Source organism: Lithobates pipiens, unplaced genomic scaffold, assembly GCF_037356315.1.
Source record: "Lithobates pipiens isolate NorthernLeopardFrog02 unplaced genomic scaffold, aLitPip1_a1.2 Scaffold_23, whole genome shotgun sequence".
Classification (NCBI taxonomy): Eukaryota; Metazoa; Chordata; class Amphibia; order Anura; family Ranidae; genus Lithobates; species Lithobates pipiens.
In genome coordinates this window covers 176,301,581-176,445,759 of record NW_027507785.1, presented here as the reverse complement: position 1 = coordinate 176,445,759, position 144,179 = coordinate 176,301,581, and the positions used below count along the sequence as shown (strand labels likewise).

The following is a 144,179-nucleotide window of genomic DNA, read 5'->3' as shown; positions in this document are numbered from 1 at the left end:
GTCTGGCGGGAGCAGCCCGGGAAGCCCAGGCTGCAAGAGGCAGCAAAAAAGATTATTTGCTACCGCTGCCGCCAAGAGGGACATATTGCAGCCAATTGCCCAGTTGTGGATGAGCCTATGCAATGTGACTTTATAAGGGAGAGACGTCAGTCGCTGTTTGCGACAGTTGCATGCACTGCCATTCGGGGACCTGAGAAACATTTATGTAAAATGTGTATTAATGGTAGAAATGTTGATGTGTTGCTGGATTCAGGTAGCCTGGTAACATTGATAAAAGCTGAATTAGTTACTACAAAGTTCTCTGGGAAGAACAAGGTGGCTGTTATTTGTGTGCATGGGGACACCCGAGAGTATCCTGTAACTTCAGTGTTTTTTGAGACTCTCAAAGGTAACCTCTCTCATCAGGTGGGGTTAGTGTCTCACTTACCACATGATGCTATTGTGGGAAGGGATTTTCCAAAATTCTGGGAACTCTGGGATTGTCCTGAGCCCCCCACTGGTACCCCTATAAACCAGGAAGATGACCAGAATTCCTCTGGGAGTGGTGAGGACTCTCCTGAATTTCCCTTGTTGGTATTGGCGGGGGAAACTCGAGAAACTGGGGAGGAGCCAACATCCTCAGATGAAAACATGCCGTCTGTGGAGTTTTCGGATCTTGAGGTTCACAGGGAAAATTTTGCCACAGAACAGTTAAAAGACCCCACCCTTATAAAGGCACGGGAAAATGTGGTGAAAATAGATGGCGAGTTAGTGAACCCAGATAAGACTTGCACTTACCCGTACTTCACTATGGAAAGGGACCTGCTGTATCGAGTGGCTCAAAGGGCAGAAGAAACCATTGAGCAACTTGTGGTGCCCAAACCTTACAGGAAGTTGGTGTTAGAATTGGCCCATGGGCACATTCTGGGAGGTCATCTGGGGGCCGAGAAAACCAGAGAGAGGGTACTGCAGAGATTCTATTGGCCTGGGGTCATGAAGGAAACAGAAAATTATTGTTCCTCCTGCCCTGTGTGTCAGAAGTCGGCACTTATGCCACATTTCCGTAACCCGCTGGTACCTCTTCCTATCATTGAGGTCCCCTTTGAGAGGATCGCAATGGATTTGGTAGGTCCGATAATGAAGTCTGCTAGGGGGCATCAGTACATTTTGGTTATATTGGACTATGCCACCCGTTATCCGGAAGCAATTCCTCTTCGAAATACCTCGGCCAAAACCATAGCCAAAGAGCTATCTCTTGTTTTTAGCCGCGTGGGTATTTGTAAGGAACTGCTTACGGACCAAGGTACACCCTTTATGTCCAGGGTTATGAAAGAATTATGCAAGTTGTACAAAGTGACACAATTGCGTACATCTGTGTATCACCCCCAAACAGATGGGTTGGTTGAAAGATTCAACAAAACCCTAAAACAAATGTTAAAGAAGGTGGTGGATAGAGATGGAAAGAATTGGGACTGTCTAATACCCTATCTGATGTTTGCCATTAGGGAGGTACCCCAATCCTCTACGGGTTTCTCACCCTTCGAGTTGCTCTATGGGAGACACCCAAGAGGGCTGCTGGATATCGCCAAGAAAACTTGGGAAAATGAGAGTTCTCCTCACAGGAGCGTGATTGAGCATGTCGCCCTGATGCAAGATAGAATTGCACAGGTAATGCCAATCGTAAAGGAACATTTGACCCAAGCGCAGTTAGCACAGCAGAGAGTGTACAACCGTGGGGCCAAGACTTTTTCCCCGGGGGATAGGGTCTTGGTGCTAGTCCCTACGGTTGAAAGCAAATTTCTGGCCAAATGGCAAGGTCCATACGAAGTAATTGAAAAAATTAGTGAGGTGAACTACAGGGTTATGTTACTTTAAAGATACACACTCCACAAACCCTTTCCCTAGTGTATCATCACAGCGCTGTGAATAGCTCAATATTTTATCTCTTAGCTGCCACTTACCAAACAATGTCATATATAAATAGGTGCAAACAAAAATAATAATAAATTTCCAAAAAACTAATTAATTAGTTGCACGTGGCGCTATAAACTGTGTACCTTTCAGTGCACAGAACCTCACCTCCTCAGTGATCTTATCTAAAATCATAAATTGTCAAAATCAATAACAAAATATATAACTATTAATCACTCAGTGAATACCCAAATATACATTTAGATTACACATATAGTGAAAACTACATATAAATGAATGTGAATATAGTCCATCCACCACACAATATTCAAAAAAGCATCCAGATTACAGAAAGTCTTTCTATAAATGCATAAGAAGAGTATCCGGTGTTCAGATTCCTTTCTACAAGTGACTCCTTCACCACACCAACCGTGATTTCTACTCCCCCCTTCGTGAAAACACTCACCGACTGCTAAGCCTTACACTCTCGTGTGAGGCTCAAGGGCTTTCAAATGATCTCTCAAGATGGAATTCAGACCCCAGCACATCCGATTGGAACTTCTCCACTTATACACTTCATTGTATAAATATATACCAGCGATGCTGCCTAGAAGGATTGGGAATTCCTCTGAATATGCAGTGTAGGCTTAGTTGACTCCATTTCACAATGGAGTCAACTAAGCCTACACTGCATATTCAGAGGAATTCCCAATCCTTCTAGGCAGCATCGCTGGTATATATTTATACAATGAAGTGTATAAGTGGAGAAGTTCCAATCGGATGTGCTGGGGTCTGAATTCCATCTTGAGAGATCATTTGAAAGCCCTTGAGCCTCACACGAGAGTGTAAGGCTTAGCAGTCGGTGAGTGTTTTCACGAAGGGGGGAGTAGAAATCACGGTTGGTGTGGTGAAGGAGTCACTTGTAGAAAGGAATCTGAACACCGGATACTCTTCTTATGCATTTATAGAAAGACTTTCTGTAATCTGGATGCTTTTTTGAATATTGTGTGGTGGATGGACTATATTCACATTCATTTATATGTAGTTTTCACTATATGTGTAATCTAAATGTATATTTGGGTATTCACTGAGTGATTAATAGTTATATATTTTGTTATTGATTTTGACAATTTATGATTTTAGATAAGATCACTGAGGAGGTGAGGTTCTGTGCACTGAAAGGTACACAGTTTATAGCGCCACGTGCAACTAATTAATTAGTTTTTTGGAAATTTATTATTATTTTTGTTTGCACCTATTTATATAGAACTACAGGGTTAGACAGCCAGGAAGGCGAAAGCCGGAGCAGATCTATCACGTCAATCTGCTGAAAGCCTGGAGGGATAGGGAATCCCTAGTCGCAGAGACTTCGTCACAAGCACAGCCTGATTTCTTAGTTCCTGAGGTTGGAATAGCAGACACCTTATCGAAAGCCCAACAACAGGAGGTTAAAGAGTTTGTACTTCGTAACAAAGAGATTTTCTCTGAGCTGCCGGGACAAACATCTGGCGTAGAGCATGACATTATCACCCCGCCAGGAGAAAGGGTAAAACTAAAACCTTATAGAATACCAGAGGCCCGACGGGAGGCAATACGTGGGGAGGTTCAAAGGATGCTGGAATTGGGTGTGATAGAGGAGTCCCAGAGTGACTGGTCCAGTCCTATCGTACTAGTGCCCAAACCTGATGGGAGCTGGCGGTTTTGTAACGATTTTCGACAATTGAATAAAGTTACAAAATTTGACACCTACCCCATGCCGCGTATAGATGAGTTGATTGACCGGCTTTGAACAGCCCGATATATGACAACTCTTGATCTCACCAAAGGGTATTGGCAAATTCCCCTGGCCGAGTCGGCCAAGGAGAAAACTGCGTTTGTAACCCCAGATGGGGCATTCCAATATAAGAGAATGCCGTTTGGGTTACAGAATGCACCGGCAACATTCCAGCGGAAAATGGATAAGATTCTGAGGCCCCATCAGAAATATGCTGCAGCTTACCTGGATGATGTGATTATCCATAGCACAGACTGGGTCTCACATTTGCCAAAAGTACAAGCAGTCCTAGACTCTATCCGGGGAGCTGGGTTTACGGCCAATCCAAAGAAGTGTACCATTGGACAGGAGGAGGCCAAATATCTTGGGTACACTATTGGGAGGGGGGTGATAAAACCCCAAGTCAATAAAGTCGAGGCCATACAGAGTTGGCCACGTCCCAACAGCAAGAAACAGGTACGAGCCTTTCTGGGAATCGCTGGCTATTATTGACGATTCATTCCCCATTTTGCTTCTCAGGCTGTGCCCCTCACCAACCTGACAAAAGGGAAAGAGTCGGTCATGGTTAAATGGTCCCCAGAGGCTGAAGAAGCATTTCAGTCCTTAAAAACAGCCTTATGTAGCCAGCCAGTGTTGTACTCACCAGACTTCTCTAAGGACTTCGTTGTACAAACTGATGCATCAGACGTTGGGTTAGGAGCAGTGTTATCCCAGGTCTGGAACGGGGAAGAGCACCCAGTCATTTACCTCAGCAGGAAGTTGAAGTCCCATGAGGTAAATTACGCCACGATTGAGAAGGAATGTTTAGCAGTGAAGTGGGCTCTAGATTCCCTTCGGTACTATCTGCTAGGTAGGCACTTTGACCTGGTGACTGATCACGCTCCTTTAAAGTGGATGGCTCAAAACAAGGAGACCAATAGAAGGGTAAATAGGTGGTTCCTGGCCCTACAGGAATTTAACTTGACAGTTAAGCATCGCCCTGGTGTTAAAATGGGGAATGTGGATGCTTTGTCTCAGATACATGCGTGTCTGACTGCTTGTGTTACAACCCCAAGGTTGAAACAAGAGGGGGGGTATGTGGCAGCAGGCAGGTAAAGTCACCTGGTTGTATCCAGGATGGGAAATATGTGTGCCCTAGATTCAGGCTTTATGCAGACTTTTACAACTAGAGGGGAAGAGTTAATGAGCCCAGCTGAAGTAAGTGGGCTCATTAAGACCTCTACAAAAAACCCCAGCATGCTTAGGGAGATGCTCCATCCTGGAACCAGTTCTGTGTTTGTATAGACTGGGGAGTGTGACACCTGTTCTGTGCGGTGAGTTAACGCCTGTGTGGCAAACCTCTACAACAGAGACAGGGACTGGTGCAGCACAAGGCTGCACTCAGTTGTTAGACAGGGAATCTAAGTGTGTAATTAGAGGTCAAGCTGACCAGGATTTATTTTCATGTTTTATTTTTGTTTGGCTGTTATATGTTGCACTGCATGTGGCATAAATAAACCGCATCTTTTGTTTTTTGCACCTACAACGCTGTCTGCTGTGCCTGATTTTTGTGTTGTGAACCCATCCAGGGGGTCACACACACCCGCTGCTGAGCTAACCCCTCACACCAGAAAAAAACTTTATTCGGTAATACACACATACAGTCCAAATAAGTACAGTCAGTACAAAACAACGCAGTACAGTGCAAAGTAGTCTGAGAACATACAGTACATGAGAACAATCGAGTCCCCTCCACCCCTCCAATCTATAGCCCAATATTATTAGTAATCTTTACATACATCAAAACATTAGTCCGCAGCCATGCAGATAGAAATATATGTATATTGCAGCGCTTAGCGCACCCTTATTCCGAGCAGTCGGTCCGTGACTAAATCATCCGGGGCAAGACCCGGAGTGTCCAGCCACGGCCCCCATTGTTTTTCAAATTTATCAGGGCAACCTCTATGCTGATAAAAAAAAATTTCCATTCTCAGTGTATTGCCAACAGTGGTGGTCCACTTCCGGACAGATGGAGGGGAGTCTGATTGCCAGTGGAGCATTATCAACTTGCATGCAGCAAAGAGCGCCCTAGTCAGGGCCTCTCTAGTGTGCGATTCCCACTCCAACTCATCCAGCAAGTTCAAAATGCAACACTGAGGATCCCAGGGGACTGACACCCGAAACACCGTGCTCAGGGTGCCTGTCACCCCCCTCCAATAAACATGAAGTTTGGGGCATCGCCACAGCATGTGTATTAAGTCTCCGTGATCCCTTTCACATCTGGTGCACGCCGGTGTCGGTGTAAGGCCCATAGAGTGTAGCCTATGAGGAGTATAGTAAATTCTCAGTATGGTGTACAATTGTGTAAGTCTGTGCGTCACATTCAGCGAGCATACTGCCACCGATTGCAACACCTCCTCCCACTGCTCATCCTCCAGGGTCCCCACATCTAATTCCCATTTCCTTTTAACCATCAGGGGGTGCTTCAACAAGAATCTGCATAAAAGTGTAGCGTAACTCTGCAAGATAAATCCTTTCAAGTTCTCGGCTGATTTAAGCTGGGAAACAAGAGGCAGTCCCTCCAGCTGCCAATCCAAAACCTTTGATTGGGCTAGAAAGGCATGCCTAAGTTGCATATAATAAAAGTACATATGTGCCGGGAGTTGATATCTTGCTCTCAGGGTATCAAAGGGTAAAAGTTGACCATTACTGATTATCTGCGTAAGATAAAACACCCCCCTCCTCTGCCACCTCTCCTTGTGCTGTAGCTTTGCTAATTCAGGATATGACTCATTAGCCCATATAAGGCTATATTCACTAATTCCCGTAGCTCCCTGCAGATACTTGGTTTTGTTCCATATTTTCTGTATTAAATTATATGTGGGGAAACTTTTTTTGGGGGGTTTGCTGAAGGCCAGAGCTTCCAAGGCGGTCGGAACAGATCTCCCACCCACTGTGTGCAACATAATAACCTCAGAAGCACTAGGGACTCTGCCAGTGGGATCACCCTCAGGGACCATAGTGCCTATTAAATGTTGCAGTTGAGAGGCTAAATAGTATAGCCAGGGGTTCAGCAGCGCAAGCCCACCGTCCTCCTTTGGGCATTGAAGATGCTCTTATTTAATCCTAGGTGGTCGGCCTTTCCATATTAACTCACGGAATATTGAGTTTACTATCCTAAAGGTCTTCAATGGGATCACCACCGGAGAGTTCTGCAACATGTATAACAGTTGGGGCATAAGAATCATTTTAATAAGATTCAGCTTTCCTGCAGCCGGCATACACAGCATATTCCAAATCTTAGTCCTGGAGCGGAACCTGGTCAGCAGCGGTGCAATGTTTAACGCAATATAGTCTCTGATCCGTGGCATCACCTGTATCCCCAGATATTTAAACTTGAGGGCGATAGGGATCTCTCCCACCCGTCCCCCTGTTGTAGTTGTGGCTCATCTATTGGCATAATTGCTGATTTGGACCAGTTTATCCTAAGACCAGAGAACTCCCCAAAACGAGTCACTGTATCTAACCTGTTATCCAGAGACTGTGCTGTGTCCCCCAGTAAAATCACTGTATCATCTGCATAAAGCATCACCTTTTCCTGTCTATCCCCATAGCAGAAACCTGTGATGCCTCTGTGCTCCCTGATTCTAATGGCCAGTGGTTCTATTGCCAGGGCAAACAGCAGGGGAGACAAAGGGCACCCCTGCCGAGTGCCCCGACCAAGACAAAATGGCAAGGACAGCCTACTGGCCTCCCTAATGGCCGCGATCGGGTGGTAATAAAGCAGCCGTACCCATGATATATACCCAACACCAAAACCAAAACGCCTCAGTATCTCCCAAAGATATGGCCACTCCACACTATCAAATGCTTTCATAGCATCAAGGGACAGGAGAGCTCTCCTGCCCACGTTGTCAGCTACTGATTGTATATTAAGGAATAATATCTGGAGATTCACTGCTGTGGACTTATTCTGCATAAACCCTGCCTGGTCTGCGCGTATCACCGAGGTGATTACTTTGTTTAAACAGAGCACTAGCACCTTGGCCAATATTTTAATATCAGAATGCAACAAGGAGATTGGCCTGTAAGAGGCCGGGTCCACCGGGTCTTTATCAGGTTTCAAAATTAACACAATATTTGCTTCAGACATAGAGGGGGGCAGAGTCTCCACCTCCCTGGCAGCCTTGATCACATTCAGCAGTTTAGGGAGCAAGACCTCCGAGAAGTGCTTGTAGATTTCAATAGGGATCCCACCCCCCCCCCCCGGGGCCTTACAATTGGGGAACCCCGCCACTGCAGTCTGTAACTCCTCAAGGGTGAGTGGGGCGTCCAATGTCGCACACTGGGACTCCGAAAGTTGTGGGAATGGTATTTCATCTAGATAGGCCTTCAGCTCCTCAGAACCATACTGTGAGGATGGGCGGTAAAAGTCCTCATAAGTGGATGATAGCTAGTAATTAGGGATGGCTGTTCGTGCGTTCGGCGAATTCCGAACGTTTTGGCCGTTCGCGTCAAAATTCGAGTGACGCGCGCGCGGACCATAATGCACTGCGTTGGCGCAGTGCATTGCTGCCCGATGATTGGCCAAGCATGCACTGTGACCCCGCATGCTTGGCCAATCGCAGCGCCGGCAGCGAGGAGAGCCATGATTGGCCACAGGCATCCTGCCTGTGGCCAATCATAGCTCAGGCTGTGTAGTGCACGCCCCACACTATATAAGGCCGCCTTTGAGGCGGCTTCGTGTAGTGTGTTACTTAGCATCTGAAGCAGTGGGTGTTCTGTGTACCTTCAACACAGTACACACCAATCTTTTTTGGCTGATTTCCTATCTTGCTGCTGTGTAGTGGTTGTTGTCTGTGCCCTGACTGCAGTATACACCACTATATTCACCTCACCTATATAGCTAGTGATCTAGCTTTAACCACTTAACAACTGCCCATTGCCAATTAACGGCTTCAGGGCGGTTGTTTAACTCTGAGAGGCCGTTAATTAACGGCCTCCCAGAATTCTGCTCTCGCGTGCCCCGAGGTGTGCGCACTCGAGAGCATCCGTGACCGCCGGGTCCTGTGGATCACGGATCACGGTAAACGCCCGCTCATAGCGGCCGTTTACCACGTGATTGCTCCATCAAATGACGGAGTGATCACTTGGAAACAAACCGGCGTCATGTTATGACGCCGGTTCCTCCCTCCCCTCTCTGTACCGATCGGTACAGCGGAGGGGAAAGAGATCGGTGTCAGCAGCGATGTGGGCTGCATCTGCAGTGCCCACATCGCTGCTCACCGAATTTAACCCCTCAATTCCCTGCCAATACTCTGCAATACCAGTGCATACTCTGCAGTACCCTGCCATTACTCTGCAGTACCCCGCCATTACTCTGCAGTACCCCGCCATTACTCTGCAGTGCAGTACCCCGCCATTACTCTGCAGTGCAGTACCCTGCCATTACTCTGCAGTAACCCCCATTACTCTGCAGTAACCCCCATTACTCTGCAGTACCCCCCAATACTCTGCAGTACCCCCAATACTCTGCAGTACCCTGCCATTACTCTGTAGTACCCCCCAATACTCTGCAGTACCCTGCTATTACTCTGTAGTACCCTGCCAATACCCCGCCAATACTCTGTAATACCCTGCCATAAATTGCCATACCCAGCCATACTCAGAGATACCCAGCCATACTCTGTGATACCCTGAAATACCCAGCCATAGACGCCCCCCACCCCTCACCGCCCTCCGGTGCTTCTACCAACTCGCCAGTACGATCAAAGCCAGAATCTTTTTTTTATTTTTTATTTCAGGCTTCCCAGCCTAGAGGTGAGATGTGGGGTCATATTGACCCCCCAGATTTCACTGTAAAGAGGACCTGTCACCCCATATTCCTATTACAAGGGATGTTTACATTTCTTGTAATAGGAATAAAAGTGATCAAAAATATATTTTTGGGAAAAAAAAAATGTCAAACTAAAATAAATAAAGTAAAATGAACAATAAAAAAATAAAATAAAAATTAAAGCGCCCATGTCCCCATGTGCTCGCATGTGCCACACATGTGAGGTATCGCCGAGAATGTTAGAGCGAGAGCAATAATTCTAGTCCTAGACCTCCTCTGCAACTCAAAACATGTAACCAGTAAAAAAAAAATTAAAGCGTAGCCTATGGGGATTTTTTAAGTAGCGACGTTTGCCGCCATTCCACGGGCATGTGCAATTTTGAAGAGTGACATGTTTGACATCTATTTACTCAGCATAACTTCATCTTTCACTTTATGCAAACATTGGGCTAACAAGTGGTTAAAAATAGAGCTTGCAGTCAGTAGTGTTAGGAGATAGTGCGTGCTGTCTGCGTGCTCTGTACCCAGTACATACCGCTATAATATAGGGCAGGCCCCTACTTTCAAACATCCAACTTACAAACATCTCCTACTTGCAAACGCAAGGAGACAGCAGCAAGTGAGATGAAAAAAGATGGACGACAAAACAAATTATACAGGGCTGATAACCCTTCCCTATGTTTTCCAAAAAGCTTAAAGATAGTTTTTTTGACTGGAGCTACACTTTAAAAATGTACCGGTTGAAAATGACAAACAGATTCAACTTAACACAACAAACCTACACAGTCCCTGTCTTGTTTGCACCGCCTGTATACTGCTGTTCTGAGTATATAGGGCCTGGGGGCCACACGCATTTCCTTTTTTTAATATGGGTACGGGGTTCCCCTTAATATGCGTACAAGACCCAAATAGGCTGGTAATGGGCAGGGAGGGCTACCCATGCCATGTTTCTCAATGATTTTCAACCATATTGCAGGAACCAGATATAACATTAAAACCGCAAGCAGTTTTAAATGGTGTTATTTCCGTTTAATGTCATTTTGTGCAGGGACTGTTCTAAACACGGGAAACACGTGGCACTTCACAGGCATACTACAGACACCCCCCAGGCACCATATTTAAAGGAATATTTCACTTTTTTTTTCACTTTAATCGTCATTAAAATCAGTGTTCCCGCCAAAACGGCAGTTTTTAAAACTTTTTTTTTGCAGTGACCCATGTCCCCTGAGGCAGGAGGCAGGTCCCCAAACCCTTTTTAGGACACTATCTTGCATATTAGCCGTTAAAATTAGCACTTTCCAATTCGAACGTTCGAGTCCCATAGACTTCAATGGGGTTCTAACGTTCGTACCGAACGCGGGGGTCGTTCGCAAGTTCTGGTGCGAACCGAACCGGGGGGTGTTCGGCTCATCCCTACTAGTAATACATCAAATATATGACAGAGGTAAAATGTAATAATCATATGATACCCTGGATCAGTGATTTAGCATACACATCAATACACAGAGGTAAAAATAATTCATAACAGTTGATGATATTATAATAGAAGGTGCAACAGTTAATAGAAAAACGTAAAAAATAACGTAAAAAAAATATTACATTAAGTTAAAAAATAAACGACAAGGTGCAATAGTGCCGAGGGCTGAATTCAAGTGAAAAAAATAAAGTTTGAACAGTCGTCTAAATTGGCGGAAAATTATTTATATCAAATGTCCATATAAAGGTGCATATAGTGAAGTAAAGTGCTAATTATACAAAGTTGTATAAGGTGCAAATAAGTTGTGTAGCGACTATAACATAAGTCGCATAAAGCATAAGTGAACTTCGAATCAAAAAATCGCATAAAGTAAACTACAGGTGTAAATAACGTGCTGAGTGTTCTTCAGTACAATAGGTGATGGTTAGGGTGATCCAACGGAGTTCAGTGTGATCCTAGGTGGTCAATTTATGGATGTCCCCTTACCTTACTGCTGTAAGGTTACAGCATATATTAAGTATGTCTTTAGGTGTTCCTGGAGGTCTTTCCCTTTATGGATCCTAATATGGCAATTCCTGTTTGGCGTCCCTCTCCTACTCCCTATATGGTGCGTGGCTGTCAGTACTAGAATCCCTTTAGGACCCAGCACAACTCACTTGACACAGCCTGTGTCTGGGAAACAACAGTGATTGGCCAGCTCACGTTTAAATCACCTGTATCAGCATTCAGTCAGTGCTCGTGTTAGAGTTCACTCGTGTTTGATCCAGCTAATATTTGCTCTGTGACTTTCGTGTTTGACCCTCCTTACTTGCTTCTGATTCTGTACCGTTTGGATTCTGATCTACCTGTGTATGACCCAGCTTGCCTAGACTACGCTTTGCCTGATTCTACTAGTACCCTCATCTGCAGCAGTGAACCACAAGGTCCAGCAATCATCTATCCTCATCTACAGCAGTGAACTACAAGGTCCAGCAATCATCTATCCTCACCTACAGCAGTGAACTACAAGGTCCAGCAATCATCTACCTTCGTCTGCAGCGGTGTACTACAAGTCCCAGCTGACCTGCTCTGCTTAGACCTGCTCATGGTATGTGCTTTGAACTCTTTGTATAATCAGCACACCTGAACTGTTACTTGTTATCTGCACCTAGCCTGACTTTAACACGAGCCAATACATAAAGGGAAACCTATCATGAATCCTGAACAGGCTCAGTTGTTTACACAAGAACTTTGCCGTTTATCACATCAAGTTCAGGAAATGGCCACAGAGCTCACCAAGGTGCAATCTCCTTCTACTACCACCATTACTAAAACTCCATCTGAACCAAAAATTCCTTTGCCCGACCGGTTTTCTGGTGACCGTAAAGCGTTTTGCAACTTTAAAAACAGCTGCAAATTATATTTCAAGTTGAGGCCATCCTCGTCTGGCCCTGAAACTCAGAGGGTTCAAATCATTATCTCTCTACTACAGGGTGACCCCCAGGCTTGGGCCTTTAACCTGGAACCTAACCATCCAGCCTTACTAACAGTAGATGCTTTCTTTGAAGCCCTTGGGTTGCTATATGATGATCCAGATCGTGCTGCTACTGCAGAATCGACCCTGCGTAACTTAAAACAAGGAACTACCACAGCTGAAATGTATTGCTCAGAGTTTCGCAGGTGGGCCCCGGAATCTGGCTGGAATGATGCAGCTCTCCGCAGCCAGTTTAGAATTGGCCTTTCAGATGCTATTAAAGACGCTCTGGTCAACTTCTCCTACCCAGCCTCACTGGAGGAGGCTATGTGTCTAGCTATTAGAATTGACCGCCGCCAGCAAGAGAGAAGGCGAGAACAAACAATGGCTGTGGCAAACTGTATACCTTCCTTACCACCTGATTATTCCATCTCCAGTGCCAAATCTGAGGAAGAACAGTTAGGCTCCACCCGGTTATCTGCCCAGGAACACAAACGCAGGCGTAATATGGGACTCTGCTTATACTGTGGCCTCAAGGGTCATATGCTCCGTTCGTGCCCTACACGTCCGGGAAACGCCAGGACCTAGGTGATTGCGGGGAGGTCACCTTAGGTCTACTCTCATCTCCCCAGGGGGACAATCGTATACTTTTACCCGCTGTCATTCACTTTGGGACAGGGGCTCATGAACTGCTGGCCTTGGTAGATTCTGGAGCAGCTGAGAATTTTATTGATAAAACTCTGATCACCTCTTTGTCCCTGGAAACTCATGCTCTAGATTGTCCAGTCCGCCTGATCTCCGTGGATAATCGGCCTCTCTCACAAGACCTAGTGCTCGAATCCACCAACCCTTTCCAGTTACAATTAGGGGCTTTGCATTGGGAGAAGATTTCTTGTCTTGTCATTGACTCTCCATCCACTCCTTTGATCCTAGGCCTTCCTTGGCTTCAGAAGCACAATCCTGTAATTGACTGGCCAACAGGAGATATTCTGGCTTGGTCCAATCAGTGTAAAAAGAGCTGCATCCAACACCTTGTTCGACTTGATACCTGTCAAGTGGGAATAGAACAGATTCCACTTTGTTATAAGGACTTTCGGGATGTGTTTTCTAAAGGAATTTCTGACACTTTACCTCCTCATCGCAGTTATGATTGTCTCATTGACCTCTTGCCTGACACTACACCTCCTCGAGGGAGAGTCTTTCCACTGTCTGAACCAGAGAATCTTGCTTTGCAAGAATACTTCCAGGAAAACCTAGCTAAGGGTTTCATCCGTCCCTCCACTTCTCCCGCAGGAGCAGGATGCTTCTTTGTCCCGAAGAAGGATGGAGGACTGCGACTTTGTGTTGATTACAGAGGTCTAAATAAAATAACCGTTCCCAATCGGTATCCTCTCCCTCTCATCACAGAGTTGTTCTCTCAAATCCAGGGAGCCAAAATCTTCTCCAAACTGGATTTAAGGGGAGCCTATAATCTGGTGCGAATCCGTGCAGGCGATGAATGGAAGACGGCCTTTAACACCAAGGATGGTCATTACGAATGTCTTGTCATGCCTTTCGGCCTCAGGAATGCACCAGCCGTCTTTCAGAACTTCATGAATGACATTTTCCGTGACATGATGGGTCGCTTCATGCTTGTTTATTTAGACGATATTTTGATTTACTCTCCCAATCTTGAAACACATCAGAATCATGTCTGCTCGGTATTAGCCCGACTAAAGACTCACTCCCTTTTTGTAAAGCCTGAAAAATGTCTTTTCCATGTTAAACAAGTACCTTTCCTGGGTTACCTAATTTCTGACACAGGCCTCACCATGGACCCAGCCAAGGTTCAAGCCATTTTAGACTGGGCACCACCTTCAGACCTGAAGGCAGTTCAACGCTTCCTGGGCTTTGCAAATTTCTATCGAAAATTCATTAAGAACTTTGTCACCATTGCACATCCCATCACCTCTCTCACCAGGAAGACTCCTAGTACATTTAAATGGACTACTGAAGCCCAGGCAGCCTTCACCCAGTTAAAGAAAGCCTTTACCTCTGCACCAATTCTACGCCATCCTGTTCCTGAGCTACCTTTTATTGTAGAGGTAGATGCATCTGAAGTAGGAGTGGGGGCGCTTTTGTCACAAAAAGATCCTGTAAGCGCTGCCATCCACCCTTGTGCCTTCTTGTCCCGTAAATATTCCCCAGCAGAGCGCAATTGCGATATAGGCAACAGAGAACTTTTAGCCATAAAGCTAGCTTTAGAGGAGTGGAGACATTGGCTGGAGGGAGCTCGCTATCCATTCATAGTTCTGACTGACCACAAAAACCTTGAATATATCCGTTCTGCTAAAAGACTGAACTCGCGTCAAGCCAGGTGGTCATTGTTCTTCTCCAGATTTGACTTTACAATTTCTTATTTACCAGGTCCAAAAAACATTAAGGCTGATGCCTTGTCTCGCAGCTTTTTATCAGAGTCTCCTCCTCCGCTTCCTCCTCAACCCATTATCTCTGAGGATAGGATTTTGGCTTTTACCCAGACTGACATCTCTGAGGCCTTGTTACCAGCACAGGCTGAAGCCCCTCCCTCCACTCCCTCTGGTATGCTCTTTGTGCCCCTGGCTCTTCGTTTGCAGGTATTGCAACAAGTACATGCATCAAAACCTGCAGCACATCCAGGGTTTAGACAAACTTTTGAGATTGTCTCTCGCAACCTCTGGTGGCCATCGCTTAGGCAGGATGTGTTAGCCTTCGTCCAGGCCTGTGAAGTTTGCGCCAGAAGCAAGAGCAGTACCTCTAAGCCCCCCGGTCTCCTTCGTCCTCTACCAATACCTACCTGTCCCTGGACCCATTTATCTATGGACTTTATCACAGACTTGCCTCTGTCCCAGGGATGTTCCACGATCTGGGTGGTGGTAGACAGGTTCAGTAAGATGGCCCACTTTGTTCCGCTTCCGAAGCTTCCATCTGCTAAAGAACTGGCATCTTTATTCATTAAGCACATTTTCAGGCTCCATGGGGCACCAGTTAACATTGTCTCTGACCGTGGCTCTCAGTTTATAGCCCAGTTTTGGAAGGCCCTTTGCTCTCAGCTGGGGATTAAATTATCATATTCTTCAGCATATCATCCTGAGACTAATGGCCAAACAGAAAGGACTAATCAGACTCTAGAGAAGATGGTACGTTGTCTGATGGCCAAAGATGAGGTGGAGTGGGTCAACATCCTTCCATGGGCAGAGTTTGCCTTTAATAATTGTGCCAGCACATCTACAGGGACCTCTCCTTTCTTTTGTGTTTACGGGTTGCATCCTCGTGTGTGCTCCTTTGATCTTCCGCCCTCTGATGTTCCAGATGCCAACACCACGATTGAACATTTCTCCAAAATCTGGTCCGATGTAAATCATGCTATTTCCCGCTCTGTGCAGGCTTTTAAGAAAACTGCTGACAAGAAGCGCTCAGAGGCACCAGAATATAAAGTTGGTGACAAAGTGTGGTTATCATCTCGGAATCTGTCCCTGCATGTTCCATCTAAAAAGCTTGGCCCAAAATTCATCGGGCCTTATGAAATCTCTGAGATTGTTAATCCTGTGTCCTACAGATTAAAACTGCCCCCATCCATGCGCATTCCAAATGTCTTTCATGTTTCATTGTTGAAACCTGTTCATTCCAGCCTCCTAGTAAATGAACCAGAACCTGTGGATGTGTTGGACAGTCAAGAATATGAAGTGGCATTTATTCTTGATTCCAGACGAGTGCGCAATTCCTTACAATATCTTGTTCATTGGAAAGGGTTCGGCCCAGAGGATCGATCTTGGGTACCAGCTCGTGATCTTCATGCTGATCGACTTAAGAAGAAGTTCCATCTCCGTTATCCAAGTAAGCCTGGGGGTGCAGGAGCAACCCCTCGAGAAAGGGGGGGTACTGTCAGTACTAGAATCCCTTTAGGACCCAGCACAACTCACTTGACACAGCCTGTGTCTGGGAAACAACAGTGATTGGCCAGCTCACGTTTAAATCACCTGTATCAGCATTCAGTCAGTGCTCGTGTTAGAGTTCACTCGTGTTTGATCCAGCTAATATTTGCTCTGTGACTTTCGTGTTTGACCCGGCTTGTTTGACCCTCCTTACTTGCTTCTGATTCTGTACCGTTTGGATTCTGATCTACCTGTGTATGACCCAGCTTGCCTAAACTACGCTTTGCCTGATTCTACTAGTACCCTCATCTGCAGCAGTGAACCACAAGGTCCAGCAATCATCTATCCTCATCTACAGCAGTGAACTACAAGGTCCAGCAATCATCTATCCTCACCTACAGCAGTGAACTACAAGGTCCAGCAATCATCTACCTTCGTCTGCAGCGGTGTACTACAAGTCCCAGCTGACCTGCTCTGCTTAGACCTGCTCATGGTATGTGCTTTGAACTCTTTGTATAATCAGCACACCTGAACTGTTACTTGTTATCTGCACCTAGCCTGACAGTGGCCTCTTTAAGAGTCACTTTGGGGTGTTCGCCGTAGGTAGTCTCATGCCGAGTATATAGGATTAAAGCATAAAGGAAGGATGCCCCATAGTGTAGTATTTTAAAAAAGTGCAATATTTATTAAAGAAAATCGACTTCAGGTACTCACAAACAGGATGACAAAAGGCAATGTAAAAACGAGCAGCGAGCTCGACCAACGTCACTTCCGGTAGCGGTAATTCCCGACGCGTGTTCGTCACGGGTCACGTGACCTCATCAGGGGATAGCTTAAACGCATATGGAGTGACTGTGTATAGGCAGGTAAATATTTTATATATGCGTTTAAGCTATCCCCTGATGAAGTCACGTGACCCGTGACGAACACGAGTCGGGAATTACCGCTACCGAAAGGGACGTTGGTCGAGCTCGCTGCTCGTTTTTACATTGCCTTTTGTCATCCTATTGTTGTGAGTACCTGAAGTCGATTTTCTTTAATAAATATTGCACTTTTTTTTAAAATACTACACTATGGGGCATCCTTCTTTTATGCTTTAATCCTATATACTCGGCATGAGACTACCTACGGCGAACACCCCAAACTGACTCTTAAAGAGGCCACGCACCATATAGGGAGTAGGAGAGGGACGCCAAACAGGAATTGCCATATTAGGATCCATAAAGGGAAAGACCTCCAGGAACACCTAAAGACATATTTAATATATGCTGTAACCTTAAAGCAGTAAGGTAAGGGGACATCCATAAATTGACCACCTAGGATCACACTGAACTCCGTTGGATCACCCTAACCATAACCTATTGTACTGAAGAACACTCAGCACGTTATTTACACCTGTAGTTTACTTTATGCGATTTTTTGATTCGAAGTTCACTTATGCTTTATGCAACTTATGTTATAGTCGCTACACAACTTATTTGCACCTTATACAACTTTGTATAATTAGCACTTTACTTCACTATATGCACCTTTTTATATGGACATTTGATATAAATAATTTTCCGCCAATTTAGACAACTGTTCAAACTTTATTTTTTTTCACTTGAATTCAGCCCTCGGCACTATTGCACCTTGTCGTTTATTTTTTAACTTATTTTAATATTTTTTTTACGTTATTTTTTACGTTTTTCTATTAACTGTTGCACCTTCTATTATAATATCATCAACTGTTATGAATTATTTTTACCTCTGTGTATTGATGTGTATGCTAAATCACTGATCCATGGTATCATATGATTATTACATTTTACCTCTGTCATATATTTGATGTATTACTAACTATCATCCACTTACCTGCATATACGCTTTTTTCAGTAACTATATTCATCCTCGTTGGTTTTATTTGAATTTTATTTATACAAGTTTACACAATACACAACTATTTTAAATTTACATATCCTCTAGTACAGCGCACCACTATTCCTGTATCAATCTTTCTCTTCGGGTTCAGACATTTTCCTTCAGTGAGTGCAGCAGTACCCCATTCCACCAATAATAATAATTTTCCCATTTTGGCGCAGGAATATCTTTTTGTTCTATAAGTCCTCATAATATGCAGCTAGCGTCTGTATCACTCCATCAGGGGAGTGAACCATTTTCCCCTCCTTCGTACGTATACTGCCAATAACCGGAGATCTCTGCTCAGAGTTAGCTATCCTGGCCAAGAGACGACATGTGACCTCCCCCTCCTCAAAGAAAGCTGCCCTCGAAAAAAATCAATTTTTTTCCGCAGAGGAGGCCAACAGGCAGTCGTACGCTGATTGAGCCGACTGCCAAGCCCCCTTTGCGACCTCTGATGGGTCCTGAATATATTGTGCCTCCAGAGAATGTACCTGTGCCTCAAGTGCCTCCCTGAGAGACTTCGACCGCCTCTTAAACTTAGTAACCTCCTTACTGAGCAGCTGTCTCAGAAATGTCTTAAATTCTTCCCATTCAGTGAGTTTTGATAATGTATCAGGTTGCTGAGTGAAAAACTCTCGGATGCTCCCCTCCATAACCTCAGGTGTTGTAAATAGCTGAAGCCAAAAGGCATTAAATTTCCAGGGTGCCCTAGAAAGGGAGGAAGGTTGAGTGACTAGTAAATTGACCACTAAGTACGAGTGGTCCGAAACACATCTAGGTTTATAAGTAACATCCAGGACTGAAGGGAGCATGGTTGAGTTCCCCACCGCCAAGTCTATCCTAGACAAAGACCCGTGAGTTTTTGAGAAACAGGAGAATTGCTTACTAAATGGATTACACTGCCTCCATAAGTCCACCCAGCCCACCTCCTGCAACAACCTGGCTAGAGGAGTTAATCTCCGAGGGCTATGTGTCTCCAGAGGCGGATGTTTATCCAAACCCGCATTTAACCAACTGTTAAAGTCCCCCACTATCAGTAACGGGAGGTCCGGGCGCTCCCCCAAAAATTCTAGGAGCAGCCGGAGCACCCATGCATCAAAAGGAGGAGGTATATACACACAAGCCAGTACACAGTGTAAAAGACCAATACGACAATGTAAAAATACAAATCTCCCTTCTGAATCTATTTTGGAGGCATATTCCTGATAATCCAGGGACCTATGTACCACCACACTCACCCCCCGGGAAAAGGAGGTGTGAGTGGAGTGGTACGCCCAGCCAATCCACGGATATTTCAGACAGCCCCTGGTGGCATCGGTGAAGTGCGTCTCCTGTAGACACAACAAAGCAGGGTAAAACTTCTTTAAACAAGTAAATATCATGGTGCGCTTAAGAGGGGAGTTCAGGCCCCTAATATTCCATGAAACTACTGCTACACCCACCATCATGGAGGGAAGAGTGTAAGCCAGACAGGGCCCCCAAACTCCCCTGGTAGTAGGTAGCCCTCGGGAGTGGGGAAGGTAAAAATCAGGTAAAATGTAATGTCCTCAGGACTTCCATTAAGCAAATTAGTAAAGTTATTCAGACTGCCTGATGATCCATACTGCATGTTGTAATAAGGCACATTGGAACTGTCACAGGCGGTTTGGAGGGACCATGACTCCCCAAAATCACCTTCAACGTAATGCCGCCAAATGGTCTGCACAGATTCAGGTCTTCAGACCAACTCAGCCAACAGGGCAAACTTGTTCGTTACAGTACGGCCTAACTGGCGGCCAACTTTGGGGTCCAGCATTTTCCCCAAAAAACAAAAAATGAAAAATACTTCCCCAAAAAGAAAAAAAAGTATAGATAAAGGGGTGGTCGTAGAATTGAAAGTCACAGATAAGATCCTCCCTCTGTAATGAAATCACAGCTTTCCCCGGCAGTAGGGAAAAATAAAAGAAAGAAGAAACAGAGTGGGGGGGGGGGGGGCCAAGATGATGTAGGGCCAACAAAAGAAGGTAGGTCAAACAAAAGAAAGTTCCCTCGAAGGATTGCACAGCATGCGCCTAGGCAGTCTATCAGGCCTTGGCGGTTTTAGTGGTCGCATACCTTCACAGCAAGATCAATCACCAGCAGCATGCACCCTGTGATGTCGCAGGGCTTTCTCATTATGATCCAACCAGGCTGCTGCATCTTTAGCTGACTCAAAAAATTGTGCATGTCCTTCCGCTGTCACACGTAGCTTGGCTGGGTAAAGCATGGCATATAGCAGTTGTAGAGCTCTCAGGCGTTGCTTCACCTCCCCGAACTTTGCCCTGGCCCGCTGAACTTCAGCTGAAAAGTCCAAATAAAATGAAACCCTGACCCCATTGAATTTGACGTTTTCACGTTCCCTCGCACATTTCAGGATCGCCTCTCTGTCCCTGTAGTGTAGCATCTTGGCCAGCATGGACCTGGGGGGGGAGGCACCCTGTGGGGGAGGTCTGCCCGGCACTCTGTGGGCCCTCTCCACTGTAAAGAACGGGGAGAATGAATCACGGCCAAAGATATCCACAAGCCAGTTTTCCATGAATAATGTGGGGTCCTTACCCTCTGACTTCTCAGGTAGACCTACAATGCGGACATTGTTTCTGCATAAGCGATTTTCCGTGTCCTCGGCTCTGTTGTATATGTCTTGTGCCATGCAGTGCGCTGCCCTGGCCTCACTAGCAAGGGGGGGTAGCTTATCCTCTATGTCACTCACTCTGCTCTCCACCGCCGTCGCCCTCTCTCTACGTTTTTGCAAATTTTGTCTGAGAAGTGAGACTTCTTCCCTCAAGCCCCCAAACTGCTCTTTCATATCATTCACCGATGCCGTACATACATGAACAGTCTTCAATATAGCAGCCAGCGTGGGTTGTTCAGGATGCATCCTCCATAGAGTTGCCAGGATTACTGCCGGTATCATGTCCCCAGTCTGCTTGCGTAAACAGGTCATTCTCTCCCTCCTGTGTCTCCTCCATTGTATCAATAGCGTCAGGGCCCTGCAGCTTTTGAGCATAATACAGAATATCCCGGTACTGCTCCTTACCCTGAGTCTTTAGAGCTCTCCTGCTACCTCCCTCTCTGGATTTGTCCGCATGCCGCGGGGTGCGCTGTGACATGGCCGCTGACGCTGCAGCGCCATCTTGGGAGTCCGGCCCCGCCATCTCCAACGGGCCTCTGCGGGTTTTCCCTCGGGTACAGTGGGCTGGCGGTGGGTCCGGGAGGTGCAGGGGAGGCCAGTTGGGGAGCCGACGAGAGCAGTATTGTGGCTGCTGGGGAAGGATCAATGAGCGGATCAAGCAGGAGCTGTGAAGTGCGTCCTCTCACATGCCGGTCTTGGCCACGCCCCCCACCTTTAATCATAAGCTCTAGATGAGACATGGTATCTGCCATATCCTGTTTTGTGGGGAGCGCTTGTGAATCTTCGGAGCCCATTTTCTGTTGTTGTTGTCCTCCTGAAGGTACCTGATCTATTTTATTGCTCTTAGCTTGTAGAGACTGAACTTTATTACCCTTTTGTGTATCATCTGGCAATGTTTTATCGCCTTCCTCTTCTTCTCCCATACACCCTGTCTTTTTTACTTGTTCTGCTGGTGATGGTGATATATTCTCACTTACACTTTCTGCTACCTGGTCTCTTAGCTTGTGGGCTGCCCTATCTTGAACCAAGTATGATTTTATAGTATTACAGCTCCCATTTTCCACTTGGTTTGTCTTAGCTCCTTTCCACCCCAATACTTTACTCCAATGGTGGTTAATGTGAACAGCAACCCCTTCACTTTGTAATTTTATTTTATAATCAATAAGCTGGGAAAAAGGGATATATAGAGGCAGGGTTCAAGTAGAGTCCCAGTAAAAACAGATGGATTGTATAGAGGAGTAACTGTGATGTAGTATAAAGTTGTTCACACTAAAAAATGCTGAACTAAGTTCATGTAGGACAAGATGGAACAACAGGGGGAAAAAAACAACCCCACTCCCCAAGATAGTCCATGATCCTAAGGGCCAGCAAAAGCAAAAGAAAATGTACCACAGAATATGCTGTCCTTACTTATCCAAGCAGGAAGTTGTCACTAGCAAATACCTGCTCCCTCCCCTCTACAACCAGGGAGCAGATAACAAACAGCATACACTCCTTGTATAGTCTGTTGCCTGTATGTGTACACCACTCAGTTTTATCTGTTTTGCATTCTATATATAGCTCCTTCTTTAATGACAACAGTTCATGGCAATTCATATCCTCATCTACTCCTGCAGTTACTGCTCACCCCAACACTGCAGATCCTTCTATCGGCCCAGTCCACTTGTTATAGCTTGCACACTAGATTTAAAACTTAGTTGCCAACTGGTATTTACTGTATACTATTTACTGGCATTTTCCTTTACCTTTCTGGAGATTCGTCAGGAGCCTCTCACAGTCCCTCTCACAGTCTCAGTCTCTAAGGTGGACCTCCAGGAAAGTTCTACACTGTCCACACCGGCCGTGCCACTTCTCTGTGGTTGCAGAATTCCCTCTCGTTCCGTCCTCAGTATTCATCGCTGACTCTGCTAGCTCAGCTCCCACCACGCAGGTGCAGTTATAGCTACCTCCTTTGAGCACCCACTGCTTCGTCACTCCAATTCTCCCCGAAGAACGCTCAGAGATTCCGACCTCAGGGGCAGAGGGGTCAGACAGGTTCTGAAGGCTTCCAAACCCACACTCAGGGACACCGCTCTGGGACACTTTGGACTGCTGAAGCCGAACCGCTGTTGGGGTATATGCAAACAAGCAGACAGATCCCACTTAACAGATTAACATGGACATAGGCATGAAATTTAGCAATCCATGGAGTCGATGCGAATATCAGGCATTTTTTATATAGGAGAGTCTTCTCTCCTAACGGCTAAATTGGGGAAGCACATGGCGCTCACAGCTACATGCTGCAGCATAGCGCCATGTTGTTGCTCCACCCCCCTCAGGTTTCCCGCCTTTTTCATGGGTAGGTTGTCACAGATCAGCTGCAGAGCTGATCTGTGTCTTGCCTTTACTGCTGTGGGTCGGCTAGCATCTGTTGTTCCACTAGCTTGTGTTCAACTCTGCAGCTATGGATGTCGCCGGCTCCACTTGTTGCTTAATTATATCATTCCTTCCTGCTACTTCCTGTCCCACCCTCCATGTGCTTCTTGATTTAAATTCCTTCCAGATCAGCTTCTGGTTGCTTGAGCAACGCTTGTTTCTGAGCCCCCTTCGTGTAACCTGCTTTAACCTGACCTCTCGTGAACTGATCTCTTGTGTACCGACTCGGCTTGTCCTGATTACGTTGTCTGCAGCCTGCCCTAACCTTGGCTCGCTATTCGGCTCTCCTTTGATTCATCCATCCATCCATCCTTGTCTGACTGTCTTCTGGTACTCCCCTAGCGAGCAGGGTGAATCCAGGGGTTGTGACTTGGGGTCAGCACGCAGCTAAGCCCAAACCCCTCGTGAGGGGGTCCCTGGCAAACTACTGGCTGGCCCTTAGACTCCACGCTCTGGGGGATCCCGTGTCACCTGCTCGCCTGTGAGCTCACTGTAGTAGTACCGTGATATAGGGCAGTCCACTGAAATAAATGATCTACTCTACACACAGCATGCACAGATGTGAACCAAATTTTAAGGAAAATATTTTATTCCTCATATCCGGCCTGGACATTTTCATATGATCTTAACAAGTTGGGATTTCAGAGTTAAGGCTGAGCCATTGATACTTTTGGCACAGGACTGCTTTAGAGGAAACCAGTGCTGAGAAAGAGTAATAAATAAGGTGCCATTTCTGACCTTCTTCTGAAATTGCTTTGTACTAAAAGGTCAAATTATGATATTTTAATAACTGTTATTTATGCTTATAGTAAAAGAACAAGAAGATAACCCAATAAGTCGCCAAAAGGGCGCAAAGAGAAGGGATATCTCATCCTCAAAATTTAGCATAGTCTTTAGATGTTCAATGTGCAGTTTTTTTAACCCCTTCCTGTCTGCTATCTGTAAACTGGGTTACCCCAGCATAAAGCTGGAGGTACATTTATAAACTTCCTTCTATTAAGAAACAGCAGCTGATATTTTGCATGGATTTCCACGATGACTGATGGGAACTAAGCTAAGTGGTTAACCATACCTACCTTTGGTGCTGGAATCTCTGGATCTGTGGATTCACTTTACATGTGGCATTTATTACTTCTGTCTGTGAGGAGGGGAATCTGAAAAGGATGGCAAGGTTGTGCAGAAAAGACGTTTCGGGTCTCTGATATAGAGGGATTGAAGAACTGAGAGGACTGATTCTTCTTGGGATCAGTCTCACACATGCGATCAGCCTCTTTATTAGAGGGTGTGGGTCTGGTAAGCATATTACCTAAATTTGGTGCTGGGATCACTGGATCTGTGGATTCACTTCACGATGGACATTTATTTCTTCAACTTGTAAAAGGCATGGATACACTTTAATGCTGGGCTTGCGGACTCGATGTCCGTGGGCATACCCGCAATCGTCTCACAGTGAGGAAGAGTTGCTAATGTAAACAAGCATCTCCCCGTTCTGCCTAATGACACTGTCACTGATCACCGCTCCCTGTAATCGGGAGCTGTGATCAGTGACATGTCACACACATCCCCCCCCACAGTTAGAATCCCTAGGACACATTTAACCCCTACAGTGCCACCTAGTGGTTAACTGTTCACTGCCAGTGACATTTTTACTGTAATCAATGCAATTTTTTAGCATTGATCGCTGTATTAATGCCAATGGCCCCAAAAATGTGTCAAAATTGTTCGATGTGTCCTCCATAATGTCGCATCAATAAAAATGCCATAAAACTATCCCCTATTTTGTAAATGCTATAACTTTTGCGCAAACCAATCAATAAACGCTTATTGCAATAATAAAAAAAAATATGTAGAAGAATACGCATCGGCCTAAACTGAGGAAAAAAATGTTTTTTTTATATATTTTTTGGGGATATTTATTATAGCAAAAAGTAAAAAATAATGCATTTTTTAAAAGTTGTCGCTATTTTGTTGTTTATATCGCAAAAAATAAAAACCGCAGAGGTTATCAAATACCACAAAAAGAAAGCTCTATTTGTGGGGGAAAAGGACGTCAATTTTGGGAACCACGTCGCATGACCACGCAATTGTCATTTAATTCGACACAGTGTCGAATTGCAAATAGGGCTCTGGTCAGGAAGGGGGTACATTTTTCCAGGGCTGAAGTGGATAAGGAGCAGTCAGCCACAATGCCCTTAACAATGAATGAGTCATCAGCTGTCAACAAGCTTCCCGGCTGACATCTGAATAAAAAAAAAAAACATTTCTGGCATTAGAAAAAAAAAAAATTAGGTCTGGTGTGGATTTTGAGGGGAACCCCCATGCCACTGTTTTTTAAATGCCATGGGGTCCCCCAAAAATCCATCCTCGAAATTCATACCAGACCCTTATCCAAGCATGCAGCCTGGCCGGCCAGGAAAGGGGGGAGACTGAGGAGTGCCCCCACTCCTGAACCCTACCAGTCCACATGCCCTCAACATGGGGGTGCTTTGGGGCAGGGGGCTCTGCCCCCACCACCAAAAAACACCTTGTCCCCATGTTGATGGGGACAAGGGCCTCTTCCCCACAACCCTGGGTTGTAAGGGTCTGTAGGCAGGGGGCTTGTCGAAATCTGGAAGCCCCCTATGGGAATGAGTATGGGGTACATTTTACCCCTATCCATTCACCCAGAAAAAGTGTAAAAAACACAGACACCGTTTTTGACAATTCCTTGATTAAAAAAAAAAATGTCTCCCGATGTAGATTCAATCGTAGATTCATTGTCAATCACAAAACATGCCACCACTGCTGGACCTGAAAAAATAAATTTAAAAAAGCTCTGCCTGTGACGAAGGCTAACCTCTGACTGCAGGCTTGCCGTTTGACAGTTCTTATATAGGTAAGGGGCGGGCCACCTGGCGATGTCACTTGGTGGCCTTGCCCCCTTGTGACATCACCGACCCAGCATGCACCAGTGGTGGGCGTTGTGATTGACGATGGATCTACATCGGCGGACATTGCTTTTTTATTTTTAATAAAGGAATTGTCAAAAACTGCGTATGTGTTATTTCTTTTTGGCACTTTTTTGGTTAATTGGAAGGGGTACTATGTACCCCAATAAGGAACAAAGTTGGCACTTTGTATCAACCTTGGTGGGGATCCACCTGTCTATTACACACCTTAGTAAAGAAAGAAAAAGGGGTAAGAATGTTTTTTGTAAATTATTACTCAATGCAGTCCATAAAGTCTATAATAAAGTACTTGAAGGCAGCTCAGTGGAGATATAGAAGCGGAACTCTGTGAAATGGGAGAAAAAGCACAAAGGCACCACTCTAAGTGCAGTATTGAAAACAATTTATTCAAGCACAGGATCTATTGTACTCACAAATGTATGTGATAGGTAGGCATATCAGAAAAGTAAGCTGTCCAGGAAGGAGTCCATCAGGGAGTCCATCAGGGAGTCCATCAGGGAGTCCATCAGGGAGTCCATCAGGGAGTCCATCAGAGGCAGAGACATGAGAACCGTGGAGCGGGTTGTGCTGGTGGATGCCAGCATTTCCTGGTCCTCAGAAGCATGGGATGCTGATGGATGACCCACTTCCAGGATTGGATGGGTTGTCAGTAGCAGGCAAACATGCACTCCTTCTTCAGGACTGATGGGGGCCATTTTGGTTGTGGGCTTTATTGGTTGAGTTGCCAGAGCTCCTGGGTCCAAGAGACCATAGCAGTACAACAGGAAGGAACTCAGGATTTGTGCAAAATATATGTGGTGAAGGGACAGGGGAATGTTGAAAAAACCCACACATAAACCCATCATCTGGTGGCCATGAATAATATGCATATATATATATGAGAGAGAAAACATGAAATAAATTGCAACAAAAGCATGTAGCAAAAAGCAGGCAAAAATGAATATTGCTGTGGGACTACAAGTGCTGGAAGGAGGAGGGGGGAGGGGTTAAAACGATTGGCTAATACAGATTTGCATATAAAAAAAAAAAAAATTATAAATATATATAATATATAAAATATAAAAAATAAAAATAAGAATAATGCAAATAAAAATAAGAATAATAAAAATAAAAATGAAGCCTTCAAAATAGGGACTATTGATTCTTTAAGTTTGGATCCCATAGACTTTAATAGAGTTCACAGTTCAGGTCTGAACTTTTTACATGTTTGGGAGTTCTGGTGCAAACAGAACCAGGAGTGTTTCGGCTCAACTCGTGATCAGGTTATGGTCCTAAACCATCTGAAAATAACATTTCTTTTGTTGAGGGGATAGCAGTGAGATTACCCAGAATTTTCTTATACTTCAATATAAAAATCTCCTGCAGGCATGAAGTTCTCCTTCAGATTTGGGTCAGAAAATGGTATTATGATCTTATCAAAGAAAAATTGTCTGGTTCATTTTTTTTTCTGAAGCTGATACTTCTCAGAGTGCAGGTCTTCTGTGTCCCCTGCAGCACTCACTGGTTCCCCCTAACACCCCCAATGTCACTACTATATCCTGCAGGGATGATGGTGTCTGTGCGAGGAACCAGTGAACACTACAGAGGACACACAAGATCAATGGATGGCCAGCCAGAACACTTATGGGAATCATTCTTCAGTGAATTGACGTTCAACAATGCAGGCAGTAGGGGAGTATTCAAACTCCTATTTTTGATTCAAGACTGCAATATATGAAATATTTCCTAAAAGTTTGTAGTAACGATCACCTATATTGTATTCCCCCCACCCTTTCATCCTAAGATGCTTAAAAAAGTATAAAAAATACTGACGTTGAACCCTTTCTTCCACGCTATTGTTGTAGGCACGGTTGATATCACTTAACATTCCCAAGTACCCAAGTTCCCTGCAGTACACAAGGGTGCCATGAAGTGGCTCTGAAGCTTACGCATATATTTGCAAATGTGCGCAAACTAAACCCCCGGTTTTAACATGAACTGTTAGCCCTTGTACACACGGTCGGAGAATTCGTCGGAATGTGTCCTATCGGACCGTGTTGTCGGATAATCCGACTGTGTGTGGTATGCATCGGACTGATTCTGTCGGAATATCCGTCAGACCCAATTTTCCAACTTGTTGGAAATATTTCCCGACCAACTGGTTCGATCGGACATACTCCGATCATGTGTAGCGAATTTTAATCGGACCCACGCATGCTCAGATCAAATTCCTACATCAAAGCTATTGGCTACTAGCCTGAATGTAGTCCCATTGTAACGAAATTATGTCATCACGTTCTGAAAGATCGGATTTTTCGACAACTTAGTCCGACCGTGTGTATGCAACAGTTTCGGACAAGATCCGGCGGACAAATTCCGACGGATTTGGTTGTCGAAATCTCTGACCATGTGTACAGGGGCTTAGACAGGGCAATTCAGTTTGTTGCAAGCTTGTTGGTAAGTGAGCTGGAATTTTTTTTTTTTTTTTTTTAAATGTGTCATCCTTCAATGTGTTCCTTGTTGCAAAGGCCAGTTATAGATTGGGGTGGTTGCCATATGTTTGCACCATTGGTGATTGGTAAAAAATATTATTAATATGTATGTGTATGTGTATATATATATATATATATATATATATATATATATATATATATATATATATATATATATATATATATATATTAATAATCATTTCTTCATTTTCCCAAGAATTTTGGAAACAAATTACAACTTCAAAAAACTCACCTTGCATCTTACTAAATACAGTACCTTGAACTGTCTACTTTCCAAAAAGGGAAAAAGAGGTCCTTTGAGGAGTTATTTGTACTGTCCTCACATCTCGGGGCCTCAAGAAATGAGACTGTCAGTACATCAGGTGGTACTGTGGCTTGTAGACTCTACAACTTTCACACTGATGCAGCACGACTTGCAGCGCAACTGCCTCAGGCGACCTGGACACGACCGCTGTGGCGACTTGTAAAATAACTTCTCTATAGAGTATAGTCCAAAGTGCAGCGCTTATTCAAGTTCAGTCATTGAAGAGACTGCTGTAGAAAATACTTTATGATAGTGAGGAAGCATTCACCATTTCCAAGGAGTGGAAGTAGAAGTCAATGCAAGTCGCCCCCAAAGTTGCACAGGAACCCTTTTCTAAGTCTGAGCGACATGTGTCGCTCCGATTGGAACGGTTCCATTGTACAGAACGGGACGCAACTTGTCAGGCGGCTAAATCGCCTGACAAGTCGTCCCAGTGTGAACTGATCCTAAATAATATATACTAATTTGGGTTATTATTACCAAAGATATGTTGGCCTAAATGTATGAATAAAAATTACTTATTTGTAAAATTGTATAATATAAACAAAAAAAAGTGTTTTTTGTTTTTTATTTTTACTCTTTTTTCACTTATATCACCAAAAAAAAAGCCCAGTGGTGATTAAATACCACCAAAAGAAAGTTGTATTAGTGTGAAAAAAATGATAAAAATTGTATTTGGGTACAGTGTAGCATGTCTGTGTAGTTGTCATTCAAAGTGTGAGAGCACTGAAGGCTGAAAATTGGTCTGGTAAGGAAGGGGGTAAAATCTTCCGGGGCTGAATCGATTAACCAATTCAATACAGGGCACTTTTACCCCCTTCCTGCCCAGACCCAAGTGCCCTGTATTGAAGTGGTTAACTGCTTCAGCCCTGGAAGATTTTACCCCCTTCCTGATCAGAGCACTTTTTGCAATTTGGCACTGCATCGCTTTAACTGACAAGTTGCGCAGTCATGCAACGTTGTACCCAAACAAAATTTGTGTCCTTTTTTTCCCCACAAATAGAGCTTTTTTTGGTGGTATTTGATCACCTCTGCGGTTTTTATTTTTTGCGCTAAAAACAAAAAAGTGTCAATTTTGAAAAAAAACAATATGTTTTACTTTTTCTATAATAAATATCCCCAAAAAGTTTAGACCAATATATATTCTTCTACATATTTTTGGTAAAAAAATCGCAATAAGCGTATATTGATTGGTTTGAGCAAAAGTTATAGCATCTACAAACCATGGGAAAGATTTATGGCATTTTTAGGGCTTTTTTTTTCTTTTTCATTTTTGGGATCATTGACATTTATACAGCGATCAGAGCTAAAAATAGCCACTGATTACTGTTTAGATTTCACATACAGAGAAGGGGTTAACACTAGGGAGCGATCAAGTGGTTAACTGTGTTCCCTAGTTAGTGTTTCTAACTGTATGGGGATAGGACTGACTGGGGGAGGAGACATATCGCTGTTCCCACTAGAAGGAACAAACGATATGTCTCTGCTCCCCTGACAAAAGAGGGATTTGTGTGTTTGCACACACAAATAGCCGGCGACGATTACAGACATTAGGTCCCCTGCCCTGCAGTGGGTGCACGCCCCCCTGGTGGCTCAGAGGGTACAACCTACCCATACTGGATTTCGCCCAGCAGAGCCATTTTGCCAACGTATATCAGCGTGAGCCGGACGACAAATGGTTAAGGAGGGTCCCTCCAGGCATACCAGCACTTAATCTATCCAATATTATTATATATGTGCTCTAACTTTGGAGGCTATCAAAATATGGAGAGTTAGGACTGCAGTACAGTAGGGTACCATGAAGTGGCCATGCAGCTTACGCTTAAAATTTGCAAATGTGTGCAAAATAATCCCCTTGTTTTAACATGAACCGTTAGACAGGACATTTCGGTTTGTTTGTTTTTTTTCACATGCATCGCATTTTCATGAGCTCCTTGCTGCAAAGGCCAGTTATAGGTTTGGATCGTTGGCATTTATTTGTATCCTGTCTAATGAACTCAAATCTCATAAGAATTCTTTCTGCACTGTGCAGGACTAGGGTCCACAATATAGGAGCTATTAGCTGCAGGCTCCAAGGTTAGCTTTAAGTACAAGTCCTATGGGGAAGATGTTCTATAAACAGATTTTCAATTTTGTTGAAGATAATAAACAGGGTGAAGTTAGGTTCAAACTGTTGCAATGTGATTTTAATCCAACTTTCACTGTGACTATGTAGTTCTACTTTGATGCAACCTGGATACAACTTTGATAAGGTTTGTATAGTCTATGGGGTTAAAATCACACTGGAATTGCACCAAGGTAGTGCAGGAACCTTTTGCCAAATCGATCTGTGCTTATTCTAATTTATGCTAACCGACACCATTGAAAACTAATGTGAATTCCACTGTCATGCAATTCTGTGTGAAATCTCACTAGTGTGACCTGGCCTTAGACAGCATACTGTCAATGTGACTTATTACATGAAATATGCAGGCATTGAGATTAGTCTTCGAAATAAGGTCACAGAGGTGTTTGTAACCTGCAGAACTAAAAGATTGTAGTGGGTGGGGCCTTCTAGGTCCCTCCCACAGCTCTTCATGGGATATTTGCAGCACAGTGATGTCACTATGCCATTTACAATGCAATAAATGGGCTTGCAAGATACTTGGTGCTCACAAAGTAAGTTTATATACAGTGCCTTGCGAAAGTATTCGGCCCCCTTGAACTTTTCAACCTTTTGCCACATTTCAGGCTTCAAACATAAAGATATAACATATTTATTTTTTGTGAAGAATCACCAACAAGTGGGACACAATTGTGAAGTGGAACTAAATCTATTGGATTTTTGAAACTTTTTTAACTAATAAAAAAATGAAAAGTGGGGCGTGCAAAATTATTATTATATATTATTATGCGTTAATACTTTGTAGATCCACCTTTTGCTGCGATTACAGCTGCAAGTCGCTTGGGGTATGTCTCTATCAGTTTTGCACATCGAGAGACTGAAATTCTTGCCCATTCTTCCTTGCAAAACAGCTCGAGCTCAGTGAGGTTGGATGGAGAGCATTTGTGAACAGCAGTTTTCAGCTCTTTCCACAGATTCTCGATTGGATTCAGGTCTGGACTTTGACTTGGCCATTCTAACACCTGGATACGTTTATTTGTGAACCATTCCTTTGTAGATTTTGCTGTATGTTTGAGATCATTGTCTTGTTGGAAGATAAATCTCCGTCCCAGTTTCAGGTCTTTTGCAGACTCCAACAGGTTTTCATCCAGAATGGTCCTGTATTTGGCTGCATCCATCTTCCCCTCAATTTTAACCATCTTCCCTCTCCCTGCTGAAGAAAAGCAGGCCCAAACCATGATGCTGCCACCACCATTTTTGACAGTGGGGATAGTGTGTTGAGGGTGATGAGCTGTGTTGCTTTTACGCCAAACATATCGTTTTGCATTGTGGGCAAAAAGTTCGATTTTGGTTTGATCTGACCAGAGCACCTTCTTCCACATGTTTGGTGTGTCTCCCAGGGGGCTTGTGGCAAACTTTAGACGAGACTTTTTATGGATATCTTTGAGAAATGGCTTTCTTCTTGCCACTCTTCCATAAAGGCCAGATTTGTGCAGTGTACGACTGATTGTTGTCCTATGGACAGACTCTCCCACCTCAGCTGTAGTTCTCTGCAGTTCATCCAGAGTGACCATGGGCCTCTTGGCTGCATCTCTGATCAGTCTTCTCCTTGTCTGAGCTGAAAGTTTAGAGGGACGGCCAGGTCTTGGTAGATTTGCAGTGGTCTGATACTCCTTCCATTTCAAAATGATCGCTTGCACAGTGCTCCTTGGGATGTTTAAAGCTTGGGAAATATTTTTGTATCCAAATCCGGCTTTAAACTTCTCCACAACAGTATTACGGACCTGCCTGGTGTGTTCCTTGGTCTTCATGATGCTCTCTGCGCTTTCAACAGAACCCTGAGACTATCACAGAGCAGGTGCATTTATACAGAGATTTGATTACACACAGGTGGATTCTATTTATCACCATCAGTCATTTAGGACAACATTGGATCATTCAGAGATCCTCGCTGAACTTCTGGAGTGAGTTTGCTGCACTGAAAGTAAAGGGGCCGAATAATTTTGCACGCACCACTTTTCAGTTTTTTATTTGCTAAAAAAGTTTAAATTATCCAATAAATTTTGTTCCACTTCACAATTGTGTCCCACTTGTTGGTGATTCTTCACAAAAAATTTAAATTTTGTATCTTTATGTTTGAAGCCTGAAATGTGGCAAAAGGTTGAAAAGTTCAAGGGGGGCAAATACTTTCGCAAGGCACTGTACTTTTTGGCTATTGCGAAGGATATTTTGATGAAAGTTTTGCCTGATGTTTATCTTTAAACAAGTAAATGTGTGTTCTCTCTGAAAATGTTCTAAACAAACAAGAGAAAACAGGAGAAACAGCATTTTAGAATAGTGTTTATTAACCTATGCACAGCCTGTACATTGTTCATACATTCCAATGATCTATCAATCGAAACCAGGATTCCCAGGGAATATTAATGTGTTTCCTTTGTAATAAAGGCCATTGAATCAGTGGCGGGTGGTGCTTATCATTTTTGGGGGGGGGAGGGGGGGCGCAAACAAACTGAAAAAAAAAAACATCAATTGCAACCACTGTGCCATCAAACTCAGCTACTGTGCCCATCAAGCGCAGCTACTGTGCCCATCAAGCGCAGCCACTGTACCCATCAAACATAGCCAATGTGCCCATAAAACGCAAACACTGTGCCATCAGATGCTGCCACTGTGCCATCAAACACAGGCACCGTGCCATCAAACGCTGCCACTGTGCCCATCAAACGCAGCCACTGTGCCCATTAAACGCAGCCACTGCGCCCATCAAGCGCAGCCACTGTGCCCATCAAACGCTGCCATTTCAGCCAATCAGGTGAGAGGTAACAGACCCAAGCACCTGATTGGTTGAGAGGTGGTTCAGTGTTAGCAAAGCGAATTCCTACTTTGCGAACACACAGCTGAGTGAACAGCTAACGCACAGCATTGCGCCCGCTTTTCACCTTTTTGAACGACTATAAGAGCCTATGGCTCTATAAGGTGCTTCCAAAAACCACCCCGCCTCTGTAATTCAGGTGCCTGGTGCCTGAGAAGGGGCCGAACACCTGAATAGGGGTGCCAGGAGAGAGGGGGCGGCACTCCTGCGCCCTTTATGGACGTACCACCCCTGCATTGAATAAAATCTCATTATTTGAAAATCCATAATATTTTGACATTTTTATATGCTGTGCAGTTCCCTTCTTATCCATTCCACTTCTTGTGACATGATCTTGCTATTTACAGGTTTAAAATGTAGGATTTACACATAAAATAACAGGACTTATTAGAACTTTGAAAATAGGCCAGTCAGCCCTCCAAAAATCTTCAAAGCTATTTTCTGACATTATTGTGAATGAGACCTTTGGCACTGGAACTGTATGATATGAATCAATTGTAACAGATTAAAAAAAAAGCAATTAAAGCATGTAAAGATGAAAATGAATGTTTAAAAACAGAATATTTGTCAAAATCAGAATAACTGTGTGACAGCCTTATGTGAGCGCTGCTGTTCAGTCAGTCCTAAGTATTATGGGAAGGGAAACATATGCTGTTTGAATTCAATAGGTTTCATTTACTAAAGGGAAATAGGTGGTTTGTGTTGAAAGGGAATTTGCACTTTGCCAGGGAATCTGATCCAGAGTTTATTGAATGTGGTGAAATATCACAAAGAATATCCAATTATGTACAAAGTACATTTTAAAAAAATCTGCGTTTTTGCTTGCACATTATTGGATGATGAAAGTCAGCAGCATTTTACCTCATTCATTAACCACTTAAGCCCCGGACCAATTTGCAGCCAAAGGCCCAAGCCCCTTTTTTGCGATTCGGCACTGCGTCGCTTTAACTGACAATTACGCGGTCGCGCGACGTGGGTCCCAAACAAAATTGGCATCCTTTTTTTCCCACAAATAGAGCTGTCTTTTGGGGGTATTTGATCACCTCTGCGTTTTTTTTTTATTTTTGTAATATAAATAAAAATAAAGCAACAATTTGGAAAAAAATACAATATTTTAAATTTTTTGCTATAATAAATATCCCCAAAAAATATATTAAAAAAACATTTTTTTTCCACAGATTAGGCCGATAAGTATTCTTCTACATATTTTTGGTAAAAAATCGGAATTAGCGATTATTGATTTGTGTGCGCAAAAGTTATAGCGTTTACAAAATAGGGGATCGTTTTATACCATTTTTATTAATTTTTTTTTTTTTTACTAGTAATGGCGGCGATCAGCGATTTTTATCGTGACTGCGACATTATGGTGGACACATCGGACATTTTTGACACATTTTTGGGACCATTGTCATTTATACAGCAATCAGTGCTATTTAAATGCACTGACTCCTGTGTAAATGACCCTGGCAGTGAAAGAGTTAACCACTAGGGGGCAGTGTAGGGGTTATGTGTGATGTTATGTGTTTTTTTATTGTAGGGACGTGGCCTGGCATGTGACATCACTGATCGTCTTTCCCTATAACTGGGAACAGACGATCGGTGACAGCCACAGTAGGAAGCACGGGGAGAGGTTTGTTTACACAGATCTCTCCTCGTTCTTCAGCTCTGTGACCCGATCGCCGCTGGTGTCCCGCGGCCACGGTCACGGAGCTCAGGACCGGGTCGGGAGCGAAAGAGCCACGTACAGGTACGTGATTGTGCCCAGCCGTGCCATTCTGCCGACGTATATCGGCGTGAGGCGGTCCTTAAGCAGTTAAGCTCTGCAGAACACAATCTACAGGACATTTCAGTTTGTTGCAGGCTGGTTTGTAAGTGAGCTGGGAATTTTCTCTTGTTTTTTTTCTTACATGCATCCATGAGCTCCTTGCTGCAAAGGCCAGTTATAGGTCAGGGCAGTTACCATTTGTTTGTATCCTGTCTGATGAACCCAAATCTCACAAGAATTTTTTTCTGCACTGTGCAGGACTAGGGTCTACAATAGGGAGCTATTAGCTGCAGGCTCCGACATTAGCTTTAAGTGCAAGTGCTATGGGGAAGACGTTCTATAAACAGATTGTCAATTTTGTTGATGATAATAAACAGGATGAGGTTAGGTTCAAACTGTTGCAATGTGATTTTAATTCAACTTTCAGTGTGACTTTGATAAGGTTTGTATATTCTATGGGGTTAAAATCACACTGAAATCGAACCAAAGTAGTACAGGAACCTTTTGCCAAATCACTCTGTGCTTATTCTAATTTATGCTAACTGACACCATTGAAAACGAATGTGAATTCAACTGTCCATGCAATTCTGTGTGACACAAGTCGCATCTGAAATCTCACTAGTGTGACCTGGCCTTAGACAGCATACTGTCAATCTGACTTATTACATGCAATCTGCAGGCATTGAGATTAGTCTTCGAAATAAGGTCACAGAGATGTTTGTAACCTGCAGAACTAAAAGATTGAATTAAACAAACAGGGTTTCCAGGACACAAGGTAATACATTTCTGTGTATATCTCTGCTATGCATTATGTGTGGAGTTCAGATTTAAAGGGGTTTATTTCTTTTTTTTTATTTATAATAAGCAGAGATATGTCTTGTTGTATTTATTATGTTTAAAAACTGAAATTGGGAAAAAGTAAATGATATCTATATAAAGGAGGCATGTACATTCATCCTTGAATCTCAGTCTTCTTTTGTGTGTTTGTTCTGTGTAGTAATCCAGTGTAAAACATTGCTTCTGTGCAGGAGTCTCCTGTAATAAAAAAACGGTCACTGATGCTCTGGTCTTGTTGCCGCCCCCTTCCTGTAGATTTCTGCAAGCAGCCTGTAGTGGGTGGGGCCTTCTAGGTCCCTCCCACAGCTCTTTATAGGCTATTTTGCAGCACAGTGATGTCACAATGATGTTTGCAGTGCAATACATGGGCTTTCAAGATATTTGATGCTCACAAAGTAAGTTTATATACTTTTTGGCTATTGCAAAATATATTTTGATGAAAGTTTTTGTACCTGATGTTTATCTTTAAACAAATAAATGTGTGTTCTGTATGAAAATATTCTAAACAAACAAGAGAAAACAGGAGAAACAGCATTTTACAATAGTGTTTATTAACCTATGCACAGCCTGTACATTTGTCATACATTCCATTGATTTTTCAGTCTAAACGAGGACTCCCAGGGAATATTAAAAGTGTTTTGTTCATGAGGAAGGGCATTGAATAAAAGCTCATTTGAAAATCCATAATATTTTGACATTTTTAATATGCTGTGCAGTTGACAGGTCTCGTTAGCACTTTGAAAATAGGCCAGTCAGCTCTCCAAAAATCTTCAACGCTATTTTCAGACATTATTGTGAATGAGTCCTTTAGCACTGTAACTTTATGATATGAATTAATTGTAACAGAAATTTAAAAGAAATTATAAATCAAGCATGTAAAGATGAAAATGAATGTTTAAAAACAGAATATTTGTCAAAATCAGAATAACTGTGTGACAAGCCTCGGGTAGGCGCTGCTGTTCAGTCAGTCCTAAGTATTGTGGGAAGGGAAACATATGCTGTTTGAATTCAATAGGTTCCATTTACTAAAGGAAAATAGGTGGTTTATGTTGAAAGGGAATTTGCACTTTGCCAGGGAATCTGACCCAGAGTTTATTGAATGTGGTGAAGTATCACAAAGAACATCCAATTACGTCCAAAGGAAATTTAAACAAATCTGTGTTTTTGCTTGCACATTATTGGATGATGAAAGTCAGCAGCATTTCACCTCATTCATTAAGCTCTGCAGAAAATGATCTTGCAAAAGTGTAACTTTCCTTGCAAAATGAACAATCTATTTGCTTTTGGTAAATCAACCCCAATGCTCATAACGGGTACAGCAGCTTTGAAATGGGGACAATTTATTAAAAGTCATTATCATGAGCACTCAAACCCCCAGGGGGAAACCTCAGTGACAAAAGGCAAGCAAATATGTCTTGGTTATGGATAACTGTATTGTTCATAGACGTTTTGAAAGCATTTTAGGCTATTGCAGTGTCCACAGTATTAAAGTGATTCTAAACTATTGCATATATTTGGTGAAGTGACTATTAGAAAATCAATAATCACATCACCACAGGATGGTACAGCGGATGCAAGATTAGTAAAGATGTGCCACATCCTAATACATTGGAATGCAAAATAGAGCAAAAAACACTGTACTTTATATGTACCAAAATACAGTTTTTTTAAAGTTAATATCTTTATTACAAAAAATAAGAATATAGACAAAAATTGTTAAAAATATATTGACGACTGACGAATATCAGAAGTCCATCAGTCTTGGTGTAGGCTGGTTAGGGCATACTATGGATGAGCTTTACATGTTGCACGCACTAGCGCTTCTTCAGGAGCTTAATATAATTTCCAAGGTCATAAAAGTGTTAAATTAAATTAGGTCATTGGCAATTATTAAACCTCTTCATATAACAAGCAGAGGGTAAAAAGATGACCACTGTAAAATAAACGTTTCTGTAGGGTAATTAGACCCTTAGTGGTGCAGCCATAAGGAATCCTTATTGTCTATATTAGTAGAGGCATTGCAACAGGTTACCATATAATGGAGACATCCACCCCATACCTGGTGTAGTGATAATTCTTCTGATATTTGTTAGAATCAATATGGTCTCCTACCCATTCAGGAAACAATATTATTTTGCAGTAACTGGTGGCGTGATCTATATTCACTAAGTAATATCTTTGTTGCTAAGTTTTTAAAAACGTTTGTCTACATTCTTATTTTTTGTAATAAAGATATTAACTTTTATCTTTTTCAATGTTTTTATTAAAATTTCAGTAGCGACATTACAGAACATAAACAGTGTTATCCATACAATAGATCATCAGAAACAGGCTCACGTGAATGTGTATAATTGGCAAAACTGTAGTAGTAAACATGTGGGAACAATGTATTCTATTCCAAGAGTTATGCAGAAGGTGGGTAATTGTCTAGCTCCCCAAGGCACCCTATTTGGGGACATGCTGTGTCGTAAAGGGAGGACAACTCACCCCGACCTGAGCTGTGTGAAGTTTTCTTGGGGTGAACAAGAGTGTATATAAACGTGTGCAGTAAATTGTAGACAAGCAAATGTCCATGAATTAAACATGTGTAAAAACATTGGAATAGCCAGCGTCAGTGAGTCAGAAGAAAGTTGTACCCTTGGGGCTAAGCCGACTAGGGATGAAATCCCAGAGACTCAATAAACTGACTTGTACACTACAATTGTTAACTGTAAAGAAACCATATAATTAGTAAACATATACTTCAAATTTAACAAAGCTGTAAGCTTGACCTGGGGATGAGTTTATCTATAGAAAAAATAAAGGTAGCATGTCAACTACCTACTAGAAAAGGTAGGTAGGATATTTAGGAAAGAGAACAGGGTAAAGAGGGAATGAGGAGAAGATTGGTAGGGATATAGGGTGGAGGAGAGTGGAGATAAAGATATTAACTTTCAATAATGTGTATTTTGGTGCCTATAAAGTCCAGTGTTTTTTGTTCCATTTGGTGAAGTGACTAGCCTTAGGTGATACACAGGGATCTAACAAATCCTTCTACATAAATAGAGGGTGTTTACACCCAGGTTCCCTGTTCTCGGGTGATGTCACGTAAGCCACTCTCCTCTTCCCTATGTGAGCTCCCTGCATGGAACCTGAGAAGCTGGGGCTGTGCAGACACAAAGCTTAATATCTCTGTCCCAGCCACTGGCAGCCAGAAGCTGATTACAATTTTCCTACATAAATTTTACCTATCTTTTATCTGCAGCCATCTAAATTACACAGATAAAAGGCTATTTTCTCACCTCCAGAAGGCAGGGGAGGGGACATAACATTTCACAGTGCGCTGCATACAGCATGGAGCTGAGTGTAATCTGAGTAGAGGGAAAGGACAGCCTCAAAGGGAAACATTAGGTCAGTGATTCTCAACCAGGGTTCAATGGAACCCTAGGGTTCCTCCAAAAGCTGCTAGGGGTTCCTTCAGCATTGGGCAATTTCTGCCTCTCAGATAAGTTCCCACTGACACCATTGATCTTTTTAGCTATCTGTAAGGAGGTCATTCTTTCCAATGACCACCAGTCTTCTAACTGACCATCACACTATTGTATTATGAGTTGTAGATTTCTAATTTTTAGCAGGGGTTCCCCGAGACCGGAAAATTATTTCAAGGGTTCCTCTGTGTTGAAAAGGTTGAGAAAGGCTGCATTAGGTTGTTATTCACCTGCTGTTTGCTGGAGTTGGGGGGGAGGGATGTGGTGTGGGAATGACCTGTCAGAACTGACTCATGCAGATAGCAGAGGGAAGCCAGAGCAGACAGAATTTACATTAGGTGCTCTGGATTCAGGCACATACACACTATAGCGTGATATACTTTATTCACTTTTCATTTTAGAGGTTTAGAATCACTTTAAAACTAATTGTATGGAAGAAATGTTCCTGAAGCAACAAAGTGATTCAAAACCCATCATAGCTGATACAGCCATTTTAAAGAGACTCTGTTTTTGCCCCCAAAAGGCATCACTATACATTCAACAAACAAAAAGCACATCAGTAATTAGGGGTGATCAGTCCACCTTTTCTGATTGTGGATCTCCCCTATAATATAGTCTTGAGTGCTTACTATAGATTTTTTTTATTTTGTTTCCTCTGACTTATTGCATTGTCTATGTACTGGTGTGCTAATGTGCAAAGCAAATTACTCCTTTGCTTTTCATCATATTAATTTCTGTACTTTTTTGCACCTAAATACTGTATATCAATTCCGTTATTTGAGACCAAATAATTGCAGCTGCTGTCCATAGACTTTTCCACAGATACATAGCCATCTTTAAAACAAGTCCTTAAGTGTTGAAAGTGTTGAAAAGGGTTACACAAACTCTTTACCCCATATTATATGTATATATCATTAATACATCTATGTTTGTAAGGTACAGTTACATGCTGAATTGGCTGGAAACACATGGGTTAGCTGATGAAATAATCTAAAGATTTCAAACTGCAAAGTCCTGCCCAGTTAGAACAAAATCCTGCTTGAACTGATCTCATCCACTTGTGATCCACTTATGACGAGTAGCTGAACTAATTGCATCAGTGGTGGAAAGGATTTGCATCAAGCTATATATTTAGACCTGGGAGCTGAGCATGAACAAATGGGTGTAGGTATTGGGTATGCCTGAAATAACAGAGCAGGGTGAATAAAGGTTCACAGTATGTTTTAATTTCACTGCTTCATGATAAATAACTGTATGTCCATCTGCATGGCAGGTAAGAAATTGCATTTAGCGCAGGTGGTCTCTCTTGTGGAACCTTTTTATTTTAATAGTCAAATAAAAAAAAACATGGGGGTTATTTACTAAAGTTGGATAGTTCAAAATCCGGTGCAACTCCGTATAAAAACCAATCAGCTTCCATGTTTTATTGTCAAAGCCTAATTGAATAATATGAAGTTAGAGGCCGATTGGCTATCATGCACCGCTTCACCAGATTCTGGTTAGTAAATCTCCCCCAGGTCCTTTAAACATGGTTGGGGAAAGCAGGAGCTATTTGTAGTATTATACAAAGGTGATCCTGTCAAATAGTGTGTACATCATACTTAACCCCCCGGCGGTATTCCCGAATCTGGCTCGGGGTGGAGATTTTGTACCAAAAGCGGTTACCCTGAGCCAGACTCGGGACCGCATCGCTGAATGCAGGGAGAGGTTTACTTACTTTGTCCCCTGGATCCAGCGATGTTCCCCCACTGTACGAGCGAGCCGTGCTCCGCTCGATCTATCACGGTGCCGTTCTCCGTTCCCTGCGAGCGTTGCGATGCACAGGGACGGAGAACGGTGCCAAATTCAAAAACACACAGTATACATACAGTATAATGTAATCTTACAGATTACATTGCTGTATGTAATTATTTCACATCCCCTTTGTCCCTAGTGTTCTGCCCAGTGCCCTGCATGTAGTTTTATAATATAGAAACTGTTCTTTATGCCTGGAAACTGGAGATTGTCCATAGCAACCAAAACTGCCCCTTTACATCAAAAATGATTTTAGACCAGCTAGAAAACAGCGATAACAAATTTGAATCACTCACAGAATTGAGTGATAGTGATTTGTGGGGAGATCCGTCATCAAATACTGAAAAGTAATGACAGTGACAATTCTGCAACTGAGTAAATTTCAGTGGTTTTTGATTTGATTACATTATTGAATAATTTTTATTATTGTTATATTATTATTTGGTATAATTATTTATAGTTATTTATTATATTATAATTTATGATTTCATTTTTCAAACTTTATCATACCCGTGATGTCTACTAGACTTTGGTTTGGACAGATTTAAGTGAGTTATTCCTAAGAATTACAGGACTACAATATAAAATGCCAAATTTCCATGCAAAATAATGGTACTGCTTTCAAAAACCTAAAATCTAAAATAATCATACCGGCAGGGAGGTTAAAAAAAACAAACATTAAAACCCAAATTAACTTTCAGCTGAAATCAGCTAGATAGAGTGCCTTGAAAAAGTATTCATACCCCTTGACATTTTCCACATTTTGTCATGTTACAATTAAAAATGTAAAAGTATTTTATTGGAATTTTACATGATAGACCAACACAAAGTGGCACATAATTGTGAAGTGGAAGGATAAATGGGTTTCTACATTTATACAAATAAATACCTGAAAAGTGCCTCGTGCATTTGTATTTAGCACCCCTTATACTTTATAGAACCACCTTTCGCTGCAATTACAGCTGCAAGTCTTTTTGTTTATGTCTCTACCAGCTTTGCACATCTAGAGAGTGAAATTTTTGCCCTTTCTTCTTTGCAAAATAGCTCCAGCTATGCCAGATTGGATGGAGACTCGTGAACAGCAAGTGTCAAGTCTTGCTACAGATTCTCAATTGGATTCAGGTCTGGGCCATTCTGATGCATGAATATGCTTTGATCTAAACCATTCCATTGTAGCTCTGGGTGTATGTTTAACCACTTAAGGACCGCCTCCTACACATATACGTCGGCAGAATGGCATGGCTGGGCACAAGCACGTACATGTAGGTTGCTCTTTAAGTGCCCAGCCGTGGGTCGGGAGCGCGCCGCCAGCGGCGGGCTCCTGACCCGGTCCTGAGCTCCGTGACCGTGGCTGCAGGACCAGCGGACCTGATCGCCGCTGGTGTCCCGCGATCGGGTCACAGAGCTGAAGAACGAGGAGAGGTCTGTGTAAACAAACCTCTCCCCGTGCTTCCTACTGTGGCTGTCACCGATCGTCTGTTCCCTGATATAGGGAAAGACGATCAGTGATGTCACATGCCAGGCCACGCCCTCCTACAATAAAAAAAACATAACGTCATACATAACCTTTCCTCACCCCCTAGTGGTTAACTCATTCACTGCCAGTGTCATTTACACAGGAATCAGTGCATTTAAATTGCACTGATTGCTGTATAAATGATGATGGTCCCAAAAATGTGTCAAAAATGTCCGATGTGTCTGCCATAATGTCGCAGTGACAATAAAACATCGCTGATTGCCGCCATTACTAAAACTATCCCCTATTTTGTAAACACTATAACTTTTGCGCAAAGCAGTCAATAATCGCTAATTGCGATTTTTTTTTTACCAAAAATATGTAGAAGAATACGTATCAGCCTAAACTGAGGAAAACATTTTTTTTATATATTTTTTGGGGATATTTATTATAGTAAAAAAATATTGCATTTTTTTCAAAATTGGCCCTCTATTTTCGTTTATAGCGCAACAATTAAAAACCGCAGAGGTGATCAAATACCATCAAAAGAAAGCTCTATTTGTGGGAAAAAAAGGACGCCAATTTTGTTTGGGAGCCACGTCGCACGACCGCGCAAATGTCAGTTAAACTGACGCAGTGCCGAATCGCAAAAAAGGGGCTTGGTCTTTTGGCTGCAAATTGGTCCTGGGCTTAAGTGGTTAAGGTAATTATCCTGCTGGAAGGTGAACCTCTGCCCCAGTCTCAAGTCTTTTGCAGACTCTAAGAGGTTTTTTTCTAAGATTTCCCTGTATTTGGCTCCATCCATCTTCCCATCAACTCTGACCAGCTTCCCTATCCCTGCTGAAGAAAAGCATCCCCAAAACATAATGCTGCCACCACCATATTTCATGGTGGGGATGGTGTATTGCAGGGTGATGTGCAGATTTAGTTTTCTGCCAAACAAAACATTTTGTATCTAGGCCAAAAAGTTCAATTTTGCCGATTGTATGCGGTGTCTGTGCAAAAAGAGTTCAGCCATATCGTTGTATGGCTGAACTCGCATTGGATTAGCACAAAAAAGGTGCAGGGACTTTTTTTCCCCCGCACTGGAATTTGATGGCATCGGTGTTCCCATGCCATCCGATTCCTGTCTGAATCCACAGTTCGCACTGCGATCTTTGAACTTTTCTAGGGGGTGTCATTAACATTGTATTGACACCCGCAGCAGTTCGCAGAGGGCAGTGTGAAGTGCCTGCAGGAGATGTGATGCGGGAACCAGCGCTGGAATCAGACTGGTTCCTGCATCGCTAAGCTGTAGGAAGTGTCAATGAACTACAAGAGCACTTATCAGCACCCTTGCAGTTCAGTGAGAACTACAAGCTTTCTGCTGCGATGGAAGACAGGACTTGTAGTTCATTCATTCACAGATTAACTGTGTTTAAATTGTGATGGGGAGGTACCCCAAACCGCTGTCACTGGAGTAGGGGGTACCGAGGGGAGGGGGTGCAGGGACTGGTAGCATTCTATGTGAGCTTAGCCTTTAAGGCTTCAAAGGCTTGCTGGAAGCTCTGCAAATGATTTGTGTTATGCCCCACACACACTATGAGAAAATCAGGACAAACTCCAAAATATTTCTTGTATTTGAACAGAACAAACATTTTCCTTTAATATGTACCGTTTTGTATGATTTTCAGATATGAAAGACTGTGCATGATCAAAAACAGCAAATAAAAAGAAGCCTTTGTGGTAGGAGAATTCTCGTTTTTATTATATCTTTCCTCGGTTCCGACTTGCTTTGAAACATCAGGGAAAACCGGCCGATTGTTTGCTCGATTTTCTTATAGTGTATACCACTTGCTGTACACTCTGCTCTTAACCACCTCCCACCCGCCCTATAGCCAAATGATGGCCGTAGAGCGGGCGCTTTCGTCCGGATGGCCGTCCCTGGACGTCCTTGTGTTTACTTCCGCAATGCGCGCCGCCGCGGGCGCGCATCGTGGAAGTTTTGTGCTCGCCGTGTCTCCCGGAGACAGGCAAACACAGATCGCCGTGTACGGCCAATCAAAGAGGCCGTTCACAGGGCGATCGCAGCTGCCAATGGGAGATGATCTCAAATGTAAACATATGAGATCATCTCCCATTGCCGTGTCTCTCCCTCCTCACACAGAGACAGTGTGTGAGGAGAGAGAGGATCTGTGAGTGAAATGTTTTACTGTGAATAAAATCTGTCAGCCCCAGTGCCATCTGCCAGTAGTGCCAGTGCCAGTGCCACCAGTGCCAGTGCCACCAGTGCCAGTGCCGCCAGTGCCAGCGCCAGTGCCACCTGCCAGTGCCATCTGTCAGCCCCAGTGCCGTCAGCCCCAGTGCCGTCAGCCCCAGTGCCATCTGCCAGTGCCGCCAGTGCCAGTGCCACCTGCCAGTGCCACCTGCCAGCCGCAGTGCCATCTGCCAGCCCCATTTGCCAGAGCAATTAGCCAGAGCAAATAGCCAGCGCCATCTGCCAGTGCCAGTGCCATCTGCCAGTGCCAGCGCCATCTGCCAGCGACATCTGCCAGCGACATCTGCCAGCAACATCTGTGAGCGACATCTGTCAGCCCCATCTGTCAGTGCCATCTGTCAGCGTCATCTGTCAGCGTCATCTGCCAGCCCCATCTGTCAGCGCCATCTGTCAGCGCCATCTGTCAGCCCCATCTGTCAGCCCCATCTGCCTCCAGTGCCATCTGCCTCCAGTGCCATTTGTCAGTGCCACGTGTTGTCAGTGCCACGTGTTGTCAGTGCCACGTGTCGTCAGTGCCACCTGCCACGTCAGTGTCACCTGTGATCAGTGCTGTCAGTGTCACCTGCCACATCAGCGTCACCTGTCAGTGTCATCTGCCAGATCAGCGTCACCTGTCAGTGCCATCTGCCAGATCAGCGTCAGGCGGTACCATCCACCAGCACTGCAAAGCCATCCACCGGCAACCCAGTGCCATCCACTGGCACCACAGTACCTCGGCAAAGGCCAAGTACCAGTGTGTCAACTCGGCCCCAAAGGGTTAGGTCCCATGCCAGCCTTCCCTATTCCCTCCAGAACCCCTTGTGGCTTCCTCCTAACTCAGGAGAAGCTAACGTTCCCCCTTTCACTGCAAACCCAGGAGTCCAGGTGGACACACACAATTTTTCCCTGATGGACTTTTTCCACTTAATTTTTACAGAGGACATGCTTGAATCCATTGTGGTCCAGTCCAACCTATATGCCCAACAATTTATTGAAAGCAACCCAACGTCCTCTTATGCCCGTCCCTACGAGTGGAGAGCCCTAACAGTGGAGGAGTTTAAATTTTTTTTGGGCCTCACATTTTGTATGGGACTAAACAATAAAAATGAAATACGTGCATATTGGTCATCCCACCCCATCTATCACATGCCCATCTTTTCCTCAATAATGCCCCGGACCAGATATCTCATGATAATGAGATTCCTACACTTTAACGACAATACCCAGTGCCTTCCCCGGAATGAAATTTTGATAAACTTTAAAAAATTTGGCCGCTAATAAATTATTTTTCTGAGATCTTCCCCCAGTTGTTTACCCCAGACCAACACATATGTGTGGATGAGTCCCTGATCAAATTTTCTGGCAGGCTGGGCCTAAAGCAATTTATTCCCTCCAAAAGGGCCCGCTATGGGGTGAAGATGTATAAATTGTGTGATCGAGCCACAGGGTATACATATTCCTTCATGGTATACGAAGGGAAGGACACCCAGCTACATCCCCCTAATTGCCCCGAATACATCGGATCGAGTGGGAAAGTTGTTTGGGAACTCATAAACCCACTCCTGGAGAAAGGCTACCATCTTTACGTGGATAATTTTTATACAAGTTTACCCCTGTTCCGCAACCTCCATAGAAAGCAAACTCCAGCATGTGGCACCGTAAGAACGAACCGGAAGGGCTTTCCTCAAAGCCTCGTCAACAAAAGGTTAAGAAAAGGCGAAGCGGCGAGTTTACGGAACGAGGAAATTTTGGCTGTGAAGTGGAGGGACAGAAGGGATGTGTACATGCTTTCTTCGATCCACAACAACACTTTTGTTGAGATCACCAGGAGGGATGGCCCAATACAAAAACCCACTTGTATCCATGAGTACAACATGTTCATGGGGATGTCGACTTGAACGACCAGATGCTCGAACCCTACCTTGCCACGAGAAGAACATACAAGTGGTATAAAAAAATTTCAATTTATTTCTTTAATTTGGCCATATACAAAACATATGTAATCTATCGTAAATCCACAGAAAGACCCATACCCTTCCTTGGCTACCAGGAGGAAATCGTCACTGCCCTTCTATACCCCAACGGCCCACCACAAAACATTTGATCCAATGTAATTAGCAGACTCTCTGAACGCCACTTTCCTGATAAAATCCCTCCCAGACCAACAGGCCGAAGACATCAGAAAAAATGTCGGGTGTGCAGCAAACGAGGATTGAGAAGAGACACCACTTATCATTGTGCCCAATGCCCTTCCCAACCAGGCCTCTGCATAGGTGACTGTTTCTGCCGTTACCATACTTCAGTGAATTATTAGTGAAGTATGGTAACCATAACCCTCACTTCCTGCCATTTACCTTCACACCCCTTATGCCTCTGCTTGCTCTGTAACTGACCCTGGCTTGTTATTCGACCACGCTTCTGCCTACTGATTCTGTTTATGTCTCTGCCTGATCTGGAACTGACCCTGGACTGTTATTCGACCACGCTTCTGCCTACTGATTCTGTACATACCTCTGCCTGATCTGGAACTGACCCTGGAATGTTTGACCATGCCTTTTGCCTGCCTCTTGGACTGATCTTGTACCCTCTCAGTGGAATAGTGGGATTCATAACAGGGGTCTCACATATGTGAGGGGCTCCAGAATAGTTTTTTTGGATGAAGAAGACAATTTCCTTTGTTTTCTCATTCCTAGATTAGGGTCTGGAGACTCGGAGGCTTCAAAGAGATTTGGGTGGGAGAAGCCTCTACCCCTATTCCCATTCTGTCCTGAACAAGGCCCTACTTCTGCCTGTAGGACCTATACCATCATGCCTCTGCCTGTCGCATGAACTAACCACACCACATGGATGGACCATGTTCCTGCCTACTACCAGGACCAATATTTTGGCAATGCTGACGATCTCTGCCTGCACTGACCTTGGAATGTATATGAACAGTATCCCTGCCTGCTGCCTATATTGACTATGGACAGTATACCTGTCTGTTGCCTGGAAAATTGTGTTCACTTTTGCTGACCAAGTCCCTGCCTGCTGCCTGGACCAGTGCTATCATCCTGTGGACAACTGCGCTGCTAAAACCACAGGTAATCGTTTTTTTACTCTTTTCTCAGCAGAATGTATTTTGGGGTGTAATTCTTGGTATGAGCATGCTATGTGTCCCTGGAACACCTGATGGTGTTCCTTGCATGTTGGGCCTCTGTATGTGGACAAGCTGTGTAAAAGTCTCACACATTTGGTATTGCCATACACAGGAGGAGTAGCAGAACGTATTTTGGGATGTCATTTTTGCTATGTACATGCTATGTGTTGGAAATATCTTATAAATGGACAACTTTGCGTAAAAAAAAATGTGTTTTAATTTTTTTCCACATATTCCCGAAACTTCTGGAAAAAAATAAACCATTCAAAAGACTTAATATGCCTCATAGATTATACATTGGGGTGTTAGCTTTCCAAAATGGGGTCACTTTGTGGGCATTTCAATTGTCCTGGTGCTCCAGGGCCTTCAAAAATGTAATAGGTGGTTGAGAAATGAGATGTGTAATTTATGCTCCTAGAACGCCTGATGGTGCTATTTCAATATTGGGCCTCTGTATGTGGCCAGGCTGTGTAAAAGTCTCACACATTTGGTATTGCCATACTCAGGAGGAGTAGCAGAACATATTTTGGGGTGTAATTTTTGCTATGTACATGCTATGTGTTGGAAATATCTTATAAATGGACAACTTTGCGTAAAAAAAAATGCGTTTTCATTTTTTTTCCACATTTTCCCAAAACTTCTGGAAAAAAATGAACAGTTCAAACGACTCATTATGCCTCATAGATTATACGTTGGGGTGTTAGCTTTCCAAAATGGGGTCACTTTGTGGGCATTTCCATTGTCCTGGTGCTCCAGGGCCTTCAAAAGTGTAATAGGTGGTTGAGAAATGAAATGTGTAATTTATGCTCCTAGAACGCCTGATGGTGCTATTTCAATATTGGGCCTCTGTATGTGGCCAGGCTGTGTAAAAGTCTCACACACTTGGTATCGTAATACTCAGAAGGAGTAGCAGAATGTATTTTGGGGTGTCATTTGTGGTATACACATGCCATGTGAGAGAAATAACCTATTACATTGAAAATTTTGTGAGAAAAGAAAAAAAATCTTCATTTTGCAAAGAATTGTGGGAAAAAGATGACAACATCAAAAACCTCACCATGCATCTTAGTAAATACCTTGGAATGTCTACTTTCAAAAAAGGGGTCATTTGGGGGGTATTTGTACTTTCCTGACTTGTTCTGGTCGCAAGAAATGAGATAGGCCACCAGTACATCAGGTGTGATTCATTTTTCATGATTCGCACCACAGCTTGTAGACTCTCTAACTTTCACAAAGACCAAATAATATCCACTAATTTGGGTTATTTTTACCAAAGATATGTAGCAGTATAAATTGTGGCCAAAATTTCTGGAAAAAAAATTATAATTTGCAAAATTTTATCACAGAAACAAAGAAATATGCGTTTTTTTTCCAAATTTTCTGTATTTTTTCATTTATAGCACAAAAAATAAAAACCCCAGAGGTGATCAAATACCACCAAAAGAAAGCTCTATTTGTGGGAAAAAAAGGACACAAAATTCATTTGGGTACAGTGTTGCATGACTGAGTAATTGTCATTTAAAGTGTGAGAGCACCAAAAGCTGAAAATTGGTCTGGGCAGGAAGGGTGTTTAAGTGCCCAGTAAGCAAGTGGTTAAACAAGCTTTCGTTTGTATTCACCTAGAATGTATTTTGTTGATTGAACCTGAAGGTTCAGTACACTATGTGAATTTTCACATACGGGTACTGCTTGTGAGAAAAAGGTACCTGCATGAAGCCACAAATCAGAATGCAGTCTTACATATATTATTCATTTCAGGTCATGAAGCAAGTTGACAATACTGTGACCAAGAATCAACAGTTCATATTTTAATGCTGTTTTCTCTCATTTACATTCACCTTGGCCAGTGCTAAGCAGAACTCATAGAGTCCTGTAATGGAAGCAGTTGACAACATATGTGGGCATTGGGAGTCAAGGCAATAGGACATGTTCACTCTGTACTAACTGCTTATGGGTCCCAAAAAGCATCCATTTACAAGTCATTCAGCAGTGTAATAACTGGAGGAATGGCAAAGCACATTATTAAAATGCAAATTTAGTAAAAGATATCCTTTGCTAAATATATTTAATGTTTTAATGTTTTATTGGTAAATCTATTCTACAGGATATATAATTCTAAAAACCTTACATTCATTACATTCTAAATCCATAATAATAGCATGTTTATTAGGTTAACATAACCATAAACATGCTTCAGAAGACTCCAAAAATATCCTATTGTATTCCCATTTAATGTGAGGGGAAAAACATACTTTTTTTATTGTACATATTTGCAAAATTTTCAGTTATTCAATGTCACCTTCTCCATCATCACATACAAGGCCTTGGATTTCTTTCTCGGGCAAGAGGCCATACTCATTAAAAAAGGCCTCCACATCCACAGCAAAAAACTCCTCACTGAGATTTTCAGTAACATTGATGAAGTTACTGATAAGTTCACCTGCCTTGTAGACTAATATGGTAGGGAGGACATCTTTAGAAAACCTTTCTCCAGCTCCTGTATCAGCTGACTTTATTTTACAGAACTTCACTGTTGGATACTCCAAAGCAATACAGGTTAAACAGTTATTCAGTGATTCACAGGCCTTGATCTCATCAGAGAAAATATGAACTATAACTGTAGTACTCTTACGTTCCTTTTCTATTGCTTCTAAAAATTCATCCCCACTTTTAAGATCATATAAGTACCCATATTTGGGACCAAAGCTCAGCCTCTGGTGCATGTCCTGCATACATTGCTTGCGGTATTTCTGTAAACAGTTTTCATCTTCTTTGTCATGCATTAATTCATATTCTTGCATACTCATCTGGAGAAGAAGATATAACACAGAGAATGTCATTCTAAAATGAATCAATTGTTGTAAAGCCCTACCACAGTGTTATAAAAAAAAAATACAATGACCTCCCATGTTGTATACATACAGATTTTTTTTTGTTTACATAAGAGGGGGCAATGGGGTGCTTAACCACTTGACCTGTCCCTGATTGCCCACCACACTAATGTAGTCACACTATAAGCCACTGATCACCGCCATTACTAGTATAGTGTCTATCCAGGTCTGTATCCTAGTCACAGTCGAAACTTTACTAGTGTCCCCAATAGTATAGTGTAACCACTTGACCTCTGGAAGGTTTAACTCCCTTCATGACAGGACCATTTTGCTATTCAGCACTGTGCTATTTAAAATGGCTATTACACGGTCATGCAACACTGTACATATATATATATATATATATATATATATATATATATATATATATATATATATATATATTTTTTTTTTTTTTTTTTTTTTTTTTTTTTTTTTTTTTTTTACATAAATAGAGATTTCTTTTGGTGGTATTTGATCACCACTGGGTTTTTTATTGCTAACTGCTAACAATGCATTTTTGGGGACACTATACTATTGGGGACACTAGTATAGTTCCGACTGTGACTAGGATACAGACCTGGATAGACACTATACTAGTAATGGCGGTGATCAGTGGCTTATAGTGTGACTACATTAGTGTGGTGGGCAATCATGGACTGGTACTAACTTACACTGACTGGGAGGGATGCTAACTGACTCTGATGCTAGCTGACATCACTAGTGGCACTAATACAGTGATCAGTGATACTACTGTGCACTGTCACTGTATTAATGGCACTGGCTGGGTAACGGGGGTGATCAGGAGGGCAATCAATTGTTAGCTGCATGCCTTACAAGTGTTTGTGTGCTGCATTTACTTACTTACAGACTGGCTGGCTTTCTCCCTGATTTCAACTCTGAATGGTAAGTGAAATTACAGCAAAAAAACTGCCAGATGTGGTTTGTGTTTAATAATAGAGATGGGCCGAACACCCCTGGTTTGGTTTGCACCAGAACTTTTGAACATTGCTAAAGTTCAGAATGCGAGCCCTATTGAAGTCTATGGGGCCCTGATGTTAAAAATCAAATGTCCCCAAATGTACTGTCCTAGGGGACATGTACCAATGCAATTTTTTTTTTTTTAAAAGAAGCTCATTTTTTAAAGTGAAACAATGAAAATGAAAAATTCCTTTAAATATAGTGCCTGGGGGTCCCCTTAACCTGCCTGTAAAGTGGTGCATCTGTAACGTGTATAGAACCTGCTGCAGCAAAACTGACATTTATAAAGAAACAAAAAAGCCATTTAAATTGATTTTCACTACAAGCTCTCTTTATTTTGTAAACATTGGCTTGGGGAGCCAGTCTGTATGATGATGCCCCAATTTAGTGCACTCAGAACAAGATGAGAGATTTTTTTGATAAATTCTGGTGTCTCTTTGGCAGATTTTGGATGGAAATAACAAAGTTTTGCACCAGAGTGAGCAAGCCTTATGCGAAGAAGCCAAATTATAGTACACTTAGGCCTAACATTTTTTTTTAGATAAAGTCTGGTGGCTCTTTCGAAAAGTTTGGATAGAAGTAATAGGTGCAGAAAAATTGGGCTTTGGGTGTTGGGGGTGCCTTCACACCGTAACCCTATAAAGATACTCTTGATAAAAAGCAATAATTGGCCTTGCTGTAAAAAAAAAAAAAAAAATTGATGCACCTGTCAAACAGATGTGAACAAAATGGTCCTTGGGTATTAAATGTGCCTATGGAACCTATACCAAAACATTGCTTCAAGATAAAATCAACACCCACAAAGCTTAGCAACCTACACATTCTCGCAGAAATTTGAGAAGAATTAACACTTAATCAGTGACATTGGCATCAGGGGCTTGATAGCTGCTGCTAATTCAGGACTGATTCATTTTGACAAATGTCAGCCGGTCAACAGAGTCTGTCACCTCCTCAAATAGTGACAGTACAGTGCATGCATCCTTTATCAAATGGCTAGTGTTTCTGCTATGCTTGATCTGCTTGGGGCAGAGATTGCAAATTTCAACAGTGTAATCAGCTGCACATGTGCTAAAAAAGCCCACACAGCTGAGCTGTGGGAAGTAGGCCAGGAGATAACAGCTCCACAATCTGATGGAATAGGGTGTCTGTTCTCTACTCTTCCATGATGGCTGTCTCTGGAGGACATCCTGCTACATTGGGGTTGTTTCTCCCCCTCTTCTGCTCTTTCTGGCAACCTCAACATCCCTTCCATCTTCATCATTACTGGAACTTATTTGGCAATATGCTGCTGCTGGAGGAACATGACAACCAAATTGTTGTTTATCAGTGTTTAAGTAATCAAGTAATGTTTGTGCATCCTCAAGAAGCAAGTGGCTGACGCTGTGTTCAAATAATTCAGCTGACTCCTCCACGCTGACTCCTCCATGCATGATGCTGGGGTTATGGCAGGAGTAGCTGTGGACAAGGAGGCAGAATAATCTCCTCTGGCAGCTGCGGTGAACTTTGCACTAGTGTCAGCTTGGGTCATAGAAGATGAGGAAGATGAAGATGGTTTAGTAAGCCAGTCTACCACCTCCTCTGCATGCTGTGGCTTGATAGCAGGTCAACATCACTAAACAGAGACATACATGCCCAGCCTTACGGACAGACCACGTCCACCTTTGCCTGTGGACACAGGCACTCCTTGTCCCCCCAAAGTGGCATGGAAATGTCTACCTCTCCTTGTTGGGCTCCCAGACATGCTGGAGTGGGGCTTATTACCAAAATTAAATAGAAACTGGGAAATGTGTGATTGGATGCACTTTATTGAATAAAAAGTGGTGTTTGGTGCATAAATTGAGGACTGACACTGACAGAAATGTAAAAACTATAAAAACAATAAAAAAAGGAAAACCAGCATGACAGTCCAAAAAACTTGTTGACAATTGAAAAAAAGGAGGACAGGAAATAAAAAAAAAAAAGACAAAAAATGCAGAAACCAAAAATAATGTAATTTTTTTTATACTGCACTGTATATAGCACTAAATGTTATATAATGCTGGGTTAAAGACTGCACTACACTAACACACTACACTCACATTATACTGACACAGTACATTATACTTACACTATACTCACAAACTACATTATGCTTAAACTATAGTCACACTATACTGACACACTATACTCACACTATACTAACACTACACTAACACTCTTCACGCAATCACCAAAAGTGAACACACTAACTTAGTAGTAGCACAAACTACATTATGCTTAAACTATAGTCACACTATACTGACACACTATACTCACACTACACTAACACTACACTAACACTCTTCACTCAGTCACAAAAAGTGAACACACTAACTTGGTAGTAGCAAACTGAGCCCTGCTCTATCTATTGCCACTCCAAAAACAAACTGCAAAAGCTTCCTGTGAAAAGGAACCTTTTATAGTGTGGGGTGGGACTTTGTTCAATCACGGCTCAGTGTTCAAAGTCATCATCACTTTGTTCAATCAGGGCTATGACAGTGCTCTGTGCCATAATTGGCAAAGCCTTGCATTGCATTGCTTCATCCAATTAGGGCCCTAGAATGCACTTTGAAGTGAGCAGTGCATTGTGGGGAGCTCGGCGAGTGAACATTCTGCCAAGTGCCACGCAAATTCGGGTGAATAGGTGATGTTCTGGTCAAATTTTTGCTCGGCTTGAGCTGTTCGCCCAACTCTATTTACTAACACACACAGGTCGGTGTTGTGTTTAGCCACAGCAATCAACAGGTTCACAGCCAAAATCATTGGTTGTGAGCCTGCTGATGAACTTGTACTGTGCCCAACAGCATGAGTGGAAAGGAATACTGCATGCGCATCTGTAAAACTGTAAGTTCTGGTATATCAGAGGATGCCCAGGGGAGCCGCCTGCCAGCAATAAAATTACTACTGGCTGGTCGGCAAGTGGTTAAAGAGGGGTGGACGCAGAAGAGGGTATGGGGAAAATTGAAGTTGTTTTTTTAAGGGAAGTTTGTTATGATGCAAAGCTATTGTTTTGATGAAAGCAGCAGTGCCATATACTAGTTACATAGATTGAAAAAAACTCATGTCCATTGAAAACATTTGCCGAAAATTCCATCTTGTATCTTCCAAATCCTAAAGCCACCTACACACGATTGGATTTTCCGATGGGAAATGTGTGATGACAGGCTGTTGGCGGAAAATCCGACTGTGTGTATGCTCCATCAGACAATTGTTGTCGGACTTTCTGCCAACAAATGATGGCTAGCGGGTTTTCAAATTTTCATTGGACAAACGTGTGTTGTCGAATTTTCCGAGCGTGTGTACACAAGTCCATCGCATAAAAGTCCAAAGTACAAACATGCATGCTTGGAGGCAAGGAAAAGCCAGAAGCGGTCTTAAAAACTAGCGTTCGTAATGGAGAATTAACATTCGTGACGTGGCAAATTATGAGATCTCGAAATGCAGCACACAATTCTTTTCTTCTTGAATGGGATAATAATTAAGCTGGTTTGCTGGTGATACTGATGGAGTAATTGCAAACAAATTTTCAAAGGCTTTTTTTTCTAGTGATATCAAGCATAATATTATTAACTGAAAAGCGTGAACTGAAAAGCTTGAAATAAAAAGCGAGAAATTAAAAGTGCGAAATGAAAAGCGCAAATCAACACTCACCAAACTTCTACTAACATGAAATTAGCAGAAGGAGCCCAAAGGATGGCACTAAAGAGCTGAAAAACAAGGTAGTACATCCCTACGTTCGTAATTGTTGGCCCTGTGTATGCAAGATAAGTTTGGGCCAATGCCCTTCTGACAAAACTCCACAGTTATGTTGGCCAACAATCCGATCATGTTTACGAGCCTTTAGTCTATAGTGGATCCAGAAGAAGGAAAAACAATCCACAGAAAGTGTGATTCTAAAGCCTTGAACACACGATTGGATTGTTGGCCAACAAACCCGTGGATTTTTGTCCGAAGTGCATTGGCCCAAACTTGTCTTGCATACACACGGCCACACAATTGTTAGCCAACAAATATGAACGTTGTGACGTATTACATTGTTTTTGAGCTCTTTAGCGCCACCCTTTGGGCCCCTTCTGCTAATTTTGTGTTAGTAGAAGTTTGGTGAGTGTTGATTCGCGCTTTTCATTTTGCACTTTTCAGTTAATTTCTGAACGGCCGTTCGTCAACCAGCCATGTTGCGGAATTGGAGGCGATAACATGTTATTTATTATTGGCCTTGGAGTTATTGCTTTGACCTTATTTTTTTGGTTGAAAGGGGATTTGATTTGGTATATTTTCTATATTTCTAGATGCATAGAATGCACTTTTTGGTTAAGTTCTATTGGCAGATAGCATGTCTAATTTTATTTGTTTTCTTTTTTTAATGAACAATAAAAAAAATGTGTAGAATAATATTTGGCTATGTGTTTTACTTCAAATTACATTTTGGTAGTAGGCAGTTACATTTTAAAAAATACAATAGATAAAAATAGATGTGGTGGTTGCATTCTTTTTTCAGGCTACAAACATTTTCTGCAATTACAGAAAATACCTGTTGATTTTGCTTGCACTTCTGTTTTATTGTCACTTTCTGTGAGTTGAACTGAAAGTACACAAAATATAATCTCTTCTTTGCAAACTGTAATGGACATGAAAAGAGATAGACATGTTTGAAGTTCAGACTGAGGGACAACCATGACTATCTCAAAAGATACAGTCAAGTGAGTGAGCATATCCACATACGACAGGAAGTTAAATATTCCTAGGATTGCCTGGTAAAAATAAATAAAAGAGCCTGAAAAAATGAAAACGAATACAGCCAACTCATCTAAGGACTAGTAAGCTGCCATTTTGCCATATACTACTTTTTTTTTGTTTTTGGATTTAGATATACTTTAACTTATACAATGTCTGTTACCTTACGAGTGAATTTTTCTCTTGTGTCCTTCTCTTCTTTGCTTGGTGATTTGTATGGAGAAGACATTTGTCGAAGGATTTCTTTTTTATTTACAGGTATTGCTTCTTGGTCCTCGCTGACAAGTTTGAACTTCCTCCAATCATGTATGACACCTTTAGGCCCTATGTGAACAATAAAGAATATCCTTGAAAAACACTTTATATTTAAAGATGAAACTTCTCAGCAGATAGCCCACCAACTAATCCATGCTCACTCGCCATCTCCCTACTGCAGAAGTCCAGCCTATGAATTTATAGCACCCCCCCCCCATTAAGATAATGTTCAGGCCTGATAATTACCCACTGGGACCACAGCAAGGTGTACTTTGATGAAGCAATGGAGTAAGGTTACTGCCCCCATCTGTAAGCCTTCCTTTTAGTCAGTGAGGCTTTACCTTATAATAAAGGACCAAACAGAGAATTGGGTGAGAGACAGTTAGAGTCCCAGCTTGAATCTAAAGAAAAAAGTTGAGATATTTATTTTATCATATCCTTCATTTGAAATCATTAGGTTTGTATACTTTAATGATTAATTTGCATAGTGTGTGCTACAAGGAATATGTTAGAAGTTAGATTAGCCATTTCAGCCCCAGAAGATTTTACTCCCTTCCTGACTAGAGCACTTTTTGCAATTCGGCACTGCAGAAATCTGTTTAATGAATTTTTCAGAATATTCTTAAATTAGAGAATTTGTAAATTCATAAATTAATAAATTAGAAATTCGAAAATCCGAAAAACCCGAAAATTCGAAAATCTAAGACAATAACTAACTAATAATAACTTAATTAATACTAACTATTAAATTATAGGTATTGGAATTTTCTTTCAAATTTGGCTGTTAGTGAACATCGCGAATACAAATTTATGCAAAGTTACGAATTATCCGAAATAACAAATGCCGCATCTAAATGAATGGAACATAACAAATTAATAATAATAAATAAAAATAATAATAATAATGATAAAAAAGTATTATTATTATTTATTATTAATTTGTTCAGTTCCATTTGTTTAGATGCAGCAATTTGTTATTTCGGATAACTTGTAACTTCAGATAAATTTGTATTCGTTACGTTCACTAACAGCCAAATTTGAAAGGAAATTCCAATACCTATAATTTAATAGTTAGTTATTATTAGTTAGTTAGTTATTTTTTCGAATTTACGAATTTTCAAATTTACAAATTGCAATCATAATGAATGACTCCCCAAAAAAAACTAATGAAACAAAAATGAAAACTAACAAATTTTTTGCATAGTGGAGGGCAAAGAATAGCGAGTACAGTGACAAGTGTAGCATCAGCATTCATTATAGACTGAAGGGGGCTAATCTGTGTGAAGGTACGCCGGTGAGAAAGGAGTTGCAATACTTGAGGTGGAAACCATTGGATTCATTGCTTTGTGGTGTCATTAATTAAGAAGGGGCAGATTCTGGAAATGTTACAGAGGTTAAAAGGGGTCATTTAAAGATATGAAAAGCTCAGTTTTTCTTTCAATGATTTTTATTGAAATCAAATTTGACAGATAACAAGGGTCTCATAATAGCACAAATGGAACATTATATAATTGTGCTAAACTAAAGTACTGACCCTGTCTAAAAAGCTCAGTTTTTGACAGACTGAGCTTAAAGACGTATTGTGACATCAATACTGATATGTACGTTAGTGATAAGCGAGGCTATAGAAGGGGTGAGCTGTGAAGTAGAAAGATAGATTTGGGCTTTATTGGCATAGATATGATATTGGAAGTCATGGTAGGCTAGCAACTGCTACAGGGAAAAGAGTAGAAAAAGCATAGAAGGGACCCAAGAGTAGAGCTTTGGGGGACCCCAACCAAAAGAGGAAGAGGTGAGGGGTAGATAGAGTTGTAGGTGACACTGAAAGTACAATAACATAGGTAGGAGGAGAACCAGAAAAGAGCAGAGTGATGAAGATCAAGGTAATGGAGTCTTTTTGAGGAGGACTGGGTGATCAACTGTATCAAAAGCAGTGTAAAAGTCTATTAGTATGAGTATTGAGCAGTCCCCATTTGTTCACCAATTAAGAATTCAGTGAGTTTTAGTAGGGCAGTTTCAGTGGAATGTTGCAGGTGGTAGCTAGACTGTAGGGGGTCAAGAAGGCTGTTACCGTTAAGGTACCGGCTCAGATCATTGCAGACAAGGCATTCAAGAAGTTTGGAGGCTAATGGGAACGGAGAAATGGGTCTTAAGTTGTTCAAACTGGTGATACTTTTAAGTATGGGGGTGACCAGGGCTTTTTTTCAGCAGTTCCGGCACCTCCAGCACTGAATGTATTCTATAGCAAAGTGTGCTGGAGGGTCAATTGATGCTGACTACTGGGGGATCTATTGTCACTGGGAATCTATTTTTATGTGGGGGTCTATTGTTGCTGGGGTGAGGTCTGTCATTGTGTTGGGGATCTATTGTTGCTGTTGTGGGGTCTGTTGCTGCTTGGGTGGGGTCTATCAAATTCCATACAATTTAGTAGCACAAAATTATACTTGATTCTGTACTGCCTAAAAAGAGCGGTACTGGGAGGGGAGTAGGGGCTGGAGCCAAGAGGCAGAGCTCAGAGGTGGGTAGGGGGGCAGAGACAAAGGGTGACTCATAAGGTGGGAGTTCCTGCACCTATTCTCTGAGAAAAAAAGCCCTGGGGGTGACTAGTGAATGTTTGAGAGGGGTAGGTTAAATGCTGGTAGAGAGGGAAAGAGAAGATGTGAGTTAGAGAGTATAGAATTGAGCTGGAGGGTGGCTGTAGTAGTTGTGCGGGAATGGAATCCAGAGAGCAGGTGGTGAGTAGGGCTGAGCTTCGAGTTCGAGTCAAACTCATGTTCGACTTGAACATTGCCTGTTCGCCTGTTCACCGAACAGCGAACAATTTGGAGTGTTCGCGGCAAATTCGAAAAGCGGAATACCCTGTACAAGTCTATGGGAGAAAGTGCTACCTGAAGGGTCTGGTATGGATATTTGGGGGGAATCCCACGTCATTTTTTTTATTTGACCTGGGGTTCCCTTAATATCCATTCCAGACCTGAAGGGTCTGGTAATTGAATTTGGGGGAACCCCACACTTTTTTTTTTATCAATGATTTTCAATGACTGTTCTCTGTATTACGGGGAGCCGACAATTCATTATAGCTGCGAGTGATTTTAAATGACTTTTTTCCTGCAGAAATTAACTTTGTGCAGGGACAGTTCTAAGCACGGGAAAGATTCGCCCCTTCACAGGCATACTATAGACACCCCCCAGGTACGAAATTTAAAGCAATATTACACTTTTATTGTTTCACTTTAAGCATTATTAAAATCACTGCACCCGAAAAAACGGCCGTTTTTAAAACTTTTTTTGCATTGATACATGTCCCCTGGGGCAGGACCCAGGTCCCCAAACACTTTTTATGACAATAGCGAATATTAGCCTTTAAAATTAGCACTTTTGATTTTGAATGTTCGAGTCCCATAGACTTTAATAGGGTTCTAAAGTCCCACGAAGTTTAGGTCTGTTTGCAGGTTCTGGTGTGAACTGAACCAGGGGGTGTTCGGCTCATCCTTAGTGGTGAGGTAGGCCTCAGAATGGAGTTTAGCAACTTCCTCAGCAGTAACATGATCAATGGGAAAGTATTGAGTTTGGTGGTAGACATAATGGGGGAGATTTCATAAAACTGGTGCACACAGAACCTGATGCAGCTGTGAAAACTAACTACGGTAATTAGCTTCTAGGTTTTATTGTCAAAGCCTAATTTATCAAGCTGATATTAAAAGCTGATCGGTTACTATGCATTAGACATGTGCAGAGTAAAATATTTTGCTTCGGAATTTCGTTTTAGTCCGAAAAATTTATTTATTTAGTTACTCCTGAAATTCGTTATTATTTATTTAGTTTTTCGTTCAAAAATTGCATTTGTCCGAAAATCCACATGAATTACGGTCGAATCTGTCTTTGAAGGCTTATGGTGTCTGTCGAATGTATAAAGAAGATTCGACGGAGCTAGTATATAGCATACTTCGTGTGAACTTTAGAACCCTATTAAAGTCTATGGGACTCCAACGTTCAAAATCTAAAGTGCTCATTTTAAAGGCTAATATGCAAGTTACTGTCCTAAAAAGTGTTTGGGGACCTGGGTCCTGCCCCAGGGAACATGTATCAATGCAAAAAAAGTTTTAAAAAACGGACGTTTTTTCGGGCGCAGTGATTTTAATAATGATTAAAGTGAAACAATAAAAGTGTAATATTCCTTTAAATTTCATACCTGGGGGGTGTCTATAGTATGCCTGTGAAGGGGCACATGTTTCTGGTGCTTAGAACTGTCCCTGCACAAAGTGTCATTTATGCAGGAAAAAAAGTCCTTTAAAATCACTCGCAGCTATTATGAATTGTTAGCTCCATAATACAGAGAACACTCATTGAAAGTCATTGATTAAAAAAAAGAAAAAGTGTGGGGGTCCCCGAAATTCAATTACCAGGCCCTTCAGGTCTGGTATGGATATTAAGGGGAACCCTGCGTCAAATTTAAAAAAAATTGACGTGGGGGTCCCCCTAAAAATCCATACCAGACCCTTTATCTGAGCACGCAACCTGGCGGGCCTCAGGAAAAGAGGGGGGAACGAGAGAGCGCCCCCCTCTCCCTCCTGAAGCATACCAGGCCACATGCCCTCAACATTGGGAGGATGCTTTGGGGGGTCTGTGACCCCTCAAAGCACCTTGTCCCCATGTTGATGTGGAGAAGGGCCTCATCCCCACAACCCTGGCCGGTGGCTGTGGGGGTCTGCGGGCGGGGGGCTTATCAGAATCTGGAAGCCCCCTTTAACAAGGGGAACCCCAGATCCCGACCCCCGCCTATTTGAAATGGTAAGGGGGTACAAAAGTACCCCTAACATTTCACAAAGAAAGTGTAAAAAATTGTTAAATAAGACAATCACACTTTTGAAAAATTCCTTTATTAAAAAAAAAAAAAAAAAAAAAGATTCCAGCGGTGCTAATATACTCTTGCTATCCAGCGATGGATGGATGATCATCTCTCCGGGGTCCAGCGATGGCTGATCTGATCCAGCGCAACGAATCCATCTATCTTCTGTCTCCACGGAGGAGACACTGCGGGGATCCCGGCGGCCTGCGTTTGTTATATGTGGAGGGCGAGGCCACCCGTCACCTGATCCCACCCCCCTATGATGCAAGGGGAAACCCGGGCTTCCCCAGTGACGTATGGGTGACCCTGCCCCCTTCTGATGTAACGGAAACCTGCCTGTGTTACATCAGAGGGGGGTGGGGTCACCCATACGTTACGGGGAAGCCCGGGTTTCCCCTTGCATCAGAGGGGGGTGGGTCAGGTGACGGGTGGCCCCGCCCTCTGCATATAACAAACGTCAGGCCGCCGGGATCCCCGCAGTGTCTCCTCTGTGGAGACAGAAGATGGATGGATTCGCTGCGCTGGATCAGAATCAGCCATCGCTGGACGCCGGAGAGATGATCATCCATCCATCGCTGGATAGCAAGAGTGGATTAGCACCACTGGAATCTTTTTTTTATTTTTTATTTTTAATAAAGGAATTTTTCAAAAGTGTGTTTGTCTTATTTAACTATTTTTTACACTTTCTTTGTGAAATGGTAGGGGTACTTTTGTACCCCCTTACCATTTCAAACAGGGGGGCCGGGATCTGGGGGTCCCATTGTTAAAGGGGGCTTCCAGATTCTGATAAGCCCCCCCGCCCACAGACCCCCACAACCACCGGCCAGGGTTGTGGGGATGAGGCCCTTCTCCACATCAACATGGGGACAAGGTGCTTTGAGGGGTCACAGACCCCCAAAGCATCCTCCCAATGTTGAGGGCATGTGGCCTGGTATGGTTCAGGAGGGAGGGGGGCCGCTCTCTCATCCCCCTCTTTTCCTGCGGCCTGCCAGGTTGCGTGCTCAGATAAAGGGTCTGGTATGGATTTTTAGGGGGACCCCCACGCCAATTTTTTTTTTATTTGACGCAGGGTTCCCCTTAATATCCATACCAGACCTGAAGGGCCTGGTAATTGAATTTGGGGGACCTCCACGCTTTTTATTTTTATTTTTTTTATTTTTTTTTTATCAATGACTTTCAATGAGTGTTCTCTGTATTACGGAGCTGACAATTCATAATAGCTGCGAGTGATTTTAAAGGACTTTTTTTCCTGCATAAATGACACTTTGTGCAGGGACAGTTCTAAGCACGGGAAACATGCGCCCCTTCACAGGCATACTATAGACACCCCCCAGGTATGAAATTTAAAGGAATATTACACGTTTACTGTTTCACTTTAATCATTATTAAAATCACTGCTCTCGAAAAAACGTCAGTTTTTAAAACTTTTTTTTGCATTGATACATGTCCCCTGGGGCAGGACCGGGTCCCCAAACACTTTTTTAGGACAGTAACTTGCAGAATCTTTTCTCTCTGTCAAATCTTTTCTCTCTGTCAAATCTTTTTTCTCTATCGAATATTTTCTCTATATAATCTTGGACTAATAGAGGTAAGGTTAGGCACATTCGACCACAGGTTCTATAGACACAGATTGTTATTGTCAGAGTCACGTCGAATCTCCTATTCTATATCGAACTGTTGTAACAACGAAAATGAAAATAAAGCATTTATTTATGTAGGATCTTTCGTTTTTCGGATTCTGTGCTTTCGTTATCGTTTGTCAAAACGAAAACGAAAATACCTGAAATTCGGATGAAAATGCATTTGGACGAAAACAAATGCACATGTCTACTATGCATAGCTGCACCACATTCGTTTTAGTAAATCCTCCCAAATATGTTGGTTGGGGAAGAGGGCTCAACAGTATAAAACTCAATACAAATTGTATTAATCTTGTTTTTGAAAGGATTGCCAATCTCCTGGACAGCGATTAAGATAGTGGGTGGAGGCAGTGGGGGATGAAGTACAGTGTTATAGGTAGTAAATAGTTGATGCGGCCTGGAATTTACTGACAGTGGTAAGGTAGGTTTGTTTAGCAGCAGTTATATAAAACTAGATGATTTCTTGCTTGTTTCCAGAATGACAGACATTATATAGGTGTTAAAAAGAAAAATGACTACTGAGTTGTGGTTGAGTGCAGCTTGGTGTGGGAGCAACAACACACACACTTGGGCCAGATGCAATTGAAAGAACTTGTATTGAAGTCAAAGTAAAACAGTTCACAACAAGCCCAACCGGGAACAATCACAGGTGACAGCATCGTTTAGCAGAGCATGTCAGGCTTTCTCTGAACAGTCCCTCTAGGCATGTAACGGTTTGCACCAGCATTGACCAGTCCTCTTCTGACAGAGCCATTACCCCTTATTGGGGTCATCCTCCAAGGGGTTAATAGCTAGCGCTGCGATCAGCTGTGTAGGGACCTGGTACAGGCAGGCGGCAGGCCCGATCTTAATTGTGCCATAATGGTGCCTACTCTCACTTCCTAACTCGCTGCAAGAAGTGACATGTCTTGCTGACTGGCGCTAAGGGTGGGTAGGTGCAGCATGGTGCAGTGGCAATAACACAAACTCAGTCCAGATACAATTGAAAGAACTTGTATTGAAGTCCCAGTAAAACAGTTCACAACAAGCCCATTGGAATTTGGAAGGCAACCCATCCAGGAACACTCATGGATGACAGCAGCATGTAGCGAAGCAGGTCTTAGCTGAGCTGACAACCTTTGTCTTGAGGGGCGGAATGCGGCCTAGCCAGTTGGAGCTTAAGTGGGAAGGTTTCCAGGAAGAATGGTGGATCCCCATGGTTTCCTTACTCATCTGGAATGTTACATAGTAGGTGAGGTTGAAAAAAGACACAAGTTCATCAAGTCCAACCTATGTGTGTGATTATATGTCAGTATTACATTGTATATCCCTGTATGTTGCAGTCGTTCAGGTGCTTATCTAATAGTTTCTTGAAACTATCAATGCCCCCCGCTGAGACCACCACCTGTGGAAGGGAATTCCACATCCTTACCGCTGTTACAGTAAAGAACCCTCTACGTAGTTTAAGGTCAAACCTATTTTCTTCTAATTTTAATGAGTGGCCACGAGTCTTGTTAAACTCCCTTCCGCAAAAAAGTTTTATCCCTATTGTGGGGTCACCAGTATAGTATATGTATATTGAAATCCCCTCTCAAGCGTCTCTTCTCCAGAGAGAATTATTTCAGTGCTTGCAACCTTTCCTCATAACTAATATCATCCAGACCCTTTAGCTTTGTTGCCCTTCTTTGTACTTGCTCCATTTCCAGTACATCCTTCCAGAATCACAAAAAAGAAAGCCAGATGAAATCCGATCATTCTTCTAGAAATACATTTTCCCTGCTGCTAATACTGTCCCTGACAGATGGATGACCTGTCCCTACACTATATACACGCTAAATGTGCACCAAACCCAGGAGCCATGGTCTTAAGTAGACTCTGCCTGACCCAAGATGGCTACCAGAGTCATAAGGCCTGTCAGCATCCAACCGGATTGCTGCCTTAGTGATTTAGGAAACCATAGAGGAACCATGTTCTCCCTAACTTCTTCTCCCTCTGCACTGCTGCTACGGTTTAGTGCCACACGCATTGGAGAAAATAGACTACACCTGCCTACAGAGTAGCAATGATTTGAAACCTTTGGTTTATAGATACTGTATAATATGAATATTATTTTAGTCATGTAAAAAAGGATGATAAATGATTATATTTTCAAACTAAACTACCACTATCTTTAATCAAGCAGACATCTACCAGTAATGCTTGTGAGTATTAAGCCCTTCTCCAGTCCTTTGTGCATTATTACACCACCAACCAACACCTGTTACTCTGTGTATTTGGTGCCAGGAGCATTATCATTGCATTAAAGAGTAAACATTGCCAAAATTAAACCATATGGATTACATGACAAGTTTCAACCACCACTGCCTTACTGTTTCATCATCCAATTAGAACTTTTTTTACCCAGTGTTCTGCACCAAGCAATGCTACTGCTGTTGTGTTGGAAATCAAAGATGTGGCCATGATATTTGGCATGGTAACTGGTCAAAAGTCTCCATATACTGCCCTTAAATTGCCTGTAATTAATTTTTAATAGTTCACAAACTTTTTAAACAATGAATTGCCTTCCATACCTACAGGCTGCAAGTAATGCAGTAATTAAATGAAACATAAAATTAAAGATTACATAAAGCATGTGTAAAAAAACAAAACATTTTACCTGTGTTCGTAGCAGATCCTTCAAAATCAGTTTCCTCTTCGAGGCTTTGGGTCTCAATATCCCCCATAATTAATTTGGGATTCTGTAAACATTAAAAAATGCTTTCAAATTATTTGAAATGCTCAAAGAGGCCATATAAGCATTGTGTTCATATGTATTACTGTTTGTTACTGTAATCTACAGAATTTGTATGAAGCAGTAGTCTGTAAGCCGGATATCCACCAGTGCAACATTAAAAACAAATTCAACCAATACTAAGGGCTTTATAAATATTTTTACACAAAGTTTACACAATTTTCACACAGAGTTTACACATTTTCAATTTTTTTTCCCATTAGATAAAATGTTGAATCTTGAGCTAGCCTTACATGGATCACAATTCAACCAGTTCAGCAGGGACTGGCCGAAATTCAATCCATGTATGGGCACCCTGGTTGTACACAAGTCGGCTTTTTCCTAAATGGCTCCCAGCACTCCCCACCAGAAAAACACAATAGCACTGTGGAGGGTTGGGGGAGGACAGTGGTGGAACTGTGGTGGAAGGAAAGAAAATTACATAACCTAAGGCCTTCCTTAGGGGAATCTTGTGTGAAAATTATTAAAATAAATTTCTTAGTAGGAATGGTCTCGATGTTCGACTCGAACATCGGGTGTTCATTTGTTCGCGAAAGAACTGAACATATGGGGCGTTCGCGGGAAGTTTGAGTGCAATGGAGTGCCCCATAATGCACTGCGGTATTGCAGTGCTTGACGGCTACTGATTGGCCAAAGCATGCACTTGACCTGCATGCTTTGGCCAATCACAGCGTGATCTGCTGTGAGAGCCATGATTGCCCAAACACAGGGTGCCTTTGGCCAATCATGGCTCAGGAGGCTAAGTCCACGCCGAACACTATATGAGACTGCTTACAGTGGCCATATGTAGTGTGATAACGTGGAGATTGAGAGAACTTGAGATAGATTAATCAGGCTAGTTAGCGGCGTGCAGGAAGTTTTTATTTATATATAAATATATATATATATATATATAATATATATATATATATATATATATATATATATATATATATATATATATATATATATATACAGTGCAGTCAGTGTAGACTATATATATATATATATATATATATATATATATATATATATATATATATATATAGTGCAGGGTATATAAAACAGCAGTGTATTGAAGTGGGAACCCTATGACAGAAGAAAAAAATGGCATGAGCCCCCCCCCCCCCCAAATCTATACCAGGCCCTTTGGGTCTGCTATGGATCTTAAGGGGAACTCCACACCAAAATTAAAAAAAGAATTGGTGTGGGGTCCCCCCCAAATCAATACCAGACCCTTATCTGAGCAAGCAGCCTGAAAGCCAGGAAAGGGAGGGGATGAGTGACCCCCCACCCCAAAGCACCTTGCCCCATGTTGATGGGAACAAGAGCCTCTTCCCGACAACTCTGGCCATTGGTTGTCGGGGTCTGCGGGCGGGGGGCTTATTGGAATCTGAAAGGCCCTTTAACAAGGAGGTCCCCAGATCCCGCCTCTTGTGTGAATGGGTAGGGGTACATTGTTCCCCTACCCATTCACCAAAAAAATTGTAAAAAAATAAAAACCGCAACAGACAGTTTTTGACAATTCCTTTATTATAAAAGAAGAAAAAAGTGTCCCGTGATGTAAATACAAAAAAATAAAAAGCTCCACATCAATGAGAGGCCTCCCAGCTACTGCTGTCTCTTGGCTGCAACACCTGTTATATAGGCAAGGGCGGGCCACCGGATGATGTAACTGAGATACCTCGCCTCCCTCTGATGTCATGTGACATCAGAGAGGGGCGGGTCATTTGGTTAAGTCAGCGGGTGGCTCTGCCCTTGCCTATATAAGAGCTGTCAAAGGAAAAAGACAGCAGTCGCCAGGAGGCCTTTCATGGAGGCAGAGTTTTTATTTCTATTTTTTGGGTCCATCAGGTGGCGTGATTGATGATGGATGTACTTTTTTTTCTTTTTTAATAAAGGAATCATAAAAAAAATCTGTCTATTTTGGTTTTTACTTTTTGACACTTATTTTGTGAATGGGTAGTGGTACAATGTACCCGATACCCATTCAAATAGGGGGGCTGAGATCTGGTGGTTCCCTTGTTAAAAGGGGCTTCCAGATTATGATAAACACCCTGGCCACAGAACCAGACAACCAATAGCCAGGGTTTTCGGGAAGAGGACCCCAAAGCACCCTCTCCATGTTGAGGGCATGGGTCCTGGTATGGTTCAGGAGGGGGGGCACTCCCTCGTCCCCCCTATCCTGACCTCCAGACTGCATGATAAGTGTATGGTATGGGTTTTGTGCCTTGGTAGCTACCATGAGTTGTCCAGTACCTCAGTTTACTATAGCTTAAAGTATATTTTTACTTTTGCAGCCAAACTGGAATACCACCTACTTTATATTTGTTGCCTGTTTTCATTGACATAGCATAACATATAAACAAAAAAAAAAAATAGCTGGTTACCTTTTTAAAGCAGAGTTCCAGCTTGTAAAAAAAGAAATACTGTAGCTGCTAACTTTTAATATAAGGACACTTACCTGTCCAGGGATCCCGCAATGTCGGCACCCCAAGCCGATTCGTCCATCAGCTTGGGTGCAGGCACCGGCTTCACTGCCGGTTTCTTAGTGCGCATGCGTGAGTCATGCTGTGCTTTCTGAATGGGCCCATCCTTTTCTGGGACACACACAGGTCCCAGAATGTAGCGGGGGGGAGGAAGAGGGGCCAGACATGATGCAGATTGCCGTGCGGCAATCTTACCAGGAAGTGGGAGCGAGTAACTATTAAAACCAGGTACCTACTCCCCCCAAAAAGTGCCAAATGTGGCAGTGGAAGGTGGGGGGGGAGACAAGCAAGGCTTCCCCTTCTGGGTGGAGCTCTGCTTTAAGTGCATTCTACATGCTTAAAAAACAGTACATGGTCTCCTTACTTTGCAGTGTTTAGAAGTAGTTTGTTCACAGTTCTTTATTGGCAGTTGCAAACTAGATTTGAACACTGTCTATTCTAACAAAGGGTTAAAAACTTAGAAACTGCCCTCCTGCATTGTATTTTAAAGAGTTATAGCTTAGTCTGTGTGGGGACAAAGACACTGTAAAAGCTGGTACAATAGTATTGTTAGCGACCATTCAGGACTCTGCTTTACTTAAATGTAGAGCCCTTTGGAATACTGACATAGGGGATATGGATGATGACCAATGGCATATGTCCCTGGAGTCTCTTCCAGAGAGATCAGCTTCCTATAAACTCTCACAACTATTTATCCTGCACAGAACTTATTGCATACCTGCCAAACTATATGATTGGGGTTGGAGTGATTCTGAAATGAAGTCCACAGAGGAGACTTTATACACATGATCCGGAGATACCCGAAACGTACCCGGAATTGGGCGGAGGTTATGTGGATTATCTCTGATTTAGCACAAACACCGGGTGAGATTGATGCTAAAATGTATCCTAAGGGTAGCTACATCTTGGTAACTAGAGTATTATATCTCGCTAGGAAGCTAACTGCCCAATTTTGGATGGCACCTAATGTGCCTACCAAGGCCCAGTGGGTTACTTATGTTAACTCTATTCTACTAGGAGAACAACTTGCTTATCCCCATCGTAATGTGGTCAAAAAGTTCAACCTCGTCTGGCAGAGCTGGCTTGACAGTCCGAGTCTAGCTTCCACACAGTTAGTGCTGGATAGATTGTTATGATGCTAAACCCGCCAAGAGTTTTATCGTTATTTACCTTGGGAATTTTTTTATACCATTGTAGCTAATTTGACATTCTGTGCAGATGTCCATTAACAAGATCTGGTGGTTATGTTAGTTTTTTGTTTTATGTTTGTGTACAAAAACCTAATTTCTTTTCTTACATCAGGGGACACAGAGCCATAGTAAAAACTATGTGGGTTATATCGGTGTATCAGGATTGCGGGATTACCTGAGTGTACCCCTGTTCCTGAAGGTTTCCTTTCAAGGTCTCGGAGCCTACCGTGAAGGGCGAAGATTGTTTTTTTTTATCTCTGATAAAACCCTGCGCTGAGGAAAGGTAGTTGAGATTTTCTCAGGAATCTCTCCTTCCATGTATTGTGTTGTCATGTCATGTCTATGTGTCACCACTGGAGGCTTTATTGAGCACTCTCCATTCTGACGCTGGAAACAGCAGAAGCTTTCACTTTCCTCTCCGTTCAAGCCAGCTCAGACCCTCAAGTATGAAGGGGGGTTGTGATTACTTCCTGGGCCCCCAGATTGACGGTTTTTGACTCCTTGAATGCCAGCCAGCTGCCTCTTTTTTCTTATAAAAAAATAGTTTTTTTGGGCAAACCAGGCCGTTTTACCCCCCGCCGCTGGCCAACATGATGCCGGTGCTCACACACTTCCCTGTTGAAAGAGAAAGGGGGCGCCCGTTTTCGCGTGGGGGCGTGAATAAACGGCATCAGACGCTGGCCACACATGGAGGAAGTCATTTAAGATATACATGAAAAGCTGCAGTCTGGCGGTGGAGGGACAGAGCAGAGTGGTTGCTGGTCAGGTTTGGTGACACAGGTATCTCCCTTTTGTTGACAACATTGTAATGTATAGCCAGGAGGACTAATAGCAGCTTTTATATTGTACTATAGCCTAGCAAGTGTAATATTCTTTTGCTGGTACTGCCTCTGCTTTTTACTGTAAGCTATGAGTGACAAAGGGACCAGGAACTCCTCTAAGGGTTCTAAGGGGTTAATGGTATACAACAAACTAAAAACCCTTCCAAAAGAATGGCTTCCTCACCTGAGAGGTAAAAAAGAAAAATACGGCCAGTCAGATGAGCCGTCTAGGGTATAACACTTCTGTCCCTGTATATTTCATACAAACAGTTTTTTTCTTCTACCATTTAAAATATTATTGCTATGATGTCTCTCCATAGTAGGACTAAACATAGCAGATTCCCATCTAGCCCTCAGGGCCATTTTGTTGAGGTGCAGGAGGCTGGGGATCAGGTAGATCTTCCCAAATATTGGAAGATAATTATTTTTCCTCTTTGGAGGATCCTAACAGGGAGTGAGTAGCCACACAGATCAGATGTTTGTCTACTCCCTTACTAAACCCATTTGTTGTCTGCAGCACAGGCTTTTGAGGTATCTGCCTCTAATAGGGTTCATTTGAACCTCCCCCAACTGGGGATGTGTTTCTTATTCATGCATAGCTATGTTTTCTGAATGGGAACATTTCTATGAAAGAAATGGGGGGTTCCAGCTATTAATGCTGCAATCACCTCAGTGAGCAGAGTCCCACATGTCCAGTGGATAATGCACTGATGTTAAAGGATCCAGCAAGTTAAGGTTGGATTTTCCTTTCAAAGACAAGATGTCTTTTAGCCCTTGTACACACGGTTGGACATTCCGATGGAAAATGTCCGATCGGACCATGTTGTCGGATAATCCGACCATGTGTGGGCTCCATCGGACTGTTTCCGTCGGAATATCCAACCGACAAAGTTTTAGAGCTGGGCTATAAAATTTTCCGACAATATGGTCCGATCGTTTGTAGAGAATTCCGATCGGACAAAGTGCCACGCATGCTCAGATCAAATTCCTAGACCAAAGCTATTGGCTACTAGCCTGAACATAGTCCCGACGTAACGAAATAACATCATCACGTTCTGAATAATTGGATTTTCTGACAACTTGTCCGACCGTGTGTATGCAACACCAGTTTCGGGCAAAATTCGTTGGACAAAATCTGACGGATTTGGTTGTCGGAATGCCCAACCGTGTGTACAAGGGCTTACAGTTCTGGCTGCAATTGGAGTAACTCAGTCCATTAGCCCTTTAACGTCTGCTCCACTATTTTGGTGGAGCACATTTTGAGTCACGCCAATGCATTGGAAGATGGACTCCAAGGGGTTAACCTCCCTGGCGGTACGATTATTTCAGATTTTAGGTGCTAAAAGCGGTACCATTATTTTGCATGAAAATTTGGCGTTTTATATTGTAGTCCTGTAATTCTTAGCAATAACTCACTTAAATCTGTCCAAACCAGAGTCTAGCAGACATCCCGGGTATGATAAACTTTGAAAAATGAAATCATAAATTATAATATAATAAATAATTATAAATAATTGTAACAAATAATAATATAACAATAATAAAAATTATTCAATAATGTAATCAAATCAAAAACACTGAAATTTGCTCAGTTGCAGAATTGTCACTGTCATTACTTTTCAGTATTTGATGACGGATCTCCCCACAAATCACTATCCCTCAATTCTGCGAGTGATTACAATTTATTATCGTTGTTTTTTAGCAGGTCTATAATCATTTTTGATGTAAAGTGACAGTTTTGGTTGCTGTGGACAATCTCCAGTTTCCAGGAATAAAGAACAGTTTTTATTATATAAAACTGCATGCAGGACACTGGGTAGACCACTAGGGACAAAGGGGATGTCGCAACCCTCGCAGGGAACGGAGATCAGCTCCGTGATAGATCGAGCGAGACACTGCTCGCTCGTACAGCGCGGGGACATCGCTGGATCTGAGGGAGAAGGTAAATAAAACATCCTCCTGGATCCAGCGATGCAGTCCCGAGTCTGGCTCGGGGTTACCGCTTTTGGAATAAAAATTCCACCCCGAGCCAGACTCGGGAATACTGTCAGGGGGGTTAAGGAACAGGTGTGAGATACCTGAAAATTCTGCCTGATCAGCAGGCCCGGCAAGGGGCTGTTGTATTTGATGCACTGTGTCTCACAGATGCTATGAAGGACTTGATCGTTTAAACCCTATGGCTTATACTTGAACTAGTGCATTTTTGCAGAGGTCCATGGCTGAAATATTAATCAGCCAAAGTACCAGGTCAAAACCCTTAGCCAGTCTGTGTCCCTTTCTGGGGTACGACTATTTAGAATGAATAAGTACATCCAAAAGGGGTAAAGCTCTCTTTACCAGTAAAAGGAGGTTCAGACAGTTCACCTTTAATCGTGCAACCTCTCCTATGCCTTAGTTCCCAGGGGCAGCACCAGGATCTTGGGCAGAAAGCCCATAAAGCAGAATGCTAAGGCCTTCTCATGAAGGAGCATCCCCATTCATTCGGGTGAGGGGAAAGGTCCTGCGATTCTCAAAGTCTGGCAGGAACAATGTTAAGAGCCGAAGGGAGTTCTGCGATTTTCTTCTCTAGGTTACATCTAGAGTTTCAAAAGCCTTGAAGCCTGGATGGCCCAGTCGGCATTCGATCTGAGGGTCCGGGGTTCGGGTCCTGTTTGGGTGCTGCCTGTGGGGTCCTTGGGGCTGCTGATGCGGCAGTCTTTATGCAAGAGTGTCCGTCTCCTCAAAGAATGCTCCTAAGGTTCCAGAAAAAAAGGGAAAGAAGAGAAGTCTCTCTTTCTGGCCTCTGAATCAGCTGTTATCCCAGTCTGTGATATCAGAGATTCCCTTAGTGGAACAGGTTTTTTTTGTCTCAAACCTTTTAAGGTCCCAGAGCAAAACAGAGAGGTAAGACCCATTCTATATCTCAGAGATCTGAATCGGCACTTGAACATCTGATCCTTTCATAATTCAATCGTCTGTGTCCATCCTGCAAGGAGGGGAGTTGCATATCTCCATGTGCCATAGTTTCCCGCTTACCAGAAATCTCTGCGGTTTGAAACAAAATTATTTTTATCAATCGTGGCACTGCCATTCGGCTTAGCCACAGCACTACGAGTGTTCTGAAAGATTCTGGCACCTCCTTTAACCAGGTTAAGGGCACAAGGCATAACAGTCCTAGCCTATTAGAAGATCTACTTTTAATAGATCGTTCAGTCTCAGGTATCAGCTGTAGATATCTGAAATCTCTAGATTGGATTCTCAGCCTAGGAAGATTCTCCTTTAAACCATCCAAGAGGTTACTTGGGGGCTGGTTATAGATACCATACAGAAGAGGGTATTCTTACCCCAAACGTGAATCAGTTCCATTTTAGGACTAATTCATCTTATCAGGAAAGGAAAATTCCTTCATTTGGGGAAATGGTGGCCTCCTTCAAGGCTGTCCCTTACGCGCAGTTTTATTCAAAGACTGCTTCAAGACACTATCCTGTCGGTCTGGAATAAAGAAGATTCAGGCCTTGTTTGTTTCCAATACGCTTGGCTTCAAACATAGGTCAGAGCCTAAATTGGTGGTTGTTATCTAGCAGGAGGGAAAATCTTTATCCTGCAAGGTGTTAACAGATGGCAGCCTTCTAGGCTGGGGAGCAGCCCTGGAAGATGATTCCAGCCAAGGGAGATGGTCCAGGTTGGAGGACCTTGCCCATCAACTTTTTTGGAAGTTTCAGGCAGTACATCTGGTGATAAAAGCTTGGCGGTCAGATTACGGGACTGTCCTGACAGAATTCAGTCTGACAGCCATGGCAGTGGCTTACATCGATCACCAGAGGAGGCACGAGAGGTAGTCCAGCCCAAAAAGGAGGTGAATAATGTTCTAGCTTTGGCAGAACACAACACTCCTTGCCTATCGTCAATTTTAATATTTCAGGCGTACTACTTGAGATGCCAACCATTATTTCCAGGAGAATGATCTCTTCACCCCCCGACATCTTCCTAGCAATATGTCAGATGGGGTACTCCGGACATGGACCTATTCGCGTCCAGATTCATTAATAAGGTCGACAACTTTATGTCAAACAAGGGGTCTGCTAGCAGGCGGAACAAACGCATTAGTCTTCCCAGGGGATCGGTTTCCACTGATCTATGCATTTCCACCAGCTCTGCTACTTCCGCGCCTTCTACGCAGGATTAAGCAGGAACAGAAGAAGGTGATTCTGGTGGCCCCAGTTGGGTCCTAGAAGATCTTAATTTATCAAGATCATAAAGAGGACAGTAGAAGTCCTTTGGACTCTGCCATTATAGCCGGACCTTCTTGCACAAGGTCTGGTATTTCATCCTACTTTACGGACAAGGAGTTTAACAGGTTTGACTGTTGAATCCCACTCTATAAAAGATAGTGGGTCATCTCCTTCAGTAGTATCTACTTTGACTAATGCCAGGAAGCCGGCTTACAGAATCATTTGATATAGAATCTGGAAGGCATAGGTTTCTTGGTATGGATCCAGAGGTTGGCACCCCAAGAAGTATGTCAATAGGCAGGATTCCTGCATATGGGATCTGAAATGAAGCTGGCCTTGACTTTTATCAAGAGCCAGATCCAGGCTGTGTCGATGTCTTTCCTATGGCCTCTTGCTTTACACTCATGGTGCGTAGCTTATTCAAGGGGTAACACGGTTTATCCCTCTATCAAGGCACCTTTAAATCCTAGGATTTAAAATTGGTCTTTCCAGCTTTGCTGAATTCTTACCAAAAGTGGTAACAGGTTTTCATTTAAACCAATATATTATTCTTCCTTCTTTCTCTGCAGAAGTCTTAATCTGGGGAAGAGAGAGCACTACAGTCTCTTGATGTAGTAAGAGCAATCAGAATCTATTTAAAGGTGACCGCTCAGGTTCACAAAACACAGGTTTTGTTTGTACTGCCAGAGGGTCCAAGATATGGACAGGCAAGATATGGACAGGCATCAAGATCCACTATTTTCCAGATAGATTTGTCAAGTGATTGATCAAGTTTCAGCTTAAAGAAGAAAATTCTTCCTTCTGATATTAAGAGCACACTCATCCAGGGTGATTAGTGCCTCTGGGTGGTGCATCATCAGGCTTCTATGGCTCAGATCTGTAAGACCGCGACTTGGTCTTTAGTGCAGACATTTAACCAATTTTATCAAATCAATATTAAAGGTCATGAGGATATTGCCTTTGGGCACAGCATACACTGCAGGCTGCAGTATGAGTCCTCTGGCCTCCTGTTTCCTTGATTCTGTCACCCCTCCTTCAGTTGCCATTGCTATGGGACATCCCACATAGTTATTACTATGGCTCTGTGTCTCCTAATGTAAGAAAAGAAAATAGGATATTTAAAACAGCTTACCTGTAAAATCCTTTTCTTTGATGTACATCAGGGGACACAGAGGTCCCTCCCTTCTTCTTCTTATACAGTTTGATTGCTTGGCTACAAAACTGAGGACTCCCACTAATGGGAGGGGTTATATGGGGGAATTTCACACCTGAAGGGGCGTGCCAGTGTCCAGCACCTGATACGCCGATATAACCCACATAGTTATTACTATGGCTCTGTGTTCCCTGATGTACATCAAAGTAAAATATTTTACAGGTAAGCTGTTTTAAAAATCCTATTATTTGTGCTAAATAACAGACGACTGTCCTTTATTTCTGTTTTTACATATGTATAAATTATGCACAATAATTGTGTTTTGATGGATCCGCAGACTTTTTTTTTTATTGTACTGTACTGTCACTCATTATCTTTGTCAATAAAAAAAAGTTTTGATAAAAAAAAAAAAAAAAAAAAAAAGCTGGTACAAACATTGGCTGGTTCAATAGAAACCGATCAGCATTCAGCCAGTGTATAGGGCAGCCTGTCCAACAGAAGCTGGCCTAACATCCAGCTTCTGTTGTATGGGCATGCTGGAAAACCAGCAGCCGATCAACATTCGATCAGCACATGCAGTCCCCCTGTCAGAACACAATAGCTCAGCGGGGAGATCACTGTACTAATATTGCATAGTTAGTACAGCAAGATCCTCACCTGTTTTTTGGTACAGCCCACTAGGTTGAACAGAAATTCTTAAAATCAGCTAGGACGCCTTCCTCTTAGAAACATTTAAAAGGTAAGTATTTTTTCTTAAAGCTGGAGTAAACCCGCTGAAGTTTTTTTTTTTTTTTTTTGACCTGCAAAGGAAAAGGCATAATGAGCTAGCATGCACCACATACTAGCTCATTATGAAATACTTACCTTAGAACGAGGCCCCAACATCTGGCCCGATCCAAGCCGAGGGAGCTGACGTGTTCCCTCGGCGTGTCTTCCGGGTATTGTGGCTCCAGCGCTGTGAGGGGCCAGAGCCACGATAACATCATTCCCGCGCATGCGTGCAGGAGATTTCTTTCCGGCAGGGTCCGGACTGCAGCCGAGAATCACCTGTGCGCATGCGCCGCTGCAGTCAGCAGCGCATTGCGAGGGTAATATCTTCTAAACCATACAGGTATAGGAGATCTTATTTTTACCTACAGGTAACCCTTATTATAGGCTTACCTGTAGGTTAAACTTATAAAAATGACTTTACTACCACTTTAAGTATGTTGTGTGAGTGGGAACTTATAACAATTTGACTGCAAAAGTGCAAATTCCAATTAAAGCAGTTATAACACACAGCATACACTTTCATTTTATAAAATGTATAAAAGCAAAACAATGATTATGTTTGTCAATCCAATTGGAACGTCTAATCTGCTGTTTACTCTTAATTTCTATGGACTATATATCCCATGGTACCTTGCTGCCTGCACAAAGTGATTATTGTACTGACTGTGCCCACTGAAACTCCTTCTCTCAGCACCCCTGTAGTTCAGAAGGTAGGCTCTCATCTCATTGCTCAATATCCAGTTAAATAAAACTCTTGTGCTTTTAACTGGATGTTGCGCAATGAGGTGTGTTTCCTCTTCTTCCTGACATATGGCTTAAAGGGGTTGTAAAGCTTTGTTTTTTATTTTCTAAATAGGTTCCTTTAAGCTAGTGCATTGTTGGTTCACTAACCTTTTCCTTCGATTTCCCTTCTAAATGTTTTTTTTCTGTCTGAATTTCTCACTTCCTGTTTCTCCTCAGTAAACTTCACACCATCATCCGAGCGGTGTTTAGTCAGCCAGAACAGCTTACTGAGGAGGAACAGGAGGTGAGAAATTCAGACAAAGAAAACAAAGAAAAAAAATTTTTAGAAGGGAAATCAAAGGAAAAGGTAAGTGAACCAACAATGCACTAGCTTAAAGGAACCTTTTTAGAAAAAAAAAACTTTACAACCCCTTTAATTGGACCCGAGGCTTGTGGGAGATCGATAGACACAATATTGGCGTTCGCTATAACAGGTGGAAAAGCTGAGCTGGATATACCTGTAGTGAGGGGTAACAACTCATTGATGCAAATATCAGCCTTCAATGGTCATGATATCTGGTGAGAGGATATCTTTACTTAATTACCTTCTGCGGAGCACGAGGTTTAACACCTACAGTTGATTTGGAAGGACATCACTATTTTTCTTTCCCAACTAGGACTTTTTGATATTTTGGCTCTCCTTTTTTCACTTTAATTATCACTAAGTTTTGTGATCACATAAATGGATTTTTATTGTTTTATTTGCATATTGATTTTCTTTATCACAATAATAACAGTACAACATGTTGCTTATTTCATACTGACTACAAGTCACAGAATTCAAAGAAGTAACTGTGCAAGGTTTTCACAAAGTAAGTCTACAAACTTCAAGGACATTCAGATCAATAGAAGTCACTTAGAAATATCTGAAATGCAATGTTCAAATGCATAAATGATTTTAATTTTTGACCATAAAAAGTCTTTAAGCTCATTTTCATTCAGCAAAGAGACTAGAGTCACAGGGTGGGCTCAAATGACCCAATATCATTTTCAATATGTTGCCAATGTGACTTTTGGGCAAGTACTGCAACATTTAGACCATCCTTGAGATCAATTACAAGTGCCTTCAAACATAACAAAAGCTTGTGATTAGTCACAGGTATTTCCAACTGCATGTACACGTCTGGTAAATCAAAACACAAACTTTCATGCTTTAAGCTCCGTTCACATCTTGGCGTATGGTGGCGGCAGTCGCAGTAAAATTGCGCAAATAGAATCGCAGGATGCCTGTCACCCTAAAGAAACTCATGTACTTCTTTTGGGCGTCAGGCATCCCACGATTCTGTTGCGCGATTTTACTGCGAATGACGACCAGTGGGAAATCGGGTCGCTTTTCGGGTGCTATTGAAATTGATGGGTAACGCAAGGGGAACACACGGGCATCGAGCAATTTGCCACTATTGCAAATCGTGGACAAATTACGCCCATGGTTCGGAGCGCTGAGATGTTAACAGAGCCTTAGATTATAGAGAGTTGTCTTCCAATTCATTGTTTTCAGTTAATTAAAAGAAGAACAAAAATGACACTGACATTGATTGAATATGGACATGTGTCTATATAAATGCACTGATGTCACCAGCAACCCACCTCTTTATTTACATGTTCTAACTTTGGTATCATAGTCACAAGACACCTAGTGGCAAAGCTACAATATCGCATATTGCTACATGCTTTTTCTTTTCTTTTTTTTTTAAAACAATGAGGAAACAACACAAATACTGTATAAATAAAAATGTAGAACTACCACTAGGACTCTTGCTGTAATGAGCTAGGAGCGTTTGTAAACGAATCACTTCAGGATCAGAATGTTTCACCCCCTTCCTGTCCAGGCCATTTTTTGACTCCATGTCTTTAACCAATGCTCTCTGCTGCCTAATTGCAGTGGCTTTAACAGTGGATGGATCAACGCAAACAAAAAGACATATGGGTATGGTGAACCCACTCTAGCAAGAGTTTAGTTACAACAATCAGATGTAAAGAGGTGAAATATAATCTTTAGGCTGGGTTCACACTGCTGCGGGGGGAGATCCGGATGTGATTCGCACCGCAAATCACATCCGATCTCCGTAGCGATGCGAGTTCAGCCATACAGATAGTATGGCTGAATTCGCAGCGCTCCCGCAGCAAACTCGCACGGGACCCTTTTTTTGGTCCGCAACAGAATCGGATCGCATGGTGGTTCACACCATGCGATCCGATTCCTGTGCGAGTCGGCAGATCGCACTGCGATATGCGGACGGATCTGGGGGTGTCATTAACATAACATTGACACTCCCAGCCGTCCGCATAGGGCAGTGTGAACTGCCGGCGGGAGGTGTGCGATGCGGGAAAACGCCGCGGATTCGCGGCGTTCCCGCATCGCAGCGGTGTGAACCCGGCCTTAAGATGAGTTGGTATTCTGATTACTTTGCCTGCCCACACCTGCATGTTGGATTTCTGTTTATACTGACAGACCATTGCCCTTTGTAGTCACATCTTTTATTTATTCACTATCAGTATCTGCAGATGCGTCAAAATCTTGTCCATTTGGCCTTAACCTAACCTTTTCTTCTGTTTTTCTTTGATGTCCAAGATTTCTTTTCAGCTTCCTTCCTTCCTTCCATCCAATGAGGTGTTATCACCTCATAGGATGGTGTCCTAGTTTCTTCTCAACTATTGCCTTTTGCCATTACTTGTTGTATTTTGTTTGTTTGTATTTTGTTGACTGATCATGTTTAGGATCATTTCTCTGGAGCTTTTTTCAAAGGATAAGTTCACCTTTAGTAACATGTTATATGTTACACCCATATTTAACATGTTACTAAATCACCTGCTGCCCCCCCCCCCCCCAACCCAATCCTCCACTGTGACAGCAGGCAAGGGATCTTCTTCCCACACCCACTGTCACAATTCAAATACAGTGCAGCCCACACAGCCACATCATTCATTAACAGAGTTCTGTGGGGGCGCTGGTGAGCACTCTTTTATTTCATTGATCTTCCTGGACTTCAGTAACTGCCTGTCTAAATCAAGGGAATGGGAAAATGGATCTACTGATAATCTGCAGGAGCCTGGCATTGCACTCAGGATCAGTTGATTGTTGGTGCAATGCTTTACAGACTCCTAAGAAAAAAAATTATAAATACAAATTTGTTACCAGTAAAAAAACGTGCATTTAATATATATATATATTTTTTTTAAGAAGAAATTAACCTTTAACTCCTTGGCTTCATTATTATTATTGTAAAAGGCTTGTTGGTTTTAAATACTGTGTCCATTGGCTTTGCCATTATTCAAAAGCTTTGGTTTTAACACAAGGCCCATAGTTAGTAATAATGACATTCTTAAAAAAGTCTGCTTTGTTATTCTTTTTCAGTACAGCTCTGTATTTATTTTAACTGCTTGCCAACCGCCTCACGCCAATATACTTCGGCAGAAGGGCTCGTACAGGCAAACTAACGTACCTGTACATTGCCCTTTAAAAGGCGGCCAGTGGGTCCCGCAGACTTGATTGCCGCGGGGATACCCGCGATTGTCTCACGGAGAGGAAGAATGGGGAGATGCTAATGTAAACAAGCATCTCCCCGTTCTGCCTAGTGACAGTGTCTCTGATCTCTGCTCCCTGTAATCGGGAGCAGAGATTAGTGACCCGTTACATGTAGCCCCGCCCCCCCACAGTTAGAAACACTCTCCAGGGCACACGTAAGCCCTACACTGCCCCCTAGTGGTTAACCCATTCACTGCCAGTGTAATTTACACAGGAATCAGTGCATTTGTATATAGCGCTGATTGCTGTGTAAATGACAATGGTCCCAAAAATGTGTAAAAAATGTGCAATGTGTCTGCCATAATGTTGCAGTCATGATAAAAATCGCTGATCACCGCTATTACTAGTAAAAAAATATATATATATTAATAAAGATGCCATAAAACTATCCCCTATTTTGTAAATGTTATAACTTTTGTGCAAACCAATCAATAAATGCGTATTGCGATTTTTTTTTTACCAAAAATATGTAGACGAATACACATAAACTGAGCAAAAAAAAAATTTTATATATATTTTGAGGGGCTCTTTATTATAGCAAGATGTAAAAAATAATGTTTTTTTCTCAAAATTGTCGCCCTTTATTTGTTTATAGTGCAAAAAATTAAAAACGCAGGGGTGATCAAATATGACCAAAAGAAAGCTCTATTTGTGGGGAAAAAATAACATCAATTTTGTTTGGGAGCCACGTTACACAACCTCACAATTATCAGTTAAAGCAATGCAGTGCCGAATCTCAAAAAGTGCACTGGTCAGGAAGGGGGTAAATTCTTCCGGGGCTGAAGTGGTTAATCATTTATACAGCATTAAAGTATTTACCCATCTTAATGTTCTCAATGTCTCTTTCTCTTAGGCTCCATTCACATCTAAGCATTGACATTTTACAGGCAGAGTTTTTGCAGTGTTTTTCTATAGGCATTTTGAAGTTCAAAGGTCACCGATGTAAAGCAGTAAAACGCCTGTAATCTGCCAAAAAATAAGCTTTTGTACTTTTTTGAGCATCAGGCATTTTGCTTTAGGTGACAGAATGCTCAGATGTGAACAGGGGCCATTGAAATGAATGCGATTTGTCTTGTTGGGGCATTTTTAGAGCTAAGGCTTAGAGCAAAAAAATGCCCAAAAACGCCTAGATGTGAACAGAGCCCTAAAGTGTTTAACCACCTTCAGACCGGACCATTTTGCTGGTAAATGACCAGAGGTCTTTTTACAATTTGGCACTGCGCTGCTTTAACTGATAATTGCGCGGTCATGCAATGTTGTACCCAAAACAAAATTTGCGTCCTTTTCTTCCCACAAATAGAGCTTTCTTTTGATGGTATTTGATTGCCTCTGCGATTTTTATTTTTTGCGATATAAACGTAAAAAGACCGCAAATTTTGAAAAAAAAAGATATTTTCTACTTTTTGTTATTAGAAAAATCCAATAAACTCAATTTTAGTCATACATTTAGGCCAAAATGTATTCAGCCACATGTCTTTGGTAAAAAAAAAGTCAATAATTGTATATTTATTGGTTTGCGCAAAAGTTGTCACATCTACAAACTAAGGTACGTTTTCTGGAATTTACGCAGCTTTTAGTTTACGACTGCCTATCTCATTTCTTGAGGTGCTAAAATGGCAGGGCAGTACAAAACCCCCCCAAATGACCCCATTTTTGGAAAGTAGACACCCTAAGGAAATTGATAAGTGGCATGTTGAGCCCATTGAATATTTTATTTTTTTGCCTCAAGCGATTGAATAATGACAAAAAATAATTTTTTTTTTTTTTTTTACACAAAGTTGTCACTAAATGATATATTGCTCACACATGCTATGGGCATATGTGAAATGACACCCCAAAATAAATTCTGCTGCTTCTCCTGAGTACTTCTCCTTAGTAATTTTTGATTTCACTTCTCACTACCTATTACAGTTTTGAAGGCCATAAAATGCCAAGATGGCACAAAACCCCCACAAATGACCCCATTTTAGAAAGTAGACACCCCAAGCTATTTGCTGAGAGGCATTTTGAGTCCATGGAATATTTTATATTTTGCCACAAGTTGCGGGAAAATTACAAACTTTTTTTTTTTTTTTTTTTCACAAAGTTGTCACTAAATGATATATTGCTCACGCATGCCATGGGCATATGTGAAATGACACCCCAAAATAAATTCTGCTGCTTCTCCTGAGTACGGGGATAAACATATGTGGGACTTTTTGGGAGCCTAGCCGCGTACGGGGCCCCGAAAACCAAGCACCGCCTTCAGGCTTTCTAAGGGCGTTACAGTTTTGAAGGCCATAAAATGCCAAGATGGCACAAACCCCCCCCAAATGACCCCATTTTGGAAAGTAGACACCCCTAAATTTAGGGGTACACTAGTGAGACTAGGTAATAAATGGCGGGTGCCCTGAAACTATAAAAAAAATAACTAACCAACCAGCGTCACCTGTAACAGTTATATGGTGATCACTGGTGAAAGGGTTAACTAGGGGGCAATCAGGGGGCTTTATGTGGTAGTATATGGGGGTCCCTGGCGCTATAAAAAGCTGCGGCGAACCTAAATACCTACCTGCCTAACTAGCGTCACCTGTGACACTAATACAGTGATCAGAAAAACGATCGCTTATTAGGCTGGGTTCACACTGGAGCGATGTGGGAACGCCACGAATGCGCGGCGGGTTCCCGCATCACATGCCTCCCGGCGGCAGTTCACACTGCCCTATGCGAACTGCTGGGAGTGTCAGTGAAATGTTAATGACACCCCCAGATCAGTTCGCATATCGCAGTGCGATCTGCAAACTCGAATCGCATGGTGTGAACACCCATGCGATCCGATTCTGCTGCGGACCAAAAAAAGGGTCCCGTGCGAGTTTGCGGCGGGTGCGACACGAATTCAGCCATACTATCTGTATGGCTGAACTCGAATCGCACAGAGATCAGATGTGATTTGCACTGCAGTGCGGTGCGAATCACATCCGTTCTCATAAACCGCTGCAATGTGAACCCTGCCTTAGTGACACTGGCGACGGGGGTGATCACGGGGTTAAACCTTTATTGGGGGGGTTAGGGGGGTACCTTAGAACTAAAGGGGGCTAACCCTAACTGCCCTAACAGTTATTACAGTCACAAATGACACCCGCCGGGTGATCAGGGGGTTAAACCTTTATTAGGTAATAAATGGCGGGTGCCCTGAAACTATAAAAAAATAACTAACCAACCAGCGTCACCTGTAACAGTTATATGGTGATCACTAGTGAAAGGGTTAACTAGGGGGAAATCAGGGGGCTTTATGCGGTAGTATATGGGGGTCCCTGGCGCTATAAAAAGCTGCGGCGAACCTAAATACCTACCTGCCTAACTAGCGTCACCTGTGACACTAATACAGCGATCAGAAAAATGATCGCTTATTAGGCTGGGTTCACACTGGAGCGATGCGGGAACGCCATGAATCCGCGGCGGGTTCCCGCATCGCATGCCTCCCGGCGGCAGTTCACACTGCCCTATGCGAACTGCTGGGAGTGTCAGTGAAATGTTAATGACACCCCCAGATCAGTTCGCATATCGCAGTGCGATCTGCAAACTCGGATCGCATGGTGTGAACACCCATGCGATCCGATTCTGCTGCGGACCAAAAAAAGGGTCCTGTGCGAGTTTGCGGCGGGTGCGACACGAATTCAGCCATACTATCTGTATGGCTGAACTCGAATCGCACAGAGATCGGATGTGATTTGCACTGCAGTGCGGTGCGAATCACATTCGTTCTCATAAACCGCTGCAATGTGAACCCAGCCTTAGTGACACTGGCGAGGGGGGGTGATCACGGGGTTAAACCTTTATTGGGGGGGTTAGGGGGGCACATTAGAACTAAAGGGGGCTAACCCTAACTGCCCTAACAGTTATTACAGTCACAAATGACACCAATGCAAAAAAAAGCAATTGGTGTCACTGTGACTGGGGGGGCAGGCGTAATTGGGGGGTGATCGGGGGGTAAAGGGGGGGTGTGAGTGTGCCTGGCATGTTCTACTGTGTAGTGTAGTGCTTGTGCAACTCACCGATGCTCTCTCCTCGGTGCCGGAACGAAAAATACCGACACGGAGGAGAGAATACATCACTTCCTCTCCTGTGTTTACATTACAGGAGAGGAAGTGATGTCACCGGACATTTTCATTCGTCGGGAGCGATCGCGAGGGGGTGGCCATGAATGAATGGCCGTCCCCTCGTCCGGGATCGCTCCCGAACGAATACCGACCGATCGGGCCCCCGACCTGCGGGCAGGCAGGGACGTACATGTAAGCCCTTATGCCTGCCCGTGCCATTCTGTCGACGTACATCGTCGTGCGGCGGTCGGCAAGTGGTTAAATAAGCTCTACCCAGAGCAGAAACAATAATAAATGTATCCCTTGTATAGTAGCTGATATAAAAGTCACACATCTGAAGTCATTTTGGTGCATTTAATAGGGGTTTCTTTGTAATACTCTTCGAAGGTGGAATTTTTCAATCTCAAATCTCTGAAGCATCACACCTACTACCACTGCTTCATCTAATGCCGCATACACACGACCGTAATTTCTGGCAGACTAGGTCCGAAGGAATCAGTCCGTCGGACAATCCGATCGTGTGTGGGCTAGTCTGATCGTTTTTCATTTTAAAAATCAGACGGACCTAGAAATAGAACATGTTTCAAATCCATCCAACGGACTCAATTCCTATTGGGAAAACCGTTCGTCTGTATGCTGGTCCGACGGACCAAATACGACGCAAGGGAAGCTATTGGCTACTGGTTATTGAACTTCCTTTTTTAGTCCCGTCTTACATCATCACATTCAAAACAAACGGACTTTCGAACGGACTCAGTCCGTTCATGTGTGGCCAAGTCTGTTCGTTCGGAAGTCTGTCTGACCTAGTCTGCCAGAAAGTCCGGTCATGTGTATGTAGCATTAGTTTAAGTATTTTTGGGTGTTTGTGTTTTTAATGCCTGGAATACTGCCTCCTGTATATCTGTCCAGTCATGTGTTAACTGTCTCAAAGAATCACACATATCAGACAGATGCTTACAGAAATTGAAAAGCATAAGTAAGTACCTCCTTCAAATCACATAATTCTATATATATCTAGGGAATTTCTTGTATAGATCACACTTTTTCTGGATCTACTTTAACTATTTGAAGTTAGCAAATGTCTAATATATGGAGCCTCAGTCATTTTGTATAGAATTTATCCAGGTTTCGTTTATTTGCTTTACTCTTCATCTGCGCAAGAATTGTTACATCAAGATCTTTTGTTGCTGTCACCTTCTCTGACTATCAGTACCACCTGCTATTATATTTTTTACAGAGAGACCTTCTAGAGTTTGATTTACTGCAAAACTTCTGTAGCAGGACTTGCTCCTATGGGTAGTCTAAGCCACCAATAATGCCTAAAAGCAATAAAAAATGTTGTCAAACAACTTGATCATCTAGCTCCATGAGCCTGAATCTATATTTTACATCACAACCTGAAAAGATTCTAGCTTTCGACAAATCAGGCAAAATTACTTTTGTTGTAGGCATGGGGTAAATGTAACTTTTCAGAGGGTTATTCAGTGGTTTGAGGTCCATTCCTAGTCTTAGTTTGCCCAATATTTTTTTTTTTTTACTATCGCTTAACTGCTTATCCAGTCTGTGCATTTGTGTACAGTACTGGTGCTGGTTATACATCTGTCCTGTAGATCCTTCAGTTAACTTTCTAGCCCTGGTGCACACCGAATGTGGCTTTGAAATCACGCTACTCTAATGCAATTTCAAAGCCGCTGGTCAGTGCAATTTCATGTGCGGCTTGCTGACATCTGTGCGACTTCATGCACAGATATCAATGCATGTTGCACATGAAATTGCCAGAAATAGTGCAAGGACTTTTTCAAAGTCGGTGCAAGTCGGAGTGGCGTGATTTGATTGATTCCCTAGCCAGAAATAGAGTGTGAACAAGGGGCTTAGTGGTTGCAATAAGAATTTGTTTTCAATGAACTGGAGGCAATTCTGGCATGTCTGTGTTTTCTGTCACTGGGGTTGATTTACTAAAGGCTTAGTAAATGAGGTACGGCTTCACTTTGCAATTAGTACCCAATCGCATGCAAGGAAAATAAAAAAAAATGCCTTTTTGCATGCACATGATTGGATGTTGGAATTCAGCAGAGCTTCAGCTCGTTTACTAAGCTCTGGAGCAAATGCAACTGCACTTTGCAAAGTGCATAGTCTTTTTGCCTTTAGTAAATCAACTCCACTGTGACTATTTGTCTCTGTTGCTGGTTCCCTTTTAAACTATATTAAGCTGCAAAATTAGCCACAAATTCTGCATATCTGATTATATGGCGGGCATTTCTGTTTAACTTCCGGCATACAGCTAAGCACACAGATGAAATATAATAATAAGTGAGCTGTTTTACCTGCCAAATATGATTTGCACCTCTGTTCATTTAGAGGCCTTTCCCACTGAGGAAGTTTTCAGGTGTTTTAGTGCTAGAAATAGCGCCTATAAGGCACCTGAAAACATGCCACCCGAATGTGAAAGCCTGAGTGCTTTTACACTGGCGCTGTGCCCTTGTGTGACATTATAAAAAGTCCTGCAAGAAGCATCTTTGGGGAGGTTTGGGAGCACTGTATACACCTCTCCCAAAACGCCCCTACCCATTGCAATGAATGAGCGCCACAACACTGGCATTTTTAACCCCTTTCGGCCACTATCATTAGTCAAAAGCACCCTGCTAGTAGTCAAAGAGCGCCGCTTACACATCGGTACAGCACTGCTAAAATGAGTGACGCTTTATTGCTAACGCACAGGCAGCCCTAGTGTGAAAGGGGTCTTAGTCCAGAGTCCTGTCTGGCAGAGCAGAAGACCTAATTCATGTTGAAGTTAATTAACACTTACAGGTCTTATCCATCTCCCAGCATGCAACTGGATAGCGAAAGGAGAAACAGCATACTGATGAGTTCACTCCCTATCAGAAAGCTTCTGGTTAAAGTGGTTGTTAACCCTCCCCCACAACTTTGTCCCATGTAAATCAGCATAAAAATCCCTAATGAACACTGCTTGTAGATATCTTCTTACTTGCTTAGTATTGTTGTAATCCTTGTTGTTCTGTAGAATGAAGTCACTGAGCATGCCCAGATCTCCCCTGATTTAAGGCACACTCTCTATGTGCTTATCTATCTGTTATCAGGACTTCCTACAGCACAACACTGAACTCTGTTAATCACTCAGAGCTTCCTACTACACACCATGTGACCTCACATACAGTCTAAACGTGGTCATTACTGCAGACTTATCAGCTGATAAGTCTGACAAAGGGAAACATTAGACTTGGGCACAAGTAAATACTATGAAATAAACAAGTAAGCTATGAACAGGGAAGCAGGGTTGCCATAGAAACGTTGGATTGAGAAGGAGGCTTGGTTAACAGTACAGGAAGTGCTCAATGTAAGGGCGGAAATACATTCCACTGTGGACTCAGAAAACAATGCGCTGCCTAACCCTTGGAAACAATTGTTTAAAGTTTCTTTAAACAGTAAGTAATATGCAATTTGGGCTGGATTACAGTGGCTATAGTCTGATAACGACTTATTATAATGGACTAAATGAAAAGAAGCATCAGAGTGGGAGAGTTTACTTCCTCTTTAACATGTAAGCACTGCAGCACAACTGACCAGCTCTTTGTGCTGATTTTCCCTCTTACAGTTTGAGCTCTTTTGGACAAAGACTCCAAATTTTGATAGTTTATTTAAAAAATACATTTAAATATATATCAATGTATACAAAGCTGTATTGTTTGGTGTCGTTTATATCAGCTTCAGTTCATTTTTTAATACAACTTTATGACACGATTATTATATATTTTTTCCTGAACTTACCTACTCTAATGATTTAGATAGATATGAACACAATAAAGTGAGAATCTAGTCTATGGTTCCACTAGTGCGACTTGTCATGGACACACAAAGTCACATGACAAGTCACAGCCCACTGATTTCAATGGCACCCGTTTCAATCTATTCGACTTTTTTTTTTTAAAAAGTGACTTTGAATAGGTACGTGCACTACTTTGAAAGGTCTTTTGTAGCACCTTTGATCCAGAGAGTGTAAAGTTGGATCAAAGTCGCACTCTAAATTGCGTGACTTTGGGGTCGCAATAGTGGAAAGGTAGACTTAAAGAGGAAGTGATGAGTTTACTTTGTTTCCCTGCAAAGGTAAAGCATAATGGGTTACTATACATCGCATAGTAGCCCATTATGTGTCAATTACCTGACACAGGAGCCAGCGATGTCACCGCTGTCCCTTCTTCCATGGAGCGTCCATCTTGTTTCCGGGTATCGCTGTGATTGGCTGGAGCCGCGATGACGCCACTCCCACACATGCGCACTGGAGCCACCACTAATGGCATATCGCTGTTAGCAGTGGCATGCTCAGTGTGCCTGCGCGCCGCTGTCTACAGTGCATGCACCATAGACAGCGGTGCCTGTCTTTTTGCAAATATCTCCTAAACCGTGTAGGTTTAGGAGATATTTCTTGGACCTAGAGGTAAGCCTTAATCTGGGCTTACATGTAGGTAAAAGTGGTCTGTAAGTGTTTACAACCACTTTAAATAGATTTATATATATTAATACATTTTCAGTATTTTATTTTTTGCATACCATAAGCACACTATTATTTATGTATATACTGTATAACAACATAAGAAGAGCAGTAGATCATAGCACAAATGGATAAAGCAGCTCAGAAAGCAAGTTCATTTTTAAATGTGGCTGGTAGACTGGGATAAGATAGCAAATGGATGTGTGGAAGAATGGGGCTGAAAACAAGAATGCAAAAAGGAGAAACATAAAAGACAAAAAACAAATAAAATATAATAAAATATACCCCCCAGCACCCTCCCATTGCTTGTGCATTCAGGCAACTGAGCGTGTAGAAGAGCCCATAGTACTGCAATAGCAAAGAGAGAAATAGGAAGATCTCAGGGTAGAGAGAAATCAAGATGAAAAGTAAAGAAAAAAAAGAGTAGCAGAGAGGGTGGGGAAAGGAAAGGAAGTGGTGAGGACCTGGCCAGGAGTGAATTATCACATGTTTGACGAAGGCCCAGATATTCAGTGAATGATGTAATGTAGGATGGACAGAAGAATGGGGGGGGGGCAAAACAAGTTATTAATCTTTACAGGCGAGCAATACAAAATGTGAACAGAGAACCATAGTGGGAGTTCCGAGGTAACATTGAGTTTGTTAGTGGTGCAATTTGTACTGCCTTATAATTTCAAGACAGGTTAGTTAAGTTTTCCATGGTGTATAGGACAGAGGCCTCCTCTGTTCAATACTGACAATATGTGCTGGAATGGGGATCAAAAGGACTTTAAAAAGGTAGAGCATTTTAGAAAGATAGAATATTCTGAGAGCATGATCAGCTCTTTCAAATGTTTAAATGGCACCATCAAAAAGAAAAAAAAAATCTTTAAAGAACATGTTTGGGGAATACCCCAAAACTTGCACTTGAACTGGCACAACTGTATTATGAAATAAAGTAAAAGCTACATTTAGCAAGGCAAAAAATAATTGCTGCTACATGACAATTACAAGAAGCGTCTTTCTGTTTGTAAACAAGATGGCAAGGGATTCTTCTAATCATCTATACCAGACCCTAAATTATGATGAGAGTTGGATTTGGATTGCAAGGGAAGATGAAAAAAAAATGATTACTCAATCACAAAAAAATAAATAGTAAATAAAATGGGATGTAAAAAAAAAAAAACATTCAGATTCATGTCACAGTTGTCCCATGCCAACTCTAACACTGAGAACTGAGCAATTACATGCCCGCTACATGCTCAGTTATTGGTCTACTCTGAGTGGAGAGCAGTAACTTTAAGTCACCCCTCTTCCAGCTCTTACTAGAGTGCTGGGCTAGGGAGGGGGTGGGCGCAACTGGCTCTCAGCTTTGTGCTGAAAGGTGGAGCCAGCTGTCAATCAAGCAATAGGGTGAATTCTGATAACATTGTTAGGATCCTTTGTGAGCCTGGTGCAGTTCTGCCCCATCAGCTAATAGTGGGCAATAGCCTGCTATCAGCTGACTTTGGTTTACAGGAGTACAAAAGTAAATGTACTCCTATGACCCATAAGACAAATATTGGCAAAAAAGCTTTGGCCATACTTCCCTTGTAGGAACACAAGTGAGAATATGATTTAGACCTATTTATTCTTAACCGGCTCCTTAGACAGAAAATAAGACTTTCATTCTTATTATCATCCATTTTCCAAAAACACACTGCTTGTATTATATACAGATTCTTAAAACAGCATTTAAGAGTCTATAAATCCCCCAATCTCTCCCACTCATTACTATTTTAGAATATTTGTATATATACTGAGGAATAGAATCCATGTTTACATTTCTTATTCAGCAATATGGGTCTATCTGCCTTTGGCAAGGCAATGGAAAGGTGAAGAAAGAACTTTGGATCTTTACTCAGAGAGATCTTTAAAGCATGGTACATGTAATATATTATATATATTTGAATATATTACATATATTATATCATATATATTTGAATATATTACAGAAAGAGCTTTAAAGAAAGAAAATGGGTTTCCCAAACAGTAGCAAAGCAGGCAGAGACTGAATCTTTGATCTATTTAGCAAATTTTGGTAGCTAAGTTTATTTTCTTTTTTTTTTTTCTTTTTTTTTAAGGCTCATTTTTTTCTCATGATGATCTTGCCAGCAACAGACCAAGCTGTCCAGCATAAGTAATATAAGGTCACTAACTGGAATATAAGTTTAACCAATTCTGGACTGCCCACGGCACATTTACGGTGGCAGGGTTGCCTGGCGGCGCAAAACAATGTACCTGTACATTGTGGCTTCTTTTGGGTCTAGGGCACGGGCATGCACTGCCAGTGACCCACTCCCACTGTGATTGGACACAGTGGGCCGGCGGGCGCGATGTCCACCAAGACCCACCAATCATTGATAGGAGAGGCAGAATGGCGCTCTGCCTATGTAAACAAGACAAACTGCTGTTCTGTCAGAAAGGAAGATGGAGATCTTGTCTTTCTGCTAAGCAGGAACACAGATCTCTCTCTTCCTCCAGTTCAGCCAACCCCCCACACAGTTAGAAAACACTCTCTAGGAGCACACTTAACCCTTTGATCGCCCCTGATATTAACCCCTTCGCTGCCAATGTCATTAGTACAGTGAGTTTATTTTTTTAGCACATATCACTGTATTAGTTTTACTGGTCCCCAAAAAGTGTCACTTAGCGTCCAATTTGTCTGCCACAATGTCGCAGTCCTGCTAAAAATCACTGATCACTGACATTACTTTACTGACATTATACATTACTGACAATAAAAATGCCATCAAAATATCCCATAGTTCGTAATCGCCATAATGAAACAATCAATATACGCTTATTAGGATTTTTTTTACCAAAAACATGTAGCAGAATACATATTGGCCTAAATTGATGAAGACTTTTTTTTTTTTTTATTGGATGTTTAATAGTAGAAACTAAAAAAATATTGCTTTTTTTTTTTTTTTAATTGTCTGTCTTTTTTGTTTATAGTGCAAAAAATTGCAGAGGGGATCAAATACCACCAAAAGAAATCTCTATTCATAGGAAAAAAAAGGACATAAATTTTGTTCGGGTACAGCGTTGCATGAATGCGCAATTGTTAGTTAAAACAACACACTGCAATATCTCAAAAAATGGCCTGGTCATGAAGGCGGTGAAACCTTCTGGGGCTGAAGTGGTTAAATAAATAAAAACACGTTGCACTGTGTTATAATGGATTACTTGAAACTCATAAATAATACATATCTGTGCATAATAAATAATTCAAAACATAAGAAAGTGCATACTGTGCCATAAATTCATAAAGTGCAAAGCACAAATAATTAAATAAAAAATCCCATTTTGAAAAAAATCCAACTTAGCAATAAATAAAAGTGCTGATAAATTCAAAATAAATGTGCAATCAAAGAGATGACCCAAGTGATCTTTACACATTATGTATTTAAAAATGGACATCTACTCACATAAATTGCCTATCATATAGATCGCATCTAGCACCACGTTGAGCGAGATGCCACCACCACTAAAGCTCCGCCCAACACGTTTCATCTGAAGGGATGTCATCACTGGGGCAACAGAGAATGTTTCTGCAAGGAAATACTCCTTCAGTTCTCTCTTTACATCAGTCATTATTAGAGACTCCTATAATAAGTACTAAGTAACATGTCAGGTCCATTACTTTTCAGGGAGACAAGCAGGTTTAGGACTGGTGGGGGTGAGAAAAGAACATGAAGTCCCTAGTGGTCAGACAGAGGAGATGCAGATCTCTTCTAGTTTTTTAAAAGTTGCATAGGCCAACTAGGAGGATAATTTAAACACATCCAAAGTAGAGGGTAGGACAATATTAAAATTGCCATCAATTACAATAGTGCCCTCTGCAAACCAAACGGCAGACTTGATTATTCGGTAGGTAAAGATTTGCATTTACATTCCGGCCTTCCCTTTCACAAACAATGCCCAGCCCTAAGAATCATTTCAGGTATCTGGGAGCTGCCTTAGAACCGCTTTATTGATTAGAACCAGCCACAGTGATAAGCAACTGGATAGTAGCAATTGTGGAATTTAAAGTGATTCTAAAGGCTCGTTTAAAAAATAAATAAAAAATAACAAACATGTTATACTTACCTCCTCTGTGCAGTGGAGCCTCCTCTTCTTGGGTCTTTGTTTGATACTAATAGCCACTCCCTCCTTTGAGTGGCCCTCAGCCAGTAGCTTTCTACAAGGGGCACCCAAGGTGAGTCAGAGCTCTGTGTATCCATTTAGACATGGAGCCCCAACCCGGTCCCGCCCCTCTCGCCCCTGATTGGCTGACTGATTTGATTGACAGCCCTGTAAGCCAATAGCGCTGCTGCTCTGTCTCAGCCAATCAGGAGGAGTGGATGGCTGGGTGGACATCACTGGAGAGAAGGGGCTCAGGTAGGTAATTGGGGGGGTGCTGGGGGGGGCAGAAGGTTTTTTCTGTGAATGCATTAAGATTAAAAACCTTCTGCCTTTACAACACCTTTAAGTATGTTCACAGTTCTGAAATGAGTCTTTCAAGGAAAAAAAACACCTAGAAGAAGAGGAACGAAGAAGTTAAGGCAAAAAGAAAAGAGAAGGAAGAAAATGAGCAGAGTGGTACAGAACAGGAAAGGAACTTTAGAGAAAAAAATTTAAGGAAAGAAGGTAAGCAACAGGTCCCAAAAATGAAACATGTAAAAAGTACAAAAACCCCTAGGTCTTTCAAAAAAGGCTCTTTGAGGAAACCTAAAAATGGGTGCATGGTATGCTATGGATTCAAGTTTTTGCTGCTGACAATTCTATATACTGGTAATACAGTTATTGCCCGGTGCATAGCCTCCATTCATGAGTTAAAGCTGACGACAAAAAGAGAACAAACTGTTTTGTACATTCAATGTAGAATACTCCACAAAATTCTTCTGTACATTATTAAGTGCCTAGCAAGTGCAAGATGATTGTAACCTGTTCAAGATCCAAGATCAAGTAGTAACAGATGATGGTAAATGCCTCAAAGTAAGTAGGGAAGCCCAGAACAGGTGCTAGAATTTAGTGACTCATTGAGGTTGATTAACTAAAAGCATATAAACTGTTCACTTTACCTGGGAAGTTACATTTTGCAAGAGAATTTGCCTTGCAATGGAATTTACCCCAGAGCTTAGTGAGTAAAGTGAAGCTCTGCTGACTTCATCCAATCACGCACAAGCAATAATGCAATTTTTTAATTTTCTTTGAACATGATTGAGCCATTTATGCAAAGTGAAATAGCACCATATTCACTAAGTTGCACAGTGCAGCCTATACTGTAGCGTATTTGTCTTTAGTAAATCAACCCCATTGCTTTAACCCCTTGCCTGCCACAGATTCCCCCACTCCCAATGACAAGGTTGGTTCAGAGTCAGCTATTGTGGCCTAATCAAAATGCCAACTGGATTAAAGTGACTGTAAAGCTTAAAATGGTTGTAAAGGAAAAAGGTTTTTAATCTTCACGCATTCTATGCATGAAGATAAAAAAAAAACCTTCTGTGTGCAGCAGCCCCTCTCAGCCCCCCTAAGGCTTACCTGAGCCCCATCTCGATCCAGCGATGTCCACAAGTGCATCGGCCTGGCTGAGACACAGCAGCGGTGCCATTCTCTCCTGCTGCCCTCAATGAAAGTTGGTTAGCCAATGAGGAGAGAGAGGGGGTGGGGCAAACCGAATGGACACAGGGAGCTGCAGCTCAGCTCGGGTGCCCCCATAGCAATTTGTTTGCTGTGGGGACACTAGATAGGAGGGAGGGGCGGGCGAACACTGCTGGGGGACCCGAGAAGAGGAGCATATGGGCTGTTCTGTGCAAAACCACTGCACAGAGCAGGTAAGTATAAGACCCCTTTCACACTAAGGTGCTTTTTTAGGCCCTTTCACGCTAAAGAAAGCACCTGAAAACTCACGAAAACCTATTTCCATTAAAATCAAGGAATGCTTTTACACTGGGGCAGTGCGCTGGCAGGGCAGTGAAAAAACACCCTTCTCCATTGAAATGAATGGAAAGCTCTTCAAAAGTGCCTGAAAAGCTCTTCAAATGCGCTCAGTGTTTTACTGGCAGTTTAAAAGCACCTCAGTGTGAAAGGGGTCTAACATGTTTGTTATTTTTAAAGAAAAAAAAACAAGACTTTAGGCTACTTTCACACTTGGGCAGGGGCGTGTTGGCGGTAAAGCATCGCTTGTTTTAGAGGCGCTTTACCGTCATTTTAGCGGCACTTTTCAGGCACTAGTGGGGCACTTTAACCCCATTAGTGGCTGAAGAAAGGGTTAAAAGCACGTGCTGCAGCGCTGACAAAGCACTGTGCAGGCACTTCGGTAGCAATGCCCATTCATTTCAATGGGAAGGGCTCCCCAACTGCCCCAAAATACTGCTTGCAGGATTTTTTTCCCCATCCCGCAAGCACACCGCCCCAGTGTGAAAGCACTCAGGCTTTCCCACTGGGGAGGCATGAGTGGCGCTTTTCAGGCACTTTACTGGCGCTATTTTTATTTATAAAATGCCTGAAAAGCACCTCAGTGTGAAAGGGGTCTTAGTATCACTTTAAGTTTTTTAAAAACATGTTATACTTACATGCTCTGTGCAATGGTTGGGACTGGCAGGCATTGGTCTCTCCCCAACTATTTGGAGCATTAGAAATGTTATCTCTGGGGCAAGGCGGATAAACTGAAATAGAGTTAGTTTCAAGAAATCAAAAGAGGTCCAGCAACTGTTATGGTGTGTGCAAGACAAACTAGTTTCTGTCCAGATCACCAGGTGGAAAGGATGGCCCCACTTTTAAGTTATAAGCCAGGAAGGAGATGTACGAATGTCCTGTTAAAGTCTACTTCTCCAAATTGCAAGACATTCTGCCTATTATCTTCCAAAGCCTAGAAATAGTGTATCTAGTAGAGAACCTCCCAGGGTTGGTCTGCTGCTTCCTCCCTAGGTTCGAGGACCTTATGTACTCTGACCAGCTTCAGAGGCTTAGTTGGTGGCTTTTCCAAGATTGAGTTCATGATACTGTAAATCAGCATGAGAAGTGGCCTCTGGAATGCTCTGCATTTTGATGGTATAGCTGTGTCTTTGATTCTTCCCATTTTAGACCTTCACCTGAAGGCTATAAGCTGGTGTTGCAGTCAAGTGCAGAGAGGCTAGACTCATGCTGATCAGATGCTTGCTGCAAAGTGGTTGCATTAGAGTCCATTAGCAAGACTTGCTGTTGGAAGTCATCATCAAGAGATTACGTCAGGTCATCCCATGTCAGTATAGGTTTGCACATCGCTGCACAGCACTGGAAAGCCACAATCCTTCTGAGCTTTCCAAAAAGGCAGATAAGTTAGGAACAGGAAGGACCAGGTAGGAATTGGAGAGCTTGACCATGTGTCCTCTGGTGCCCTTACTTGGCAGTTCTGTACTGGAGTCATTGGCAGATCTATGTGCTGAGTAGCCTTGTCACTTGACGTCATTTGTGCCATCTTAGATCTAGACTCCGCCATGCCGGACTGGGACAACATTGTGAAGTAGCTGTGTTTAACTGCATCAGGAAGAGGTCTGCGGTGTTACTTGAACCTTTAGCACATTAGGTATGGGTGGCTAACGAGGCTTCAGACCAAAAGATCCCCCCAGTCGCTTTAGTGTTGCGGTCATTCTCCTCAATAGCCAGTCATGAAGTTCACCCAGTTCACCCCTGAAAATGGTCATTTTTTTCTGCACAATGAATAAGAGTGATTAGGAAAAACAACTGTTTTAAGCCACACAACAGGTGTGAGGCATTAAGTCTATTTAGGGGTAGGACTTAAAGAACCAGAATTTCAGTTCCTTCAGGCTCCTATGATGTTAATACACCCCTGCAAACTTCCTTGTTAGTTTGCTGCAGTGTATTTTAACTAAGAAGAGGATGACATTCAGCAGCATACCCATGCTGCATTACAATCCTCCTAATTTAACTGCCTTGTCTCTCAGCCAGTCAAGAAGGGTTTAACAACAACCTCCAAGTTCCACTGCTTCTTGGTAAACTTGCAGCTGGACAGATTCAGACATTTCCTAGTTAAATGACAGTGCTAGCTCTTGCTAAATCTTGCACAATATGCAGGCCCAATTCCACAGAACCATGTTTTCAATCATTTGCAATGATAATTATCAACAAAGCTAGAAAAAGCCATATTGATGTCAGAATAAATCATGCAAAGAAAACATTTTTTGGCTCTGTCCATTCTTTCTTTCTAAAAAAAAAAGGACAAATAAACCCCTTGTTTTTGTTTTTTATAATGTATATAAGTTATGTCATTTAAATTCCATCTGTTTCAAGAAGACAATGAAGTATTAACTTTTAATGGCCTCAGGAAGGCTTAATATTTTTTACTTTATATTAAGTTTATTTATTGGTTTGTTGGGAATGTTGTGGAGCTTTTATTGTGAATGTCCTTCTGACACAAACTGAAAACGATTTTTTCCACACTGCTGTGACAAAAAATACAATTCTTGCTATGCCACTCTCAGCCAGACACATGAACTTGCTCACAGGCTCAGTACGCCTAACCTTTAATAATTATTATATATTAAGATCATTATTTACAGCTATGAGAATTAAAAAAAATCACAACTGAAAATAAGGACAGTTGTAACTTAATGAATGAGGACATTTTATATAGTGTCATTCATTTTTCTATTAATGACATTTTGTTGACAAATACTAAATGATTCAGTTTTTTCTATTTCATGTAACACAGCGCAGCAACAACTTTCAGACAATTGTCTTTGACATTCAGTTTCCTTCCACAAAAGTCAATAACATACCAACACTAATATTATACTATATCCTTGCTGTCAGGTTTGAGTAATATGTAATATAAAGAAAACTTTCAGGGACATCACCTACACGTGGGAATGGGAAAAAAACATTCATGCCATTATCTCTACTATTAATACTTGTTATGAAAAGTCTGACAATGAGTCAGGTGGCGATGATATAACAGTTGCCAGGACTTAGGAACCAGCTCAAGGTATCATGTAGGAGACATCAGAGGAAGATAAGCAGTGGAAACCTATTACATATAGATAAATATATTGTTTGGATGCAGAGCTACTTTTAAGTGGCCTGCTTGGAAGTCTGTGATGCTGATGTTAGTTTTTGTTTGTATTTGTACTGTGTTAGACCCAGGACAATTTTAGCCAAGAGAATTCTAACAAAGCTTAGTTATGGGATATATTTTTGAACTGTAGGTTTCTGCAAAATATCAAGGGCCAACACATTGTTCTGTACAAGAAGCACAGTGGAAAAACCTGAAACCACATCATTATTATTCACTGCTCTTGGCCAAAGTACCTTCTACTGCTCTTATAGCCAGGAATGTTCTGTTGTCTACTGCATTGCTAATGAAAAGGAGGAAATCAAAGGAACCTATCTGGTATAAACTGTCTACATTATTATTTAAAGTCATCCTTACTTCCACCGGTATCTGATGTATCTTTTGCCTCCTCTACCAGTACTATTTTGTGGAATGTCTGGGAAGATAACTAAATTATAACATCTTCAAAATACTGGTAGCATAATCACTGTCCATTCTCTACACTGTGGTCTCCAGGAATTGACTCTGTTGGGTTAATTTAATAAAGGCAAATTGACTGTGCACTTTGCAAAGTGCAGTTGCACTCTGCAAGAGCAGTTGCTCCAGAGCTTAGCAAATGAGCAGAAGCTCTGTTGACTTCCATCATCCAATCCCGTGCAAGCAAACATGCTGTTTTTTTTTCTTCTTTTGCATGTGATTGGGTATTCTTTGCAAAGTGAAGCTTTACCTCATTTACTAAGCTCTGGAGCAATTGCACCTGCAGAGGGTAACCACACTTTGAAAAGTGCACAGTCTATTTGTCTTTGTAAATCAACCCATGTGTGTCTAGGTACACTGTATTACTGACTCCTGAGCCAGGAGGGCACTTGTATTCCATGTCTTTTTTGGAACAATTCGCTAACCAGTAGTGACAGTGATGCAGCAATGATAAGAAGTTGTAACACTGCCATGTGTGGACAGGTAGACAGCCAAGACTTGATAATTGTTGTTCTCCCTATGTCTTCCACATAGCAATACTCCCCATTTTTGAATGTCTCTACTCAAGCTATCACACATATAATGAAAAATATTGCCATGCCATATTGATTCACATAACCTTTGGGAAAAACACAAAGCAAATCATTTTCAGATACTTTTGCAGGCCAAAACATATCCATGATTTTAACATGTTACATTTTTAGCAGGTCCTGTGTTATTAAAACGTTACCACTAAGGGGTCCTTCCAATCTGTGACCAAATTTTGAATAGCAAAAATTGTGGCATCAAACATGGTATCACTCTAATATTTCTAATATAGCAAGCACGGGTGAAAGTATAATAAGGTGAGGAGGATCTACAATACAGCCTGAATGCTGAAGAGGGGATGTTAATGACACCAGTAATGAGTCCGCTGTGATCAAGGTGATCTTGATTATATCGATTTTGGTAATAAAAATTGTAGTGGGGCATGGAGAACAACACAATGCTAGCTGCAGAATCTCACTGCACTTTTCTAGCTTTAATTGTCTTATGAGAAAAAGCTTTCCCCTAACTACAATTAATTTTATAGTTGTGGTTAAATTGGTTAAGAGTTAACATTTCTGTTTGGCTTTTTGTTACTGTATGTGATACCATTGGGGAGATTCTCACTTTCTTCTAATCTCTTTGGTGCCCATATAAAAAATGGGAGTGGGGGGGAGCTGCCCCCAGGACAGGAATGCACCATCAGCAATTAAAACATTGCCAGAATTGCTATAACTTTTTCACTTTACTAAAAGTTTTCTTATGTTTTTGTCTTGTGCCCAATGAAGAGATTTACTTTCACTTCCTGTCCTGCCTAATATAAAATAAAACATCTACCATGAACAGAAAATACTATGACCCTTCCTATACATACAGTATGTATATAGCCCCTCCCACCAGCTTCCATTGTGCTTTTGCTGCTTCAGCTTAAATGAACATATACTGAAATCATACCAAATGGTAAAAGAAGTACCTTTCCTGAAATAGTGCTCTTGGCTCCCTACAATCCCAATCACAAGACCAAATGGCAGAAATGGGGTCTTTGACAAAGGGGTTTAAGAGATTGATGTTCAGGCAGATTTGGCCAGTCAATAGCATTGCCTGAATTCTAAGCCTCGCCTTCAGTAAAAATCATGTGACCAAACGTTTGCCATTTGGTCACATGACTGAAACTGGGCTGACCTAAGAACAATTTTTTTGCAAGAGAAATAAGTCAGGTAGCATATTTTTGATTTTCTGTAACTTTAAGGGAGCAGGATAGACAGAATAGGGTGGGAGGTTGCATAATTTTAGAATAGCCCCCTACAAGCTTGCCATTAGTATACTAGCTGCTGATGTGCTGCACTGCACATACCCCCCACCCCCTTCCCAAAAAAATGTTTTTTTTTTCTTTTTCACTGTGGGATTAAAAAAAGAAATAGTCTTTCTATTCTTTCTACTGTAAATTCAAGCTTTTCCAATTACCTTAGTATAGCCTCAAAATCAAAATGAAAACAATACAAATATTGTTTGGTAATACCTTCAGCAAAGAGCATTTTGCTTATATTATTTTCACCTTAACACATTTCTAGATATGTGATCAAGTCAAAAAGTATTCCAGGAAAAAACAACTTGATAAAATCCCATCATAGAAAATTAAGCTATTAAACGTATCTAGGAAGTGGATCTTGTGAATCCTTGGCATTTTTTTTTAGCAAAATTACTGATCTTTTAAAAGCAACAGACTATTTAAGTACAAAATCATATCAAGCAAAGTTACTATAAATGATTTTCACTACAGCATTTCACTATTGTGTAACTTGTCATGTTACTATAAAGTATTAATCTACTGACATCAATGTAACATGCTTAATAGCTAACTAGAGTACTTTAGTAAAGGACATTATTATTCATGAGGCAACTTTTTTTGACATTTAACAAAATCATTAAATAGAGCATAATTATAAGTGTCATTCTATACATGCTATGAAATTAATATTTTATTATAAAACATATATCTGTATTTAAGGGAGACTACCTCTAAAAGCAGAATCAAATGCACTTTGAATATGAGCTACTTCATCTGGTATTAGTGTCTGCATTGTATGTCACTATGCTAGCAAACTTTTATGTAGGATGTAGATATATTCATATTCACGGAGGCCTTGCCAAACAAGCATTTAGGTAATTGCAGATTAACTAAATATCCAGCAAAATATAATATATTTTTTGAAACATTTAAACTCCATTTCCAGTAACCTATTTGTAAAAAATATTTACCTTTGCTGATGCTCAGCTTCAGTTTTGTGTGATGGCCAATGTCCTTGAGAAACAAGGGATTAGCCAGCTACAGAGCAGCACTTGAGAGCAGGTGGACAGATTAGGAATAAGGTTTAGCTCTCTGGATAATAATGATGACACTTGCAGAAATAGCTCTGTGCAAGTAATAGGATTATGATGGAGGATTTAGAAAATGTTGTTTATTAGTGTAGACCAATAGGGAAGCTGCTGATATCCAGTTTCTAAAGGAGAGAATCCTTCCCCAGTGCTGCTTCATAAATACATTATTCTGCCTACAGGAAAGTGAAACTTTGTAGCAATTGCTGTTTGTTTAACATTACATTAAATGTAGAAATATAATTCGTTGACCTTATACTCTACAAAACCATGTTAGTGCAACTATGCCAAAGCTACTAGTTCTGAAGTGCCAAGGTGTTCTGTCATAAAGTAAAAAAACACTAGCACATCACCAATTTGCTGCAGTTTGCTCAGCCTAATACCAATAAATCACATATACACTCTCCATACACAGTTTTAGACTGTTACATGGTCCTTATTCATAACAGTCCTAATGTAAACCTACACTTTTAGATGCACTCTCCTCTCCTGTTCCCAGCATTATGACATCACTGAATGTTTAAAACCATTATGTAATATGTTTAGCCCTGGAACAAGAAATCACTTGCTTCCTTTGCCAAGAACTTGGCACAGGACAGTGTGCTTTCAGTGGCTGCTCCAAAGCCTCATAAGGTATAAAACTCTAGGAGTCAAGCTAGAGTTAGTAGTTGAGTTATAGGTAAGTAAGGAATAATGTTTCCTGTAGATCAGGGATAACTGATTAGGGTAAAGTGATGTGGTTATACTTAGGGTAAGGATTTAGGCTTTCTTAATTTAATATGAGGGATTGCATTTATGGGCTGAGGTTAGGTAGGGTTGAAACTCAACTGTTTCTTCAAAAGCATGAGCTTTGCTATGGTTGGTGACTTCTAACTCTTACTAAACAAGGGTGTGTGCAATCAAAAAACACAAATATAAAAATCAGCACAAGGGACATAACTGTCAGGTAGCATGATGTGTCACTTCTGTTGATTCTTCTTCTTTTGTAGTAATCCACTTGGTCCTGCACCCCCCTCCCCAAACCCAGTCACCATAATCTTCCAGTACAGCAGGGAATAATACAGCTAAAGGGTAGTTTGGAGCTCTCATAAAGGCAGCTTGTTTATGCCTGCACTTTCCTGCCTAGTCTACTATTTATAGACACCATACTACAGCTTTCTATGAATGACACAGAATCTCTGAATGGGGAATGGTCAGATGATTGATAGCTATGCCCCCCCCCCCCCCCCCATTCACAGGTCCCTTGTCATTCATAGAAGCTTTCAGGTAGTACGATGTGCCCCTTATGTTGATTCTTCTACTTTTAGTAGTAATTCACTCAATCCTGCACCCCCAATCCTTACGCCATAATCTTCTGGTACAGTGGGGATTAAAACAGCTGAGTGGTGGTCAGGAGCTCTCATCAAGAGAGCTTGACTATGCTCTTTCCCTTCCCGCCTGGTTTGCCATTCACAGAAGCCATACTAAAGCTTTCTATGAATGACACTGGATCTCTGAATAGGGGACAGATGGATGATTGATAGCTCCTTCCCCTCCATTCACAGCTCCCTTTTCATTCATAGATGCTGTAGAACAGCTACTATGAATGGTGGATCAGACAGGAAAGGAAAGGGCAGGCATAGTTGAGCTCTCTTGATGAGAGCTCCTGACAGCACCTTATCTGTATTAACCCTCCACCACACCAGAAGATTAAGGTGACAGGGTTGGGTGGGGGTACAAGACAGAGTGGTTTACTTCTAAAAGAAGAAGAACATACACACTGCACTGGAACTGATTAACCGATTTGGTCGATATTCAGTAATCCGCATTAACTGGGATAAATCAGTCCTTTTCCCGCTCCACTCCTCGACCCCTCGAGTGCCTCATCCACAGCTTAAATGGGTGGAAAGTTTCACATATCTGTTGATTAAAATCAGTGGTAAAGTTCAGAACTATATGGACGACAATCTACAGCCACTCATGACACAATTAGGGGCCAGATGCGTGGCATGGCGATCCCTTCCCTTGCCCCCAGTGGGCAGAGTCAATCTGGTAAAAATGATCTACCTCCCCAAGTACTTGTACTTCTTTCGTAACACCCCAATACACATCCCCAGGACTTTTTTCTGGAGGCTGGAGAGTATGCTGATATCCTTTGTCTGGGCTGGGAGGCCCCCCAGGGTGGCCAAGCAGATACTATACCTCCCACTATTGGGGGGGTCTGGCACTCCCGAGCTTTCAGATTTACTACTGGGTGGCCGTCCTGGTCACAATTCGAGGGTGGTTCTCCCAGCCCACACAAAACCCGGCAGTCACCCTGGAGGCGGCCATCCTTGGTTCTTTTGCAGCTCTGAGTAACCTCCCATTTAGGGAACATAGGGCTAGCTCATCCATGATGAGTCTGATGCGAATCACGTTGAGAGTCTGGCAGGAGGCAAGGAAGCGTTACGGGAAGCCCAACCACATCTCCCCACACATGCCCCTATAGGGTAATCCCACGCTCCCTCACCTAAATAGCATCCCAGACCCTTCTCTGTGGGCGAAAAAAGGAATCATTACCTTAAAACACATAGTTCATCAGGGCAGGCTAATGACTTTCCAGGAACTGAGACATACATATGCCCTTCCGATCTCTTTTCAGTTCAGATACTGGCAGTTTAGGCACGCCTTTGGAGCTTTGGTGCCCAATTTCCTGCTCCCTTGACTCTGGAATCGGACTTCATTGAACGTCTTTCGACCTTATATCTTTACTTCACGGTAGAATACGACACTAAATTGACCAAATCCTGGGAAAAAGGGAGGGCAGACATTCCATCCTTAGATGACAAAGAATGGGAGGAGTGCCTAACCTCATACATTCCATCAATGATTGCTGCAAAGGACAGGTTCATACAATTTAAGTTCCTGCATAGGGCCTATTTCACCCCACAGAGGCTGGCGCGTATTTACCCTCAAAGTGACCCTAACTGTCAAAGATGTAAGCAGGAGGTGGGTACTTTCTAGCACATGGTCTGGTTGTGTCCCAAACTCTAGCCCTACTGGGCGGAAGGGGTTTCTATGCTGAATAATGTGACCGGGTCGAACCTCCAGGTTGACCCTCAAACCTTACTATTAAGCCACTTGGCAGACATTGAGGGAGGCAGGTATTGCAAACTGTGCCGTGCCTTACCTTCACATTGTATTATGCCAGACACGAGATTTTGTTGAGATGGAAACTAGAAGACCCCCCTACCCTTGCCTCGTGGAGACGATCGTGAAAATGGTGCTCCCCTGTATAAGCTTGCCTATGAAAGTAGACAATGCCCAGGGAAGTTTGATAAAATCTGGTCCTCCTGGATAGAAGCATCTGCTGACCTTGGTCCCCCCTCCCCCTAACTATGATTCGGATCAAGCCAGTTGGGAATCCCCCCCTCTGATTGACCGTCATATCCCCTTCCCCTGTCCATTTCCATCCTGATCTCCCTGCCCCCCCAGGAGCTTGCGTGAATGTCAGATACCTGCATAATGACTGTGAAGTTTCACTGAAGATGACATGCCGGATGAAGGTGGTTTCTCCTGTCTATAACTGTGCAATACCGGACTTACTATACTTTGTAATGTAATGCTGAATTGTCTAATAAAATCTTCTGTTATAAAAAAAAAAGAAGAAGAAGAATAGCAGAAGGGACACATCATACTAACTCTACAGTAAATGATGTCCCTTGTGCTGATTTGTGTTTTGGCTGTATTCAGTAACCCACATTCATTGCTAGGGAAAGTGAGAAGTGACTGTATGTGTGTGTGTATGTGTGTGTGTGTGTGTGTGTGGGGGGGGGGGGGGCATCAAATGCTCATTGATCTAGGACTTGTCCATCTTATGGAACTACAACCTGTTCTCACCAGCTGTTCAATTTGTAGCGATTACACCATCTTCTGCACTGAAAATTCACTCAGAAATGGCACTGGAAGCTGGGCAATCTGGTGACCCAATAGTTCATGGTATCATCAGTGCATTAACCACACAGTCCCCATGGACCACATGTAATTATCCACCTGCTGCTCTAGTCACTGTTGGTAATGGCCTATATGTTGTGGAGTCACTCATGTTGGACAAAATTCATTATCCATAAGTAGGCCACTACCAACCAGCCTGCATGATGGTGAAGCTGCTGCTTGTGCCATCACTGTACATTCTAACTCTGGGATGGATGTGTATAAAGGGCAGGGATGCAGAAAGCCAAGCTTAAAAATGGAGGGTGATTGCCATTTATTGATTTACAGAGGTAGCAAAAAGGGAAGGGTCCTTCATGTTCATCCAAACCATGCCACAGAGAATAACTTGATGGCAAAATCATTTTTTTCGGAAATCACTTCACTCATTCCCATTAGGGATAAGATAAAGGTAATGAATCTTGGGATACTAAATAATTTCAATATTCATATTTTCAAGCACAACAACTAAAGTACCATGATTTTAAATCAAGGTATATGCATTTACAAAGTTGCACTTGGTTACAGTAATTAACTATATGCCATTTGTCCTTACAGTCATAAAACTATAAGATGAAATCATACTGGGGATGAACATTTATGTAACAAGGGTGACGCCTTAAATCCTTTTGGAATTAAACTTCTGTCAATTGTTAAAGCTGAATTCCAGGTATGGATTTTTTTTAGATAGAAAATATAAAGCCTCCTACAAATGGCACCCATGCAGAGCCAGCATCCCCCCCCCCCCCCCCGCCATGTTCACCATGCAGCAGGGCAACCAGTCAGCATGGGACCCAGGAGACAGTAGCTAACACTGTAGTTGTGGTTACACAGGTATGTCATATGCATACTTAACACGTAAGATTTAAATAAGCTTTAAATAAGTATGATTTGGCACAATGGCAAATATATTACAGAGAAACAAATGGTTTGTAATCAACTTTATTTTGTTTAAAGTATATAACAATAAACATGACAAGGATCCTCCTTCTGATAGCTGGATAAAAACATATAATATTGATGTGAGAGATGACATCACTAAGGGAGCAAGGGAGGAGGTGGAATCCTTATGGGTAGAGCTGCAAAGGGATGTAACTAAGGGGAAAGTAATACTGGGAGTATGCTATATGCCCCCTAACCAGAAGGCAGAGGCAGACCTTCTATCACAATTTGAAATAGCGGCAAGGATGGGAAGTGTCATCATAATGAGGGATTTTAATTATCCAGACATAGACTGGGTGTAAGGAACCGCGATTTTGTCTAAGGCTCGCCAGTTCCAAAATGTCTTAGGCCGCGTACACACGGGCGGACTGTTCGCCCAACTTTGTCCGCTGAACAGTGTTTCAGCGGACAGTCCGCTCGTGTGTGGGCGTTCAGCGGACAGTTTCAGCGGACAGTTGGACGAACAAGGTCTTACGGAAATTCCGAAAAACTGTCCGCTGAAACAAGGTTTCAGCGGACTGTTCGCTCGTGTGTAGGCTTGTTCGGCCAACTAAGTCTCGTGCATGCTCAGAAAGGATTTCCACGTCGGAAGGTTGCATTGCAGTGTATTGGACGTCGAAATTTTCGATCCGTCGTACGTGTCGAAACGTCATCGCGCACGGTTTCAGCAAACTGTTCGTTCGTCGTGTGTGGGCATGTCCGTCCATGCTAAGTTTGAGCGGACTGTCCGCCGAAACTGTTGGACGGACAAAGTTGGGCGAACAGTCCGCCCGTGTGTACGCGGCCTTACAGGGCAATTTCATGGGTCATATGGTAAATGCACCAACTAGAAATAAGCGTTACTAGACCTACTGATTACCAACAATACAGACCTGATCACGGAGCAATTTAGCAATCACAGGTCAATTTGTTTCAGCATAAATCACACTAATAGGAAACATAAGGGGCATACAAGGACACTGAATTTCAAAAGAGTCAACTTCCCTAAACTATGAGCCTTGCTAGAAGATACTAATTGAGATAAAATCTTGGGAACAAAGAAAGCAGAGGAGAAATGGGTATGCTTTAGTTGCATATTAAATAAGGGCATTAGCCAGTCCAATGGGAAATATATTTAAAACAGCTAATAAAAGCAAAAGCCAAACTGTTGGTTAGAAGCTAACAGTGGGGACCTTGAGTGGAGAGTGAACAAGTCTTGCTTTTTGACTGCTGGTGATTGCTGGGTTGCATTTTTAGGTTCTTTTTGGAGCTTTTCCTTGTAGCTTTTTAACACCTTTTTTCTGACACTTTTTAAATGGCTTTTTTTTTTCTTTGCTTCCTTCAGCCTACTAATTAAGGGCAGTAGTTAATTGGTCACAGGTGCTCGAGGCCTATATAACCTTGTGTAGAACTCATTGTGAGCCTGCTCATATTTGAGTCTGCTGGAACTCTGTCCAAGTGGAACTGGTCTAAGTGGTAAGTTAAAAACTAGAATTTAAAACAGGAGGTTATAATGGGTCATAGTACCTGTGTAGTGTTAGTACCTGAGTGTTGTCTGAGTAGTGTGTGGATTGTTAATACTTGTGTATTGAAAGTGCAAGTAGGTCTGCGAGTGCACGTAGGTCTGCGAGTGCCCATAGGTCTGCAAGCAGTCTGCGAGTGCACGTAGGTCTGCGAGTGCACATAGGTCTGCAACCGGTCTGCGAGTACACGTAGGTCTGTGAGCGGTCTGCGAGTGCACGTAGGTCTGCACGTAGGTCTGCGAGTGCACGTAGGTCTGCGAGCAGTCTGCGAGTGCACGTAGGTCTGCGAGTGCACGTAGGTCTGCACGTGGGTATGCGAGTGCATGTAGGTCTGCGAGTGCACGTAGGTCTGCGAGTGTACGTAGGTCTGCAGGTGGTCTGTGAGTGCACGTAGGTCTGCGAGTGGTCTACGAGTGCACGTAGGTCCGCTGGTGGTCTGCGAGTGCATGTAGGTCTGCGGGTGGTCTGCGAGTACCTGTGTATTGTCTTGTTGAGTACCTGTGTATTGTCTTGAGTATTAGTGTCAGTAAGCTAGTTGTTAGGTAATTTGGACAGGATATAATCCCCAATCCTCATTAAATTTAATAGGTACGATGCCCGGCGGGTGTGGAAGGGCAACTTGTTGTACATCTTGCGGTATGTATATATATATTGGTGATCCCAGTCAGGGACCAGCACTGCTGGAGTTGAGGGACTCTCCTAGCTGCCAGGGGAAGAACTCCTCCAGTGAGAGTGGGGGGGAAGTGAAGGGGAAAGAATGACAGATTCTGGTGGTAGGGCACTCAATTCTTAGAAGGACAGAGAGGCCAATCTGCTGGGCGATCGGATTCGGCACATCACGGATCTGGTGGACAGATTACTGGGAGGGGCTGGGGAAGACCCAGCTGTCATGGTGCACATTGGCACCAATGACAATGTCAGAGGTAGATGGAGTGTCCTAAAAAATGATTTTAGGGACTTAGGAGCTAAAGTGAGGAAAAAGACCTCCAAGGTAGTATTCTCAGGAATACTGCCGGTACATCAAGCCACCCCAGAAAGGCAGAGAGAGATTAGGGAAGTAAACTAGTGGCTGAAGAGCTGGTGTAGTAAGGAGGGGTTTGAGTTCCTGGAGGACTGGGCCGACTTCTCAGTCGATAACCGGTATTATAGAAGGGACGGACTGCACCTAAATGAGGAGGGTGCAGATCAGCTGGGAATGAAGATGGCTGAAAAGTTAAAGGGGTTTTTAAACTAGGCGATGGGGGGGAGGGTGCAGAGGTAGAGATAGTAAGCGTGGAACATATTCCAGAGGGTAGTATTGGGGGCATTAGGGGTAGGTTGACCAAAGCACATCAACCCAAGGTAAGTATTGAAGCTAGTCCTAGTTGCAATCTGGGAACACCCAATAAGAGGATAATATGCGACCGGTCTAAACTACGTGGCATGTTCACCAATGCCAGGAGCCTGGCGGACAAGATGGATGAACTAGAGATACTATTTTACGAGCAAGATTGGGATTTTGTGGGAATTTCAGAGACCTGGTTCAATAGCTCTCATGATTGGCTGGCAAACATTCAAGGGTATATCCTTTATTGCAAGGATAGAGAGGGTAAAAAAGGGGGAGGGGTATGCCTATATATCAAGAATAATGTACAAGTGAATGTGAGCGAGACATCACTAACGGTGCTAGGGAGGAGGTGGAATCCTTATGGGTAGGGCTCCAAAGGGATGAAGCTAAGGGAAAAATAATACAGGGAGTATGCTATAGGTCCCCTAACCTGAGGTTAGGGGGCTATAGGCCCCCTAACCTATCACAATTTGGATTAGCAGCAAGGATGGGAAGTGTTATCATAATGGGGGAGTTTAATTATCCAGACATAGACTGGACAGAGGGAACCGCGCATTCATCTAAGGCTCACCAGTTTCTAACTGTCTTGCAGGACAATTTTACGGGTCAGATGGTAGACGCACCAACTAGAAATAAAGCGTTACTGGATCTACTGATTACCAAAAATACAGACCTGATCATAGATGTAGAAATTAGACATGTGCATTCGTTTTCGTCCGAATTTAAGCTATTTTCGTTTTGACAAACGATAACGAAAGCACAGAATCCGAAAAACAAAAGATCAGACATAAATAAATGCTTTATTTTCGTTTTCATTGTTACAACAGTTCGATATATAGAATAGGAGATTCGACATGACTCTGACAATAACAATCTGTCTATAGAACCTGTGGTCGAATGTGCCTAACCTTACCTCTATTAGTCCAAGATTATATAGAGAAAATATTCGACAGAGAAAAAAGATTTGACAGAGAGAAAAGATTCTGCAAGTTACTAAAAAGTGTTTGGGGACCCGGGTCCTGCCCCAGGGGACATGTATCAATGCAAAAAAAAGTTTTAAAAACGGCCGTTTTTTCGGGAGCAGTGATTTTAATACACTTTTTAGGACAGTAACTTGCAAATTAGTCTTTAAAATTAGCATTTTGAACGTTGGAGTCCCATAGACTTAAATAGGGGTTCTAAAGTATGCTATATACTAGCTCCATCGAATCTTCTTTATACATTCGACAGACACCATAAGCCTTCAAAGACAGATTCGACCGTAATTCATGTGGATTTTCGGACGAATGCAATTTTTGAACGAAAAACTAAATAAATAAAAACGAATTTCGGGAGTAACTAAATAAATTAAGTTTTCAGACGAAAACGAAATTCCGAAACGAAATATTTTACTCTGCACATGTCTAGTGGAAATACAGGGCAATTTAGGAAACAGGTCAATTGGCTTCTGTATAAATCACACAAATAAGAAACATAAGGGGAATACAAAGACACTGAATTTCAAAAGAGCCAACTTCCCTAAACTACGAACCTTACTAGAAGGCATAAATTGAGATAAAATCTTAGGAACAAAGAACATGGAGGAGAGATGGGTTTGCTTTAAGCGCATATTAAATAAGGACATTAGAAAATGCATCCCATTGGGTAATAAATTTAAAAGAGTGAACAAAAGTCCTCAATGGCTTAACGCCAATGTAAAAATGCATATAAAAGCAAAGGAGAAGGCCTTCAAAAAATACAAGGCTGATGGATCATCATCAGCATTCAGACTTTATAAAGAATGCAACAAGAAATGTAAGAGTGCAATAAGGACGGCTAAGATAGAACATGAAAGACATGCGGAGCAGCGCAAAAAAATCACCAAAAATGCTTTAAGTATGTAAATAGTAAAAAAGGGAGGGCAGATCATATTGGCCCCATAAAGAATGAGGAAGGACATTATTGCTAGACCATTGTTCCTAATTTTTACTGACAGTCTACTGACTGGAATGGTACCAGCCAATTGCAGAAATGCCAATGTAGCACCAATATTTAAAAAGGGCCCAAAATACATCCCTGGGAATTACAGACCAGTTAGCCTAACATCAATAGTATGTAAACTCTTGGAGGGGATGGTAAGGGACTATATACAAGATTTTAGAAATGAGAACGGTATCATTAGCAGTAATCAGCTTGGATTCATGAAGAATCGTTCTTGCCAAACCAATCTACTAACCTTCTATGAGGAGGTGAGTTGCCAGCTAGATAAAGGAAGGCCCGTAGACGTGGTGTCTCTGGATTTTGCAAAAGTATTTGACACAGTTCCCCATAAACGTTTGCTGTACAAAATAAAGTCCCTTGGCATAGACTATAAGGTGAGTACATGGATTGAAAACTGGTTACAAGCACGAGTTCAGAGGGTGGTGATAAATGGGGAGTACTCGGAATGGTCAGGGGTTGGGTAGTGGGGTCCCCCAGGGTTCTGTGCTGGGACCAATCCTATTTAATTTGTTCAGAAACGACATGGAGGATGGGGTAAACAGTTCAATCTCTGTATTTGCGGACGATACTAAGCTAAGCAGGGCAATAACTTCTCTGCAGGATGTGGAAACCTTGCAAAAAGATCTAAACAAATGAATGGGGTGGGCAACTACATGGCAAATGAGATTCAATGTAGAAAAAAATTAAAATAATGCATTTGGGTGGTAAAATAGGAATGCAATCTAACACTGGGGGGAAAACCTCTGGGGGAATCTAGGATGGAAAAGGACCTGGGGGTCCTAGTAGATGATAGGCTCAGCAATGGCATGCAATGCCAATCTGCTGCTAACAAAGCAAACAGAATATTGGCATGCATTAAAAAGGGGATCAACTTCTAAAGACAAAGCAATTCTCCCACTCTACAAGACTCTGGTCCGGCCGCACCTAGAATATGCTGTCCAGTTCTGGGCAGCAGTCCTCAGGAAGGATGTACTGGAAATGGAGCAAGTACAAAGAAAGGCAACAAAGCTGATAAATGGTCTGGAGGATATCAGTTATGAGGAAAGATTGCGAGCACTGAACTTATTCTCTCTGGAGAAGAGACGATTGAGAGGGGATATGATTTCAATATACAAATACCATACTGGTGACCCCACAATAGGGATAAAACTTTTTTTTCAAAAGGGAGTTTAACAAGACTCGTGGCCACTCATTAAAATTAGAAGAAAAGAGGTTTAACCTTAAACTATGTAGAGGGTTCTTTACTGTAAGAGTGGCAAGGATGTGGAATTCCCTTCCACAGGCAGTGGTCTCAGTGAGGGGCATTGATAGTTTCAAGAAACTATTAGATAAGCACCTGAACGACCACAACATACAGGGATATACAATTTAATACTGACATATAATCATACACATAGGTTGGACTTGATGGACTTGTGTCTTTTTTCAACCTCACCTACTATGTAACTATGTAAAAGTCCTGGGTGGCTTAACTCCAACATAAAAATGCATATGAAAGCAAAGAAGAATGCCTTCAAAAAATACAAGGCTTAGGGCTCATCATCAATGTTCCAACTTTCCAAAGTATGCAACAAGAAATGTAAGGGTGCAATCAGGGCGGCTAAGATAGAACATGAAAGGCACATAGCGGAGGAGAGTAATAAAAATTCCAAGAAATTTTTTTAAGTACAAAAATAGTAAAAAAGGGAGGACAGATCATATTGGTCCCATAAAGAATGATGAAGGGAATCTGGTTACTAAGGATGGAGAGATGGCGAAGGTTTTGAATTTATTCTTCTCCTCAGTTTTCACGAGGGAATCAGGGAGATTCAGTAACCATAACTGTAATGTTTATCCTCATGACATTTCACAGAAAGCACCCTTATGGCTAACAGAGGACAGAATTAGAAATAGACTTGAAAAACGTAGCATTAATAAGTCACCCGGACCAGATAGCTTGCACCCAAGGGTCCTTACGGAACTCAGTCAAGTAATTACCAGACCATTGTTCCTAATTTTTACGAACAGTCTACTGACTGGAATGGTACCAGCTGATTGGAGGAGAGCCAATGTAGCCCCAATAGTTAAAAAAGGGTCAAGATACATCCCTGGGAATTACAGACCAGTTAGCCTAACATCAATTGTAAGCAAGCTCTTGGAAGGACTTTATACAAGATTTTAGCAATGACAACCGTATCATTAGCAGTAATCAGTATGGATTCATGAAGAATCGTTCTTGCCAAACCAATCTATTAACCTTCTATGAGGAGGTGAACTGCCATCTAGATAAAGGTAGGCCCTTAGACGTGGTGTATCTAGATTTTGCAAAAGCATGTGATACCATTCCCCATAAACGTTTACTGTACAAAGTAAGGTCTGTTGGTATGGACCAAAGGGTGAATACATGGATTGAAAACTAGCTACAGGGGCAAGTTCAGAGGGTAATGATAGACATGTGCATTCGTTTTCATCCGTATGAAATCCGCCCGTGTGTAGGCTCCGGCGGACTTTTTTACCTAAAAGTCCGGCGGACTAAGAAAGTATTTTTGCACTCCAATCTGTCCGCCGGACTCGCATTTCGGCAGACAGTACGGCCCTGTGTGTGCCAGTCTGCCATACTTTTGAAATTAACAGACTTTTCCCGCCGGAGAAAAGTCCGCTCAATTTGAGCGTGTCCCCAGGTAGCCAGGGCCAGCGAAGGAGGTGTCGCTGGCCCCGTCGCCTGGTATGGACTTAAAGGGGAATACCTATGCCGAAAAATCGGCGTGGGGGTCCCCCCCCAGGTCCATATCAGACCCTTATCCGAGCACACTACCCGGCCGGCCAGGAAAGGGGGTGGGGACGAGCGAGCGCCCCCCTCCTGTGCCGTACCAAGCCGCGTGCCCTCAACATGGGGGGGTGCGCGGCCCCCCCACCCCAAAGCACCTTGTCCCCATGTTGATGAGGACAAGGGCCTCTTCTCGACAACCCTGGCCGTTGGTTGTCGGGGTCTGCGGGCAGGGGGCTTATCGGAATCCATGAGCCCCCTTTAATAAGGGGGCCCCCGGATCTCGGCCCCCCACCCTATGTGAATGAGTATGGGGTACAATGTACCCCTACCCATTCACCTGTAAAAAAATGTAAAAAAAACCACAACACACAAGGGTTAAATTAGTTTATTGCACAGCTCCGGGGGTCTTCTTCTGTCTTCGGGGGTCTTCTCGCCGGACTCCTCCGCGATCTTCTGCTCTTTTGCTAGCTCTTTCACTAGCGGAAAAGCCCGGCTTTCTTCCTCGCTGCCGCCCTCTTCTTCCGACTTTGGGGGTCTTGTCCCCCTCTTCGGGGGTCTTGTCCCCCTCTTCGTTTCTTCTTGCCGGGCCACCGCGCCTTCTTCTATCTCTTTTACAAGCGGTGTAAAAGGATGTGCCCGGATGCTGGGACTGTGACATCATAATGGGCGGGGACATCATCCAGTGATGTCCCTATATAAGGCGCCGCGTGCCGCGTCCCTGCCATTGTGACCGGAGACAGCGACGAGGCAACATCTCCAGAAGAGAAGAACAGAAGGTAGCAACAGCGGCAGCGGCGACAGAAGACCGGGCCACCACTTGTAAAAGAGCTAGAAGAAGGCGCGGTGGCCCGGCAAGAAGAACTGAAGAGGGGGACAAGACCCCGAAGTCGGAAGAAGAGGGCAGCGGCGAAGAAGAAAGCTGGGTGAAAAGAGCTAGAAAAAGAGCAGAAGATAGCGGAGGAGTCCGGCGAGAAGACCCCCGAAGACGAAAGAAGACCCCCGGAGCTGTGCAATAAACTAATTTAACCCTTGTGCGTTGTGCTTTTTTTTTTTACATTTTTTTCACAGGTGAATGGGTAGGGGTACATTGTACCCCATACTCATTCACATAGGGTGGGGGGCCGGGATCCGGGGGCCCCCTTATTAAAGGGGGCTCACGGATTCCGATAAGCCCCCCGCCCGCAGACCCCGACACCCAACGGCAAGGGTTGTCAGGAAGAGGCCCTTGTCCTCATCAACATGGGGACAAGGTGTTTTGGGGTGGGGGCCCCCCTTCCCCAAGGCACCCCCCCCATGTTGAGGGCACGCGGCCTGGTACGGCTCAGGAGGGGCGGGCGCTCGCTCGTCCCCACCCCCTCTCCTGGCCGGCCGGGGAGCGTGCTCGGATAAGGGTCTGATATGGACCTAGGGGGGGACCCCACGCTGATTTTTCCACGTAGGTATTCCCCTTTAAGTCCATAGCAGGTGACGGGGCCAGTGACGCCTCCTTCGCTTGCCCCGGCTACCTGGAGACGCGCTTAAAAGGAGCGGACTTTTCTCCACGTGTGTGGGCAAGTCCGTTCATTTCAAAAGTACGGCGCATAGTCCGGCGGACTAAGTACGCCGTATTAGTCCGCCACAAAAGTACCATGTGTGGGCAGGTAGCTCATTCGGAAAGTCCGCCAGACTAAGTCCGCGGATAGTCTGCTACGTGTGTACGCGGCATAACTTTCACTTTTTCACTTACGATTTCTAGCAGAGAGAGACACACTGGGGGTTATTTACGAAAGGCAAATCCACTTTGCACTACAAGTGCAAACTACAAGTGCAAAGTGCACTTGAAATTGCACTGAAAGTGCACTTTGAGGTGTAGTGGCTGCAAATCTGAGGGGTAGATCTGAAATGAGGGTACGCTCTGCTAATTTTATCACCCAATCATGTGCAAGCTAAAATACAGTTTTTTTTATTTTCCTTGCATGTCCCCTTCGGATCTACAGCAATTGCACTTCCAAGTGCACTTTCAGTGCAATTTCAAGTGCACTTTGCACTTGTAGTTTGCACTTTTAGTGCAAAGTGGATTGACCTTTCGTAAAGAACCCCACTGAATAATTTCAGAATGTACCTGTAAAATCTTAGCTGGTCCGTTTGTTAATGGAAAACCTGAATTATTAAGCAATTAAGCATAAGCACAGCAGCAGAACAGGTAGTGAAGCAAGCTATAGTTCAGCTTTTTCATTTCGTCTGCTATTAATCTGCTATTGTTTTGAACTTGATACTGATACTAGTGTTGTTAGTGTTGTGATAGCCTCAGAGGCTGTCTCTGTCATGAGGGGGATTTATTATGTATTATAGATTCTATTTTATAGATTCTATATACCCTAATTTGTCACCTGCGTGTAGGTCGTTTTGCCAACTCTGGCATATTTGTTATTTTTGTTCTATTTCTTCTATCTATTTTTCCTTTGATTTTAGATCATTATCTCTGATCGCTATCACCAGTCCATTTTCTGTTAGAACTAAATATAAAGCGATGTACCGTTCTAACGGAAAATTGAGGCAGGTAGAGGTCGTGGTCATGGTGGACGCCTTGCTAAAAAAATTGGCAAGGTCTCTACTACGTCCAGAGACAGAGGACGAGACTTTTTTTCGTTGCCCAAGAGAAAATTTCTACTGAGGTAGATGACTCTATGCAACACGTTTCAGCAATAACTGGTTTTGGTGGTGATGAGGATTTTGAATGGGATGCTCCCCAACCACTGCAGATGTATTACACACTCTTACCCCACAAGAATTACAGTATGACCTAGAAGAAGTGCAAGAGGGATATTCTTTGAGGAGTAGGACAGGTAGCAGTTCATTTTTTTCATCTGTTGCTAACTCCTCTTCTTCATCTGTTATTATGGAGGAAGAATCCTGTTTTGATAACACTGACCTCCCCAGCGCCCTGCCATTAGCACTAGTTCATCAAGTGGAACTGTAGTGGCAACATCCACCCCTGGTGTTCTATCTGCTGCAGCTACATCAGCCCTAAATAATACTAGAGATAAACAGGGTCAAGAGGCTGCATCGCGCCACAGTAATGTTTGGAAATACTTTCACACGTTGGAAGGCAGTTTCTTCGGAAAGTGAAAATTGTGTGGGAAGCAAGTGAGTAGGGGGAAAAAGTTGAGACATTTAACCAATACTGGTATGAACCTACACCTTAAAAATTAACACCATTCTACTTTACTGTGGGCAGAGGCAGAAAAAAAAGGTGGTGGTGCAGGAAGCAGCATTATGGATTTTGACTATACTGGTGGTACATCCTCAACCACACCATTTACTCAGAGCACAGCCAATAGAGAGGTTTCAAGTAAGACAAACTGTCCATGTGCAGTAGTTCCACTGCAGATCCAATTAGGCTCCTCATCCTACCAAGGACATCATCAGCCTACCCGAGATAGCTTTTTTGGCTTTAGTTCCAAGGGCATGTCAAAACAGCAGGCGAAAAAGAACACCCACCTCATTGGCCAATTGCTGTTGGAGGAGTCTCTTTTCACATGATTGAAGGGGAGCCATTTAAACAGCTCATGCATGTCCTTGCTCCACAATATGTTGTTCTTGCACAAACAACTTTCAGCAGAAAGATTGTTCCAACACTATACCATTCATGTGTTGCAGTATTGAAGGAAAAAATGGCCAAATCGGAGGGTCAGACAATTCATTTGACCACTGATTTGTGGACAGCTCTGATCGGTCAACACAATTTCCTGTCTTTGACTGCACACTGATGGCAAGCCACTGTGCATTTTGGTGGTGGCACTAGTGTAAGAGATCAAACTTCATCAGAAAGCAGCTCTGCAGCGCAAGACCAGCAGGGTTATCAAGCTTCCCTGCTCCACACAGAAGTCCGTGATGATAAACAAAGATCTGCAAACATATTTTGGGCAATTAGATCAATGTTGGCCAATTGGTTTGGAGAGCGGGTGGTCACCAATGTTTCTGTTGGGTTCATAGTGACAGACAGAAAGATGGTGAAAGCACTCCAAGATGGATCTTTTGTCGGTGTGCGCTGCTCTGCACAGATACTGCATTTAGTGGTAAAGGGTGCAATCCAAAACAAACAGATTGCTCAAATCTTGGACCTTTGCAGGAAGATTACAGGGCATTTCCACTGCAGTGTAGGGGCTAGCCAACTGTTCCAGGGAGGAGCAAGAACAATCAGGGCTTCCCACACATCACCTGAAACAAGATGTCAGCACTCGGTGGAACTATATCCTGGAAATGCTTGAATGCATTTTGGAGCAAAGGACAGCCATCCACAATCTATCATCCACAGCATTGGGATTGATTCCACACATGTGACAGAAAACTTGAGTCAGAGCGATGCCAACCTATGAAAGGTCATACACTTGTTCATCTATCTCATGGAGAAGATGGGATTGATCCTAGAAAACAGGGAGCCTCTTTATGGCAGCCCACTTTGTGCTGATGTAGCCTCTTTCATTAGAAAGCTACAAGCCAACGTAAAAGATTGGCTAAATGACCATGTACGCAAAAGCCCTGAACTCATGCTGGCTTCCCTGTGTGATCCCAGGATCAAAGATAAACTGGCACTCAGAGATAGCAGCCTCTCCTACTGAAAAGAAAAAATGATCGAAAGGGTCTGTAATTTGCAGCAACAGAGATGTATGCCAGATGATGCCGGTTTGGAAGATTCACCTACCATGTCTACTATTCCAAGGCCTGGCACTATCACTCAAAAACAATCGAGTGCAGCATGTGCATGTTGGGTAGAGGCACTTGACAATCTGGTGGGTGCAAGTCAAGCAGCAGGTAATCGAGAGGAGAGCAGTGCCTCTGAAATGGTCAGGGCCTACCTATATGAAGCACCTTTGCCTCCTACAGCAGACCCTTCGACCTATTGGGATGTTAAGAAAAGTGTGTGGCCTGCTCTTTTCCTGGTTGCCCCGCGGCTACTATCCTGTCCTCCAACCACCATGCAAACTGAGAGAGTTTTCTCTATTACTGGGAACATTCTGAATCCACACCATGCACAACTGACACCCCATTTGATGGAACAAATAACTTTCCTCAAATTTAACCTCCCCAAGCTGGGGTGCCCTAACCTTAACTTGTGAGATCTGAATCATTGTCACCATGTGAAGATAGATGGGACTTGAGGGAACCATCTAAATGTTGAGGAAAATCTAATTTGAATTTTCTTACCACTTGACAATTGCAGTGGTCTTTGGAGAGGAGCCAAGATTTAAATTGAATTACATTGTTTTAAGCAATCCAAAATGTTACCTTTATTCATTCCATCACCCTTTTTTGGAAAACACAATGATGAGTGTTGTGTAGACTAGAGTGCCTGTGATTGCATGAATGAATGTTATATATACAAATAGCAGCTCGTGCTAATTTAACCATTTTTGTATGATGGTCTGGAATAAAGAGACAATGATTAAAGATGTTTGGGGAAACTAACCTCAACAATATGACAGTTCCTCTTGATAGAGAGACTGTCAACTCAAGGATCAGAGTATGTTACCAACATAGCACAGAGAAGCATATAGCTGGAAACGTGATTCTATGCAATTCTGAGCTGCATCCAGGTGCCTAGGACCTATCCCATTTACCTCCTCTGACCCTGGGGACACCAATCCCCCCTCTGATCCTCCGCCTGTTTCATGACCATCTGCAACTGTCCAAAGTCACCAGTGTGAGTAATCTACCTTGCTGCCATATTACTCAAGCCCTGTAAATGACTGCCTTATGAACTGTTAGCTATAGGCCTGCCAGCCTTTGAACTGTTGCCCCTTGTGATTGCGCTAGCCTGTGAATCTCCATCCGGTTAACCGTTGTCCTGCAAGCCTGCAACCTATGCCCTGTGAACTGTTGAGGACTGTATCATTAACCCTTGCTGTAACTATCTGGTGTGTATTCTTATTTTTATTTTGACCATAAAAATAAAAAATTAGGAAAGCTGATTCTCTTCGATTCTGGCGAGCAGTAGCTGTAGGGACCTATTAATCCCAACCAACTGGTCACCAAGGTAGAACCTACAAGCCTCCAGCTGCCTCCTAAGGCTATGTTGGGACCTCTCCAAAGCCACATTGTGACGGCGATGCCGGCAATTGTGGAGGGCCACAGGGTAAAATAACCTCTTGGTTACAGCATATTGTCGCTCTTGGACCTCCACAATGTGCCGCAGATACACATTCATGTGGCTCTGGAGTGGGTTATGTGCAGTTGAGCGGGTGAAGAATCCTCACCAGGAAGCACTGGGGAGGAGGCACCAATAGGTGGAACCAAGTGGGGGGATAGTGGAGGGTGGAGGAGAACCTATGCCGGAGAAACTTCTGAGGGAGGAAAGATAGTGAGCTGAACCAGACGCGGACAGGTCCAGGGCTTCATCCAACGGGCAGAAGTGAAGGATGAAGACTTCACCTTTGAAAAAAAGAAAATACATTAGATAATACAATACACATAGCGGCTTCATCTGAACATTATATAAAGGCAATTATCTCCCAGCCCTTGTAGACAATCATGTAAAATCTTGAGATGTTTTTATTTCTACGTACCAGTTTTACATTTTTGATATTCAGTGGGATGCACCTAATCAATTTGTGTGTAGGAGATATTGGTGTCTGTGTCGATTCACTGCGTCATCCCAAGTTTGCAGAGCTGTGAAGGAAGGTTTAGTACTTTAATGTACTCTGACCGAGGCGGAGCTGAGTGTCCACTCCAGCCAGAGTACAAAGGGATTCCCATCTACACATCAAGCAGTGTAAAGGGAAATCTCCCAAAGATTTTATCCACTTTGTCACACGACCACTAACTAACCTACCTCACCCAGACTGACTGACCGACACAAATCTGCAAGTATAAATATATCAGCTATACAAGCTATTAACATTACACTCACCTAAGAGAAGCCATTCAAGCCATCGCATTAGGGGTGACTTAATAAAAAGTTGTTTAATAAAATACAGCAGGCTACATTTAGGGTTGATAATTTTGTATGGCTACTGAGCTTCGTGTTCGAGTCGAATGTACGTTCGACTCGAACATTGGCTGTTTGTCCGTTCGGCGAAATCCGAACATTTTGGTCCGTTCGCGTCAAATTCGCGTGGCGCTCACGGCCCACAATGCACTGCAATGGCGCAGTGCATTGCTGGCTCATGATTGGCCAAGCATGCACTGTGACCCCGCATGCTTGGCCAATCGCAGCGCCAGCAGCGAGGAGAGCCATGATTGGCCACAGGCAGGATGCCTGTGGCCAATCATAGCTCAGGCTGTGTAGTGCACGCCCCACACTATATAAGGCCGCCATCGTGGCGGCCTCGTGTAGTGTGTTGGCGTCTGAAGCAGTGGGTGTTCTGTGTACCTTCAACACAGTACACACTGATCGTTTTCGGCCGATTTTCTATCTTGCTGTTGTGTAGTGGTTATTGTCTGCGTGCCCTGACCGCAGTATACACCGCTATATTCACCTCACCTATATAGCTAGTGATCTATCTTTAATAATAGAGCTTGCAGTCAGTAGTGTTAGGAGATAGTGCGTGCTGTTTGCGTGCTCTGTACCCAGTACATACCGCTATATCCACCTACATAGCTGTTCTCTATTTGAGCCCACTTGCCATCTGCAGGAGTTATTGGAAGTTGTGTGTGCCTCCAGCACAGCACAGTATACATCTGTATATACCCCTTTATCTCTGGTGTTCTCTGGTTATTGTCTGTGTGCCCTGACCGCAGTATACACCGCTATATTCACCTCACCTATATAGCTAGTGATCTATCTTTAATAATAGAGCTTGCAGTCAGTAGTGTTAGGAGATAGTGTGTGCTGTCTGCGTGCTCTGTACCCAGTACATACCGCTATATCCACCTACATAGCTGTTCTCTATTTGAGCCCACTTGCCATCTGCAGGAGTTATTGGAAGTTGTGTGTGCCTCCAGCACAGCACAGTATACATCTGTATATACCCCTTTATCTCTGGTGTTCTATAATAAAGGCATCTGCAGGAGTTAGTGGGTGTTGTGTGCCTCCAGCACAATATAAACTACCCAACTGCTGTTTTACCCAACTCCCTTCAGGCCATTACCATGTCTGGAAGGCCAGCAAGGAGAGGCAGACAGGCGCGAGCCGATAAAAGAGGGCAAGCAGGCTCTGTGTCTAGAGACACCAGTGCTGGACGTGGACGCGGTGCATTGTCATCAGCACGTGGCCATGGGACATGCTTGTCCTTCTTTTCGGCAGCTGGACATGTTGAACCGCAACATGCCAACGACTTGGTAGAGTGGATGACCAAGCCCTCTTCATCCTCCTCATCCTCTCTCACCCAGTCTCAGGGTAGTAGCAAAGCAGCTGCCAACGCATCATCTTCCCTCCTCTCAATGTCATCATCAGTGACTCCTTCCCTAGACCCACCACGTCCTCCTGAGGAGTCTCCTGAACTCTTTGAGCACAGTGTTGGGTACATGCTCCAGGAGGATGCCCAGTGTTTTGTGGGCTCTGATGATGACACTCAGCTAGAGGAAGGCAGTAGCGTGAGCGCAGAGAGAGGGGATGCTCAAGAAGGACAGCAATCTGGCAGTCATGTTCCACAAGCTGCAGCATACTGCCAGGTTTGCTACAGCGATGAAGAGGGAGGGGATGATGAGGGCACTGACTCCACGTGGGTGCCTGGAAGGAGGGAGGAGGAGGAGGAGGAGGCACATGTCCAACGAGGCAGGATGCCCTCCGGGGGCCAGCTTAGGGGCAGCACACCGACTGAATCACACCGCAGAGCTCCGCCTGTGCAGAGCGCTGCCTCTGCGCGTTATTCTAAAAGTTCTTTGGTGTGGCCCTTTTTTGAGACGAGTGCATCAGATCGCACCGCTGCTATTTGCAACATATGTCTCAAGCGTATCTCACGTGGCCAAAACATCAGCCGCTTGGGCACCACATGCTTGACCAGACATATGTTGACCTGCCATGCAGCTCGTTGGCAAGCGTACCTCAAAGACCCACACCAAAGAACAAAGCGGACCTCTCCTTGCTCCTCATCAGCTGGCATCTCCAACCCCACTAGACCTTCAGTCCTCTCTGAAACCTGCTCTGAGAGGAATGAAGGTGTAGAATTAGGTGTGTCACAGCCAAGTGCTTCCGGGAACTCTGCTAGCGGTACACCCACGTCCGATTATAGCAGGCAAATGTCCCTGCCCCAGCTGCTGGACCGGCGGAAGAAGTTCATTCCCAGCCATCCACATGCCCAGCGGTTGAATGCTAGCTTGACTAAATTGCTAGCACTTCAACTGCTGCCTTTTCAGTTGGTAGACTCTGCCCCCTTCCGTGAGTTTGTACAATGTGCGGTTCCTCAGTGGCAGGTCCCCAAACGCCACTTTTTCTCACGGAAGGCGATTCCAGCTCTCTACCGGCATGTGGAAGGCAATGTCCTTGCCTCGCTGGACAGGGCGGTCAGCGGTAAGGTGCATATTACCGCTGACTCATGGTCCAGCAGGCATGGACAGGGACGTTACCTGTCTTTCACGGCCCATTGGGTCACTCTTCTGGCAGCTGGGAAGGATGCAGGACAAGGTGCAGTAGTGTTGGAGGTTGTTCCGCCACCACGCCTCCAAAATGCTACTATTGGTTGTGACACACCTCTCTCCTCCACCCCCTCCTCTTCTTCTTCCTCCATGGCCTCTTCCAGTGCTCTGTCCTCAGAACCAGCGGTGCTCTGTAGGCGTTCCAGGGGCTACGCAAGTACGCAGGCAAAACGATGCCATGCCGTGCTTGCGCTGGTTTGTTTGGGGGACAGGAGCCACACTGGGGCGGATGTTTTGTCAGCTCTGCAGGGGCAGGCCGAGAGGTGGTTGACGCCATGCCAGCTTAAGCCAGGAATGGTGGTTTGCGACAATGGCACCAACCTCCTCTCCGCCCTCCGACAGGGACAACTGACCCATGTGCCCTGTGTAGCTCACGTCCTTAACCTGGTGGTGCAGCGGTTCTTGGGCAGGTACCCCGGCTTACAGGATGTCCTGAAGCAGGCCAGGAAAGTCTGTGTGCATTTCCGCCGATCATTTAATGCCTGTGCTCGGCTGGCTGAGCTCCAAAAGGAGTTGAACCTGCCCAAGAACCTCCTTATATGTGACATGCCCACCAGATGGAACTCAACATTGGCCATGCTGCAGCGGCTGTACACGCAGCAGAGGGCCATCAATGAGTACCTGTGCGACTACGGCACCAGGACAGGGTCAGGGGAGCTTGGTTTTTTCTCACCACGCCAGTGGGGCATGATCAGGGATGCATGCACTGTCCTGTCACCGTTTGAGGAGACCACAAGGATGGTGAGCAGTGACAGTGCATGCATCAGTGGCACTGTACCTCTTGTCCACCTCTTGGAGCATACGCTGCGTGGAATAATGGACAGGGCACTTGAGGCAGAACAGAGGCAGGAAGAGGAGGACTTCCTTGCCTCTCAAGGCCCCCTTTATCCAGACAGTGTTCCTGCTGTGCCACCCATCACACAGGAAGAGGATGAGGAGGAGGAAGAGGAGGAGGAGGATGATTGTGTCAGCATGGAGGTGGAGGCTGGCACTCAGCATCAGCAGCAGCAGCAGCAGCAGCAGTCTTGTAGGGATGATTTACAGTCCCAAGAAACACGTGGACTTGTACGTGGCTGGGAGGAGGTAGCTGCGGATCATGTTGTCCTTAGTGACCCAGAGGACTCCGGACCGAATGCCTCAGCTAACCTACGCTGCATGGCCTCCCTGATCCTGCAAAGCCTGCGGAAGGATCCTCGTATTCTTCGGTTCAAGGAGAGGGACCATAACTGGCTGGCCACTCTCCTTGATCCACGGTACAAGGGTAAGGTTGCCGACCTTATCTTGCCATCGCAGAGGGAGCAGAGGATGAGACATCTCCGGGAGGCCTTGCAGAAAGTTCTGTGCAACGCGTTCCCAGAGACTGGGAGGTTACAAACTCCTGGTCCTGGACAACGTGTTGCTGAGGCATCGGTCAGAAGGAGCGGTGGAGAAGGTGGCCGTCTAAATGATGCTTTCAGACAATTTTTTAGTCCGCAGCCCCAAGGTATGATCGGTTCCAGCACCCATCGCCAGCGTCTGATTAACATGGTGCAGGAATACCTAGGGGCAAGGTCAGACTTGGACACCTTTCCCACCGAAAATCCTCTGGCTTACTGGGTCTTGAGGATGGATCACTGGCCAGAGCTTGCACAGTATGCAATTGAGCTACTGGCCTGTCCTGCATCCAGCGTTCTTTCGGAACGCACCTTCAATGCTGCTGGTGGCTTTGTTACCGATCACAGGGTGCACCTGTCCACCGAATCAGTTGATCGACTGACCTTCATCAAGATGAATCAGTCTTGGATCACCCACAGCTACCAAGCACCTGAAGCTGATGTAACCGAATCATTTTTTTTGAAATACCACATCCCTTCAAGACTGCCTATGCTGATGCTGAGTGACTGTCCTGTTATGTTGATTGTCTATCCTCTTCCTCCTCCGCTGATATGTTGGAAGAACATTTCTGGTTCTGGTTGATGCCATCAGCCCAATTTTTCTGCCCCTGTTTAACAGGGGCATTTAAGTACAATTTTTGATGCAATGCTTTGCAGCAGGGCTAATTCCTGCAATAAAACTAGAGTATATGGCAGAGGTTGCAGTGTGGTGGCACCAGCACCAGTGCCTAAGGCCCAATTTTTCTGCCCCTGTTTAACAGGGGCGTTTAAGTACAATTTTTGATGCAATGCTTTGCAGCAGGGCTAATTCCTGCAATAAAACTAGAGTATATGGCAGAGGTTGCAGTGTGGTGGCACCAGCACCAGTGCCATCAGCCCAATTTTTCTTCCCCTGTTTAACAGGGGCGTTTAATTACAATTTTTGATGCAATGCTTTGCAGCAGGGCTAATTCCTGCATTAAAACTAGAGTATATGGCAGAGGTTGCAGTGTGGTGGCACCAGCACCAGTGCCATCAGCCCAATTTTTCTGCCCCTGTTTAACAGGGGCGTTTAAGTACAATTTTTGATGCAATGCTTTGCAGCAGGGCTAATTCCTGCAATAAAACTAGAGTATATGGCAGAGGTTGCAGTGTGGTGGCACCAGCACCAGTGCCTAAGGCCCAATTTTTCTGCCCCTGTTTAACAGGGGAGTTTAAGTACAATTTTTGATGCAATGCTTTGCAGCAGGGCTAATTCCTGCAATAAAACTAGAGTATATGGAAGAGGTTGCAGTGTGGTGGCACCAGCAGCAGTGCCTAAGGCCAAATTGTTCTGCCCCTGTTTAACAGGGACATGTAATTACAATTCTTGATATAATATTTCACAGGAGGGCCCCTTCCTGTGCCCCCCACAGAGTAATGGTGAGGACTTATAGTGTTGTGGCACCAGCACCACAACCACCAAAGGTCAATTTTTCTACCACTGTTCAACAATGGCATGTAATTACAATTCTTGATATAATCGTTCACAGCAGGGCGCTCCAGCGCCCACCAAGAGTCACTTTGAGGGCTTACAATGTTGTGGCAAAACCAACACCTTGTTCCGCCATTTCTGCAGAGCATATAGGGCAGGCCCCTACTTTCAAACATCCAATTTACAAACATCTCCTACTTGCAAACGGAAGGAGACAACAGCAAGTCAGATGAAAAAAGATGGACGACAAAACAAATTATACAGGGGTGATAACCCTTCCCTATGTTTTCCAAAATGCTTAAAATAGTTTTTTTGCCTGGAGCTGCACTTTAAAAATGTACCAGTTGAAAATTACAAACAGATTCAACTTAACACAACAAACCTACGCAGTCCCTGTCTTGTTTGCACCGCCTGTATACTGCTGTTCTGAGTATATAGGGCCTGGGGGCCACACGCATTTCCTTTTTTTAATATGGGTACGGGGTTCCCCTTAATATGCGTACAAGACCTAAAGGGGCTGGTAATGGGAAGGGAGGGCTACCCATGCCATTTTTCTCAATGATTTTCAACCATATTGCAGGAACCAGATATAACATTAAAACCGCAAGCAGTTTTAAATGGTGTTATTTCCGTTTAATGTCATTTTGTGCAGGGACTGTTCTAAACACGGGAAACACGTGGCACTTCACAGGCATACTACAGACACCCCCCAGGCACCATATTTAAAGGAATATTTCACTTTTTTTTTCACTTTAATCGTCATTAAAATCAGTGCTCCCGCCAAAACGGCCATTTTTAAAAACATTTTAGGCATTGACCCATGTCCCCTGGGGCAGGAGCCAGGTCCCCAAACCCTTTTTAGGACAGTATCTTGCATATTAGTTGTTAAAATTAGCACTTTTCATTTCGAACATTCGAGTCCCATAGACTTCAATGGGGTTCTAACGTTCGTTCAAATTTGGGGTCCGTTCGAAAGTTCTGGTGCGAACCGAACCGGGGGGTGTTCGGCTCATCCCTAATGGCTACTGAATAAGGCCCACTCCTATTCTAGGCTAGGTAGATTACTCACTCTTGGTCTAGGCTAGGTGGCATAACAGAGAAATTACAATTACTGATTCTCTGACCTCCTGCCAGCCGGTGCTTCATCTGCTCCCCTCTGCTACTGCAGTGGTCTCTCCCTGAGCCATCAAGGCCTATTCTGGTCCTAATAACTTCAGAAGTCTAGACCATTTAAGTGGAGGAGAGAGAGGGTACAGGGCAATGTGTCCGACCACTGGGGGATCCAAGGATCAGTATGCCGAAAACTTCTAAAACAAAAAACACTAGACAAAAAGGAGCAGTTAAAGAAGAACTCTAGGATACATGCAAAATATATCAGAATAAAATGGCAATTGTTGCAATATTTTATGTCACACGGTATTTGTGCAGCGGTGTTTTAAACACAACTTTTTGGGAAAAAGGACACTTTCATGAATTTTTAAAAAAACAAAACTGTATAGGTATCCCAGTTTTTTGGTATAATGTGTAAGATGATATTATGCTGAGTAAATAGATACCAAACATGTCACACTTTATAATTGCATGCACTCATGGAATGGCGACAAACTATGGTACCTAAAAATCTCCATAAGCAACGCTTTAAATTTGTATTATGGTTACCAGATTAGAGTTACAGAGGAGGTCTAGTGCTAGAATTATTGCTCTCGCATGTGATCATCAGAGGCAATGCCTCACAAGTGTGATTTGAACACAGTTTACATATGTGGGCGCGACTTCCGTATGCGTTTTCTTTGCTGCTTTCTTTAAAAAAAAAATCTTATTTATTTTATTTATTTTTATATTATTAAATTGTGTTAAAAAAAAAAGTTCACTTTTATTGCTGTCACAAGGAATGTAAACATCCTTTGTGACAGTAATAGGTGGTGACAGGTACGCTTTATGGAGGGATCAGGGGTTTAAAAGACCTCCAATCCCTCCCTTGCACTTCAAAGTATTCAGATTGCCGAAAACTGTGATTCTGAATAATGTATATTTTTCTTAATCCTGCGCAATTGGCAGCCGAGTAAATAGGAAGTGACGTTGTGACGTCCGTGTTTACATTCAGGAGACTGGAACAAAGCCATTTCCGGCTTTGTGGCAGTCTGTCTCTAGCTACCAGAAGTGGCGGATCGAGGATCGGGTCTCCTGGTGGGACGGGAGGCCCGGTTAGAGCAGTGGGAGGCGGCGGGAGGGGGGTTGTCCCCTCCCACTGCTCCAGGATAACAATCAAGCGGCTTTTAGCCACATCGGTTGTTATCCCTGGAAAGCGATTGCCCGCTCTAAAAAACGGTACTGGGATGATGCCTGCACCTCCGAAAGCCGCGTATCTGCGTACGCTCGGCGGGAAGGGGTTAAACCACAATTTTAATCTTTTGAAACAAGGATAGGTGGGGACTTTAGGATTTTAAAGGCACCAAATAAATTCAAAAATGTAAAAGGTAATAGTTTAATATTTTTTATATAAATGTATTCATATATTTTATATTTATTCATATATTTTACGTAAGAAGATAGCTCACACAACATCAATGATCAATGGTTAAAGACTTAAAGCGGGAGTCCACCGGGACTCCGCGTTTTTTTTTTTTTTTTAAAAGCCAGCAGCTACAAATACTGCAGCTGCTGACTTTTAAAATAGTGACACTTACCTGTCCAGCGCGCCCGCGATGTCGGCACCCGAAGCCGATCGCTAGGTTGTCTGTCGGGTCCTGCCGCCGCCATCTTGGGTATGGGAATCAGGAAATGGAGCCTTTCGGCTTCATTTCCCGGTTCCCTACTGCGCATGCGCGAATTGCGCTGCGCAATAAGGACGCTCCCCGCAGCCTCTGGGAGCTGTGTGTTTCCCAGCAGCCAGCGGGGCACTTGCGGGAAGGGGCGGGCACTTGCGGAAAGGGGCGTAACTTAGAGTAACTTAGAGAGTTGTCCCGGAAGTGGGTGCAGTTACCTGGATTATCCAGGTAACTGCACCCCCCTCCCCCCTGAAAGGTGCCGATTGTGGCACCGGAGGGGGGAGGGTTCCGATGAGCGGAAGGTCCACTTTAGGGTGGACCTCCGCTTTAAAGGCATAACCACTAGATGTGGTATAATAATACATGTGACAAACAAAGCAAAACAAATGATCTTTTTAACAATTGATCATTGTATGTGATGATCTATCTTTATATAAAAATAAATCAATTCCTAACGTACTTCAGTGTGGCCTTAAAAGTCCCATCCAAAGGCCAAGGGGTAAGGAACCGTCCTTTGTTCTATACAATCCAGGGATGTGGCCACTACAGTACATTCACAACCTGATGATCAATGGTTAAAGGCATAAACCACTAGATGTGGTATAATACATGTGACAAACAAAGAAAAACTAATTATGCTTTTTAACCATTGATCATTATGTGAGTGATCTATCTTTATGTAAAATCATATTTCTAATGCACTTCAGTGTTTGTGGCCTTAAAAAGTCCCATCCAGGCCAAGGGGGAAGGAACAGTCCTTTGTTCTATACAATCCAGGGATTTGGCCACTACATTCACAACCTGAACCTTGGGTAGCTTTTTCAAAGCTGCATAAAGTGAAGGGCCACCAGTTCCAGCTTCAGGCTCACAGCAACAACAATCCAAACGCTTGTCTCCTTGGATTTACACTCTTATCTGTTTTTAGGTAACACTGACACTGACAGTGAAGATGATCTGTAACTGTTACCTGAATGTTTTTTTAAGTAATTGTAATTTCTTTATTTCACATTTTGTTTGATTGAAGCCAGAGTATTATGGCTTAAAGCGGTAGTAAACCCGCATTTTTTTTTTTTTTTTTTTTAAAACCTGCAAAGCAAAAGGCATAATGAGCTAGTATGCACCGCATACTAGCTCATTATGAAATACTTACCTTAGAACGAGGCCCCGACATCTCGCCCGATCCACGCCGAGGAAGCCGACATGCTCCCTCGGCGTCTCTTCCGGGTATCGCGGCTCCGGCGCTGTGAGTGGCCGGAGCCGCGATATCGTCACTCCCGCGCATGCGCGCGGGAGATTTAAATCCGGCCGGACGAGCGCTGCCGGATTTTCGCGGAGAGAACCCCCTTGTGCGCATGCGCCGCTGCAGTCAGCGGCGCATACCGAGGGGAATATCTCCTAAACCGTACAGGTTTAGGAGATATTTTTTTTACCTACAGGTAAGCCTTATTATAGGCTTTCCTGTAGGTAAAAGTTAAAAAAGTGGGTTTACTTCCACTTTAAGTTATTTTAGAACAAAGGACTGTTCCCAAATCCCCCTGGGATGGGACTTTTAAGGCCACAAACACTGAAGTGCGTTAGAAAATGTATTTATTTTTATATAAACAGATAGATCATACAACAATGATCAATGGTTAAAGGCATAAACCACTAGATGTGGTATAATACATGTGACAAACAAAGCAAAACAAATTATGCTTTTTAACCATTGACCATTATGTGATCTATCTTATGTGAAATAAATCAAATTTCTAATGCACTTCAGTGTTTGTTTGTGGCCTTAAAAGTCCCATCCAAGGGGGAGGAACAGTCCTTTGTATATTCTATACAATCCCAGGTATGTGGCCAGTGGCCACTACATGCAAAATCACATTCATGTGTTATCCAGTGTTATAGTGATGATCTCCCTTTTCCATATGGCTTATTTTATTGCCATTTGGTTTGATAACCTAATGTTCTCAGAGATTGTAAATTTTTCAAATAAAACAGTTTTTTGAGAATCGTGAGAGAATCGTGATCTTCATTCTAGGCAAAAGAATCATGATTTTCATTTTTCCCAGAATCCTGCAGCTCTACCCCACAATAGGGATACAACTTTTACGCATAATGGAATTCAATAAGACATGTGGGCATTCACTAAAATGAGAAGAAAAGCGGTTCAACCTTAAACTGCGTAGAGAGTTCTCTACTGTAAGGCCGCGTACACACGGGTGGACTATCCGTCCAACTAAGTCCGTCAGACAATCCGACAGACAGTCCGTCCTACTTTTGAATGAACGGACTTGACCACACACGACGAACAGACAGGCCGCTGAAAGCTTGCGCGATGACGTGTACGGCACGTACGGCGGGACTAGAAATTCGACGTCCAATACACTGCAATGCAACCTTCGGCGTGTAAATCCTTTCTGAGCATGCGCCATACTTAGTCCGTCGAACTAGCCTACTCACGAGCGGACTGTCCACTGAAACCAAGTTTGGACGGACAATATTACGGAAATTCCCGAAAGACTTAGTCCGCCAGACTGTCCGCTGAAAAAGTCCGCTGAAGCCCACACACGAGCGGATTGTCCGCTGAAACACGTTTCAGCTGACTAAGTTGGACGGACAATCCTCTCGTGTGTACGCGGCCTAAGAGCGGTAAGTATCTGGAATTCCCTTCCACAGGCAGTGGTTTTTGCCGGGAGCATTGATAATTTAAAAAAACTATTAGATAAGCACCTGAACGACCACAACATACAAATCACACACATAGGTTGGACTTGATTGACTTGTGTCTTTTTTCAACCTCACCTGCTATGTAACATGATATGAAATATTGTTTCTTTACCTTACAAAACCCAAAGAAAACTTGTTTTTAAAAAAAAATTTTCTAGTACTGTTCATTAAAAGGGAAATGTTATTGCGGAGAAGGTATTTGCACTTCAAGGAGAATTACATTTACAGTATCTTATTAAGTGAATAAGAGGGATTCTTTGTTGTGTTTGATGCTTCTGTATACCAAGTGACTTCTGGAGTCCTGCATGTAAGCTAATTTTTATGTAACAGCCCCCTGACCTCCAGGAGGTAGTTAGAGCACCCCTAGTGACAGGGAGGGCTGATGATTCACCCAAGGGTATAGTTCTCAGACAATAATCCCAACATAACTGAAAACCATGTTTCAGTCCTTCGCTGCAGATGACTGAGGACTTCTCCTTAAATGCTGTGAACAACTACAACCTCCAAAGGTCTGGTGTTCAGTGCAGGATAGCTTTCTGCATCTGGCAATAACTGGGTGTGTTGCAGACCTCTACTGCAGCTGAGGGAAGTCTGTGAGGTGCTGGATTTACTTGCAGCAGGCGGTGACAGAGGCAGACTTGGTGTCCAAAATTAGTTCTACAGATTCTGCATGAACAGTTTTGGTTGGCCAGTACACCCATGACGTAGAGCGCCAAACTACTGCGTGGTAGCATTTGTACATTGGTGTCAGTAACAGTCTCTCTGAGGCCAGCTAGATCAGTAGCAATTCCATGTGCTGTGACTTTCCAATCTGCTGAGGCAAAAGAGACATTGGAAAGATTAAAGTCCACTACGTTCTAGTCGTCTCACACTCAGATGCAGATCCGTAACACATAGCAGTGCACATAGGCTGCAACTCTTTCCTCTACAACAGCAGCAATTGCTGACTGCTCTAATATCATTCTGGAACCTTCAGCACCTCTTCTGCCTAGAAGTGCACCAAAAATCTTCTAGAGCCTGCTTTTAATCCCTTCATCACAAGTCTACAATGACAAAGAAAAAAGTATAACACTCTCCGAAACAAAAAAAATCAGATTCTTCCCCACATTGAATAGATTGGTGGTAATCTGTCTCTGCAGTCTCTGAAGCTTGAGGATGATAGTCTGCCACTTTCTGAAAGACCCAAACAAAATCTGAGCAGTAGCATTCCGATACTGGAGGCAACCACAACAAAAATAATGATGGGCCCCATACTGGGAGCAATAAAATGTAGTGGCCTCCAGAAAGCAGATGGAGTACCCCTATAGACAGAGAGTGCTAATATTTCTACTTGGATTGAATTGTAGTTCTCAGGCAATAGTAGAAAATGCGAACAAACGGATGTCAGTCACTTTAAGATGCAAACAACAAGGAGTTTATTATCTCACACATGTCTTGGGGAACGCGGCGTGTAAGGCTAGATCTAAGGTTATATGTGGGTGGTCGGACCACATGATGGGGCCAATTTCAGATGCAACTAAATGGGGTAGTAGAGGTGTGGAGAGCAGAAAATGGTCTAGGTGGAAATACATTTTATGTGTAGGGGAATAAAAGGTGTATTGCCTATTTGTGGGATGTTTCACCCTCCATGCGTCAAATCGGTAATGAGAATGGATTAGTTTATGGAAGGAAGTGGATAGCTTGTGTTTAGCTTTGTTAGGAGATATACACATATTGAAATCATCTCCAACAATTGTAAAGAGGTGTGAGGAGTTTTGCATCCTCTCAAGGACCACAATGAGGAATCCAATCTGCCCTGAATTGGGAGCATAAACATTAACTAAGCTGAGTGATGTCTTCAGGTGGACACAGTAGTATGGGTCATCTTCAGGGAAACTTGACCAACGAGTACCAGAATAGGGAGAGCCCTCCCTTCAGACACCGGGGGACAGCCGTCAAATTCCCGGTGAACTGGCTGAAACTATAAAGAGAAACAATAAAGAAGATCACTTCAGTAGGGGAGGGTTGTTCAGGTAGGGGATTTGGCTGGGGTAGGCTGTTGGCTGGGGTAGGCCGTTGAGGTTCTTCTGGCATCTGCGACGAACTGGGGTCCAAATCACTGCAAGAGCTTGGAGAGGTTTAGGGATCAAGTTTAAAGGTGGTGGTGGAAGATCTTCTTCAGGGATAGGCGGCAGTCCCAGATTTCGGATGAAGGCCCCACATTCATGCAACTCATGTATTGAGTATTGCGTTCCATCTCTGGAGGCTGAGAGACAGAAGGATAATCCCCATCTGTAAGGCATTTGATGTTGTTGCAGATGCATGGTTATCGGCCGTAGGTTGCGTCTCTTAGCTAGAGTGAGGAGGGATAAGTCACTGAAGATTTGGAGTTTAGTTTCCTTAAAATCAATGCAATTTTTTTTGCACGTGACTAGAGTGAGTGCTTCTTATCTATCATAATAGTGGAAACAAGCTATTATGTCTCTTGGATTGGACCCAGGGGGTGGATTTGGAGCTAGAGATCTATGGGCTCTGTATAGCCTCCAATCAATGTCCGGGATGTGTGAAGCTAAGGTGACAAACAGGCCTAAAAGGTAGGAATGCAGTTCCTTGTCAGGGACTGTTTCAGCGACTCAGCGGATCCTCAAATTTTGGCATTGTTCCCTGTTTTCCAGGTCTTCCTGCTGTAGTTGAACCTGATAGACAGTGTGTTTGAAGGCCGCATTAGCCTTTTCTAGTACATGCACATATTGCACCAATTCATCAAATTTGCTTTCCGCAGTGTCAGTGCGGGAGGATCCTGGAGCTTTGTGTGCGGATGTAGAGGAGCAGGATCAATTAGGGAAGGAACGGGAACCAGAGCTTATCCCTTAAGCGTCCACCATCCCACCAACCGCGCATGCGCCTTGATTTGTTTTTAAGATACTGAGTGACTGGGTTGATTCTCACCATCAGCTATTCATAATGTGTACAGTGTGTGCAGTGCACCCATATAGAAATAACTTCAATAAACCATTGTAAAGTGTAATAAAAAAAATACACAGGGCATGCCTGAAGTAGCTCTTCTCAAAATGTGTAGCTGTGCTGCTTTGGTTCCTTAGAGAATTAAAGTTGTGCATGTTCTCCTATCTCTTGCGCTTTCACATTAATATTACAAGAAGAGTTACTTCAAGCACTGCCCTGTTAGCTGGAATGCAAATCACTGGAAGTTCTCTCCCTCACTGAAACCCACGCCATTTGTTTATGTAAATGGGATGTAAACCCAATTCGTGAAATTTGAGCTGGGCACATATATGCAGTGTTTTCTTGTCTCTTTTCAAAGCACTATCTCCCGTGGCTGTCTCCTGCTCCATTCTTCTGTTATCAGCCTGATAACTTCTGACAAGTTCTCCATCAGCTGAGATAAAACCAGCCTGAGATTTGTGTTGGGGAGGGTGCTATAAATAGATTAGCTGAGTGCTGAACGATTCAGTGAACAGTTCTGAAAGTCTCTACCTATGAGGAGAGGGATTGTGTGCCTTTCCTCCAATCAGCTGTCGTGGCTGTATGCCCTGGCTTCACTGCAGTGCTGAACAGGAAGAAAAGAATCTCCTAACGCAATCTGAATTTTTGAAAGAATATATAAAGCTGAAGACAGCAGATATACATGTAAAACTTATATAGAGATATTTGTTTCATCCTTGTGTATCATCTGAGGCTGTTTACTTCACTGGGTATATGCGAGGGTTCACATCCACTTTAAGCATCACACAAACAGAGCGCAAACACACAACATGAGAAACAGATCACAGCTGTTTAAAGTGTTTTATGCACCATCCTGAGAAAGTGGCCAATGTAGTGCCACGAAATGTGTTGATAGTGCTTTATACTATCCTGTGAGCAATAAATATTGAATCAATGAAGAATCCTGACTTTTTTTTTAAGAATTTCTTAACTTCTTCTTCACATCTCGGCACCTCTGCTGACACCACTTATCCATCTTTAGGGGTTTATAGACCACCTAATGTGAGTACACCGGAATCCTGAAACTTTAGAGCGTAGGATCATCTGGATTACCCCACCAAGCATTTTGAGTGACCTTACTCTGCACAGGGACAGTTATATTCCCTGCAGACTTTCACTCCATTAGGGAGCTCAGCAACCTCACAGATTTAAGTAAACCATTACAATTCATCTTTTCATAATATATTTTATCCAATTTTCTGCTAAACTACTACACCATAAGCAACTTTTCGCAGCCTCTGCCTCTCTTTTTCTCCTTATCTTTGGAGGTACCCTAGCTAGCAGGCTATTGGGAGTAGAAATGCTGTCTCCTACACACTTGTTTGAAGAGTGAGATCACACTGAAATTAAGGATTATCAGACTAAATTATCTCCTTTACTGGTTTGTACTGAATTGTAGTGCAGGGCAGTCCTAGAAAATGTGTAAAAGAGAAACTGTATGTGTGCGACAATGGCAACATATGGCCTTATGTTGTGGAAAGAGTTTGGCAAGGACTGACAGTGTTCTCTACCATGTGGTCACAATCTTGTAAAACTTGATATTTATTACAGATGAATGCTTTATGGGTGAAGAAAATCATTCTACTCTTTTGATCTTACGTAAAAGTGACTTTTACATATTTCCCCATTTCTTAAGAAACTCTGAGTCAGCCTGTGAGTGTGTGTTCACAAGAAATTTGTATGAGAGAGATAGGGATTGTCACATAGGTCCGGCGGTTTGGCAGGGATACATTTCTTGAAGAAATATTGAGATTAGCGAAGAGAGTGTAGACAGTGGGATAATTGATGCTGGCACCATGCATTAGGTTTAGAGACCTTATAAGCAGCTGAAAGGGCAGAGAAAATAAATGACCAGTCCTACATAAAAACGTTGTCACCCTCAAAACTCCCCCATGAATCTATGTGCCAAAAGTTTATCTGCCTGACTCACAAGGAACTTTGGGTAGCCTAGAATAGGAGCCACAGGGAAGGGAATGTTAAGATGGTAAAAGTACTTGTCCATTTTATGTAACGTAGGGCCATTTAATGGATGTTTCTGCAAAGGGTTTTTTTTTTTTTTGTTTACAAAAGTTTTATTTGAAAAACAGGAATATAACAGGTGAATAGTACAAAGCAATACACACATATATCCAGGAGATGTGTTATATCAATAGGACAAGGTATAAATAGTTAACATTTGTAAAATAGTATGATACAATGTAGATATAAGATGCTAAAAGAGTGAAAGATATAATGTCTCAATTTGTTTATAATGAGTTGTTGGCATAAATTGAGTACATAACAGGAGCCTATACACAAATGGGAGAGCGTACATGGGAGGCTGTAGGATATGGAGCACAAGACCAGAGTGTTCAGTTTATGGTATGGACCAGTAGTTACATTTTTTATAGAAGGATGACATTGTGTCTGAAAGTGTGTGGTGGATTCTATCAGATAATTTAAGTTTCCATTCTGGACAATACTTGGGACCAAGGTAAGTTGTGTGTTTTCCAGTTAAAGACAATCATCCATTGAATGGAGCTGATTAGCGATTGGAGTAATCTGTTGCATGGTGGGAGAATGTCTGGAATATCAGCATATAATAAGCATATTAGTGGTGAAAGAGAGATTTTCATTTTGGTTACTACAGCCTGCCATATAGGCTGGAGGTTTCTACAACTCCAAAAAATGTGAAGATAGTTGTCCTCATCCGAACATCCTCTGAAGCAAGCTGGGGAAACTAATGGGATAGAAAGCATGAGTTTTGGCAGGAGTCATATACCATCTAGTAACCAGTTTCAATGGGGATTCTCTGAAAGCTGCAACTCGGTTACTTTTGTGTAAATTATCAATCATCCTATACCAGGATTCCACAGAGAGAGAGAGGTCCAAGTCAGTCTACCATCGAAGTAAAATGGTTGGCTTCTCTGCCATTTAAAGAGTTGTATATTAATGAGATTAGTCCTCTGTCTCTGGGGGAATTCGTGCAAATTTGTTCAAAAAGGGTACAAGGAGGAATAATAGACAAAGAAAAGTGTTTGGCAAAAAAAAAATTTGATCAAAAGGTATTGAGGAAGCTCAGATGGTGGGGGATTATGTTGAGATTGTAATGTAGTGAAAGAGACAAAATTTGATTTTATTACTACTGATTTAAGTGTAGTTAAGTCTTTTTGAATCCAGTTATAGAAGGGTGTGTTTTCCGGGTAAGCAGGAGGGAAAATGGGGTCCCCTAGATATGAGGCTAATGGGGGGGGGGGGTATCTGTAATAAGATTATATTGATTTTTGATTCTTTTTTTTTTTTTTTTTTTTAAACAAATTTTTATTGAAAAGTAACAGAGCATTACAATCAAAATTGAATCGCACAATGACGTTTACATTTTAACACGTTATAGTAAATGTAAGCAAGGATACATAAGATGTTGCTAAATTCACAGGGAATGAATAGTTACAACATGTGATGTTTTAATCAAAATGAAAAATTGTACTTATCAGTTAAGGCGAAAAGAGAGTCAAAGCGTATATGAAGATAAAATAAGAATGTTCTTGTGAAGAAAGAGGGAGGGAGGGGAGAGGAGAGACAAAAAAAATAAAATTTTTTTTTATATTTAGGCGTAGTAGCAGGAGGGAAGATTAGGCAAAGAGGTTGAGTGGACAGCGGCCTGTGCTGTTTGAACATCTTAAGTAAGAGAACATAAATCACTGACAGAGAATCGACAACAAATAATACTTAAATGGACAATTTGTATTCCTGAGTATCTTTAAATGCTAGCCATTTTGACCAGGTTGAGGTGAATTGTAACACTCTTTCTTGCGAGATACTGATAAGCTCTTCAATAGTTTCAATAGAGGTGATCCTTCTGAACCATTCCTTTTTCGTTGGGATTGAAGTTGACCTCCAATGGGAGGGGATGCAGTGTCTAGCAGCGTTTGTCATTATCATAATTAGGGATTTCAAATATTTTTTTGAGGGGATTGTGTTGTGGTGCAGTAGGAAGTGGGCTGGATCAAATTCTAACGGTTCTGAGGTTATGAATGTAATGGTTTCATGAACCATTTTCCAAAATGGTTGAATATGCGGGCAAGACCACCATAAGTGAAATAATGATCCCACTTCACCACTGCACCTCCAACACTTGTTGGAGATCTGGGGGTTGAATTTCTGTATGGTGCTGGGTGTTCTATACCATCTAGTTAGAATCTTAAACCCACACTCCTGAGTAGCGACGTTGAGTGAGCCTTTATGAGCGTACATGAAAATAGTTTCCCAGTTTTTATTAGTGAATGATAGATTGAGGTCGTTTTCCCAAGCTAGACAGGATGGGGAGGAGAACTCTAAACCCTCGTCAAATAGTGAGTTATAGATAATTGAAATATTGTGTCTTTGAGGATGCGTTCCTGAGCATAGGGTCTCAAGGGTCTTGGGAGATTTGGAACTCAGAGTTGCCAATACTACTGTGGAGAGAAAATGCCTTATTTGGAAGTACGTCCAGTGTGAGATTAGTCTAGGGTCTTTGTCTTTATTGATTTCCTCGAGGGGTAAAGGTTTCCCATTGCGTAAGAAATGTTTAATCAGTACTGCTTTGTGGGGCCAGCTTGCTAAGAAAGATTTTTGTTTGTTTCCTGGGGGGAAGTCGGGGTTGTCTCTAAGAGGCGTTAGGGAACTGATCCAAGGGGTGGGGTCACTTTTCTTATATGTGTCATGAAATATTGCTAACGTGGGACCAATAAGAGGATGAGATTTGATCTCTTTTGGGTGGTATTTGGGGTTTATCCATGGAAGATGGTTGATTGGGAAGGGAAATTGGGCTTGTTCTAGTGATACCCAATCTTTGATAGGTTGGTGTAAATTCCAGTCAACTATTCGTGTGAGTATAGTTGCTTGGTGGTACTTTTTCAGGTCCGGGAGGGCTATTCTACCTTTATTTTTTGGGAGAATTAATCTTGTGTATTTGATTCTAGGAGGTTTACCCCTCCATATAAAGGCGGTACATGCTTTGCGGAAGGCGGCAAAGAAGGAAGATGGTAATCAGATGGGGATCGTTTGCATAGCGTAAAGGAATCTGGGCAGAATAGTCATTTTTATCAATGAGGCCCTACCAAACCACGAAATATTGAGGGAGTTCCATCTTTTAAGGTCTTCCTGTCAGTCTTTTAGTAAGGGTAGAAAATTAAGTTTGAAGAGATCGGTTAAATTTGAGGGTATTTCTATCCCAAGATAGGTAATTTGTTTAGGAGACCACGTGAATGGGAAATTTTGCTTACATAGTTCAACATCTTTGGAGGGTAAGGATATGTTCAGTGCTACCGATTTGGAGTGGTTAATTTTTAAATTGGATATTAATTGGAACGTTTCAAGTTCTCGAATTATATTAGGCAGTGAGACAAGGGGTTGCGATAGAAAGAGTAGCATGTCATCTGCGAAAGCAGCGATTTTATAGGAATGGTCTTTTATTTCAATGCCTTTTATGTCCGGGTTGGATCTGATTTTATTAAGAAGCGGTTCCAGGGTAAGAACAAATAGTAGCGGGGACAAGGGACAGCCTTGTCGCGTCCCATTTTTAAGGGTGAAGGCATTCGACAGGTGGCCATTGGTGCGAACGCGAGCAGTAGGATTTGAGTATAGTGCGGCGATGTAGGCTCTCATCCGAGGCAATATGCCGATGTTTTTAAGAACTGCATCGATAAAGTCCCAGGCCACTCTGTCGAATGCCTTCTCTGCGTCGAGAGAGAGGAAGAATCCCTGTTTCTTTTTGGAAGTCAGCCAATTGTTTATGTTCAGGGCCTTAATGGTATTGTCCCGACCCTCCCTGCCCGGGATGAATCCCACTTGGTCAAGGGAAATTAGAGATGGAAGTAGGGGTAATAATCTATTGGCGAGGATTTTGGCATAAATTTTAATGTCTATGTTTATTAAAGAAATTGGGCGGTAGTTCGTGACAAGGGTTGGGTCTTTTCCTTCTTTGGGAATGACTGCTATGTGCGCTTCCAGGACCTGTTTGGGGGGGTTTCGTTCGGAATGGAGTGATTGGAAACTTTTCAAGAATTTGGGTTTAAGAATGTCAAGAAAAGTTTTGTAATATTGTAGTGGGAGACCATCTGGACCTGGGGCTTTGCCAATTTTCATATCCTTTAAGGCCCTGTCAAATTCTTCTCCATTAATGGGAGATTCGAGTTCCTGAGCGATATTGTGTGCTATTTTTGGGGGGCTGTGTTTGTCCAGATATTCTTGAATGATTTTAGTTCTAGCCTCTGAGTTGGGGGGAAACTTGGGATTGGGAGGGATATTATATAGTGATTGGTAGTACTGCTCAAACTGGGTGGCTATCTCCTCGTTCGAGGAATATGACTCTCCTTTGTTAGCTTTTATTTGGTGTATGGTGGAAGCAGCTTTCTTACTCTGAACTGCTCTTGCAAGAAGTTTTCCACTTTTATTACCTTGTTCGTAGTATATTTTATGTCGTAATATATATTGCCTTTTGGCCTTTAGCTTTAGTCAACTCCTCAAACGTGGAGACAGCCACATTTTTTTTATGTTGAAGTTCGAGTTTGTGTATGTGATCTACTAGGGATTTGATTCTAGCTTGTTTTTCCTTTTTGAGTTGAGTCAGCTTCCTTATAAATTCGCCTCTGATGACACTTTTGTGGGCTTCCCATTGAATGATGTTGGAGGTATCATCAGTGTCATTACGAGTAAAATAATCGGTGAGTATGTCTCTAAAGAGGAGAATATCTATAGGGTCCTTAAGTACAGTAGTGTTCATTCTCCAAGTTTTAGTTTTAGTAATTTTTTCCGGGAAAGTCAAAGTTAGTGTAATTGGGTGGTGGTCAGATAAAGTCATTGGCTCTATAGTTGTGTTCGTCAGGAGTGGTAGGTCTGATTGCGTGATGTAAAAGTAGTCGATTCTGGAATATTTTTGATGGATTGTTGAAAAGTAAGTATAATCTCTGGATTAAGGGTTGAGAGTTTTCCACGTATTGTGTAGCGTTAGCAGCTGCAGCTGTAATTTTATTTGTTTCAGAGCCCTGAAAGGAATGCTCAAAGAGCCATTCGAGGTGTCGGCAATAGGGTTAAGGGGGACATTGAAGTCGCCTCCCAATATTAGAATGCCGGAAGCGAAATTTGTTAAAAGGTCCTTGATCTTACGAAAAAAAGCTACCTGTTTCGTGTTGGGGGCGTAAATGTTGGCAATCGTGACCGGGCGGGATGACACCACTCCCTTAAGGAAGATGTATCTTCCCCCCGGGTCAACCATTGTGTCTTGTATCTGCAGTGGAGTGTGTTTCGAGATGAGGATGGAGACCCCTTTCGTCTTCCCCTCAGGGTTGGTGGAGTGGAAAACAGTGGGGAATCATCCATCCGAGAATTTAGGAACATTGTTAGATTTGAAGTGAGTCTCTTGGATACATACTATGTTGGCTTTGTATTTATGAAATTCAGAAAGGAATTTGGTTCTTTTAGTTGAGATATTGAGCCCTTTAGCATTAATAGATAGTAGTTTGAGAGAAAGGGTTGAGGAGTGCGGTCTCTGAGACGGCATCACTGTAAGTGTCTGCTAGTAGTGTTGGAAAAGAAAAAAGAAGAAAGAAAATAATAAAAGAAAAAATAAATAAAATGATGGGGGAGGGGAAGAAGGGGGGGGGTGAAGGGAGTACCTAATACGGGTAGGTAGAACACACACCGGAGGAAGGATTAGACCAGCTAAGCCAACCTATATGTATATGCCGGTAGGGTCAAGGAGCGATATGGGGGATCACTCCTTGTGTGGGGTTCAATGACCAAAAGGGGGGACGAACAAGTGTCAGATGTTGTATCACAAAGTGAGGTGTTAGATATAAGGTATGTGGGACCGGCGCCCAGGGAGCTCAATTGCGCATGGTAATTTAAAACTAGACAGGGTTGTAATGCAAGGAGGTGGAAGGGGGATAGCGTGACAGTATCGCGTCATGCGGTCAAAACCAGCCAAGCCTATGTTGCAGTAAGATGAAGTGTGATTCAGTGATCACCCTTGAGCCGTGGGTATGCATTTCTCTCTGTAATGACTACCGAGACAAAATCAGTGAGAGCATTTTGTAGATGTTATGTATTAATGCGTCAGGGAGATGAAACCCTTTCACCCTTAGGAGGGGTTGACTAAATATGTTACTTGGTAGTAGTGTGCGAT

The 144,179-nt window shown here is 42.9% G+C and overlaps 1 protein-coding gene across 2 annotated transcripts; it reads right to left on the bottom strand.

Annotated features, from left to right (window-relative positions):
* Nucleotides 1-37,120: 37,120 nt before the first annotated feature.
* Nucleotides 37,121-102,773, bottom strand: PDC (phosducin). Of its 2 annotated transcripts, none has more exons than XM_077452648.1 (4): nucleotides 102,626-102,773; nucleotides 66,666-66,747; nucleotides 57,450-57,610; nucleotides 37,121-51,490 (listed from the first exon to the last, which is right to left on the bottom strand). In XM_077452648.1, the coding sequence occupies exons 2-4, from the start codon at nucleotides 66,730-66,732 to the stop codon at nucleotides 50,969-50,971; spliced, it is 750 nt and encodes a 249-aa protein (XP_077308774.1). In that variant the 5' UTR covers nucleotides 66,733-66,747; nucleotides 102,626-102,773; the 3' UTR covers nucleotides 37,121-50,968. The 2 variants fall into 2 exon arrangements, with proteins under 2 accessions (XP_077308774.1, XP_077308775.1); XM_077452649.1 differs by lacking the exon at nucleotides 102,626-102,773 and adding an exon at nucleotides 101,340-101,409.
* Nucleotides 102,774-144,179: the final 41,406 nt, after the last annotated feature.

What these genes read in the sequence shown, in the direction of transcription:
- PDC (XM_077452648.1), bottom strand. Translation starts at nt 66,732, where the DNA reads ATGGGGGATATTGAGACCCAAAGCCTCGAAGAGGAAACTGATTTTGAA. An exon ending in AGGATCTGCTACGAACACAG is followed by an intron (nt 57,611 to 66,665) that starts GTAAAATGTTTT and finishes TTGTTCACATAG; the next exon opens with GGCCTAAAGGTGTCATACAT. An exon ending in GAGAAAAATTCACTCGTAAG is followed by an intron (nt 51,491 to 57,449) that starts GTAACAGACATT and finishes CTTCTTCTCCAG; the next exon opens with ATGAGTATGCAAGAATATGA.